This window comes from Trichosurus vulpecula, chromosome 1 (assembly GCF_011100635.1).
Source record: "Trichosurus vulpecula isolate mTriVul1 chromosome 1, mTriVul1.pri, whole genome shotgun sequence".
Classification (NCBI taxonomy): Eukaryota; Metazoa; Chordata; class Mammalia; order Diprotodontia; family Phalangeridae; genus Trichosurus; species Trichosurus vulpecula.
Window position 1 is genome coordinate 265,560,458 of NC_050573.1, and position 144,179 is coordinate 265,704,636.

At 36.4% G+C, this 144,179-nt stretch overlaps 1 protein-coding gene across 4 annotated transcripts; it reads right to left on the minus strand.

Annotated features, from left to right (window-relative positions):
- Positions 1 to 4,600: 4,600 nt before the first annotated feature.
- Positions 4,601 to 96,973, minus strand: ST18 (ST18 C2H2C-type zinc finger transcription factor). 4 transcript variants are annotated; one of them, XM_036761422.1, is made up of 19 exons: positions 96,777 to 96,965; positions 84,268 to 84,666; positions 83,869 to 84,192; positions 78,990 to 79,124; positions 77,504 to 77,594; positions 76,266 to 76,370; positions 72,626 to 72,831; positions 69,423 to 69,634; positions 58,999 to 59,244; positions 51,783 to 51,898; positions 42,030 to 42,092; positions 41,145 to 41,213; positions 34,110 to 34,172; positions 33,928 to 34,008; positions 31,208 to 31,429; positions 26,471 to 26,559; positions 10,423 to 10,526; positions 7,411 to 7,554; positions 4,601 to 4,759 (listed from the first exon to the last, which is right to left on the minus strand). In XM_036761422.1, the coding sequence occupies exons 1-19, from the start codon at positions 96,952 to 96,954 to the stop codon at positions 4,619 to 4,621; spliced, it is 2,988 nt and encodes a 995-aa protein (XP_036617317.1). In that variant the 5' UTR covers positions 96,955 to 96,965; the 3' UTR covers positions 4,601 to 4,618. The 4 variants fall into 4 exon arrangements, with proteins under 4 accessions (XP_036617317.1, XP_036617310.1, XP_036617326.1 ...); XM_036761415.1 differs by having other exon boundaries at positions 83,869 to 84,666; positions 96,777 to 96,973; XM_036761431.1 differs by lacking the exon at positions 58,999 to 59,244 and having other exon boundaries at positions 83,869 to 84,666.
- Positions 96,974 to 144,179: the final 47,206 nt, after the last annotated feature.

Genomic DNA, 144,179 nt, shown 5'->3' on the forward strand with positions numbered 1-144,179 from the left:
GAAATATTTTCTCTTTAACCTGGGAATTTTGAAACTTGCTTATGCCATTCCTATACATTTTCTTCCTGGGTTTTCTTTCAGTTGGTGAATGGCAGATTTTTTTTCCTATTTCTATTTTACTCTCTTATTCTAGAACCTTAGGGTAATTTTCCTTAATAATATCTCATAATATTGTATCAAGATTCTTTCTTTGATCATAACTTTCAGGTAGTTCAACTATTCTTATATGTCTCTTCTCATATTCATTATATTATATGATATACTCCTTATATTGTCTAGTTGTTTTTCTAATGAAATGTTTCAGATTTTCTTCTAGTTTTTCTAATTTTATTATTTCTTGGTGTTTTATAATGTCATTCAAATCTACTCACCCAATTCTAGTTTTTAAGGAGTTATTTTCTTCCTTAAGATTTTGTATCTCTTTTTCTAATTGGTTAAGTTTCTTTTCATAATTTTCTTGGAAGACTTTTAAAAAATTTTTGAATTCCTTTTTAGATTCTTCCACTAATTCCTTTTGGACTTGTGACCATTTGACATTAGTCTTTAAGGTAGGAATGTTTTTTTTTTTTACCTCACTATCTTCTGAATATGAACCCAAGTCTTCTTTAACACCAAAGTAGCTATCTATGGTTGAATTCTTTTTCCTTTACTTACTCATTTTTATTTTGTTTTATTTTATTTTTAGCAGCTAAATATCATTATCATCACCAAATTTTCATCCCTAGTTGTGAGTAATGTTACCTTAGGCTTCAGATCTTTCTTAGTGTTGTTTTCTGATTTCTGTCCTTGAGGGTCAATCTCAATTTCCTGGCTCCTCCTCCCTTAAGTCACAATTAGGGCTCTAGCTACACTGGAAGAAGACTGGGGACCTTCAAGCTTTCAAAGAGGTGTGATCCAGGGCAAAGTCTGATTGCTGCCTCATTGATCTGGGATCTATAAATTCATGAACTGGGTTTGGGTCTGAGGAAGATCTGCTCTACTCAGCCCCTATCAGCCATCTGAAAAGCTCTGTTAATTTAGAGGCAGAATTGTAGGCTACGCCTTGGTCTAGAATTTCTGGCCTTGTTATTCCTTCACAGACTGGCTAGATGCTGGAAGTGAGACTCTCTTCTGCACCTGGGGTCTGAGCCATACCACTACTATGGGTGCAGGTCCCATTTCCTCATTTTTAAAGATAAGAAACTGAGGCCCAGTGAGGGAGGTCAAGAGACTTGTCCAAGGTCATATGGGTAGAGTAGAAGTGGAATTTGACCCCACGCCTTCCTAATTCCAAGACCGCCAGCCTTCTGTCCACTCCCTTATACATAATGTCTCTAATGTCAATATCCCATTTGAAAAATAGCAATTTTCATTTACTATTGAAACATAACATCAGGGGCGTTAAGTATTTGCTTAAAATTCATATTATAGATGTAATTTAGAAATTTTACTGAGTCAGTAGACATTTCTTAACTTTCAGAAATTTTATATTGACCTTTTATGTTTTAAAATATATAACAGCTTTTGGAAGTCAGTACAACTAATTCGTACCTTTTCAATCAAAAGTTTCCAGTGATTCTCAAAGCAATTAATGTTTGAATGTAATAATCATTTTATTTCTCCCCTAAAAATAAGTGGACACTTGCATTTTTTTTACCATTGACAGTATCACAATCCAGCTTAGCCATTTGGTATGAGTAACCTGCCCAAGTGTCTCCTCTTGTGGCATAATTTTAAAATTAAAAAATATTTTTGAGTATTAGTTTTAGTCACATGTGATGGACTTATTATTGACCCATTTTTATTAAGATGTATAGCTTTTCTAATCTTGAGGAGTGGCCACCATGCTTTTAGGCACAGACCATGTTAGGGTTGAGAAGCAATTTTGGAACTCCAGAAGGACAGCGGCTGAAGCCTTACATTCTGGGTGATCATCCTCCAGTGCTAAATATTGCTTCCATTTTTTATGCAGGCTTCTGACATGCCACTGGTAGGTGCTCAAGAGTAATAACTTTCTAACATAAGCCAATAACACAAATCTTTCTCACTGAAAAGCTTGTCAACTCAGTGACAAAAATCAGACAAACTGGTGGCTTTACCAGTTAACCCATGCAATCTTCTGAGAGACAGTATAACAGGCCAAGTATTCCCTGCAGTTAAAAGGTTACCAGTATTCAGAAAAATCACTGCCTTGTTGGTAACACATATTAATTAATTATATAACATTATTGGACTATTTTTATACACAGTTAAATAAAACCTTGAACAAATTGCAGAATATTTCATTATCAATTTTTATTTCCTACCATACACCAAATGTACAGCACAGAACACAATTTTGTTGCTTTGATGTAAGAAATATTAATTGTATGAAGAAACAGTATACAAACTACTCCAAATTAAAAAATGCATACATTGTTGCTTTTTTTTTTTTACAAAAGGCCTAATTTACAGTATAGCTCATCAATGGAATTGAACAGAAAAAAATCAGTGCACGTTACAAAACACATCAAGTACAAAGGAAGCAAATAAATACAAACATACTTCACAAAACATCCTGAGCAAACAATCCAAACACAGATAAATTAACCTGAAGCCAGAGAAAATCATAGTAATAAATACATAGGTTGGTAAGAGATTTCTTTTAAATTAAATAAAATATATAAGAAATTTGTTAAAATATTTAGTTAAATTTCAGTCTCTGTCATGAGTGAACTCACTTTGTATGCATTCAACAAGTACTGTGGAGCAAATATGTTTGAAGGACTATAACGTTCAAAGCAGATTCTGTTTGGTGTCCCGTGTATATTAGACAGCACATATGGTAGCTTCTTTTTCAAACTGATTTCAAAATAAACACAGCTCCTACCTAAGAACATACATCTTATTTTCACTAAACTTAGATTTGAGGCTTTCAATGAGCCCCCACCCAAAAGTAAAGCCCCACTTAATGCAGAACAATAACCACAGTGCATGAGAGTGGAATTACCTTTGAATATTACTTTCATTTTGTGCAGTTAACAGTAATAATAGTGGCATATATCAAGCCTGTGAATGCCATCACATTCAGTCTAAATAGAAATGAGGCTAATAAAAAATAAACACTTTTGTTGTAGCACAGAAAATTAAGCACACGCCAAGTCCATGTATACATTTACACTGAGGCACATCTGCACATGAGGTGTGTGTGCATACCAAAAAGGCAGTTTAGCTGGTTGTCTATACCTTTTTCTTAAAAAAAATAAATATAAAAAAACTTTTGAAACAATGTTTAATTACTTACAATCCCTGAAATAGACATTGCCTTTGTTATAGCAACTACTAAACTCTGATCCATTCAGAAATTCATAATCCAGGCTAACTAACACACACACACATCCTGGGGTGCTTGGGCATGTGTATGTTAACACTTGCTGCCCCATGGAAAGACTGGCAACAGGTTCATAGTTGTCCTGTTTCCTAAGGATGGGTGAAACCTCGCATTGTGTTGCTATGGTTTGGATTACGAACAGAAAAAAAAACCAACCTGCAACTAGATTGGAATCAGATATTTGCCTCTGTTGCTGCATTTTTTTTTGTCTCTTTTGAGTCAAACCAGTATGCTAAAGGCTATTTCAGGGGAAATTGGTATCTACAAATCTTTCATTAGGATGCTTTTGTATTTTCTGAGCACAGATCTTCATCGGTCTTGTCCCTTGTATATCTATTGCACCAACGTGTGGTACTAATACCTGCCTGGTCATTAAGCCTTCTTGCCTAGGGATAAGAGTTGTCAACTATCTGAGATGACTTCAAAAATAAATCAAAATCAAACCCAAAACAACTATATCATTAAAATAATTCTTCGAATTTCTTTTAAAATATTTCAAATCATAAGAGTACACGTAGACTAAAAACCACACAGCCACGTCAAACGCTTTGCTGATTGATTGCTCTATTTCATTATTGCTAACGTGCTGGTTTCCAGCATACTGTGCTTTTAGGAGTACGAGTTTTCCCACTAGTGGGCAGCATTTCTCTTTTCACTCTTTCCTCCTCCCATCTCATAATGACCTCAAACTCTTTCCCAGTACAAAGTCATTGAAAAGAAAGCAGTATGCAATGAAAATCAAACTAGACCACAGATCACTCCTTTAGGTAACTGGTTCTTTCATACATATTTTTATGTTTATTTTTCCTTACAAACCCAGCAAGTTATTAAGTTTACAGAGTAACTTCTCAGTCTATTTAAAATCCCATTGGAAAATAAATTAATAAACACATTTGTAAAAATATGGCAGGCTGTAAAATGCTGTTAAAAGATAAAAAAATCTTTGATTAGAAATAAATAAAAAATATAAAAAATAGTCACACACTTTTTACATATGCTTTACATAAAAAAAGTGCAAAGAAAGGAACAAAAGACACACATAGTAAAATAAATAAAGAATACTAATTGAGTGCATCGCTGTTAACCCAAATAGTCGATTATGTTTTTCTTTCCTTTTTATGTCAGCTGGGAAAAAAAAAAATTAGTGCAATGTTGCAATTGTAAATGCAGCACGGCAACCTATACGCCTTAGCAGTACACGAACCCCTAACAGATCCATCTGGAGTTGACTGCTGTTAGTAATTTCTGTTGCCCGGCAGCTCTCACATCCTACACATGGATACCCTTCACTGCCTGTTTGATACTTTCCAGCAGAGCTTTGCATTCCGGGGAATAGTCCCGCTCCAGATTGCTGTACATGTCTGTGAGTGTATTTACATATGCTTCGAAATTCTGCTCACTGATTGGTCCCTGAATGAAGACAAAACATATTATACCAATCACAGACGGTCAGACTGATTCACAAGGTATGTTAAATAAGAGTAACAGTGAAGCAATAATCTAGGCTAGTGAAGTGGGAAGCCTAAGGTCGCCAGGTTTGGCAGAGACCCAAATTACTATTAGAAATTTAGAGGAGAGGGAGAGTGATTGGGTGTGTGGTGGGACCCATACACGGGTGGGGGGAGGCGCTTAATTGGATTAATGTAACTTGATTGTATGGTAAAGTACATTGTTGGCCAATTTAGAGTAGCAAGATGTGACTAGCTACTGGACTGATTTTTCAAAACAGAAAATAGCCATGACAAGCATCCTTGAAATAAGCCACAAAATGACAGGGGAGTTCCTTCCAAAAAAAAAAAAAACAGGAAAAATTTTGATCTCAGACTTACCATTTTTAGAAGCCAAAAATGAGGGCTTATCTTGGACCAGCCAGCTTCTTCAACAGTACATGGCTGGGGACCGGGAGAATTAGAGGTCACTCCATCTTTTCTACTAACTAGCTGGGTGACAGTTGACAGAGTATTTAACCTGTCTTGCTTCAGTTTCCCCACATGTTAAATGGGACACATGATCTATCTATTTCCCACAGTTTAAGGATCAAATGAGATAACAGATGTGGAAGTAATTTGAAAGGCAAAATACCACACTATTGTAAGGTTTTATTATCATTATTACTATTATCATGTTCCAGAGAAGTAAAGCTTTCTTAACTCTTGAGATACTGATGATTGTGTGCCTAGATAAAGTAGATGAATGTAATTAGTGTTTTGCATTAATCAATCTCCAATCTCTGCTTCATCCAGTCTTTGATATTAATGTACTGAATTATTCTTAGAAAATCATTCAACCTCTCTATGCCTGTCTGTTTTCCTCACTTAGAAAGTGGAGATAGGTATTTGTAGAGCATTTAAAAAGTCAGAGATTAAATAAACTATGTAGGATTCTTACTACTTTAAGTAAATTACATTGACCATGGAATGAGTATAAAAAGAAAGGAGGGAATAAAAATCTGAAATTGGATTAGTGGCATAGTCAATAAGTGATACTGCAAAAAAAATAAAGAAAGGAAAAAGAAATATCAGGAACTATTTTAAAGATGGTCAGATATTAAAAATTTCTTTCCTTTATAATACATTCCTTGCCTTTGTTTTTGGATCAAGGGATGTCTTTACTATAGCTTATAAGGATTTTATATAGAGTCTCATCTTAGAATTGGTCAATGAGAGGGTGACATTCTTGATGACAGTAAATTTGAAGTTGATTTATTTTCCCTTTTAAAATGGGGAAAAAATACAAAATCCTTTGATTCCCTAGGTAGGTTGCTCTTTTCTATCCTAGATCTTTTGGAAAAAATGGTTTTAGGGAAGACTTTCTGACAGGTAAACACTGCCATATATGAACTATTGAGGATTATAAAAAGGTATACATATATATGTATATATACATGCACACATTATATATGCTGTTTTAAATTTAGAGACTGTTTTAGATATATTAAAGTATATGTTAACATATTAATAATTAAATGAATTAATATTATACATACATATATAGTTTCCTTCCCCTCCCCCACATTTTTAAAAACCTTGTTATATTTGCATACTGCCCCCAGACTTTCCTAATGATGAAGATCCACAGGTTAATTATTTTTATACAGAGCTTCATAGTTTTATGTCTTAAATATTTGCTACAGATACAGGCTTGATTTGGGATATCAGGAAGTCCAATAACTAACTACTTTATAGGTTGAAAAGCGTAAGTACTTAAGTACTTTTATGTGTGAGTTTTATAAATAGAAGAAAATAGAAGAAGGAAATCACTTCTATTTATAAATAGAAGTGTTTTCTTTTTCCATTAGCTTTTTTCTTAAACTCCTTTAGGTCAAGATGTGGGATTCTTCCATTTCTGTTTGGGCTAGTTAAAAGGGACAAGTCTTAGATCTCTTGTGTGTTTGGTGCTGGAAGCAAAGGGATAATATGTTACAAGAAAAATTTCCTAGGAAACTGTCACTTCCTGGCTGCTCGCCAAACGAATCGGCCATGTCTTAGAGAAGTTAAGTAGCTGCAGATTGTTTTGAAGTATCCAATTTGAAGACAACATTCATAGAATTTTGACTTCCCGCTGTGATTTTTCAGGTAGAATCTGTTAGAGAATTATTTTCCTTGGATTGGAGTTGTAGCTTCTTCGTTGCTGAAGGAAGAGCTACTGGCGGTACTGTATTGTGTCCATGTTATTTAATAAAAAAGGAATAATCCCAAATTTCCTTATCACTCTCTGGAATTTAGCTTTACATTCAATGAGACATTTCCTTTTCAGCTTGTACATTATATTTTAAAAATTAACTTCACATGATCTCATTCACTGAAGAGGTATTTTTTCCTGGTGTCAGAAAACTTTAACCTTGATAATATTTATAACAATAGGTATTTATCAAGTTCACACTGAGAGGGATTAATGGGGGGTGAGAAAATTATGAAAATGTGTCAAGTAGCTCTCTGATTACTGTACTGGATTCCTGAAAGCTGAAATGCTGCTTAAAGGCAGCCCTGTCCTTAATTGTGAAATAACATTGTCGTCGCCACTGACAATGGAGAAGGCAAAGTTTTGGGGCTTATACTTACCATCTGTGGAAGCTGAATGTCGGCAAGACTTGAGATGAGGGCTTGGCTCAGGCCAGCCAGCTCCTTCAACAGGCTCTCATTGTTCTGTTCAATAAGCTTGTTTTCTTCTTCTATTGTTTTTAAATTGCTCTCCATAGATGTGATCTAAAATTGAAATAATTTGATAGAATGAGAAGTTGTAGCTTGAAAGGAACACATAGGGTTTATTTCCAAAGAGAAGAAGCATTAGATTGTAAGAGGTGCCAAGGTATATATAAACCTTAGTTACAGATTTTAAAAGACATTTACTCCCTGCATCACACCCCTGTAGAAGCTCAGGATAGGGCAACGTCGTCACTTTATTTCTAAACTAACCTGCTGCTGTTGCTCACAAAATCACATTTAACAAATCTGAGACTGTACCCTGCTGTGTAGGTAAGCATAATCATAATTTCAGATGGCTCAAATTCCCAATTTCCAAAATGCAGAACAGTGGGGGTTATGAGAAAATGAGGTGAGAGGAGGGAGAAAAGCGGCTGGTTATGTAGTCTTCCTTACTGCTTTTCCTGGTGACTCTTCTGATCTGCTGTAGGCAATAGTGCTCAAAATTCTGGGTGAGGCTTCTATTTTTAAGTTGGAAGAAGGTGGGTATAGGCTACTTGGTAATAATAGTAAGAATAATGATAGCCAGCATTAATATAGCATTTTAAGGTTACAAATAGTATCACTGCCTCAAGAGGCAGCCAGGTGGTATGAGATAGACCTGGAGTTAAAAAAAAAAACAAAAAACAAGAGTTCAAATTTGGCCTCAAATATATATTAGCCATGCGTCCCTGGGCAAGGCACTTAACCTTTCTCTATGTTAGTTTCCTCAGCTGCAAAATGGGGATAATAATAACATCTACCTCCCAGGGTTGTTGAGAGGATCAAATGTGATAATATTTATAAAGTGTTTAAACAGTGCCTTTAATAAGTGCTTGTTTCCCCCTTATCTTATCCTCATAATAACTGTGGGAGGTAGGTGCTATAATTATTTCCATTTTTATAGGTGAGAAACTGAGGCAGGGGGGAATTAAATGCCTTGCCCAGGGTAATATAGCTAGCAAGCATAGGAAGATGGATTCAAACTCAGGTCTTCCTAACTCCAGGTCCAGTGCTCTATCCAGCGCACAACCTAACTGCCTTTGGACAATGGGTAGGAAATATACCGGACTGAATGGTAGCATGGGATCATATGGGCAGGAAATCAAAATTTGAGACTCTGAACTGAAAATGATTTCAATTCAATTCAAGTGAAGTCGATATTAAACAAATGCTATTGACATACTGTGTGATGTAATAAAAAGAGGAAACTTGGAATCAGTTGACTTATGTTCAAAATCTGGCATGAACATGTGCAGGTCATTTATTTTTGTTGAGTTTCAGTGTTCTCATCTGGAAAATGAGAACTAGATAATAAATAATGCCTTTACTCTCAACCTGAAAGGATTGTTCTGAGTTAAAAAAAAAAGCTCTTTTAGGAGAGGGACTGTTTTCTCTGCGTCAGCATTGTCTACTAAAATGCTTGGCACACAGTAGGTGCTTGTTGAACTGAATTGCTCTGCAGTGATTTTTGTAAACTTTAAAACATTACTTTTATTATTATTGCTCTACAAGAGAATTGTGCAAGGGCCTGAAAGAGATGTGAAATTTGGATAAGATACTATCCATCCCTGCTTTCATGGAGCGCAGAGACTGAGGTTTATTTTTTTACCCTTTCTGAAATCATGTCATAGTCGCAGAAAGGTTATAGGAAATTATTTAATAGGAGAGAAATAAATTATACATTGAAAGACCAAGCAACATCAACTGATAACTGTATCACGTACATTTGTACATATTAAAGATAATAGGATGAAAAATTTCATTTCAAAGTAAAATGACAATGTCTGTAATTATTTGTACTTAACATTCATTTGCACGGAGAGGAGAAATTGTATTAAATTGTGGTAAATTTGTTAAAAAAGTATTATACCAATTGGCACCATTGACAAGCCCAATTTTTCTGGTGTTAAAAAGTTGATTTATCTTAATTAGATCATTAAGTTAGGGGTGCAATTTTTTTCATCATGATTTTCTCTTGGACTATGTAGAACCTCATTTTCAGAAGTTGCACTATCAGTCTTATTATTATTCTTTTATAAAATCTCATAATCATTATTATATAATTATTGCTATAGATTACAGATATGTTCATATGTCATATCTATTCTACTGGGGTATAGGATCTAAGAGGGCAAGAACCTTATCTTTGTTACCTTTAAAATGACCCTCTTCAGTGGGGTCAATTAAATATGCCATTTAATCAATGGTTGATGACTAGAAGAACAGATGAGTGAAGAAGCCTCTAGGATACCAGATCGAGAATAAATGTTCACCTGGATACCGTACTTCCCAGTTTAATAATAACCACACACATTTATATACACATTCTTTGGGGTTTATAATATACTTTTTTCACACTACCCCTTAAGGAAAATAGTACAAATATTATCCAATTAGAAATGAAGACTCAAAAAGACTAAATGACATGCACATGGTCAAATAGCTGGTGAGTTTCAGAACCAGGTTGCAAAACCAGGTGTCCCCAAACTAATTCCATGATACACCACTATGCCAGGGTTCTTTTCAGCAACCTCATGTGATAAGTAAGGTAAGAATTATTACCCACTGCTTATAGATTCAATTAGGAGTAGAAATGAAATGATTTGCCCTTCGTTATAGGGCAGAGTTAGGATTTGAATCCAGGTCTTTTGACTTCAAGTTCCATGCTCTTTCTTGTTTTCATGCTATCTTTCATAATCAAGGATTATGCCAGAAAGTAATTGCTTTTTCATTTGCCTAAAATGTGAAATTTTAAATGTAGTAGTAAAAAACTTAACTTACTAATATGATCATTTCAGTGTTCAGATATTTGTGTTCTGATTCCTTTGGAGAATATACTAAGTCTTTCTGTGTTAATTCTTGTTAAGAGATTTTTTTAAATCATTTTACCTGGGTCTGGAGTTTCATCATGTCTGCTTCAATTTTAAGGTTGGATTCATTCAGTTCCTTTATTTCCTCATCCAAATGCCTAATTTCCTCATCACTCTCTAAACCTGTGAAGAGGCAGACAGTTTAAGGTGAGAGAAGAAATGTGTACACATGAAACTATCTGACGAATATAAAACTAGGCAAACCTAAAACACAGACATTCCCAATGCAATTTAGCATCTTAGTGGGAACTGGTGAGTTTTGATAGGAAAAACAATGACATATACATGTATCTGGGAAATGGGTGGTAGTGGGCGATATGAGTTGGATGATTTATTTTTCTTTGTAAGAAGTTTAGTGTACTCTCAGGCATCTAAAATTGTCAGGGAAAAAAGTATTATTGCTAATTGAAGTTTTAGTTAGCCTAATGGTTCCATTTATATATCTTATACAGATGACTAATTTTTAAATACATTTAACACTGGACTGTCCTGGATATAGTGTAATATTTAAAGATTCCAAAAGCATTTCAGGACCTTGCTGGACTTCAGAACTGTCATTGTGAACATCATTTGCCCCTGTATACAAACACAGATATTGGAGACTGGGCTGAATCTGCCCAGACCATGGCACCTACCCTTTAACTTTAATTAGTGTTACTCATTTAACTTGATCTGTTTCTTCTAAGTTATAACTTTTGCTCATCTACAGAGGTTTTAGGCATTGGTTTAAGGCTCAACTTCTTTAAAGAAGCTTTTTAAATGTATGTAAATTTGATATGCTTATTCATCATTTGTTTTGTCTTGGTTTCCTCTCCCCATCCTTAAAGAGACTGAGGAATTTTGCTCCTTGAAGGGATCTGGTTAATTGAGCTTCTTGGTTCTCTTGAATCTGGATAAATGTGAGCTTATTGCATGCCTATGGTTAATTTCAGGAAGACTGAGATATTTTAATACATCCAGTCCAAATTCTTTAGGCTGGTGTTCAATCTACCTGGCCCCAAACTCCCTTTCCAACTTGATCTGTACTACTTGCAATGGAACTAGGGTTCTCTATGCTTATTGTATATATTTGGAATGTTTGTTATGTTTAAAAGCATCATTAAAAAGCAATAGAACAAAGTCCCTTGGAGATTCTTTCCCTGAAATAGGATAACAAAAAACAAACAAAAACCCCACAGTTCTGGGTAGTTGCATTTTAGTAAAGGATCATAAAGTGTATTAATTAATCATTTATTGGAAGGATTTAGAAGTAATAGATAGGAGCCACATAAAAGAATCATTATGACCTGGCTAATGAAAGAGTTTGCCACCTAGGTAATTACAATATGATTAGAAATTGAGGATCATAGGATTTAAGGGAGACATCTAGGAGCTGCCCATTAGCAGGAGTATTTCTTTCATTGGGTGAAATTAGGGATAGCAGTGAGATGAGAAGCAGCAAGAACAAGAACTCAGGCTGGATGTAGCAAAAAAATATCATTTAAAAGATGTATCCTTCACAACAGTGCTTCTTCATGGTATAGAGCTTCAGTGACTCACCATTGTCTTGGGTTAAAATACAAATGCCTTTTCCCCCTGGCATTTAATGCCCTTACCTATCTGGCTTCAGCTCATCTTTTCAGGCTGATGATGTATTATTCCCTTCATGAACTCTCTGGTCCATTCAAATTAGCTTATTTGCTTTTCCCCATTCAATCATATCCCTTCTGTAGGAATGTTCTTTCTCCTCTACTCCACTTGGAAACATCACCCACTCCATTCTCTCACACCAACTGCTTTTAAGATTCAGTATATGTCACTTCCTTCAGAAGCCTTTCCTAATCATTAGCACCCCCTCCCCATCACTGCGTATTATTTTGTATATATCTTTATTTACTTATTTGTGCATATGTTGTATTCCTCCAAGAGACTATAAGCTCCTTGAGGGCAAGGACTGTCTCCCTTAGTGCCACTATGGACAGAGTGTCAGGTCTAGAGTCTGGAAGACCTGAGTTCAAATGTGACTTCAGATACCTACTAGCTGTGCAATCTTGGCAAGTCACTTAACTTTTGCTTGCCTCAGTTTCCTTATCTATATGAGGATAATAATAGCAACTACCTCTCAAGGCTGTTTCAAGGATAAAATGAGATGATAATTGTAAAGTGCTTAGCATAGTACCTGACACATAGGAAATGCTATATAACTGTTAGCTGCTATTATTGTTATTACTATCCCCAGCTCTAGCACAATGCCAGGCACATAGTGGGCACAAAGGAAATGCTTTTGGTTGATTGATGGATGGAGGTAATCCTGGATTCTTGAAGGCTTTGCTAGTGGAACACAACCTGCAGTAAATTCTTCTAAGCTGGACAGAGTTTAATTAAGAATGGATTTATTTACTACCTGAATTCAAAGAGGTTCTTAACCAGAAATTGGTGACTGGGTGATTAACTGTTTTAGTCACCACACCCATGAAACTATCTATGAGATCAAGAGAGATTTGAAATCTGCTCTAGTGGAAGGAGTGCTTTCAATGAAGGAAATCTTTTGAAACATTGAAAAAAAGAAGATGATTATAGACTTAGAGTTGAAGAACTATGGGCAAGATTTTCCTTTTGCAGGTAATGTATAGTTGAGTGAGACTTTGCCACAAGAGACCCAATATCTCCCTGAAAACAGAGACATGATGGCTGTGAAGCTTAGTTTTGGTAAAGTAAAGTGGCCTGCTAGGCACCCTCACTTTGAAGCATATAGGTTTGGGACAAATTAGGTTCAATGTCTGTAGATGAGCAAAAATTATAAACCAAGAGGATTAGAATAAATTAAGTAACAGTTTAAAACTGACATTAAAGTAAAAGATGGCATCAACCTATCCTTAACTAGTTCTATTTAAAACTTGCTTCTTTATAAATTGGTCTCTTATAAAGATTTCATTTATATTGCTATTTTAATTGAATTCTATCTCCAAATACACCCTAGTGCACAGATTGGATAAAGTTGATCTGCTTCCCACTAACTGGAGGCTAAAATACAAGTGTCAGGAGGGCTTAGCATTTAAGGCACTCTAGAATTTGGCACCAACCTGCTTTTCCAATCTTAATACTGCTCACTTTCATGTAATATCATTAATAATGAGAGGCAATGTAGCACCATGGATAGAGAACTGTCCTGGGAGGTAAAAAGTTCCTAGTTGGAACCATTCCTCTGACATCTGACAGTGTGCCCTTGGGCAAGTAACTTAACTTCTCAGTGCCCTAGGGAATTCCACGATTTGTAGAAAGCTGCTTTGTGGATTAATGGAGGGCAATTCTTTGGTGGGAATTCTAATGAAATTATAGATCCCCTGCACATATTACTAATAATAGCTCACATTTACAAAACACATAGAAAGCATTTACTGTTTTATATAACATATTATTTGATCCTCACAACAACCCTGAGAAGTAGGTCCTATTATTACCTACTATATATATATGTATATATATATATATGTGTGTATATAAATATGTGTGTATATATATATATATATATATATATATATATGTCTTCCAGCCCAGTTAGACTACTTCCTCTTTCCTGATTTCCTGTACTTTCCAGCTTCTGTGCACATATACAGCCATCCCACAAGCACAAGTCCTTCCCATAAGCTAGCGAAGTCAAACATTCCTATTTTGTGAAGTCCAGGAAGGGACACGACTTGAAGGTAGCAAATGTGAAAAAAGATCCTATGGTATTAGTATTAGGTATTAATAATAAACTCAATATGAGTCATCAGTGTGAAATAGATGGTGGTTAGAAAAAGTACAATGTCAGGTTGCTCTAATGGTAGTATAGCATCAGTACTCAAATACTTCAATTATTACTTTGATGAATCAATCTATGATCTCATGGGCATGGGCACTCCCACAACAATCTGCCTTTTTTTCCACTGTGATTCTTGTCTCTGTCCTTCCATAAAATCCTCATGGAATTTACACAATATACTAGATGCTTTATAGTTACTAATATAACATTAGACCCGTCCATTTCTTTCCCTTTACCTTTATTACATGACTAGCCCCTTTCCTTTTTTGCTTATACATTTTAGGATTGCATTATGATACAATTGAAAGAGCACTGGACTTGTGATTCAGAGAACTTGGTTCAAATACTGTCTCTGTCACTTACTATCTCTGTGACCTTGGGCAAATCACCTCTTATCCTCAGTGCCCTCATCTGTATAATGATGGATTTAGACTAGTTGATCTTGAAAGTCTTTTGGGGGGCAGCTAGATGGCATAATGGATAGAGTGCTGCTTCTGGAGTCAGAAGGGCCTGAGTTCAGATTTGAATTTCAGCACTTTTTAACTATGTGACCTTGGGCAAATCACTTGACCATATTTGCCTCAGTTTCCTTATCTGCAAAATGAGCTAGAGCAGGAAACGGCAAATCACTCCGGTATCTTTGCCAAGAAAATCCCAAATGGGGTCATGAAGAGTCAGATACAACTAAACAACATCTTTTTAAGGTCTAAACTTATGATCCTATGCCATTTGGGCAACTTCTAAAGTTCAAATCATAGTGGCAATATATTGAAATCTACTTATGCCCATCACTAATCACTCCTTTATCCTATGGGTCATCTGAAATTCTAATTTTTCTGAGAGGATGGTATTCCATGATTCATAGTCATATAATGTACAAATCAAGGCCAGTAATAATTTTACAGGGCAGCTAGATGGTGTTGATAGACTGTTTGTTCTAGAGTCAGGAGGACCTGAGTTCAAATAGAACTTCAGACACTTACTAGCAGTGTGAACCTGGTTAAGTCACTTAGCCTCTGTCTGTCTGAGTTTCCTGAACTGTAAAATGGTAACCCTGGAGAAGAAAATGGTAAACCATTCTAGTATATTTGCCAAGAAAACCATATACATGGGATTATGAAGAGTCAGACATGACTTAACAATAATCAATAATTTTACTGTACTCTCTACTGTTTAGACTGTATTTGGAGTATTATCTTTAGTTCTGAGGAAGGGTTGGGGGGGGTGCAACTTAATATCTTTCTAGCATTCTTTGAAAGCACTGGGTACTTGGCTCCAGTATTACCAGTCCACCATCCACTATCCAGGCCTGGAGAAACAAGTGGGGAAATCAAGACTCTGGTCTTGTTTCTTATTTTAGTCTCAGCTGTAATACTATCCACCTCTCCTTCTGCCCATTAAGCAAGGAGGAGCAAGCAGGGTGACTAAGGCTGTGAACTTCTGGTGCTTTTCTGTTAATAACACCACTTTGAGACTGGGGAGTTATCTTTTGTGTGTTACCCACCTCTGTGGCTAACAAATTCTCACCACCTGTTACTTTTTTTGTCTCAGCATTACTCAGCCATTGGCTGCCTGCGAGCAAGCTATTCTCAACCTCGACCTCCTATTCTCTAATTTCCATCCTCTTCATCCCTACCATAACCATATCCCACTCCAATCATGTCTACCCCTTCCATAGTGAATACATTTCTTCATTCTGGATTTCTTTGTATCATACTTCTTTTATGTCCTTGCTCTCACTGAGACCTGGTTCCCTTAAGATGATAGTGAATCCCTAGCCATCCTCTCTAGCACAATCTCTACCATCACTCATCACCCTCCCCCTCCAAAAAAAATATTGGTCCTTGCTGAGAAGTCAGAATATTCCTTGTACTCCACTGCAACTTTAGTCTCTTCCTTTGCCATCAGCATTCAAGAACTTCTCCTATTTTGACTTCATTAAAATTGTCTACCTTATTCAAGCCATAGTGGTTGTTATGTACATATGGTGGTCCAGTCATTTCAGTTGTGTCTGACTCTTCATGACTTCATTTGGGGTTTTCTTGGCAAAAATACTTGAGTGATTTTCCATTTCCTTCTCCAGCTCATTTTACAGATGAAGAACTGAGGCAAACAGGGTTAAATGACCTGTCCAGGGTCACTCAGCTAGTAAGTATCTGAGGCCACATTTGAACTTAGGAAGATGAGGCTTCCTGACGCCAGGCCCTGAACTGTATGCACTGAGCGCCTAACTGTTCCAATTATGTACTATCTTCTAGGAAAGTCTTTTTCCCATTTTTTTCATGAAGTTCAGCATCTGGATCCCTATCTACCAAACTCATTCCTTCATACTAGAAGACTTCAACAGCCATATTAATGCTCTGCCAAACTCCCTAATCTTCCACTTCCTTAATTTTAAAACTATGGCCTCTCCACCTCAGCCACACATCAGGATGGTCATGCTTTGGGTCTCATCACTACTCACAAGTGTTCCACTCTCTTAATAAAAAAAAAACAATCCTCTAACTGACCATAATTGTCAATCATCTCATTTCTTTCTAATCCTCACCCATTCTAAACCTATTCTTTGCTCTCGTTGAAACCTACAATCCTTCTATATCTCAGTACTTTCTCAGGCCATTACCCTTGCTCTGACTTCACTTTTTTCCCTTTGCAATATTGACCTGCTAATTAGCTGTTTAACCTCCAAAAGATTTCCCTTTCATTCATCCCCAACCGTTGCCAGTCCTTGATCTTTCCCTATCTACTAGTTCCTTCCCTATTAAGTTAGCTAGGAAGTACATTGGATAGTGACATGAACCTGGAGTCAGGAAGACCAGTTCAAGTCCAACCTTAGGTAGCTGTGTGACCTTGGTTGTGTCACTTTACTTCTGTCTCAATTTGTAAAATGGGGATAATAATAGTACCTACCTCCCAGGGTAAGGATAAATTAGGAAAATATTTGCAAAATACTTTTCATATAATATAATATAATATAATATAGTATAGTATAGTATAGTATAGCATAGCATAGTATAGTATAACATAACATAACATAACATAACATAACATAACATAACATAACATAACATAACATAACATAACATAACATAACATAATATAGTATAGTATCATATAGCATAATATAATATGATATAATATGATATGGTATAATATGATATAATATAATATGGTATAATATGATATAATATAATATAACATAATATAACAATATGATATAATATGATATAATATAATATAATATGATATAATATGATACAATATGACATAATATATGATAAAGTTTTACAAACCTTAAAGTGCTACATAAATGCTAGCTATTATTATTATGATGATGATTACTATTGACTTCTAACATGCTCAAGTCTCTTCCCTCCTTAAGAAATTTTCACTAGGCTCTACCATCTCCTCAAAATTTTGTTCTACATTTCTTCTTAATTTCTCAGTCAACCCCCTAGAAAAAGCTACTTGTACCCATTAGGTTCATTTTCTCTCTTCATGATCACCTGTGACCCTTTGACAATCCAGTCCCAATCTATTTTTCTTGTCTCCTTATACTTTATCCCCTTTTCCCACAATCTGAAATCCAGCCATGCTGATCTTTCTATTCACCATTACATACCATTCCATCTCTTTTCTTCATACCTTTCCACTGCTTGTCCTCCATGCCTGGAATTCACTCTTCACCTCCACCTCAGAGAATTCATTTCTTCCTTTGAGATGCAGCTCAAACACAACTTTCTATATGAAAACTTTCCTGACTCCCCTTTCTGGATTTCCCCACCTGCCCCCAACTGTTAGTATTCTTCCTTCCTCATGACTGTATCTAACAATTTTGTATTTATTTGTATTTATTCTGTATATATTTATTTATGTAGTCACAGTCTTTCCCATTACAATGTAGCCAAGCTCTTTGAGAGTAGGTATTGTTTCATTCCTTGTATTTGTATTCCTGGTGCTTAGCAGAATGCCTGGTATGTAGTAGGTGATTAGTACTTGTTTATTGATTTTTTGATTAATCTTTTTGGAGTACTATATTGTGTGTAGAGTCTTGGAACCAAGAAGGTGAGGGGAAATTTTATCCCAGGAAGGACCACAAAGGAAGTTGGGAAAGTTCAGCCTGTCCATAGAAAACATGAAGAGGAAAAGCTATAGCTGACTCCAGGTATTTGAAAAGCTTCAAGAGGGCAGAACTAGGACCAGTGGATGAAAGCTGGAGGTGTATACTTCAGTACATGAGAGAATTTCACGATGATTAGAGCTGTGATCAAAAAGGGAACAGGCCACTTTGTAAAGTAGTGAGCTCACTGGAAATATTTGAGCAATAGCAAGGTCAGGATCTTATGTTAGTGAGGTTTCATTGTCCCCATGCATGGGGTGACAGATTGGATTAGATGACCTCAAAGGTCCCATTCAACTCAATGATCTTGTGATTTTCTGCTGAAGACTACTTATGAATGCTTTGGCTGTTAAATTGCTGCAAAATCTAGCACTGATCACTGAGAACGTGATGGGAGTCTACGGCAAAAGCTCACATTTTTGGGAGGGCAAAAGGTCCTAAGTGAAGAAAACATATAAGAAAACTTCCCTTTCTGTGATTCAAGATTTTTTTTTGCTAAAAAAGATTTTCATGCTACATAATATCTCTTCTTTGCCTATTTGTTCTCAGTTGCTTAAATTTAGTCTTTGTCACGTTGTCTTTCATTTCTGTCTCTGCAAAGTAATGTTCTACATCACAGAAAGCTATTTTCTCTATTCCTTTTCATTGTACAATCATATTGCCTACTGAGCTTCTCTTACTTCATTATATCATTTCTGTTCTTTCTCTTGGAAATTATATCTCATCAGTAACTTCTTTTTACTCCCAGAATAAAACTCTCTTAAAACTTTCACTCCTTACCGGCCATTAAGGAATCAGTATAATATTGGAGTGACTCTATCCCTTCCTTTAGAGATTTTTGTCCATTATCTTTTATGTTTGGTCTGATATTTTAACTCAGTTATTTTTATTTTCCTTGACTCTACCAGTCCATTACATTTTACAACTTAACAAGGAGAATGCTGTTTGTTTAACACACATATAACTTTCATGAAGGAATGGTGAAAATAAATGATGGGGCAGCTAGATGGCACAGTGAGAGTCAGGAAGATTTCTTCATGAGTTCAAATTTAGCCTCAGACACTGCTAGTTGTGTGAGCCTATGTAAGACACTTAACTCTGTTTACCTCGATTTCCTCATTTGTAAAATGGGAAGGAAGTGGCAAAAGATTCCAGTACCTTTGCCAAGAAAACCCCCAAAATGGAATCACAGAGTCAGATATGACTGAAATGACTGGACAACAAGAGCTAATGTAGTGAGGTGGTCCAGTAGATAGAACACTGGGCTGGGAATCAGAATAGAATAGAATCTGGCCTCAGACACCTACTAGCTGCGTGACTTTGGGTAAGTCTCCTAATCCCGTTTGCCTCACTTCCTCATCTGTAAAATGAGTTGGGGAAATGGCAAACCATTCTTTGCCAAGAAAACCCCATCTGGGGAGTTGGACATGACTAAAAAATGTCTGAACAGCAACAATAATTGTAAAGGTTTAGCAAACCCAAGATACTGTCTCATATGACCCTGAGGGAGGTCCAGAAGATCTAAGTGACCTGGGGCAAAATACTTAAACTCTCAGTTTTCTCATCTATAAAATGCGGGGTTTGACAATATGATTTCCAAGAATTGTCCATCTCTAGATCCTATGATTTTGCCAAAATGATTGTTATTCCTTTGTTCAATTTAAAATTGTAGTTTGGAGCACAGTTGTAGACACAGTTATCATAAATTATCAAGGTCAGAATGAACTTCCGTAATTTCTTTTATCAATCTATTATAAATGTGAACTTCATGAATATATCCAAATAAGGAGGCAGAGGGGTGGTTTAGAGAGCCGGAGTCTGGAAGATTGGACTTCAAATCCAACTTTAGACATTTGCCATCTGTGTGACTCTGGGCAAGTCATTTAAGCTAGTTTCCTCATTTGTAAAACCTGGATAATAATAGCACTTACCTCCCAGAGTTGTGAAGATACAATGATATGATATTACAAAAGTGCATAAAATGTAGCTGTTGTTTTGGTTATTATTATTATTATTATTATATTTTTTAAAGAGTGCATATTTTCAATCTTTTTCAACCCTTGGAAATGAGATCTATAATTTTCCTCTTAAATTTATCTCTTTCAAGATTCATGCCTCATAGTCCTCATATAATGGGATTTGGTAACATCTATTTTCTATCCATCTGTATTTATAATGATTTATAGAATTTGATTTCAGTTTCCATGTTTCCAAAGTAAGGTCCTCATCTTTTCACTTGTCCTCATGTGTTAGCCTTCTATACTCTTTGGATTCCCTAACCCAGGTAAGACCAGAATTTTATTGATGTGGCCAAAGGTCATTATAAGACTTACATTGCTAAATATGGAGATAGCATACTCTTGGAAATATGTTGTAAAATTTCAAATGCAGTGAGTTTTTTAATGTAAGAATAGGTAACCTTTTAAAGTTGCTCTTCTAAAAAATGTTAACCAAATAAATCACCATGAAGTAATAATTGGACTGTCTAAAGTAGCAATCAAGTAACTGGTGTAGTGGAGATCATTGGACTTGGAGTCAGGAGATGTGGATTTGGATCGTGATTTAGACACTTTTCAATGGGCTTCCAATTTTATCACTAAACTGAAACTGGTTTGCTTGAAATTTATGAATTATGAGACCCACAGTGAGTCATTTCATGATTTTGAGCCTCAATTTCCCTGTCTGTAAAATGGATTTGACAATTTTTGTACTATCTAGCCTCATAGGGTTGTTATGAGTAAAGTGCTTTAGAAATAATAAAGTACTTTTCAAATATGTGCTAATATTAATAATAAAGAGGGAGAATCTAGTAGTTATACATGTTAGCAATTTTCCTTCTAGAATCAATGAGTTAATATCACACCAAGAAACTTATGACAGGGGCATTAAAACATAAGCCAGGTCATAAAGTAACAAGGTTCTCTAACTCAGGACTTCCACTGAGCCAGATTTGCTAGTCTAATAGAATTGTGTTTGCCTTTTATCATAGCAATGGACATTGCTTTGGAAACAAATTACTATAATGATTCCCTAAAATTGGCTTGTTAGTAAAGAGATGAGTTTGACTAGGTGGGGGAGCTACTGTGTTCATTTTTAATACTATCTAGGAAAAAATACACCTTAAATGGCTAGCTTGTTGGACAAAGCTTTGCTTGAAGATCCAGTCAATCACATGATTTAGTGACCATTTGATAAGTGGCTTGTGAGTCCACAGGGAAGGAATAAAGCTGAAGAAGTCCATGATCTTTATTAAGTCAGCCTCTGGAGTTCTGTAGCTGAGCATAACATCATTTTGACAAATGGCTCATATGTAAAACTTACTGTTTCTTAAGGCATTTGATTATGGCCACATGAATATATGTTTTGATCACAAGTTCACATTAGAACTTCTGGAATGTTGGAGAATAGATATGACTTCTTTTTGTTTAAGGAAGCTGTTTTAAATTTTACTGGTTTGTAATTTATGGGTGATCCTAGTTCATAATTTTTTTCTTTATTACAGAAGATTTTTTAGTGTTACTTCAATTAAGTGACTGTCTTTGGTATGGTTGAATTTCCTCTGGTATTTGGTGATGGTGGTTTTTGCTTTGTGATTTTCAGGACTTCATTTTGTTACAACAAATTTATAGCTAAGCAGCTTACTGCTTTCTCTTCCTTCTCCATTATTCATTGAAAATCTTATATTATTTGTGGAACAACTAATATTTAAAGATTACCTTCTAGAATAATTACGGATTTTTATCTACTTGAGAATATATCATCAATATCAAGAAGGACTTTTCTAGAGTAATATATTAGAAAAAATATGGGCCTAGATAGTCTTTTAATTATGTGATAATTAAAGGTAAAGGTGGAATGAAAATAAGATGCACATTTGTTGCAACTTTGTGGGCATAGCTAAGACTCCTATTGGAAATCGGAACTCTCTACTTGTATTCTAACTGTGGTGCTACTAGAAAGCTGCTGAAACAGAAATAGATGTATTTCAAAGTTATTTCCAGCTCATTTGTTCTAGAAACAGTTTAGTTGACCAATTCAGAGTCTGCAGAAATCACTAGATATCCACCTGCCTAGAACAGTGCTTTGTAAATTCCTAAATCCTGTGTTAACACTAATTAATAGAGAGTTCCATAGCATTGAATTCCAGTTTTGCTCCTTGTGACCTCGGACAAGTAAATTAACCCTTTTGGGCTTTAGTTTACTCATTTCAAGACTAGGAGTTGGACTACAAAATTTCTAATATTACTTTTGGTTCAAAATTTAGGCTTTCAAAAGTTGAGAACTTGGCATTTCCTTATTCTCTTATATTATTATTAAGTAATATAGTGGAAATCATTTAAGTTGGAGGCTACATCTAAACGGCTTACTGGTTACTACTTGTATCTTGCCACTTTTTCTAAATACTAAGAAAACACTTTTGTTGTGCTTTCTCTGAAGTTCAGCAACGAAGATTGCAGTGAACACAATTGAACACAAGAGGAATTTGCATACCCATATGAAATTTTCAGTTTTGTGTCTAATATTCTTCTTGAATAAGGTACAAAGTTTCATTAAATTCATGGGTTACAATGAAATTCTGGGCCAATGTCTTCAGTAATAATTTTCCTTAAAAGGTTTAATTTTATTAAATTACCTCAACTGTCACATTGAATTTCATCTGCTAATTTTGTGCCCCATCTCAAGGTTTCTAGAGATTTTTTTGTAGTTTCCCCCTATGAATTTAGCCTTTTAAATAATCAGACATATTTTGGACCAATTGTGTCATTCTGTGCTCCTTCCAGATTATGTATTAAAAAACCTAAACAAAACAGTCTCAGCATCAATGCCTGAGGTGATCCAATGCTTATATGTCTCCACGAAGAAACCTACCTTCTACTATCCCTTGTAAATGGGATTTGTATTGATAATCCACCAAGATAATCCATTTTCTCACTGTGTGACCATTTAAAATAACAAATCACATATGTAGGGCAACAGTTTCACTACTTTACTCTTGAATTTCTTCATCTCTGGTTCATTTACATGTAATTGGGTGGTAAGGATCAAGATATACAGCAGCCAGGCCCCTCTGGATGTGAATTCATTTTTATCTTGTGTTATAAACAGTTACCAAGGGGTCAGTATAATTCAGATTTTATAAGAATATGCTTGTCCTTGGGCAAGTCACTTCACCCCAATTGCCCTGCCTACCCCCCTCCAAAAAAATTGAAGAATATGCTTGTGACTGATGACAAAAATTCAGCAGGATAATAAAGTCTCACAGGACCATGAAAAGAATTGAGTCCTTTCAAATTTATGGATGCAATGTCAGGGAAGACAAAAATGTGGCTAGAACTGTCCCATCTGGGGAGCTCTAGGATTTGCACTGTGTGAATTTTTTATACTTTACTCTCTTACACCTTTACTTGATGTTGTTATATCCTCTGTGTGTCAACTATTGGCCCATACTCAGTATGATTATTTGATTATGACACTAATCTTAACCTCCTCTCAAGGTATCTTTTAAATGTCTGGCAGTAAACATGTATAAAGTGCCTACTATGTGCCAGGCACTGTGCTAAGTGATGACGATACATACAGAGGGAAAAGATAGTTCCTGTTCTCAAGGCGCTCACAGTCTAATGAATGTTAAATTCTAATGGAATGTCTAATAAACCATAAAAGAAAAGTAACTAAGATTTAAAAAAACATTCACTTTTTTGTGTGAAGTGGAGGATTGATTCGAGATCAAATCAATGTCTTTATGAATATTGATTTCTTCTTATCCATAAAGGATTTGGATACCAGTAACTGTAAAAACACTACAGTAAATTGTTAGGATTACCAAAGTCTTCATTTCTATGAGAGTTCAAAAGCTTTTCAGCTATAATATAATAGTCATAATGAACAGCTAGTTGGGAGAGTGGATAGAATGCTAGGCCCGGAGTCAGGAAGACTCAACTTCCTGAGTTCAAATCTGGCCTCAGACACTTACTAGCTGTATGACCCTGGGCAAGCCACTTAACCCTATTTGCCTCAGTTACTCATCTATAAAATTAGCTGCAGAAGGAAATAGCAAACCACTCCAGTATCTTTGCCAAGAAAACCCCCAATGGAGTCATGAAGAGTCAGACATGAATGAAATAACTGAACATCAACAATATTCATAATAACCATGTGATATGGGGCATGAGAGATAATAGTTTTCATTTCAAAATGAGGATACTGAAGCACAGTGAAATTGAGTGACTTGCTGAAAACCAATAACCAAGGTCTACTGGTGAGTGAAATTAATTGCTATATTTCCAGTATTCAATGAGCATTTATTAAATGCTTCCAATAACAAGTATGGCATTATGTGCTGGGGAATACAAAGACAAGAAGGAAACAGCTTCTGCCCTCAAGAAGTGTACGTTCTACTGGACAGAAACAGCATGAACAAAGATAAGCAAATACAAATTATATGTAAGATAATTATAAGATAATTTTCTTGAAAGAGAAGGATCAGGATAGGCCTCATGTAAGAGGTGATACTTAAGCTGGTCCCGGAAGGAAGATAAAGATCCTAAGAGGTGGAAGTGAGGAAAGAGTGTACTCCAGACATGGGGGAACCGCTTAGGCAAAGTTATAGAATATTGTATAGAGAAGATTCAATGAGTCACTTGGGCTGGAACATAGAGTTTTTGAAAGAAAGTAATATGTAACAAACCTAGAAATGTAGGCTAGAACCACATTGTGAAGTACTTTAACTGCTACACAGAAAAGTTTGTCTTTTATCCCAGAGGGAATAGGAAGACCTTGGAGGTTTTTGTGCTTCAGAATGACTCTTTATTAATTTAGTTCTTCATGGTATTCATTGAAGGGCTATTCAACTTTTTTCATTCAATATAGGCTTACTAATGTACTCAATGTAACACATATCTTTACATTTCTGATCCAAGTCATTTGTGTGTTTATCTGACAGTTTTAAATTTATATTTGCTTTTCTGATTTTGAGAAAACACATGAATGAATACTGTTGGTTAACTAGAAGGGGAAAAAAGTTAACATTACCCAGAAGTCTGACTCAGAATTTAATATTCTCCTGTTACTAACCAGGAAAAATCCTATAAAAGCAAATAATATACATAGATCAACTGTCATCAAGTACACATTTGATTAACAATTTAAAATATGAATATTAGGTACTCAGAAAAAGAGAATGTGAGGGTAGGATGTGAAGAGTAGATAACGTGACTGAATACAAACTAGTTATATCCTTTAGAGTGTTATTTATTTAGTTTTTTAAGCATTCTAACAGTTGAGAGAACAGAGCCCACACTAAGCATCAAGAGGATCTATTCTTTACTCTACATGGGTAATACAAACTCTTTCAATGAGACTTTCATGAGCACATATCAAGTGGCAAATAAGTCCCCCAAGATAGTACTTTCACTGTGCTTTTGTTACAGTCTCAAATAGGCTGAATTAAAGCCTCTGAAGGGAAACCCTAGGACATAAGCACTTGATTCCCTTCAAGTGTTTTTTTTTTCTTGGATACTCCATATCTCTTTCCACTTTTTTTTTAAGCCATACACCCAGATTAGTAACATGGAATAATACTTCCTAGGGAAATCAAGTAACAGAGCATTTCAAAGGGTATTTTCCTGCTTTTTACCATTCACAGATCAATAAAATAATCAAAATCTCCAGAGGAAAAGAAATACTTTGTCATTGTTTCTCAAACATTTCAGGACAATTATATCCTGTGGAAATGGAACATGCCAGAGATAACATTAAATAGTGCCCCTTTGCCATCGAAATACTCAGGAATCAGTGACAGATGAAAATTCACCAGAAATTCATCCCTAAATATGATAGGAGACCAACAGTGGGGAATAGACATATGGTTTAGTTAACCTGAAACTCATCTAGAATTACCATGAGAAAATGGTCAACTTGAGCCTGAGGGGTAAAAATACTGTGGATTTTCTTACTTCTGTCCGTTTCCCTTAATCCATAGTGTCAAATAGCCATGCCTTTCTATTCCTGGGGCCCTTAGGGATGAATAAGCAAAGAGATGGAGAAGCTGCTTTTTGTATACTTATCATTTTTGAGTTGAAATTGTGGATACTTTCCATTCAATAAAAACGGGAACCCATTTTGACAAAAAGATACCAAGAAAAGATGCCAAGATTATCTTACCACCACTTGCTTTAAGCTTGATAGTCATTAGTTCTTCTGAGACCTTGCCCTTTTTTATGGCTTGTGCATTTAGAGGACATCCAGACAAACTGTGAAAAATAGAAGATTAAGCCAGTGTTTGAAAATGGAGTCATTTTATTTGGTTGTACTATAATTTTCTTATGTATGTCTGAGGATGCCATTCTGCCACTGTTACTGTGCTTGTTTTTTGCCATCATAATTCAATTTCTACAAAAACTAAGGGGAAAAAATCCTTACATTTTCAAAACATTTTCCATATTTTTTAAACATATGAATGCCATACAAGTACAAAGAGTTGACATTGATACATGCTCATAGTTCATTTCTTTTGTTAAGAAGTAAAAAGTCATACATGTACTTTAAGCCACTGTAGTAGCTGGCAGTTGATTTCCTATAATCCAGTTATGGATTATAAATTCATTTATTATGAATAAATTCTGTGAGCACAATTGTGTCTGACAGCTCCAGATAAAAACACTAGTTTCACTTTTCTTCATAGTCATTCAAATACAAATATTGTATAAAACAAAACAAAACAAAATATCATCACATTGGGGGTTTGCTCTAACATTTAATTTCATAAAAATAGGGACCCACTCTAGAATTTTGTGAATATTGTCATCATTCTCTTGTCATTCTGCTTGTTATATGTTAGCAAACAATCATGTTTCTGGAACTTCCAATTTCATTGTCATAGCTTGCAAAAGTATGATTAACCAGTCTCCAAATTCCAGTTAATTTTATCAGTTCTGTTTAAAAAGTGCAATCATATAACTAAACAAAACTTGGTTTTCTATGAGCTTGGTGTCACATGGTTATTTGGTTACAAATATCCATTAATTTTATAATTTGTAATTCTCAATGTTTTTATAATTTATAATGTTTTATAATTTATATTTATGTAAATGAATAATTAAAAAGCTAAATTAGAAACTCATACCCATTAGGAAGGATTTGAAACTCACATTTTGATAGGACTTCAGTTAGAATTTAATCTACTTAAGACTGAAAAGAGCCATGAAGTGCAAAATGTTGGGAAATTATATTTGAAGAAAACTCTAAGATAATTTAAATTAATACAGAAGTGATGTTTCCCCCAGTTTCAAATACCATAAGGAATTAAACTGATTTTAATCTTTTGGGGACACATCAGTAGTAATACAAATAAAGAGGCTACAGTACAATATGATCTCTGATTATTCAGTCAATTTTTAATTGTTTAAGCTATTTATCTTTATTTTGGATACTTCACAGTGTCAAAAATTGTAAAAAAGAAAATAAAGTGGACTATTCAACTATATCCTCCCTGTTCTCAAGGTTTCTCACTGTGCTGAGCACCCTTTAGTAGATACTAGATTTTCTGTGCGTCTTTAGCAGTTTATCTTGTTTTATTCAATAGATGAGTTTCTGAAAAGGTGATTATAAGTGGATTTAATTTTAAGTGGATTTATTGGCAATCAAGACAGACTCTTAGCACTTATTCAACCAAGTGCAGTTGAAGAGTTTGGCCTTTACATTCTTGGATTAAATTAGGAATCCTTGATAACCTCCTTGCCTCAGGGGAAAGCCTAGTTTACATGGGTTTGAGTAACATGTTTGTGACATCAGAGGCTTTTAGACCACGGGGGTTTTAAGTCACATTTTTATGACGCTTTTAGGCCATGTGGGTAAGTCGCATTGTGACTCACCTTTGACCCTGAACAAGCCAGAGGTTGGCTTTCTCCCTTGGAGCTCTAAGCCACAGCAGGAGTGGCACGTGACTCTGGGCCAGCCATTGTTATGAGCTTCCTGGCTTTGGAGAAAACTCAGATGTTGATGCTTCTCTGGTAACTGTATATTGTGATTTTGTCAGACAGAAATCTGTCTGTTGATTCATGTTTATTTGCTCTGTTTGTATTTGCTTTGAAGTTCAGGGTGCTGGCTTTTCCCACTGAACTGAGTGAATGATATTTGTATGTTGGATTAAAGTAAGATTGTTAACCCCTTAACATTGCTTTCCTTAGTAAAGCAGATCAAAAGAACCTGTGCTTGCAGAGTTCTAATTGTTGGGCTTGTGTTGGTTTTTCACCTCCACAGCATCTGCTAGCTGAATTGTTGAAACCATGGAATTATATTTAGTTGTATTAAGGAAATGCATTATTTAAATCCATTTAATAATATGATCAATCTTTTTGTAGAGGGAATCACCTGCCTCAAATCAATGTGTTTTCTTTAAATGTTTGTACATTTGAGTTTATTTTTGTTGTTGTTACGTGCAGCCCATGTTATTGCTACTCACTGGATGAACAATAGTGAGTTGAAAGAGTCAATGCTAAGTATACTAAGCCTTACCATAACTTTAGAATTGAGTTCATTGTGCTAAGGAAGAGAAGTCTCAGCCTTATCTCTACTACTTTGTATTTTGTGTCTTTTCCAGACTAACTTCCAAAAGTGTAACTGATTTGCACAGAATATTTTACCCTTCTAAAGGAAGGCTTTTACATTTGAAGTAAAGAAGATCTGTTTCCTAGGAAGTTTCAAGGAAATTTGTTTAATTATGGGATTATATTGAGAGAAGTCTACAGCTCATAGCTCTATTATTTCTGAAGTGATGTGATTATTAATATCCTTTCAGGAATAATACCATCTGTCCACACAAATAATAAATTTTATTAGTTTAATAGATACTCTAGAATTTGAAACTCTGAAGATTAATTTTAGTGTTTTAAAAATTTAAGGGATCATATTAAACTAATACAATATTAATATCAGGTACAGTATATGTTGTTATCTGTATTTGTTTTTAAAAAGATGGCAGTCAATTGAAATGGTATTCATATTCACATTGTAGTGCTTTGGGATATGAATATACAGCTCTATAAGGAAAAGTTCATTTTTAGGACTTAGATTTTCATGTGGAATTTCTAATTATTTTCTCCCCTCTGGAATCAGTCAACGTAAGACTTCCCTTCTTTATGAATGTACCTGTTTTTGTCTGTATAGCATACGTGTATATACAACATATTTATAAATCCAAACCTTGGGAATTCAGGCTATCAAGACTATACTACTGAGCACACTTGATTGTCAAATGTTGCTTCCATGTATAGAATGTTGATTCAGATTCAACGTAAAACAATATATAGTATTAAGGATTTAATTAGCATTTGGAAATCAACTGCCTTTTTAAAAACATAAGTAGTTATATAAGTTTCTATAAGTAGGTTTCAGTGCTTTCAGCTTGAATCAGCAAGGGATTCATTTTCTGGCACTGGCATTTTAGCTTTAGAGTTGAACTAAATGTCCAAAAGGCAGAGCTTTGCCAAATTTCTATGATACTGCTAAGTATGACATCTTATCTGAATTTTTCACTAAAGTTTCTTTTTTGGATTTCAGTCAAAATCTGTACACAATGACCCATTTTAGTATTACTAGGAACAGTGATACTGGACAATTGGATTGATAATAACAATAAAATATCAATAATAATAACAGCTAACATTTATGTAGTGCTTTAATGTGTGCATTAATGTGCATTATTTATATTACATACTTTTGATTCTGACAATAATTCTGTAAGGTAGGTGCTTTCTTATCCCCATTTTACGGATGAGGATATGGAGGCACAGAGAGGTTAACTGACTTTACCAGGGCCATACAGTTAGTATCTGAGGTCTTCCCAATTTCAAGTCCAGTTTTCACTATTTCCATTATGTCTACCTAGTCAGTCTTGTGTTTCTAACTTTTGAGCAGAATCATAGGGTCATATGCTCATCAGAAGTGCATTGCCTTCTCACCAAGGAGTTAGAAGAATAACATCTTTTACAGGAAGCCTTCCCCAACTCCTCTTAACTTCCCTCTGTTAATTATTTCCTGTTTATTCTGTATGAAGCTTGTTTTGTATATATTTGCTTGCTTGTTGTCTCCTCTGTTAGATTGTAAGCTCACTGAGGGCTGGAATTATCTTTTGCCTCTTTTTGTATCCCCAGTATTTAGCACAGTGCCTGGTGCATATTAGGTGATTAATAAATGATTATTGATTGATTACTAAAATGTTCAAATAGGCATTCAGGTGAGTACAGAAACAATTCATGAAAATTTGTAAAGGAAGGGTTTTTTTTATTTTACTTCATTCTGATAATGATCTTTAGCACTTTTGCTATTTTCTATTAGGGCTAGACTATTGAGCCTCATCTTATTCATGATTGCAAAACAAATAGTCGTGTTTGCCTGTGATCTGGCCAGCTCACAGTGCTGATAGAGCGATGAAAATATGTAAAGTGAAAATTTGCAGTTACATGAATATCCTTGAGAAGTTGTCCAAGTCATTCCTCTTGATTATTGCGAGTAAAGACACATAAAATCTCAACATAATTTTAAAACAGGAAAGACAAAATGGTGGATGGTAGATAATAGAAAATATGTGGTAAATAGTAAGGTAAGAAAAAACCTTTGCAAAAATAGGCACAATGCATTTCATATTTTGAGATCATCTATCTACCAAGATTTAAATTCCCAAGTTAAGCCAGCAAGCATTTGTTAAGCACCCTACTATGTACCAGCTATAAGACAGCAAAATAGTACTGTGCCAAATACTGGATAGCAAATTAGCCACCACTTTGTCTCTAACTTGAAATCCCTTTTTAAGATCATACTGTGCTTATTCTGCAAACAGTATAGTTTCAATTCGATTGAACAAAACAAAACAACAATGACAAAAAACAAAATGATAGATACCTTCTATGGGTGACAAAAACATTATTTACATGGCCCAGTCCATTGCAGCCTGGCAGGGGACAATGTGGTAGCTCTTGTTTGTTCAATTTCCAGGATAACGAGGACCCATTGAGAGGATTTTCCTTCTGTCTTTTGGCAGCCAGAGGACAACCAGAAGCAGTACGATGTGAAGTGTATTTACCTGATATGTGACCTTGACCATCACATCCCAACACAGGACATCTAGAAAATGCAACAAAGATAATCCTCACTAAGGGACTAGCAGCAATTTTTTTTAGCATGAACATAATTTACTGGGAAAAGATTAAGAAAAGTAGTAAAATCATATCTAATAGACTTACAGCATATCAGAGTAAGAAGGGACAATATGGGATAGGGAGCGTCATTTTACAGAAGAGGAAACTGAGGTCAAAGGTCTTGTCTACAGTCATATTGATAATGAGGTGCAGAACCAGAACTAGTCCTCTGCTCTCCTTGTTTTTGAGCACCATCTTAAAATGAAGATTTTTCCAGCTGAGAGAAAAAACTTTTTCATTTATATCAATAGAAAAAGATTTATTTTTTAAAAAGAATGATGAGAAAGTGAATTTGTTTTCCAGAAGTCAGAGAATATTGAGTCCCAAACCCCAACCCATCAGTGTGTGACTGTGTGACCATGGAGGACTCTCTCCTTTTCCATTTCAGGTTAGTTTCTGTAAAATAATGGCTGCTCTCCATCAGTGGGTTGTTGTGGGGAATAAGTAATGTTACTATGCCACTACTCAATAAAACTATATGGAAAGGTTTCTGTTTGCTTTCTTTTGCAAAATCAACTTTTTCCATGAACGGACTCACAATTTTGTTCCACAATAGACTCACAACTTCACAGAACACATCCCCTTAATAAAAAGATTTGTTCTATAAATCTTGGACTCAGTCAAAAGGCTACACCCAGAGACCTAGAGGGTCACGTGTGGCCTTGAGGCTACAGGTTCTGCACCCCTGCTCTAGACTTTAATTTGTCCTAGGTAGATTAATTGGGCAACAGGTTAGTAGGTGGTGCCATGGAGAGAGCACAGGATCTGGAGTCAGGAATACCTGTGTTCGAATCCAGCCTTATATACTTACCAGCTTTGTTACCCAAGGTAAGTCAACTAACTTCTACCTGCTTTAGTTTCCTTACTTATCAAATGGGGATAATAGTAGCACTCATCTTCTGGAGTTGTTATGAAGATAACATGATTTTATATCTATAACTCTCTCCATTCACATATATATACACACACACATATATATATATATATATATATATATATATATAAATTGATAAACATTAAAGTGCTATATAAATACTTGCTATTATCATTGTCCTAATATACACTAAAAGCATTAGATATATCCAAACCTATTTGTTGTTTTATTCAAATAATAATAACATATTTTAAGGTTTGCAAAATACTTTGCAAATGAGAACTCCAGAAAGTAGGTAACACAATTATTCATATTTTACGGAAAAGAAAACTGCAGCACCAAGAGGTTAAATCACTTGCTTAGATTTATCAAACTAATAAGTGTCATCACCAGGTCATCTGAGTTCATATATAGCACCTTTTCCACTACAGTATGCTTCCCCTTCATATGTCTCAACAATTTCAAATGGTGGAGAGAACCTTATACTCTTCAGTTTATTTGGGGCTTTTATCCCACTTTTTCACACTACTGAGTCCTAGGATTTGGTCCTTTATTTTTGACTCTATTGCCCTTTGATCCAAAGGAATGCTATGAGTTCAGGGAGCATGGCCAATGGCATTTTTTCCAATGTTTGGAATTATGAAATGCTGTAAGAAGTGAGAAAGCACTACAGAGCCCTAGGTTAGCCTGTTTCTGCCATAATCTATTTACTCCAAGCTGAAGAAAACAGTTGATAAAGGGAATATTTATGTTAGGAACAATAAGGTAGTTGCAAATTAATGGAATAAAGAAGAGAGCAGAATTGAGAAGCATAAATTCAGGATGGGAATGAGAAAAGAGGAAAATGAAATGTCAGTGACAAGGTATAGAATGGCTAACAGAAGAAGCAAAGAACATATTTTAAGGGAAAAGGCTTTTCTACAAGTCCTTTCATGGCAGCTCAGTGACCCTTTTTCTACTTACTGTTCCTTCGGAAGTCCCTTCTGTTTTGATGTCATGGTGTTACTGAAAATGATGCAATCGGGGAACTGGGCTTAATGTGATGTCTTGAAGGAAACAGATTTAATTCAAGCATATATGTCACTTTTAAACATCACCATTTTGGGATCTTTTAAGAAGATAGAATTAGATTTAGAATTTCCCTTTTGTCAAAATCCAAATTCCAGGGTAAAGTGTTATGATATTTATACTGAAATGACAATTCTACAATGTTACCTTATTTCAAAATAAAAGATACAATCCCAAACCCATTATTTTCTTTGTATTTAAAGAACTTTAAATGTTGTAGGTATTATATGATTTTTCTCAAAAATCCAAGCCAAAAAAAGAATCTCTAACATCACATTAATTTCAAGTATTCTTGTTAGATGTTTAACAGATACTAAAGAAAAAAAATTCCCTCAAGATTTTACATGGTTTTCACTTATATCCCAACTGAAAGTACAGATCCTTTTCTTGTCACTTTCCCATAAAGGTTTCCACTTTAAAAGGACAAATTGCAAGGAAGAACATTTATAAAATGTTCCTTTGACCTTAACCATTGTACTTACTTAAGTTCGGGATCTTCTTTATCTTCCTTGGTAGGAGTTACTTTGACACCACCTTTCCTGGCACGGGGGCAGCCAGACAAACTGAAAGATATACCGAGGAGAAAAAAAATCAAAAGACAATTTTTGTTTTTGCTTTTGGTGGACAATGTCACTTTCTTCTCTCCCAACAGAACTAATCCTACCTTCTATGGGAAGCATAATTTCCAGTCACATGTCCTGAACCATCACAACCAGGGGTTGGGCACCTGGAATATATATAAGGGAAAAATAACTTTGTTAAAAATGGAACTAGACTAGGTAGGTAGGTCTTCAACTACAGGAGCAACCAAACTCTTCTTGTTTAAATGAAATTAATTCTTGATTAATTTTCACTCTTCCTAATACGCATTTCAAAATAAAAAATTTGGAAGATGGCGGCTGGTAAGCATGACTAGAGTGAGCTCCATACCAAGTCCCTCCAAAAACCTATAAAAAATGGCTCTGAACCAATTCTAGAATGGCAGAACCCACAGAACAGCAGAGGGAAGCAGGGCTCCAGCCCAGGACAGCCTGGATGGTCTCTGGGTGAGGTCTATTCCACACGGAGCTGGGAGCTGGGAGCTGGGAACGGAGTGGAGCAGAGCCCAGCCTGAGCAGCATGGAACAACCAAACTTGGAGTCAGGCGGATGGGGCCCCTAGCGCCCTGAATATGTGAGCTGCGGCAGTTACCAGACCCCTCGACCCACAAACACCAAAGACTGCGGAGAAGGTTAGTGGGAAAAGCTGCGGGAGTGGAAGGAGTTCACGGTTCGGCTTCCAGCCCTGGGGGCAGCGGAGGTGGGGCAGCTACAGTTGCCACTGCTTCTGGCCCCAGGCCCACCTGGTGGGAGGAATTAAGTGGCGGATCAGAGCAGGAGTGCAACAGCCTGCTGAAGATCTAAGCCCAGCCCGGGCTGGGGGTTCTTGGGGAAGGAGTAGTGCGGGTCTGACAGAGCTGGCACCTCCCCCCCAAACGTGGAACATAGAACTCTGTAGTCTACAAGCAGTCATACCCCACTGAAAAACTCAAGGGTCAAGTTAGTTGGTTGGGAATAAGGCCAGGCAGTGAAAACGTGCCTAGATTCAGTCTCAGACTTTGGATTCTTTCTTTGGTGACAAAGAAGACCAAAACATACAGCCTAAAGAAGACAACAAAGTCACAGAGCCTACAACAAAAGCCTCCAAGAAAAACATGAACTGGCCCCAGGCCATAGAAGAACTCAAAAAGGATTTGGAAAAACAAGTTAGAGAAGTAGAGGAAAAATTGGGAAGAGAAATGAGAAGGATGCGAGAAAACCATGAAAAACAAGTCAATGACTTGCTAAAGGAGACCCAAAAAAATACTGAAAAATACACTGAAGAAAACAACACCTTAAAAAACAGACTAACTCAAATGGCAAAAGAGCTCCAAAAAGCCAATGAGAAGAATGCCTTGAAAGGCAGAATTAGCCAAATGGAAAAGGAGGTCCAAAAGACCACTGAAGAAAATACTACTTTAAAAATTAGATTGGAGCAAGTGGAAGCTAGTGACTTTATGAGAAATCAGGATATTATAAAACAGAACCAAAGGAATGAAAAAATGGAAGACAATGTGAAATATCTCCTTGGAAAAACCACTGACGTGGAAAATAGATCCAGGAGAGATAATTTAAAAATTATTGGACTACCTGAAAGCCATGATCAAAAAAAGAGCCTAGATACCATCTTTCAAGAAATTATCAAGGAGAACTGCCCTGATATTCTAGAGCCACAGGGCAAAATAGAAATTGAAAGAATCCATCGATCGCCTCCTTAAATAGATCCCAAAAAGAAATCTCCCAGGAATATTGTCGCCAAATTCCAGAGCTCCCAGATCAAGGAGAAAATACTGCAAGCAGCCAGAAAGAAACAATTTGAGTATTGTGGAAACCCAATCAGAATAACCCAAGATCTGGCAGCTTCTACATTAAGAGATCGAAGGGCTTGGAGTGCGATATTCTGGAGGTCAATGAAGCTAGGATTAAAACCTAGAATCACCTACCCAGCAAAACTGAGTATCATGTTCCAAGGCAAAATATGGAGTTTCAATAAAATTGAGGACTTTCAAGCTTTCTCAGTGAAAAGACCAGAACTGAATAGAAAATTTGACTTTCAAACACAAGAATCAAGAGAAGCATGAAAAGGTAATCAAGAAACGGAAATTGCAAGGGACTTACTAAAATTGAACTGTTTTGTTTACATTCCTACATGGAAAGATGATGTGTATGACTCATGAGACCTCAGTATTAGGGTAGTTGAAGGGAATATGCATATATATATATATATATATATATATATATATATATATATATGTATACACATACATACATATATATGTTTATGTATATATATAAGTGAATGTGTATGTATGTATATATCTATGTGTATATGTATGTATGTGTATATATATGTGTTTATATATGTGTGTATATATATATATATATATATATATATGTAAAAGAGAGAGAGCAGACACAGGGTGAGTTGAAGATGAAGGGAAGATATCTAAAAGAAATAAAATGAAATTAAGGGATGAGAGAGCAACATACTGAGAGAGGGAGATAGGGAGAGATAGAATGGGGTGGATTATCTCGCATAAAGGTGGCAAGAGGAAGCAGTTCTGTGGGAGGAGGGGAGAGGGCAGGTGAGGGGGGAATGAGTGAACCTTGCTCTCATCAGATTTGGCCTGATGGGGAATACCATACATACTCAATTGGGTATCTTACCCCACAGGAAAGAAGAGGGAAGAAGATAAAAAAAAATAAAAGGCGGGGGGGGATGATGGAGGGGAGGGCAGATGGGGGTGGAGGTAATCAAAACAAACACTTTGGAAAGGGGACAGGGTCAAGGGAGAAAATTCAATAAAGCGGGATGGGTTGGGAAGGATCAAAATGTAGTTAGCCTTTCACAACATGAGTATTGTTGAAGGGTTATACATAATGATACACGTGTGGCCTAGGGTGAATTGCTTGACTTCTTAGGGAGGGTGGGTGGGAAGGGAAGAGGGGAGAGAATTTGGAACTCAAAGTTTTAAAATCAGATGTTCAAAAACAAAAAAAGTTTTTGCATGCAACTAAAAAATAAGATACACAGGCAATGGGGCGTAGAAATTTATCTTGCCCTACAAGAAAGGAAGGGAAAAGGGGATGAGAGGGGAGGGGGGTGATAGAGGGGAGGGCTGACTGGGGAACAGGGCAACCAGAATATATGCCATCTTGGAGTGGGGGGGAGGGTAGAAATGGGGAGAAAATTTGTAATTCAAACTGTTGTGAAAATCAATGCTGAAAACCAAATATGTTAAATAAATAAATTTAAATTAAAAAAAAAACACTTCGCACAAATAAAGTCAGATCTAAATAAATGGAAAAAAAGAAATAAAAAATTTGCTGTGAGTTGAGATAGACAAGTTAGTAGCAGTTATTAGGTGCTTTTCATAATAGCTATTTTTATTAAAAACACACAAATCCCAAAGAAATAGTGTATATAGTAGAAGGTACATTGAAATCAAAGTCCCAAGATTTTGATCAGAGTCCTGACCTTGCCTTAGCTAGCAACTGTGTGACCAATAGCAAGTCCCTTTACCCCCTCCAAGGCTCGGTTTCCTGATCTATAGAATAGATATGAATGATTATACTTGCATTTTCTGCCTCACAGAGGCACTCTGAGTAACAAATAAGGTAAAATTTTATGGAAATTAAGCTGCTATCATTGCTTCTGTGCTTTTGAATAACATCCATACACACAAGTTCTGTATTCTTAAAGCAACAAAGCTTTCAAAATTTGTTTTGTGTACCATTCATTGTCTGAGGCTGTACTGCAGAAATAGTACGTTAATTATTTCAAAGGCCCTAGGTACAGCATTGCATGAAACTGCACACTAATATGATTAAAAACAAATCTGGATAAGTATACCTTTTGGCTTGAGTTAAGTGGCAATTCTAGAATATTCAACAATAACCATTGGAGGGATTGAACTTTTACATTTGTTTGAGAAGGGTCAAAGAAGAAGGAAAAGGCCTCTGATCTGCCACCCTGATCAAAATGTACCTAAATCCAGAAATAAGTGAAAGTATTTACTGAAACTCTCTCTCCTCTGGCCTTTCCCTCCATTTCCTTTCCTTACCTGATCTTTTCTATCTGAACTCTAACCTTAATATCATCCCTTTCCCAATCTCTCCAGTGAACAGGAATGCCTCTGCTATTTTTGCCTTCCCCCCTACAATGTAGTGTTATTTTCTTTTGTTTCAAATATGGTGATGCAGATAGGGGCTACAGCACCTATCTTTTCTTTTAATAGCTAAGCTTTTACATTTTTACAGGAATGCCTATCAAATCTGATACCAATGTCAAACCTTTTCCAAAGTGGAATTTGACTACTTCCCTTTGTAGAAGAGGAGAACTATTTTTTGAGGATATAATATAAAAGCAGTAGTCAGGCAATCAAAGCCCAGTTATCCTACACTAGAAAACTTGCAACTTGTTCTAATCCAAGTATTTTTGGTCATTTTTATTCTATTTCACAGAGAAGGCTACTAATGTTAGTCCTTTTTTAATAACGATTTTACTAAAATAGGGGTTTACTAGTATATTGTAATTATAAGAACACCTGTGCCAAATAACTTTGCTTTAGGGTCCTCTTTTGAAAAACTAAATGACACAGTCAACAGTACATCTGAATTTGTACTTGTTTTGGGAATATCTGGAGAGTACATTGCTGTATAAAGTATGTAAGTAAAAATATCATATGATTTAGGATTTCTTAATCTGCATACTATCAATGTCTTTATATATTTTAAGTATAATGTTTAGGTTTAAAATTAAAAAAAATCAGGTAGCAATAATTGTGCTTTTCTTGTTGTTATGGAGGCCTAGTATAATGGAGTGAGGTGCTATGGCATTTTCCCGCACTTTCTTACCCATCAATTACTACATTGTCTTTAGAATTGCTGTAGCTTTCAGTCTAGAAAAATAACCACTGTAACAAAAATTTCTATTTATTACCATGTAATGGAAATGATAACTATCTTTCTCTGTGGTATCAGAAGCTTGTTTTTGTTGAGAGGGTTTGTTAAATGTCACCAAAATATATCCTTTTAAAGGATTTTTTTTGAAATTTGTCTATGAAATTAACTTTAGAAAATAAGATACCGGTGTAAGTAGGCTATACTATATCACCACTGATGACCATGGGCAAGAAATGGTCTTAAAGACATTATTAAAGGTGTGACCAGACAAAGGGCTTGGCAAGTCAACAAGTGAAAGAAATGTATACAAGATTACAGGCAGAGTGCTATAGTAGCGTTGTGTATTCCATCTATAGGCATTTATGGAAAAACCTAGATAAGAAATGTACAGGATAAGATAGTATAGAGGGTTTGCTATATGAAATTAACATATAGCCCTTTAAGAACTACAAAGAACTTTAAATATACCTCACTTGAGCCTCTCAACGACATTATGTAAGAGGCAGTTGGTTCAAGTCCTGCCTTTGACACGTACTGGCTATGATATGAAAGGTAAGTCTTTTAATACCCCAATCAATGCTTTAACACCTAGCCTATGATAAGTTTAATAGGATCAAAGATTTAAATGCAGAAAGGACATAGGGGCTATTTAGTTCTAATACCTCATTTTACAGATGAGGAATTAATGCTCAGAGAGGAGAAATGACTTGCCTAGTGTCACATGCCTAGTATGTGATACAGGTGGGCCTTAAAACTGGGTCTTTCTGAGGGCCAGCTTGCTTTTCTGTATGAGAAAAAACAGCGGAGGGAGGAGTTGGTGTTTTATGGTACACAGAGCATTGGGTGTAGTGTCAGGAAGATCTGAGTTGAAATCTTACCTCAGGAACTTACTATATGAACCTGGGCAAGACACTTTACCTCTCTCAGCCTCAACTTCCTCATCTGTAAATTGGGGATTATAATAACATCTACCACCCAGGGTTCTTGTGAGTATAAAATGTGGAAATATTTGTAAAGCACTTTGAAAACCTAAAAAGCTTTATAAATATTATTTAAACAAGTCTTTGTAACTCTGACTGCAATATATTATTCACTATATCAGCTGTCATTTGGATTATATAAGGGATCCATTAAAATAGCAGTTCTCAAAATTTTATTTCAAGACTTCCTTATGCTCTTAAAAATTACTAAGGATTCCAAAGAGCTTTTGGTTATGTGAGTCATATCTATTGGTAGTGAACAAATTAGAAATGAAAACATATTAATATCACTATGAAAACCATTTTGATCTCTCCACCACCCTGAAAGAGAGTTGGGGACACCCAGGGATCCCTGGGCCACACTTTGGGAACTGCTGCATTAATGTTTCAAAGCATAACATTATTTTACTTCAATTTAGAGAGTGAGAATGATTTCTTTATACATATGTAGTATATACACATTTATACATACATACATATATAATATATATGCATACATATATGTATAAAAGAATGAATCCCAGTTCCGTTGATGAAACTATGAAATTAAAATACAAAAATTCTCATGTTTTAATACTAAAACTCTGAGATTACCAAACAAACCCCTCAAAACAAGTATGTCAATCAAATAGCTTTGACTTTATTATCAGTTGTGTTTTTGGTGAAATATCACTCTGGTTTTTATTTAATTTGACTCCATTTAATTATTAATGGTCATGTCAGCACCTAATGAGGAATAAAAGCAAAAAAGGGCAGGATAACAATCATGTATTTCCTTTATATTTTTTTAATTTAAATTTTTACTTATATCTTTTTTGTCCTTATATAAATTTTATATATATGTACATGATAAATATATATGTGTGTATGTATATGTGTGAGTTTGTATATATATATATACACACATATATACATGCATATATGTGTGTATATATATATATATACATATATATATAAATTTCTCCAACCTCCTTCTCAGAGAGCCATCCATTTTAAGAAAGAATAAAAATGATTTGAAAAAAATAGTTCTGCAAAACTAAACAACACATTGACTAAATAGGTCATTAAATGACATTTTCCACATCTAAAACCTTTCACCTCTGAAAAGAAGGGACTATCTTTAGAGCCAAGCTTGGTTATTATACATTTACAAAGATCAGTTTCTTTTTTCTTTCATTTTAATATTTTGTTTCTTTACATCTACATTATAACCATTCATTTTCAAACTACACTTACTTAAGCTCCTGAGAGTTGGCAGCCATGAGAGATTTTAGTGTCTTATCAGCCAAAGGACATCCAGATACGCTAAAAAAGAAACAAATTTTGTGAATTCACTAAATCTGAAAATAGTAAAAATTTTCTCAAATATACTCTTTAGTTATGAGCTATATAATATACACTTTTCTCTTACAGAGGAAATGCAAAGTATTCTTGGCTGGGAATTAGGAGACCTGGTTTCTTGTCTGAGCTTTGCCATTAACTAGCTATGTGATCTAGGGCAAATCAGTTAATCTCTTTGGACTTCGGATCTCCCTGCTATTAAAAGAGAAGGTTGAATTAAATAATCCCCTCTAGGCTCTAAAAGCCTATGACGGTGTTCTTCTGTGTCCATCATGATGTTTCTCTATCTGGAGGTTTTAATATTTTCCATCTGCCTACCCAAAGTTCTATATCTGTATTGAGTTGCAATAGAAAGACAAAATTCAGGTTCTAAAGATTAGCTGTGGTTTTTTGGCCTTGACAGGTTATTTAGTAGATAATGTGACCTATGTGGTAAATGATTTGCTGAGATATAAGTTTCTTTGTCCTCTATTGTCCTATTTTAATCCTTTAAAATTAACACAGAAGAGTAAGACACAAGGAGATCAAATATTCAATTAGGTTATAACCTGGATCATAAAGACAGAGAATATTTTAAATGAAGTTTGGTGGTTTATAAACCATATAACTATAAAATACTTAGGATTAAAAAACCCCACATCTAAGAAAGTTCCCTGGCCCCTGTTTCTGTCCCCAGTGGTATCTTGCTAATATGAATGAGAATACATATGTTGAGGAAAGAACAAGATGAGAGATGATTGAATAGTATCAACTATACTGTTATTTTCTGTTAGTAGATACCTGCGGTGTGATGCATAATTTCCTGTTACATGACCGCTTCCATCACATCCAGGTGTTGGACATCTGGGTGAGAAAAGATAATTAGAGGAAAAATACATTTCAAAGGTTTAAAGATGTCATTTGCCTTCCTTGCTGAGCAACCTTATCTTTACTTCAAATATGGGTGAACTCATCTAATCATGATTCATTTCTCTGACACTCAGTGACTAAAGAAGACCAAAGTGCTATGTGCCAGTAAGATCAACTAGACTGGTCCAGAAAAGACTAATGGTTGTGAAACAACCAATGGCAAACTCAGTAATTTCTTTTAAATTTCAAGTCATTCAAATAATTTAGGTTGGTTAAAATCATGACCTATATGTTCTGGGCTTGTTGTCAAGATAAAGTAATTTTTTTTAAAAAAGGATGCTCTTTGAAATTATAAAATACCATAATAACTACACAATAGCAATCATAACACCATATGTTTTAATGGGGGCAGCTAGGTGGAGCAATGGATAGAGTGCCAGGCTTAAAATCAGGAAGATAAGTGTTCCTGATTTCAAATTTGGCCTCAGACACTTACTAGCTGTGTGACCCTGGGCAATTCACTTAACTCTGTTTGCCTCAGTTCCCTCATCAGTAAAATAAGCTGGAGAAGGAAATAGCAAACACTCTAGTATCTCTGCTAAGAAAACTCCAAATGGAGTCATAGAGTGGGACATGACTGAAATGACTCAAGAACAGCAAAGATTTTAATAGTTGCTTCCCCTGATAATTCTCAAATGAACACCAAAGCTATCACTAACAACTTTCCCAGTATATTTTCAAGTGAAAAACATGTAGTGGGGGCAGTGAGTAGAGCACTGGCCCTGGAGTCAGACCTGAGTTCAAATGTGGCCTCAGATACTTGACACACTTACTAGATGTGTGACCTTGGGCAAGTTACTTAACCTCAATTGCCCTGCCTTCTCCCCTCAAAAAAAATAAAAGAAACAGGTAGTGAATATTCTACACAGTCATTTTAGAAACAATCCACCCCAAGAATAAAAACAGTGTGCCCCAAAAGTCTTAGTGCAAAACCATACTTAAAATGATTAGCGATGTTTTGAGACACTGCATTTTGAAAGTGATAGTATACATGATGGAAATGTAAAAGGAGATTTTCAAAGCTGGGAAGCTACAGACTGTCTAGAAATAACATAGCAGTTAATTGAGGAGGAAACAATGAGTATTTTCACATAATCTCCTCCTATATATAAATCTCCATTTGAATCTGTTCAAACTTGAACAAAACAAAAATAGCTCCAGACAATAATTTATTCTATACAAACAGGCTTTTCCAGCTGCAGCAGGACAAACATTGACTAAAATCCATTTCCTTTTATTTATTTGTATTCTATCAAAAACTTATAAAAGTGGATTTTTTAATTTTTAAAAAACAAAATAGGAGTCATCATCACAGCAATTCCATCACTCATTACATCATTTTTGATGCTGCATAAAAGTGACACATTTAGGGTAAACAGAATTGTGTCCAGTGCTAACAATTGGAGAACAAAAATCAGTGATATCACTTGTGCATCTCACTTCATTTTGATATGCTATTTGAAATGAAGGCTTCTGTATATGTTTATAGCGTATGTATATCACCTACCCTATTCAAGAAAATTTCTCTTAGACACTGGGATCGATGAGATGTTCTATGATCTCACTATATATATATATTTATATTACAGTTCATATAATAAATTAGCACCTTCCAAGTAAAATTCTTCCCTCACGTTTTCCTCCTATTTCTAAGTAATCAAAGAAAACAGCAGAAACTGGTAGAAATGGTAGAAAACCCCCACCATTTAGTAACGCAGTTACCCAGTCTTTCCTTGAATGTTTTGCTGATAGAGTGATCTGATTGTGAGCTGATTTTTCTTCTCAGAGGGTCCCATTTTAGACACATGTTCCCATCCATTGTGTTGGGAAATTATTTTCACAACTTTCAAAAGTTCTGTACTACCCAAATGAGGTAGAAGGGAAAGGAATAAGCATTTATTATGCAGCTACCATGTTCTAGACACTGTGCTAAACACTTTACAAACATGAGTTCATTTAATCATCACAACAATCCTGTGAGGTAGGTGCCTTTATTATCCTCATTTTGCAGTTGAGAAAACTGAGGCAAACAGGTTAACTACTTGCCTAAAATCATACAGTTCTTAAGTCTCCGAGGCTGGATTTGAACTCAGGTCTTCCTGACTTCAAGCCCATCACTCTATCCATTGTGCCACCTCTCTAGCTCTCTCAAAGAACCTCCATCCATCTATTCATTCAACATATATTTATCAAGTGGTTATCATGGGCCACTGTGCATATTTAGTGTGGGTGGGATACAAAATATAGGTACAGCAAGCTCCTTGTCCTCATAGAGCTTATAGTATAAAAGGTTAAATGCAAAATATATGTTAATTCTTTTGAAATGAAAGATTGTGAGTTATATTTAAGCCATCCAAAGGCGGTATTGTGTAGTAGTGCTCTTTTAGTCTGAATACTGAATTCTAGCACTAGTCCCATCAATAATGATCTGTGACCTGGGGCAACTCCTTTCCCTATTCTGTGTTTCAGTTTCTTAACAATATGACAAATGGTTATTGAGTACCTATTTTGTATAAGGCACTGTTTTATGTATTAGTAACAAAAAGATAAAAATGACAGAATCCAATCTTTCAAAAAACCAAATGTCTAATATTGGAGATGTGTGAGCAGGAATAATGCAAATATCTGAATCAATATAATACCAGGTAGAATGTGAGCAATGGACAGATTTAGAGAAGTGTAGAGGAAGGTGGAATGACTTTCATGTAGGTAGACCAGAGGAAAGAAGGATTTTAATAGGAATAGATAAAGAGATAATGTGCTCCAGCTGTGGGAGATAGCCTGTGAGAATTCACTAAGTGGAAGAGGGTGGCATGACACTGGCTAACAACCAAAACATCTTTGAAGAGGGAATAGAGTGAAATAAGGTTGGAAAGTTAGGGGAAAGCTTTATAATGAAGTAGAAAGAAAATACATGTGCTTGCTATTTAAATAATAAATCTGTAAATTTACATGTGAACCACAGCAATGAACTACATAGAAAGCCAGTTAAACATTTTTTCAAACCTATTGTGCGAAGAAGCCAAAGGAGGAAGAGAAAGAAAGAAAGGAAGAAAGAAAAAAAAGAACAAAAGAAAAAGTGGAGACAATAGTATAGAAGAAATAGGATTGAGTTATGAGTTAGAAAACTCAAATTCAAGTCCTATGTCTAACACTAAGTAGCTTTGAAGCCTTAGCTAAGTCACTTGTTTAAAACCCTATATATGTATTGTTTTCTCATTTCTAAAAATAATAATGGCTAACATTTTGTAATACTTTAATAAATGGGGTTTAACCAGATAATCTCTCAACTCTTTTTCTAGATCTAATATTTTATATTTTATAGTAGAGAATAGAAAAAAGAAGAGAGAAGGAAAATAGGAAGGGTAATGATACTAAGGTTATGACTTAGAGTGGAAATTTTGTATAATATGGCAGGAGTTATTATGAAAAATATTAAGATTTTAAAAAGGAAAGCAAATTAACTCCCTCAATGAGTCTCACTCAGCCTGTAAAATAAATTCAAGGATAATAGATGACATCACAGCATTCAATTGTGGTTGAATCAAGCAGGTACAGACTGGTAGGAAGTTTTTTTATATATATATTTTAAGAACCTAAAAGTTAAACAAATAAGTGGTTGAGGGCAGGGAGGAGATCGGAGTAATATATTTGAAGTATGACTACGAAATAATGAGGCAGTATTTTTTTAAAAAAGGAACGATTATTCCAGAACTCATCTAAATGAACATTGTCTGTTCAAGTTATCCCCTGAGGAGATCATGTGCATATTCCAAGTGTACTGCCAAGGTGCTCTTATTTCTAATTGTCTTTAGAGTGAATTCATGAGTCATACAACAAAACTGGTTTCGTTACCAGTTATAACCAGTTTTTTTTACTCAAACTGGTATATATGTTAAAAATCAGACTTAAAAAATAGGATATGTACATGACTTCCCCAGGGGACAACTTGAAAAGACAATTTTCATTTAGATTAATCCTAAAATATTCATTCCTTTTAAAAACAATACCATCTTATTTTATAGTCATACTTCAAATATATTACTTTCTCCCCTCTGCTATCTATATCATATGTTCTTAAAATATAAAAACACTTGCTACCAGTCTATACCTGACTGGCTTAGCCACAATTGAATGCCTCACACACAGGACAATAGTACTCCCAAATTAATATTGTTCAGCACTTATAAGAGAGTGTAATATACAAGAATAGTAAAATTAGTCTGGATGAAATATCTTTAACCATTTCTGTGTGCAAGCTATTGTTGGCTATATGCCATATTTACTTATGCCTGTCATGCATCTTTCTATGGCTGTTTGCATCAGCCCTAATTTTGATTCTTTAGCAGTTGTTGCATTTCATGTTTTACAGTAATGAAGCATCACTGGGAGAATTTATTGTTGTTCACTTGTTTCAGCCGTATCTAACTCTTGGCGACCCCATTTGGGGTTCTCTTGGTAAAGATACTAGGGTGGTTTGTCCTTTCCTTTTCCACTTCATTTTATAAATGAGGACACTGAGGCAAACAGGGTTAGGTGACTTGTCCAGAGTCACACTGGCCAGATTTGAACCCATGAAGATGAGTCTTCCTAACTCCAGGACCTCCGCTTTATCCACAATGCCACCAAGCAGTGAGAATATTAACACTAAAAAGATGGGGTTTTGTGTCAAGAAAGACCTTAGGATTGTTGAAATGGCTGCACAATTGTACACATGTAATCTAACCTTTCTTTCTCCTGTACTTCTAGAAGAAATTCATTGCTGTTTCACATTGTCTATCCAAGATGGACCACGTAATGAATTAATTTGATTAGATGACCATGAAACTACAATGTTAGTCTTAGCAATAAACATTTTTCGTGCATTTAGTTTTTCTGGGATGAATTGTTAGGATGATATCCTTTGTCCTTGTAGTATTTTGGGATGTGATGCTATTATCACAATGCCATCCATAAACAAGAGCTTCTAGAAGGCCTCACCATCTTTTGCAAATTTTTCTTCCATTTAGACTCAGCCCTAAACCACCTCTTTTATGATAGTGGCAAAAACATTTGGAAAGCATATATCTCTCTGTTTTAGTGTACATGGTATTAATAACTAAATTAATAGAACTAAGTTATTTCTGTTGAGCCTTTTAAGGAATCTTGTATGATTTTGACATATGCTTAGGATGCACATTGTTAGAGGACAGCTTTTAAGACTAGGCTTTGATAAATCAAAAACCTATTTTGGTAATAAAAAGTTATATTGTGGGATCTTGTATTCTCCACACCTTTCCATCAATTTTCCTCAAAGATGTGATTTGTGGTAGAGAACTACCTTTGAAAACTTACCTCCTCTTATAATTTCACCAAGGATATCCTTGATGTTTGTAGATCATTCTCATAAACATTTTATAGAGATGGTAAAGAAGATACATAGGTCAATAATTTCCAATGTTCTCTTGATTGTATTTTTGTTGCTGATGCTGTCTGTAATTATTCCAAACATTTGGCATTTTCTCTTCTTTGAAGTACACAGATTGAAATTGGTCCCTCAATACTTGAGACAGCACCAATTACTTTTGTGTATACTTGCTTTAGAGCATATAGATAGTGTATATTCTGCTTTTCCCAATTTAAAAGCCATTTCCTTTTGTTCATGAAGTACATTGGTTACTGAGGCGTTAGAATACAAATATGGTAGTTCAATTGTCATTGACGGTAATAATCTTGCAAATATTGAGAAATCAATTCTATTTTCATGCTTTGACCTAACTCCATCTTTACTTTTACGCATTCTTTAGATTTGTTTTGCCTTACACAAACTCCAACAAAACAGAGCTTTATTGAGGCAATACTCTTTGTAATCTTCCATGTTCCTTTTACAGTTTTACAAATCAATTTGTATTCTCAACCCATACTGCCCTTTGCTGCCATTTCTCTATTCTTGGCAGAGAGATCAAGTGGTTGGAAATATAGGTGGACTGGTTAGATTTTTAGAGGAAGGAATAACAGATGGAAAGCCCAAGTAGTCACTTGGTACCCACAAAATGCCAAAATGTCTAGAGAAAGGCTTTCAGAATATTAGGTAGATTGTCTATGGAGGATCGATGGGAGCATATAGACAGGAATCTCACAGGATGAGAAAGCATGAATGGGTTATAATTTGTACTGTTGGAAAGATTACTCACTTTGAAGAGATCAGAGATCTACTGAATTACTAAATCATAAATTTTAACTGTGTTAATATTTTGATAGTGAAAGGTCAAAGGCTTTTTAAAATTAGATGTGCACCAAAATTAAACATTGATGCCAGTCGATGGATAATCAACACTTTTTAGTTTGCTTTCTATGTGCTAGGCAATGTATTTTTGTATTATGAGTACCACAAAGGAGCTTAAGATCTAGTCTCTGCTCTCAGGGAAATTTTAGTCTAGTCAGCTAGGTGAAACACATGCATAAGAAAAGTCGACCAGCAATATAGGACAGTTAATAACACAAGGGGCAGCCTGTCTTAGGGGGTAGACAGCTAGTTTTAGAGGCAGGAAGACTTAGCTTCAAGGCCTAACCCTGACATACATTGAGTATGTGATTCTGAGCAAGCCATTTAATCTTTCAGTACTCCAGACAATCTACTAAGATTACAAATTGCCCAGCAAATATGTGTTTGTAGAAGGAATTTCCTTGTTGGGTGGATCCTATACAATTAAAATTTCAAGTCCTGTTACTGCCCCCACCCCCTAAAAAAGCATATGATAGATGCCAAAAGGATATACAGAAGATATGTGTAATAGGAATTTGGAGAAAGCAAAAATCAGTCTGGCCTGAGATTGGGAAAATTTCACAGGGAAAGAGGGTCTTGCACTTGACTTTGAAGGTAAGGTAAAAATTAGGTAGATAGGAGAAGGGAGGGCAATCCAAGTGAGGAGAATGGTACCAGGAAAGGTGCAGGTTCTGTATTGATGGTAAAGCATAATATTAACTTTAAAAAACCCCTAAAACTGTCAACTGAAGATTCCAATCTGATTTTCCTTCATCTAGAAACATTTGGATTTCCAATAACTTTCTCTAATTCTAAACAAATAGTGAAATGTGTTCAACTGAATATGTTCCAGATCTGCAGAAGTCATGCATTTTGGTTAGTGCGTGGTTTGGATATTGTGGTACAGCTGCTATGGTTATACTGTTTTGTTGGGGAACTATCCCTAAGCATTTGTCACTCTCTTTAAAACTACTTGTCTGTTCAGTGTGTAAGAAAACACTGCTGTGATAATAAAGGTGTTAAAGATAATGTGGGCTGTTTCCTGTCCAACCTGTCCAGTAGAGGTTCAGTGCCCAGAATAAGTAGGTACTTTGTATACAATATTCTATTTTCAACTCCTGTCCTTAATGCTGTTATCTTTAAACCCCAGAGTTACAGAGATGTGGTTGCTTTGCCTTCAAGCTATAATATTAGCCATACTTTACATAGGTGCAACTAACAGTTAATTATCAAGCTTTAGGGAGAAAGTTCTCTTCCTTGTTGCCTTTGATGGGGTGAATGGGTGAGTTTCAAAGAAACCCTAGAAATGCATTTTTCTGGGGGAAATCTATTTCCGCCAAAACTCTTTGCAGTCTGGCGTCCTCTCCCACAATTCTGTTAAAGCTGCTTTCTCCTCAATGACCTCCTTATTACCAAATTAATTGGCCATTTATTCTGTCCTAATCTTTCTTGATCCCTTTTCATTTTCTCACTTTCATGATTAAGTTAGTCAGGCAGGCAAATATCATTTAATAAGTGCTTACCACATACCAAGACAGGGCTAAATCCTGGGGATACCAAGAAAGGACATAGATGTATATATGTGTACACGCAAACATACACACACACACACACACACACACACACACACATGCACTCACACTCAGTCAAGCGTTACCGTGATTCTCCTTACTTCTCTGACTATTCCTCTTCTATGTCCACTAATGGATCCTCATCTTCTTACCACTCAAATGTGGTTGGCCACAAAGGTTCTTCTGTTTGTTCTCTTTTCTCCCATCCCCTCCCCTCCCCTTTCATTGCCTCCTTTCTTCTCCTTATACACATTTTCTTTCTGATTTCATCCCCTGCCACAGCTAAAATAATCACCTAAATGAAAATAACTCCCAAATCTATATAGCCTATGTGGACTCCTAATCTCTCCCCAAAGCTTCAATCTCATATTCCCAAATGTCTGCTGGATATCACCATCTGGATATCTCATTGACACATCAAATTCAACATTTACAAAACTTGCTTGCTAATATTCTGCTCTCCCCCAAACCTGTTCTTCTCCTACCTTTCCTTTTTATTGTTGTCTGAGCCACAGTTCTTCTAATTTCTAACTTCATAGCTCTTTGATTATTTCATCTTGTTGCTACCACATCCAGACACTTGCAAAGTCCTGGTAATTATACCTCTGTCTTACTTTTTTGCATCTTTCACCACTTCATTCTTTTACTACAGCTAAGTTCACATTGTCAATTGTTTTAGCTACACCATTTTAATAGACTCCTAGTTGGTCTTCTTAACTATAAATTATGTAATTCCTTTGAGTTTGTTTCCTTTTTCAATTCATCCTTCACATCTCTATTTGATTAATATTCCTAATATACCATTCAGCTACATCTCTCTTTCATTAAAAAAAGAAAGCCCTTCGGTGGCATTGGCAGCATAAAGAAAAAAAAAGTATAAATTCTTGATTAAGACATTTAAGTCCTTCAACAACCTGGCTTGAAGGTACTGTTACCACTTTATTTGATGTTATTAATTATAATACAGTTTATGTTCCATCCATACTGGGTTACTCTCTACCTTCTGTTTTCATCCTGTCCTCTTTTATCTCCTTCTTTTCATTATATTATCTCCCATGCCTGAAGTGGATAGTGCCATATCTCCCAGTCTCCTTTTGTGGAATCCTTTAAGGACCTAGGGTACCAATGAGATTCTGGGGGCACCTTCTCCTTGAAGTCTTCCATGACTCTCCCCTTCCTATTCATGAAAAGAATCTATTTGCTCAGTTATCTGATAGCATGTTGCTTGCATTTCTCCTTTACATTCATCTCACTCTCCTGTGCCTTTCCCTTATTATGTTGTAAGCTCCTTAAGAGCATTTAATTTTGTCTCTATTTCTGGATTCCAAGAATAGCACATGCAGTGTCTTTCATAAAATAGATATTATAGTGGATGTTGCTGGACCTCGAGTCAGGAGAACTGAATTTGAATCCTGGCTAAAGCAGCTACTAGTTGTGTGACCATGGGCAAATCAGTTAGAATCCCTAGGGCTCAGTTTCCTCATCTGTAAAATGGGGATAATAATGCTTGAATTACATATTTTGTAAGCATTGGGTTTTGTGGGGAATATACACTGTAAGGTTTAAAGTAATATAGATAGAAATGTGAATTATTATTATTGTTATCATTCATAAGACATGTTTGTTGAATTGAACCAAACCTAGAGTAGTACTAGATACAAAGAAAAGTCCGGCCCATTGATTGATAGGTGGTTGAAATCTTTAAACATTCATGAAAACAAGTATAGGATCATTTTATATTATCATTCACATGTTTAGCTTAATCCTCATCTCAGAAAAATGGCTACAAATGTATTGTGTATCACTTACGTTATGAGTTCCTTTTTGAGTTCTCTGGAATGGAGCTTGGGTTTAGGACTTGGTATGGAGACCTCCCCTGGGTATTTTTTTTCCTCTAACTTTTCTGGAGAGCTCACTGGGTCTTTCTGAAAAAAGAATACAGGTGTATCATGTGGAGGGCATTTATCTTTTTCCCAATTAACATTTTTATATGATCATTAGAGGAGAAATGTCTAGGAAAAAGCAATGCATTCTGCAACAATCGAGCAGTGGTATTTCTGGGGGAGATAAGTGATGAATTCTTTTTTCCCCTCTAGAAGTCAGAGGGGTATTAAATTATATTGACTAAATTTTGTTAGAGTTCCTGGAGAATAGAGGAACAGTAATGATATACCTTTAGAGAGCCACTACTAAAAGTTTTAATTCTGTAAAAACTAAATGTAGAATTTAAGCCAAGATTACACTGAAGGAAGAGCACAGTACTCGGTGTCAGGAGAGTTTGAACCCTGGCTTGACACCAGCTGTGTAACTATGGACAAGTGACTTAAATTTTTGGAACCTATTTCATTATCTGCATAATGGATAATACTTGCACAGCTTAACTCACGGTTGTTGCAAGGAAAGAAATTATCTTATTATATTACCTAGACCTTGGGTCTACAATGGACTTTCTGCCTGTTGAAATCCTACATATGCTATGAGATCTGTTTCACATTGGAAGCTTCTTCCAATAGGCCCAGTCAGAAATGACCTTTTTTTTCTTGGACATACTGTAACAACTCATTATTCTTATTATATTCTGCTTACTTTAGAATTATTGTATAGTTGTTATAGGATTTTTGTATGGTTATATGTGCTCATGTATCTTATTTCTCCTGTTATATAAACTCATAAGAGACCATGCATCACTATCTTTGCATCTCCTGCAGTGCCTGGCATGGAGCTTTGAATATAATAAACACTTAAAAAATGGTTGTTAAATGAACCATTAAATCATGTAGAAATTAGTTACTTTTTATTACAGTAATCACTAATTCAGGTGAACTTTATATTTTTTCTAAATTCACATAGATAGGAACCCATGCTCCTACTGACTTAAAATGGCCTAATGGCCAATGCTGATGTGTTTTGGGCTTGATTTTTGTTTTGGGATTACTTCGTTGCTCCCATCCCCTTCCGTGCTTTTAAAAGAGAGATGTAAATTGACAATTCTCTTTTAAAGGAGATTTTTTTACTTTCTATTTCAATATTGAATGTTTCATGTTAGAATATAGTCACAAACCCCCTTCATTATATTCTTGATTGTAGAGTCAAGTATTAAGTATCTTTAACATGACCTGTTCATTTGTAGATAAAAATGTAAAGCCTACCATCTGTTGTTTTATTGCAGAGTTTCTATATGCATTACAGAAGGGGAATTAAAAGAAACCTATTAATTATAAAAAGTTTAAATTGATGTTTTGAAATTGAGTATAAAAATAATATCAAAAGAATTGTGGAACACACATATGCCCTTTTATTTCTTGAAAGAAAAAGCTAATGTTTCAGTGGCTATTTCTACATATAATAATCTTTTGAACCACTCACACTTGTATATGCAATTGTGTTCAGAAATAATCAAACTTTCTCCATCTTCTTTGTTCAACACACTGTCATAGGAAATTTATATATAGTATAATTTAGGATGTAGGTACCGTTGGGAGAGGGGCAGGGCTGAATTTTAGTCAAGAGAATCATTCAATATTAGTTTCCCAAATGACTAAGGTTAAAAGAACTCATTATCTGTGTAATAAAAATTAAAATATGTAGTATGATTTTTTAAAAAAGCCTTTGGATGTGTAAGAAAGAGTATATGTGCTTGTGTGTGTGTGTGTGTGTGTGTGTGTGTGTGTGTTTTCCAGAGAGAATGTGTGTGCAATGAAATTCCATTAATGTACAGATGGAAGTTTATATTGATTTTAGCAAAGACCAGAACATAATGGTAACATGAATAACAGATAATAGCATCTGGCACTTTTAACATTTTTTAAGCCCTGAAATCTTTGGAGAACTGACAGTTGAACTAAATTGACAGCCCTAGTTATTTCTCAGTGCTTTCCTTTCAGAGATATTTTGATTTTTTTCCAGATTCAGGATTTTTTTAGGGGGCATCTGGACAGGCCATTTCACTGAGAGAGACAGACAATATTTTCTGGAAATTACCACCAAAATTAAGCAACTGTTGTGCATATGAACTAGATAACAATGAATTAGAAATAGATATAATCACTCAGTTTCTTTGCTTGGGCACTGAGGATGGGAGCAGGAAAGAGAGAACCTTTTAGTCTTCAACTTAGAAAATACAGTCAGCAGTTGAGCCTAACTTGCTACCAAAACTTCTTGGTAAAAATGAAAAATTTCACCAGTCAGCAGTTTTGTGAGTCAGGATGATCGCTGGTCTGGGTATCAGAAGGACCTGGGTTAGAGTTCTGACTCTGACCTTTATTACCTGTGTGACCCTGACAAAATCATTGAAATGATCCAAGTCTCAGTTTCCCCACCTATACATGAGGATAATAAAACATGTATTACCTAGCTTATAGACTTGTTGAAATGGAAACTCTCTTGTAGAAATGTAAACTATTATTTTCTGGATGTGTTATTTACATGATATTAATCTTTCAATCACAAACATTTATTTAGACCCTATTATGTGCCACAAATGGTGCTAGGACCAGGGGATAAAGATACCAAAAAAAAAAAAGAAAATTGAAACAGTCTCTGTCCTCAAGGAGCTTATTTGATTGTTAACCTCAACCAAGATTAGCCAAACTATGATCTTGATGCCTCTTCCTGACAAGTGTGGCAATTACAATATTTCCTTTAACATGAACACCATATCTACATTTTTCTTGTTTCTTTCTCTTTCACTGTTCTCTTATTCTTTTCTTCCCTCTCCCTTTATCCTCTTTTTCCCCTTCCTGTGCTGTGGGCCTGCACTCCTGAGAACCTACAGCTATGGCTTAAGGCTCCTAGTGTCAATAAAGGTGACGGACCCTTTCTGAAAACAAATCACCTGGATAATTGAACTAATTTACTTCCCCCCTCAAGATGTTTTAGTGTCCTGTGGTGATTTGAAAACCCCCTATTATATCCCTCTTATTCAGGATCAAAGTAATTTGTGGCAGAGAACAAAAGGTTTCTATATTCAATTCCATGTCACCAAGTTATTTTCTGAATCTTCATCTATACACTTGCTTAATATTCCATGCCTTATTCTTGTATTTCATATGCAGTGAGGGTCAATTAACTTAAATGGGTCATCCCAGTGAGCCTAAGCCCAAAACTTCCCTGGAAACATTCAAAGACTTCAAGGACATGATGACCTATTGCTCCAGCCTTTTGGGAATAACCAGTTTCCTTGCAACTTATAGTCAATGAGCATGAGAAAGAGTAAGTGAATCCCCTTATTAGAGATAGAATCCCTTCAGTACTCAATCCAATCCAAACTTTATGCTTAGGTGCAGAACAGGGAGTGGTATAGTACCCCAGCTTCTGTGAGCTAAGCTGAGCAGTCCCTCAGTACTAGGCAGATACAGGAACACATGACAAAACAAAGCAAAAACCAAGTATTTAAGCAGCAACTGGCTGACCACTCATCATAAAAGTGGGGAAATAAGTATAAGGGAGGTGTCTGAACTTGATGGCTTCTAGTGTCCTTCCAAATAAGGGATTCTATTGCTGAGGTCCTGGTCATTTTGTAGTTTGAGTTAATATCAAGAGAATGAAGTCCTGCTGTACACCTCATGCAGTGAAGTGTTGTAAGGGAGAGAGTGCTGGGCCTGGAATCAGGAAGACCTGAGTTCAAATATGGCTTCAGACACTTACCAGATGTGTAACCTTGGGCAAGTCACTTACTTCTGTTTGCCTATGTTTCCTCAATTATAATATAATTATAATAACATTACCTACCTCCCAGGGTTGTTATGAGGATCAAATGAGATAATATTTCTGAAGTGCTTAGCATATAATGCCCTGGCACATTGTAGATACTATATAAGTGTTAGCTATCATCATCACCACTATATCCTAAGGGAAATCACAGAGTCACAGAGTTTTAGAGTTGGAAGGGACCTCAACAGCCCTCTAGTCCCACCCATGCTCAAAAAGGAATTGCGACAAAAATGCACTTGACAAGTAGCCTCCCAGAATCTGCTTGAAGCCTTCCAATGATGGAGGAACCCACAACTTTTCAAAGTATACCATTCCACTCATGGAAAGCTATAATTCTTAGGAGATTATTTGTTATATCAAGCCTTAATTTGATTCTTTGTGACTCTCCATTCACTGATCTTGGTTCTCCTCTCTAAACTCTAAGAGAATGTCTAATTCCTCTTCCATGATAGTCCTTTAGGTATTCGAAGACAACTACTGCCTGCCATTGAGTCTTTTCTTCTGTAGGCCAAACATCCCCAATACCTTCACAACTTTCTCACGTAGTATGGACTTCTATGCCAGGCTGGTTGCCCTTAGTTGGGTACACTCAAGTCAACAAATGGCCTTCTTCAACTGTGGTGCCAAATTTGAACACAATATCCTAGAAAGGATCTAATATGGGCAATATACGGTAGAAGTGCCATTTCCTTATTTCTGAAAGCTATAACTCTCTTCATGCATCCCAATTTGTTTTAGGCTTTTTTTTTCTTTTTTTTGGCTGTCACATCATAGTGTTGACTAATAGTGTAGCATTTTTAGTTCACCAAAACTCTTAGAGGGAGTGGTAGAGTAGAAAGAGAGCTAGATTTGAAGTCAGAGGAGCTGAATTCAAATCCTGACTACTACTTACTGTCTATATGACCTTGGGCAATTCATCGGACCTTTCTGGGCATCATTTTCCTTGAAATAAGGAGATTTGGCTAAGACACCTTCCAGTTCGAATTCTCTGATCTTATTGGACCTTTATTTACCACTTTTTAAATGGACATAATTGAACATAACTTACTTCTTAATAGTGATGCTTTTCAGGCATTATGTTTACAGTATAGAACAATACATATCATGTACACTGTGTAGGTATAAAACTATAGCTATGTTCATGAATATATAGTCATTGTGTATATACATACCATTGTATATGTATACATATACACATACATATATACATACCCATTTCTGGGCTAGTGTCTTAATGCAAATTGTTTTTGTATCTCCAGTGTCTAGCCTAATGTCTGGTAAATCATTGACCCATAATACAGGCTTGTTGAATAAACAGATAAAGAATGGAGTATCCAAGGAGGTAACAAGCTGGCTAAGGTGTCACATTGGGAGAAGGGAAGGAAATAAGTAATTAGATAGTGGAGGCAATTGCCAAATGCTTTACAAGTATTGTCTTATTTGATAAAAAATGGAGATATTCCATTTCGAAAATATCTTAAAATATCCTATGGATATTTTGTTCATCTCAGTCCTTCCTAAAACAGAGAATCATCGGGGTTCAGTTAAATCTGATGTTATAACAAGGGTAGACTCCATAACCTATAAGGTTCCTTCCATGTCCAAATTTCTGATTCTATCACCCATGATAAGCATTTAAGAAATCATTGTGCCAAAGTTTTTTTTATCATTATGTGTTCTTAAATTACTAAAATCTAAGGACTCTTTCAGAACTTTGTTAAGATTTCTTTTGGCAGATGATGCATTCCTTTACAGCGTCCAAATATTTTTATAGATTGTATATCTATCATATTTGAAAGAATCTGTGATGGTATGTGTTTTGTAGTCTGTCCCTTGTCTATAGATGTATCATCCCCATGGACTTGGAGAATGCTTTTTTCTTTGGAGATCTCAGCCACTGCGGAGCCTGGTTCAGCAGTGTTTATATCTATGATTATACCTTTATTAGCCTGGATAGCTAGGAAAAGATGGTACCTCTCCAGGCTTAATTTCCTATTTGCCTTATCCTAGACTCATATGGCATCACCTCTAGTTCTTTTTACAAACCTTATAGTATTTTTTTATAAATGTAAGTTATTATTATTATTCACTCACCATTCTGGTTATTCTACACTGTATTCTTTCAGTTTGTCAGTGAGTTAAATCCAATAAAAATATCCACTTCTTCAAATTTGATACCTCCCTCTATGGGTGATTGTGATGAAGCAATACTGATTTTTTTTCATGGGGAAATCATCTCAAATCAGGGGGATTTGAACAACTAAATTTTCAAGGTGAATATAATATCTCTACTTAAGGCTTAAAAGGAATAAATCCATGATGAAAACCAAGTCCACATAAACAAGTCTTGCCTTACTCTTTGAAATCCAGCAAACAATGAAGAGAAGGGAATTCAAAAGGTGAGAAATCTTTAGTATAGCTGGTGTACTGACAAATTCAATGGACAACTTTTAGTTAGAGTTGTATATATGTAACTTCATGGTAATGCAGAAAGATAGACATCGCATTTCTAATAACCAGGTCCTTAGAAACAGAGGATTCTCTCGATCACTGCTTTGAATTGCACTGGGTCATCAGTAGAAAACTCAAGTCAATTCAGGATAGTCACTGCTTGCTATAGATTCTGGGTGAATTTCCATGAAATCTGGACCCTGGTCAGAACTTTCAGGGGTGAGACCAGATTGTAGGAGCTAAGTATGTAGCTCCTTCTGAACTGCAGAAAGAACAGGCTTTGTCAGAGGTCACCATGATTTCTCAGTGCCTTTTACTGTGTTGTTGCAGCATATTTAAGATAGCTGGCACACATCATTTGACACTTGGAATGATTAGCACTTATTTACTTTTGCACACTTGCATTTCTGTCATGAGTCTGAGGAAATGAATTTGACATGACTTGAGGATTCTTAGTTATCCCTGGTTTTATTTCATCCTCTTTCTTCTGGGTCAGAAAGAATGAGTAGTCTAGCATTTAGATATACAGTGATGCATTAGCCCCATACTGCTTGCTGTATCTTGAAAGGATAGATAATATAATTGCTTGAGCAGTGTACACAGTTGCATCCACAATGGGTATAAAATTCGATCTAATAACATATTATTTTAGGCAACTGGCGGGAAAAGGAGGATTCATTTGCACATTCTATAATCTAAGATAATCATTCCCCCCCCCATTTGAAACAAGGTCTAGAGGTGAATTATGCCTTATTTAAATTTAAAAATGAGATTTAAAATGTATAATTGGGGAACAAGATCTCAACACTCTTCAACATGGGATACATCTTGAACTTCTTGATTGACAAGACTGAAAAACTACCTCTTTTTCCTCTTCTTTCTTCCCATGAGTCTTGCTGTAGTTGATAGGTGTGTCCCAGCCCTCCTGCTCACAGAGAGCCTGGTAGAAGGCAGCATTCACCAAAAGGCTTCTTGTTTTGAATGTTGAAGAAGAGGATGTCGGAATCGAAATATGAGGTGAAGTTAGAGGTGTGGCCTTGTCCAGGATTCGATTTTTTTTCATGCTTAAGTCCAAAGTGCCATTTTCATCCACTTGTATCTCAGCTACCTAATAGGAAACGGAAAAATGTTTAAGCAACAGTTTGTGATTGTAGGCTTCTGATGTGAAGCTTTTAAGGGATAAATTTAAATGTAAGCTTTTATTTAAATGTATCTGATTTTAAATCCAGATTTTAGATTTATATCAGCTAATGTTTAATTCTTAGGCAGACCTAAGATTAGCTATGATAATTCTCTTCATTTTTTAAAGCCGTAAACAAAGTGAGTCCAATTTTGATATTTTCTTTGAAAATTTAAAGTATCTATTTTTAAAGCATATTACTTTATTATACTTTTATTATTTTTTAACATTTTAAAGTTATTTTAAGCTGTAAATCAATGGGGCAAATGTAAGTTTTTTCTTACGTTTAGATTTAAATTCTTCTTGAGAGAATCATGACTGTCACAATTTACAGTTGAAAGCTTCAGCGCTCTGGTGTATCAAGAGTTGTGTTAAATTGTTCAATTCCCCAAATATTGTAATATTTGTCATAGAGGGAAAATGTGCAAAGAGAAACAGCTGGAAGAAAATGTTGTAGTGTTCTAATTAGATGAAGATGACAGTGGCCTTTTACCACTTTCAGTTATGTGAATTGGAAAAGAATTTTTATATTGTGAAAGTGAGTGGGAACTGAACTTCAGTATATGACAATTAGTTATATGATGGTGTCTTTCCTTACAGAAGAGGCAAGTCAGTGCCCACACTGCTTTGGGGCATAAGCTTTATCACAACAACTTCGGGCTAGAGAGTTTTCATGTATTTCTGAGTTCACATGTCACAGTGTACCCTCACCCATCTTTGGCCAAATTATTCAGGAAACAATGATATTTTGCTTTTGTTTCAGAGTCTGGTACACTGTTGAAGAAATTAAATGAATACTTCTTTGATTTCTAAAATTATTTTTGTATTTCCTTGAATTGAGCCCAGGAATTTAGCTTTCCCTCTGAGTTAGTTTAAAGTTATTAGTAAAAAAAGTTGTTATCTCTCACACCAGTAGTCCCTTGGATACTTCTGGGACATGTTTGTGATCTTTAAGCCCCACAAGTTAACTTGGTGCCATTCTCAAAACATATATTGTTTGTCCTTGCCTGCCCTTGTACAATTAGGGGAATTAAAAAAATCTCTTCTAAGGGGAGAGCAAGTTTTGATTCCCTAGCAAAGACTACAAGATATGGATGGGGTTCCATTAAATAACTGACATTCCTTAATTATTAGAGAGTGATGGTGATTAGCTTTATGTAAATGCCAGCCCACATTTCTTAGTATAGCCAATCATAATGTTCCTGCTCCAACCTTATAATCTATCACTTTTACTCCATGTCTACCAAGATCTCGTCTTTGTTGTGTATTAATAAAGAGAGTGCCCTCCTTCTCATTGGGATTGATGGCTTTACTGAGGTTGCCAGTCTGACCGTTTTTTTTAAGTTATACGTCACTGTTGATAGACTGATTTTGCTCAGAGCTCTGTACCTTAGTGTACCTTTATTAATTTTATTTGCCACACTTTCTGTACTATATAGTTTTCAACCAGATAAGTGAAGTCTGATTCTTTAAACTAGAGGCTTTAAATGTGAGGTTTGTGAATTTATTAAAAAATTATATCTTGATAGATGAATTTCAGTACAATTAGTTTTCTTTGTAACTATGTATTTTTTAATACATTTAAAAACATTATTCTCAGGAGTCCATACACTGCAACAGACTGCCAAAGGGGTCTATGCCACAAAAAGGTAAGCATTCCTGGTTGTGAAAACCACGGTACAATAACTTTCACAATGTGTTAAGAACAGTCCTGTCACTTTTTATAATTGGTCCAAATTAACACCTTTCTGACATCATCCATCAATTCACAATTAGCCTCCTCTCTGAACAATCTTTATACTCTTTTCTTTTGGCTGGCAAAGCTGGAGTCTTTCATGAATCTTTTAGCAAGATCCTAAAGCATGTGGTAGCCAGTTATATCCCCTGGGGGTTTAATATTTTCCCCCACAATTGCCATCCATGGGTGTAAGAGGCGCACTTGCCTAGTTCCATTGGCCAGCTGTTTGTGTGCAATTCTGAACTGAAAGCCCCAACTTGTCCTTGCTTCTTGTGCCTGACAGAGTTTGTGCTTTCAATCTCTCAGCTTAAAAGATAGATATGCTTTATTGTATTTATGGGAAGTAAATACACTTCTAATATGTTTGAACTAAGATGCTTTGGCTATATCTTTCTGTCCCCTTTTAGTAAATAGTTTAATCTCCTGTGATAGTTTTAAGCCCTGAATTTGACAGTACAGCTTATCCCGGATAATAACTTAGTAACCACAACATCTTACGCCATCTGTATAATATCAAATACACTTTTTATACCAGCATTAATAAACCTTAGTTACAAAAATCCAAGATATTAACTATATCAGTGCCAAGTGCCCTCTCCAGGATGTGACAATTTTGCCTTGCCATGGCTGCATCAGTGTTTTTTTGGCTCCACAGTTGATATGTAACTATAGCAATGAAACAGAGCTACAGTAATCAAGTTTAATGACCAATGTAAAGTAAAATGCTAAATATTGTAGTTGCTGACATTTTTCATAATAAAAAAACTTGGGTTAAGACTGCACAACCAACATTCACATAAAATTCCAGACCTCTGTGACAGATGGCTTAGGAAAGGAAGCCATGTGACTGGGCTGCAGTAGTTTTATAGTGCAAAACCCATAAATAGTGCAGATTCTCTTTCACTGAAAAAAATATCAACTACTCAAAGGCAACATCAACCCAAAAATGGTACAAAGTGAAAAAAAATTAAAAACCAGAAAAAATCAAATTCCACAATTGTTAAATCCTAACAGGTTTCATAGACTCCCAATGGGAAGATTTTACATCTTCAGTCACCAGGGTGGATTGGAGGAATGGGGAAGGGGGAGGGGGAAAACTAGCATCCAAAAACTCATGAGAGGATTAAAAGCCATGTTTCATGTAGTTTTCTAAATTTCACACTGAACTTGGGCCTTTCATAGAACACCTAATTCTGACTGGGAAAATACATGGGTTGTACATTTGTAAAGCAGTGTACAGATGGGCTTTAAGTGAGCGCACAGATGCATTCAACAATTAAGCATAGTCAGAGAAAAATATCCCTTTCTGCCCATAGAAGGATGGATCACACGTTTACAGCATGGCTTTTTATTCAGGGCAGTATCAATATCCATCACTTTGCTTTGTGCAGTTCAAACTCCAAATGGCAGTACAAAAAAGAAAAGGAGAAAATGGCTTTTTCTGATTTTGATTCACTTTGCCTATCCCAAATCTCATAGAATCTAAGGTGGATGGTAGAGGCCATCTAGTTCAATCTTTCCTTAATGAAATTCTCTTATACAAGGCCTCAAAAGAGAAAGCATGTGAATTCACTATTGGTGAAGGTGTGAATTAGCTCAACTGTTTTGGAAAATTTTTTGGAATTATGCAAGAAAAGTTACTGAAGTTACCAAATTCATAACCTTTGCCCCAGGATTGTACAACTGGGACCATTACCCCAAAAGGTTACTGAGAGCAAGAAAAACAAACCCATACAAACAAAGACATTTGTTGTAGTTTTTCTCCAAAGTTGGAAATAAATTATGTACCTAATGATTGGGGAATGGTTGGACAAACTATGGTGTATCAGTGAAATGGAATAATACTGTGCTATAAGGAATGGATAATATGATGAATTAAACGAACCAGCTGGATGTGCTATTTAGTTTTGTTTCTTAGGCATTTGTTTGGAAACTTATTGTAAATCACATTATGGGCTCTTTGAGGCTAGAGATCATACCTTCTACTTTTTAGTTAAATTTCAACATAACGCAGTACCTTGAGATCTCAAGAAATATTTGTTAAATAAATGAATTATAAAGCTAGAAGCTCAAAAACTCATTTAAAATTGAATAAAAGTTTTTTACAGCAAAATTTACCTTGATATCTGATCTAACTAGTCATGAAAAATAAAATTTTAAGATGAAATATTGATACCATCAAAAGGCTAAAACTCAAAGCTCTTATACTGACTTGTTCAACAGTCAGAAGTAGTAAGTACCAACAACATTCACAGCAAAATAAGTACCAAGTCTTGAAATTTACTGTGGCCAAATAGAGGAGGAACAAATGACTAAAACTGAAGTTTAAAATTAGAATGCTACACATGGCCAGTGAGTTTTCCCTGGGAATCTGAATCATATTATATGAAACCTCTTTAAATGATTCTATTTGGTCTTTGAATAACAAATGAGAAGCTACTTTGTGCTATTGTCCAGGGGATAAAATGAAAGTCAGTGAACATTTGGTTTTCCCCCATAGTTGTCGTTTGTTTTCCTGTGATTCTTGACCCAGCGACCTTTTTCTCTGCTTTCTGATAACATTTTCCTGACAATAAATAGGACTATTCTGCCATCAGGGTAGAACTATGGAGGGAGTATGCCTTTTGATTCTAGTAATTGAGACAGCCACTGGCTTATTTCTCTTAGCAGGGAGAAAAGAGGGAGATATGACATCATTTTTGTTTTCAGGTCTTGTTCAAGCACGAAACAGACTTTGAACTTTAAACATTTCATGCAAGTGTCAATTTTTTGTTTTCTTTTAAGGCACACTGTGCATATGCCATTTTGTCTAAACAGGTGGGGAAAACACCAAAACATTAAACAGAATGCTTGGCAAGCAACAGTGATGGGGATAAAGATAGACTGTGAAGCTTGTTCCTACCTCTGTGGATAAGGGTAGGAGGAGGGATGTAGAATGGGGGATATTGCTGACATTTGTTGGCACAAGCTTTCACTGGGAGAGAGCAAGGCTCTCCGCAAACAACTCCACTGAGAGATGGTAATTCAATGACTAGTGCCAGTTTATGCTGAAGATTATGACTGTATCATACCCTGAGTTACTTAGGTTAAGGATGTGCCATTCCAAACAATGGTCTCAGAGTAATACCAAGACCTCTCTCCAGTAAAGATTTATGAGTGACAGAGATGGTTTGATGGTAAATGGAGCACATGCTTGCTCCAGTAACTAATTTGGGGAACTTCACACAGATGTTTCAGAATCAATATACATAGCAGAATCAGAAGAGAGCCTGACACATTAGAAGAAAGCTACAACTATTTTTAGTATTCAGTCTTACTAACAATATTGTTTGTTTCCACTTCCTTGACTCTCGAAAGTGACATGCAAGCAATATACATGAATGATTTTGTGACCATTTTATACTGGAATTTATTTTGTTAGATACCAAACAGTCACCTTTACCCTCTTTTCTAAATCTACACTTCTTGCTATAATGCTGTCTGGTGAGTTTCAATTCTCCTATTGATGGGAACTTGTAAAAAAGAAAATCAATGTAGATAACCATATTTTCTTTCTAATTTGGTATAGATGTGGTATATGAATAAGAGGTCTTAATGTTTTTGTAGAATTAAAATGATGTCATTTTTCTCATGTCATAGAGAAGAGGATTTTATTGGGGAATTTTTACATCTTTGCTCCATGCCTTTCTAGATTAATAAGAGACACAAAGGACTTCCCTCTAATAGCAGAAATCATTGTCTTCATCCTTTTCCACATTTGTAGTGATTTCTGCCAATCACTGGGACAGAGAGTAGATTTGTGCTTTCATTGATTTAAAGGAGCTACTGGATGAGGAAATTTCCTTTACCAATGCAGGTCAGCCCTATCTCTGAAACTTATAATCAGAGGCACTGAGAGGCTAATTGACTTGCCCAGGGTTACATAACCAGTATGTGTCAGAGACTGGACTTGGACCCAGATATTCCTAGGCTACACTAACTGATTGAGTTCCCCTACTAAATTTGGGTTGATTTGTGAACTGGCTACTGATAAAGATTTAGGAATAAGCTCAAACTCAGTGACCTCAGCAATAGGTTTCAAAATTATACATTTACATCAGCCACCTCCCTTGGAGATCACAAGTTAACAGTGCCATTAGATATGGGCAGCTGTCTGGGTTTCCTATTATATCCCTTTTTCCAATATATGAAGTCATCCACATTAGAAAAAGGGAGATGAAAGCAAGAGCATAAAAAATTAAGAATTTCACTTTCTTCTCTTAGAGACACCCCAAAGTGGAATAGAATTATCAACCCTGACCTCTACAGGACCAGTTGTATTCTCCCCAAAGCATGGACTCTACTTCTGTCTCTACCTCCTAACACACTCTAGAACTTGACCATGCAATTAAAAATATGTTTAAGCCCCTTGCTCTGTTTAAGGTACTGGTGAACAGTGATATGATACAGTCTCTTGTTTTAAAGAGTTTACAGTCCAGTGGGAGAAATGATAGGCATGCAACGACCTACAGTACAGAAAAGAATGTGTTCAGTACAAAGGAGAGGAATAGGTAAATTGCTATGAGAAAGTAAAAAGGGTGAGATCACTTTCTGTTGTGGACTTTAAGGAATGGCAAAGTGAGGCTCTTCACACTTTATTTTTTTTCCTGTATTAGACAATAAGCTCCTTCAGAAAAAGATTGTAACTAAACTTGCATAGTGTCTTCAACATCTAAGCACTTAAAATTTAAAACTTCTTAAAAGCAGGGACTGTTTTCTGTTTTGCTTTTGCATCTATACTGCTTAACATGGTACTTTGCATTTAGGAGGGACTTGAATGCTTGGAAGCAATGCTAGATTCTTTTTCTCCTTCTAATGCATCACAGAGGCTTTTTTTCAGAAGACTGGAGAACGGACACATCTACTTAATCTCAGCACCCTAATTACTAAAAACTAGAATCCAAGATAAGATACTTAACTTTTGGTGGAATAATGGCAATGATCACACAACCGTCGATGCTGGTAGAAAATCAATTGACTTCATAAAGAGGAGTTGGTAAGAAGTAGAAGAGGATATAACATAATTGGCCTATATTGTGAACTGACTATGCAAACTCTTGCAAGGTTGATGACTTGGGTTTTTTTCTGTTATTTTCTAGGAAATTTTTAAAAGAATTTAAGAATTTCTTTTTCATTGTTAGATAAGTGGGATTAAACAAGGACAGAATTTTGCAAGTCATTAAAGTTGTGTGTGTGTATTTCATGTGTGTGTGTGTGTGTGTGTGTGTGTGTGTGTGTTTGTGTTATTGGGCCTCCAGGAAAGCACTCTGTGAAAGTGACATAGTAGGGTGCCATATTTATCCTCTCTTAACAACCACTGTGTTGAATGAGACATTTTCATGGGGAAAGGATGTATTTTCTAACTGCCAACATTGCAAACTCATCCTAAAAATCAAGCTGTGCACTTTCTGTCTCTTACATCATCATCATCAATTGTCAGGCTTATGCAATTAAAACTTAGTTGACAATGTGTTTGATGAGACATGACAACAGTGTCCCTCATACTCTGAATGCTATGTTTCCCTTCTAGTTCTAAAGCTGCCATGACTGTTTTCAACAATTAAATAGGAAGTACACAGGAAGCTAACACTTTGATTTTAAAAAGATGTCAATTGAAAAGTCACTTTTCTGACCAGAAATGCACTTTGAAAGGAGATCAGCTTGTACTGCTAAAGGTAGTCATTCTTACATGATTCACTGCTTGGACTCAGTACCTGATGGAACAAGAAAATCTAAAGGTCAGAGGAAAAATATGAAACCACTCCCAGGAATAAGGAAGTTTGTATCCTCCTGTATTGAAAGCATTCATTTTGTAGTATTGTAGTAATTTTTGTAAATGTTAACATTTTTAGTGGTGGTATTAAAGAAGAAGCACATTGATAGTCATGGGTTATAAACATTAACAAAAGCTATAGTTATAAAATAATACAATAATTCAAAATAATAATACAAAAATGTGAAGCATACCAAAAATGGTTTCAGATTTGCTGGATGAATTTGAATTATTACAGCTTGATATTTTTTTGCTGTACTTTTAAAGATTGCACTTTCCTTTGTTCAAAGGCTTATTGCTTAAAATTTGTTTTGTGCAGTTTTTGGCCACTGAGTCTTCATGGGGATAACTTGGCTCTGTTCTGTCCAGAAACTAATTCTGATTCTTCTGTCAAATGTTACGTGGCACTGAGCTGCCACTATGGTCTCCTGAAAGATTGGCACAAGCATCAGGAAGCAGATGACCAGGTAGAGTTTCTTGTACTTAAAAATAAGTTCCATTTCTAATAATCTTGGTGCCAGGGTCATCGTCTAATATTTCCTTTCCACCACATAAATCTTCTACTGTAACAATCTCATGGAAATTAAATAAATATTTAAGTCATCCTTCCACTAAAGTCCTATTCCAATATTTCATCGTGGCATTGAGGGACCCCTGAGTTCTCATAGTCTAATGGAGCAGAGGGTAAGCCCTGGCAGATTCTACCAAGCTGGAAGGGCTTTGAGAATGGTTGCAGAAATGAACTGCGTTTCTGTTGTCTGAGAATCAGCACAGCAATGTTGGAAAGGCCCATTTTCAGAAGGCAAGTTATTCTGTTTCTTGTTCTGGAAGTTGCTGCCAAATTTGGTTACATGCTGTCTTCTGAACATGACATTCCGGAATATCTCCCATCTTTCTGCCTTTGCACAGGTGACTGCCTTCCATAATTGGAATGTACTCCTTCCTCACCTCACCTCAGTCTAATGGAGGTTTTCCTTGTTTCCTTCAAGGTTTACCTCTGATGCTACCTCCTACAGGAAGTCTATCCTGCAGCTGCCCTGCTTCCTTGTTGCTAATACCCTCTCCTGATCTCATAAATCACTTAGTATCTATTTTACATTTACTCATATGTTTATGCTGCTTTCAGTCAATACCATGTAAGTTTTTTGAAGGCAAAGTCTTTCATTTTTATCTTTACATTCCCAATATCTGACATCTAATAAGCTTTTAATAAATATTTGCTGAGTGAATTAATGATGCATTGGGAGTGAGGGGTGGGGAAGAATGGCAACTCATGAATACCATAGATTAAGGTTACAATCTGTTTCCACAGGAAGGTTTAAATATACAAGATGAAACATGGATCCTTGAAGAATTATAGCATTCAAGTTATAAGTATTTCTTTAATTTTTCCCTATAATATAATATATTAATTCCTGTCAGCCAATCAATCAATTAACATTTATTAAGTGCCTAGTGTGCGTTAGGCACTATGGTAAGATATGGAGACACAAAGGAAGGCAAAAGACAGGTGGCTATTGCTTCAACCAATAGTGTGAGATTTTCCTTCAGTGGAAGAAAATGGCTGGTTTGAAGATTTCTGTCAAGGTGGAAGGACACAATTTTATAACTGAAAGTCTGGTCATAGTAGTTTATTAATGAATAGCTTACTGCAAAATTTGGTTGTGGCCAGCTGATCATTCAGATGATAAACCTGCCACTTGCAAAAGGTAAAGATTGATTTGATATTCCTACCAAATTACCTAGGATAGGAATGTATTCTAGATTGCCTAATAATTTGCCTCCTTGCTAGACAAACAATATTGTTAGAGGAAATGTGGATTTTTTGGCGGCTACCAAGCTCTGGAGGCACAATAAGTTTCCATGGGCCAGAACTATAGTTTGCTTCTGGTTAAACTACTCATTCATTTACAGAACATAAATTCTAAGGCACATGTAAAATGTTACATAAGCCAGGAAAATATCTCTGTACCCGATACCATAGCTTTCATTTCCCTCTGGTTTTAAAATTGTATCCATCCACTTCACCATAACTGTCCAAACTAGCCATTCTATACTATAAAATATCCAAGTAACATGCGGTGATTAAATCACTTTAGTAATATCTGCAAAATCTTTTTAAAAGTCTCACTCTCTTAGCTCAGCCATATTTTATGGTCACAGATTTTTCACACAGGAAAAAATAAACAATTGAAAGATTTTAAACATCAAATCTCCTTTCATCTTCCCCTGCCCCTCCCCCAAACCAATTTTGAAATCTGGCCAGCTCCTCCCTCTCCCCACCTCTCCATCCACTCTTCCCTCCCTTTTTTTTTTCTTCAGACCCACTGCTAAGGATCAAAGCAGAACCATACATTTATTTTTTCTTTTTCAATTGAACCATTCAGGTACCTCGTTATTTTTTTCTCTGAATCTCTGGAAAAGATCATGCAAGGAGAAAAGTCTTTCTTTGAGGGGGAGGAAGGGGATGTTTTGAATGTGGTTGCGAACATGAAAGGCAGTTTATTCTCACAGTTCAGTCGCTAGCACACCCTCCAGGTTCTTGGACTACCCTACCTTGGCAGACAGACTCTGTGGTTTGTTGGAGAGGATCTCTGCTGCTTCCCTGCAGCGGGTGGAAAGGTTCAGGATAGCAGCAGCTGCTGCCATGTGGGTGTCTTCACTACATTGACCGTAGCTATAAGAGCTGGCACGGCAAGGGCTCTGTGTGTGGGCGCTAGCACTAGGCAGTCGATTGGAAAGTTTCACTGGATTTGAAAAATGCTTTGCTGTTGAAGAGAGATTTGATTAGCCATTGCATGTATGTGTTTTTAGTCATTAAGTAGATTTGTTTTTCAGGTGGTAATTTCGTACATTAAAATGTGTGAAGAATATATTAAAACACAGTCCATTTTTCCATCTGTATGTTAAATACAGGTTACTCAGCTTCCCTTTAACAGAGGTCCAGGGATCAAATTACCTGATTGCTGAAAAAAGAGCTCCTCTTATCTTAATATTTCAGTATTTAACCTTCTTTTATACAAAAACTCTATACCATTAGTGGGGCAGGTGCACTGGCGCCATTCATTGTGAAATACTTTGAAAAAAAGCAGCACCCCAGCAAAATTCATAAAGAATGATAGAAAGGCTTATAACTTATATGCCTAGGATTCAAAGAACTTGCTAGTTTCAGTTAAAACAAAATATTTTCTTTCTGGATGACACAACTATTCATACTAATTTAGGAGATAAAAATGAAAATTAAGAGATAATTTGAGTGTTTGCATTTTTTCCCTTAAACCAGTAAAAGGATTCAGAGTTAAAATTGGCCTTAGTTCCACTAGGTGGACATGAAGCATTGATGGGGTCTTTCAGGAGCTGGCACATTGAAGATTCATATAAAGTAGGGTGAGTTAAGGACAGAGGGAAAGGTTTTCAAGGTGAATAGAAATGCGTTTCAGTTATCAAGACTGTGTTCTGGTTTCATATTTCTTCTCTTTACAAAGAACATTTCTTATTTGTAAATAGAAAAAGAGAAGTCAATGTATTTTTCCATATTTTGAGGTATTTATAATATGTGTGATGAGAGAAATATAATATTCATAATATAAAGAATAAATAGATCTTTCTTTTAAAAAAACCTGACAATTTTATTTTCATTATAATAAAAAGTAAAACATTATCAATTATTAATACAAGTCTAAATCATAAAAGAAGAAGAATAGTGCAAAGCAAATTTGACTATTGCATGTCTATTAAAACAGGAATATGTATTTGCAATGTACAATATGAAAAAGCATAGTTGTATTACTTATTCTAACTTCATCAAATGAGAAAGTGTATAAATGTACATTAAACACTTTGCAAACTTTAACATATTATATAAAGTTTTATTGTTATCTCACTTGAGATGACATACAAAAGTACTTTGCAAACCTTCAAGTGCTATGTAAGTGCTAGCTATTTGTGTTATTATTTTTAGAATCCGACACCAGGTCATCGTTCTATAATATTTCCCAATTTATATTATTAAATAGAATAAATTCTTTGCCTTAAAAATGAATTTAGTAAACCTTCTTCTGGAGGCCACTTAACACTGAACTTTCCACTAAAGGTGTCTTGGCTATTTTCTAGCTTGCAAATATAATTTTACTGACATGACTAGAATATATTTGTTTATCCAGAGTAGTTTTAACAGTGGCTTTTTTGCAAATCAGGATAGCTGAAATATCAGTTAGAATGAAATTTTCTCTTACAAAGGGTTTCACAAAAGTTTCAGCAGAGTTTTAAACCTTCATAGCTTAAACTCCTGTAAGAATTGTAATATATTCTTATAAGAGTATTAAATAGTATTCTGACCCCACATCTCATAGGAAATGGATGCTCTTCTCAGAAAATAGCAGGTATTCTTCATCTCTTTGTAGTTTAGACCAAGATGATCACATAAATCAAGTATAGCAAATTTAAGTTCTGGTGAATGATCCTAAAGGGTACTTATATAGCATCTTAACTTATGACTAGCTCACCAGAGGCACAAATCAGTTTACATGTTTATTTGGAGTCTCACCTTTTTGTATTAGAGTGTTTTAAAGGGTATGAACAACTTTGGAGGAAAGGTTCAAGAAAGCAACTACATATAATTTTTTGCTGTAAAAATTCTGAGTTATTTTACATTATATGGATGTGTCACCAAATTAAAGGAAACATAAATGCGTTTCAGAACGTTTCTATTTTAAACCTTAAGTTTGTTTATAAACATGAAATCTCAGAATTGGAAGGGCCCTCAAAGGTTATCTTATTCAACCTATAACTGAGTCACAGACTCTCTATAGCATCATTTCCATGGTCTCACACATACATTATTTCCTCAGCAAAAATTTGATTCTTGGGAATTGTTTCTTTTCAAACCTTTCCTTTTCACCTTTTAATCATCTGAATGTTTTTGCTGGTTTAAGTAGGATTTCAAATAAACAATTCAACATTCATGTCTCTTTTCTTTGGTTTCAATATAAATAAAAATGACTGAATCACAATAGCTCTTAACTCCTATAATTTGTCAAATCCAATTCCAGACAGATGCATAATAAATATCCTTTAGAATTTCTTTTATTCACTTCACAATAATAGCATCTTGGCTAAAGCTTTGCACAATGTTTATAGAAATATTTATATTCCCCAAACTTAGGCAGTCATCATCTGGATGCAAGAGACACAAATAATATTATCAATGTCAGTCCCAGAGGGGACCGCAGGAATTCTCTAGAACTGCCTCCCTCATTTTATAGCTGAGAGAACTGATGCTCAGAGAGCTTAAACGGACTTTCCAAGATCACATAGAAAGACAGTGACAGACAAAGGTATAGTGGCCTAGGAGTCAGGACATCTGGGTTTGAGTCCCAGTTCTGCTGATAGCAAGCCATAAGACCTTAGTCAAACTACTTGAACTCTTTGGGCTTCAGTTTCCTCATCTGTGAAATACAAAGTAATCTCCTGGATTTCTTCTCACTCTAGATTTGATACTCTATGAACCTATGATCTTTCAGGTCCCTTCTAACTCTAACATGCTGTCAATCCATTAATTTACAAATAAAACCAGTTCTCTATTCCTAATCCTAAGATACCTCTCCATTCCTTTTTTAGGAACTCAAGTTTCACCTGGATTATACCTAATCAACCTTTTTCACTTAAAAAAAATCCAGAACTATTTATTCTTTCCCTCCCCCCATTCCTTTAATTAGAAATGTATATATTTTCAATCAGTGTTAGAAATTGAAGCTTACATTCAGGAAGCTGAGGGGGGTTTGGTCCTTGTACTGTTGGTACTATTGTGCGTTTTCCGAAAACCTGAGCATCAAAGCTGGCATAATCAAATGGAACTTTTCCAAACTTCTCTTGTTCTTTTGTCATTATAGCTCTGGGAGGTGTGACCATTTGTGATGATCGGAAACTGAGCTGAGATAACTCAAGTTGTTTCACAAGGCTCGTTCTGGAAAGACAGAAGGGGAAGAGAGGAAAAGTCAAAGGACAGAACGAAAGATGAATATATAAATACCAGCACCTGGGAAGAAAGTGGACAGACATATCATAGAGTCAATAAGTTCATAGGCATTTACTTAATACCCACAGAATGCATCAGAAGGAACAAAGGGCTATGATAGCAACACATGTTGGTAGAACACCCAGTACTTAAAACATCAGAGTTCTATGGCTTATTTGTTCAGTGACCATAGTGAGGACATATTCTGAGTCTCTCCCATCTCTATGATAAGAATAATTATGCCTCTGTCATTTTACAGGAGGATTGTTGTGAGGATCACATAAAAATATTTGTTAATCACTTTGAGCTTCTTGGAAACAGGTTCTATACTAACCACAAATTGCCATATTTTGTTACTGTACAGGTAAGATGTATTGGTCCTATCAACGAGGGAAATTAAGACAGCAGGAAATATTCACCTAGATGTCTGGTGTATAAATGTAGTGGTCTTTTTGTAGAACAGAAAAAAATGACTTATGAATGTTGGGGCTGAATCAGGTGATAGATGAATTACCCTTTCTCTGAGTGATGAAAAAACTAATAGTATCTTTTAGGAGGTGTCATTCATCTTGCTCTCAACTTTGGTCAGGAAAGGGGGCAGTTACTTAGTGTTTTAGAAGAAAAGTGTGGTTGAAATGCTAAAAGTCTGTCAGTGATGGGCAGGCTTCCCGAATCACTCTGAGGATGCCTGGAATTCTAGAATGTATTGATGAGTTTTCCAAAGTACCTCACTTGGGCAGTCTGGAGGAGTATGCTGGGGTGACAAAAGCACTCTTACTTTGGATCCAAATTCAAGTACAATGTAAGAATAAGGGGATATAAGCATCGTTGGAAATGAAGCTATGAGAAGCAATGGCATGCAGTGGAAAAATGCTGGCTTTGGAATCAGAAGACCTGCATTCAAAACCTTACTTTGTCTTGGCTTTGTATTATTTCTGATTTTATATGCTCTTTTCCTTAATGAATAACCATCTTGGACAAAGTTAACTAAACCTGACAGTATTAGGGCAGATGGGGAAAAGGAAAAGGGGGAGTAGTATAAAAATAACTGACATTTACATTGAGCTTTCATGTTTTTTTCCAGTGGATCCTCACCACAATCCTATGAGGCAGGCACTATCCTGTTTTACAGCTGAGGAAAATGAGTGTGAGAGAAACTAAGTGACTTGCTCAAGGTCACAAATTTAACAAATGTCAGAGGCTAGATCCAAATCCAGTTCTCTCCTGGCTCCAGTTCCAATTTTCTTTTTTCTATGCTACATAAATGTACTAAAATCAAATGACAGTGGTGGCAGCAGAAGAGAAACTCTAAGTTAATTATTTAGAGCAGTAAATCTTTGAATCTATGGTGTGAAATGGCTTTAGTGATCAAGGTCAATGTCTCAGCAACTTTAGCCACTGGTGTCACAAGGTTAGGTTTATAGGAAGAAGGAATCTCTAGGCCAAGAGTTCTGAGAAAAAGCTATTTCTCTGGGGTGCTGAAATTCACAACAAGGCTATAACATAGAGCAGTGGTGTCAAAAATCAAATAGAAATAGGGGCCAGTAAACCATATACAGGATCTATATTTTAATCTAGTTCAGGCCACCCTCAGGAGTGTTGTGGACCATGTTTGTCACCTCTGGCCTAGAGCAGTCCCTTATACTTCTGTGCAAAGTACCTGAGGATGAGCCTTTTGTACCCTAGGGGTGGCAGAGAGGCTCGAAGTCAAGAAGGGTTAGTAGCATAGTTACTCAGTCCAAAGGAAGAGAATGCCTAACTCATTTTGTTGTGAAAGAATGATAAATTCACATGAACTACAATACCAATTTTGGAATTTGACAATAGAAAAATAGAAAATGGGAATTTCCCCCTATTATTTTCTTCATAAACATGTCTAAACAGCATAATGTCAAATACAAACTCTTCCTCAAATTTCAGAGTGTAGTATATTTGCTTGTGATCTAAAAACTTCTGTTTTATTGCCTTATAAAGAATTTTAAATTGTATTCTATTAGTTATAGAAATGTTTTGTGTAACAACCTTTTTTTCATGTGCAGATACACAGATATGTATGTATAAACATATATGTTTATATATGTTATATATGAAACATATAATATATAGATATATAAACATATATGTTTATAAAATAGCTGCATATATACTGTTTCATTTAATGAAAGGGATAATGAAATCATTGAGCTATTCAGGTAAGTAAATTATTTCATCAGATCAGAGACTGTATTTAGAATACTGGCCCACTTCCCTGTTTAATAATTCACTTGCATTTAGTAATTCATGATCTATACTGTTAAATGAAAGCGATTCTATGATTACAATGGGAATTTTGACTTATGGTAAATAGCTATTCTGGGCAAAAGGGTCAAAGGAAAATATGTTCTGGATAAAAATACATTCTGGGGTGAATTTTATAGCTTTATTGGGTCAAGAGCACCCAGGTTGGGTAGTTCCAACAAATAGAAAAACGTTCTGGGAGGATTGAAGCATTAGGTTATTGTTTTGGTTCAAATGGGAGTAGGATGTTCCAGGGCTTATGGGAATCATTGAGAATGAGGCATAGCATGGTATCCCAGCATTTAGCACAGAGCCTGGCACATATTCGGCAGTTAAAGGTTTGTTGACTGACTAACTATGGGAACTCGTGGTATGAGTTGAAGAGTGCTTATTCTTGGTTTTTACTCCATGTATCATTCTTTAAAGTAACAGGAACTGGTTCATCTCCCTTTATACTGAACCTAATTTTTGTCCACATAAGCATAATGCTTTTGTGATTATGTTAGGCCATCGAAACTTCTCAATCTGGTGCTATAATACTTGCGTTTCTATAAATCTAAGGTATTTAAACTACTGAACTGACCACATGGCAATCTTTTAATTAGAAGATAATGGTTCAGTAAGAGCAGTTTTTATAATGGTTATATTCCATATGGATGGAGCGGAATTTGAAATAAAATTAAAAGTATATGTTTGTATGATTTTTTTAGGTGTGGTTGGGCTACTTAAGTCACTGTACCACATGAAAGATTTCAGAAGGCTAAAATTGATTTCAAACATGGGATCATTAAAAGTTAGTGGCATATTCCAGAACTGTGACACATACAGGCAAACGTCATATATTCTGCTGCATTTTGATCCATTCATTATGTTAGAGTTATCTGTGAATTGTTTGTCACAGTTATGAAGGATCCAGATAATATAATCCATAATGTGGTTTAACCTGCCCAGTCTTTCTAATGGCCTCACCATACAGAGATGCTTATTGATAGCTGATGGTTGAGGACAAACCATTTAAGACTGGTATGTGATGGATGAAAGAGACCCTGAAGTATAAGATCAATTACACAAAATAGAGTGTCAGGAATATCACGTGAGGTTCATACCTGTGAACCTGGTCAGGACACTGCCCGGTTTTGGGAGAGTCAAGCTGATTTTTATCCTGGGACATTGCCAATTTTTCAGCTGCAGCAATTGGACAACCAGAAAGACTGTTTTAAAAAGAAGTGGTAGGGTTTGAGTTAAAATAGTAACGGTTCCTTGCACTTACATGTGCCTCTCACATACTTGGCAGACAATAAATAGTTAAGTTATATTAATAGTTCACATAGCACCATTCTCATCCCAAAGGGTCCCAAAGCATTTCACAAACTACATTGTCAACTATGTTCACCCATCTCAGAGGTAAACAATAGCTGACAGCTAACAGTGTGTTTTAGCATCAAAAAGCTATTTAATTGGGGGGAAGGGGAAGAGGGTGGAACAACTCAACTGTATAGAACTGATACTGTCTGGATTTGGGGGTAAAAAGAATGTAATTTACTCAAATTGTAATTTGGTTAGACCACTAGAGGGAACATAGCTACTACCCTGAATTTTTATTTGAGATCTCTAACAGAGTTTCAGGGACTTGATTTTATGTCTCACCCTGAAAGAGGAGTGTGTGGAATGTGAAGTCCTCTCATAAGTGATTTTTAAGAGTTACGATTATAGCACACGGGACCATGGTCATATCTGCTTTGTAGAGTATGAATTATATTGAGAGAGAAGTACTAGCATTTGCAGAAAAATACTTATATAAAAATATATATAACTCTATGGAGGTAGACATGTATATATTTATTTATGCAAATTGGAGTTTCAAGATAATACTGTCATAGGCATCTGCCATGGATCTGCTTTATAGGCAAAAAGCACCTTATAAGGAGATCCTTTTGGCAATGCTCCTAGTGCTTATTGGATGAAGTCCAAGGCTCACCCACCCATTATTTTTCCATAGCAAATAATATAAGAGTGTGGCTCCAGTGCATACATAAAATGCAGTATTTAGACAGCCGTCTGTATGTATATATACAACTCCACCACCAATCTCAGAAAGAGAGCAAACACATTTTGGTCTGTAATGAGTTAGATGGTTGTCGGTATGAAAATTTAAAGGAAGGGGATTTACAGCGTGAATTTCATAATTTATATGGATATGAAGAAACACATTGGTGTACTTCAGATAGAAACTGAAGTTGATTGTAGCGTAATGCTGTAATACCATGTTGTTAGTTGACAACTTTGAATTCAATGTATTAGCACTGATGTTAATTTGAAAGGAAGAACAACTAATTGGGATTACCTTCTATGTGTGTTGCGATTACTGTTGACATGGCCTCTTCCTGTGCATCCAGGAGTGGGACACTTGAGCACATTTTCATGCATGGCAAGAACTAAGTATAAAACATTGAAAAACATTGGCAATTTATTCTAAAAACTGGATGCACTTATACGTTTATTCCTCAGTTATGTATTAAAATGCAGACAATCACATATATACATATATTCTCACTCTTCTCTCAGTTCCACTAGGAAAAATATATTTAAATAAAAACAGGTGAACATTAGAAGATTTCAAGTTATCTGGAAAGGAAATATTTGCATTTTCCTGACATCCTAATATTCCTAGACCAGTTTTTGTTGTTGCTGCTGCTGTTAATAGAAAACCTTGAAGAATCTTCTGGGTTTTTTCCTCTTATGTATTTGAGTTAATTCTTGATGCTCAGAAGTTGGTTTTTCCACATTTGAAATTGTACTTGCTCAAGCAGTAGTCTTTCCCTTTCTTCCCAGATTGAAATTCTGGATTCAGTCCTTTTCATATCATAAGTGATATCATTTTGATTCTTTGTACAGTTTTCCCTCCTGCTATTTGGTTACTGGCAGAAGAACGTGGTTGAGTGAACAATCAGATAATCATTTGGAGGAACTGCTAATCCAGCAGGACAGTACTGAGCTGATTAGATGTGTGGTGATTTGCAAAATCTTGCTTTTAAGAACATTAATGATGTTGAGGCATTCCAACCACAGCGGCCTGTGCAGCTCAACAGGTGTAACCGTAAATATGTTTCAGTGGGGGAGAATTCAACCCATAACTGGCTACATTGTGATTATAAGTAGGTAAGCCACAAGGGCTCTTTCTGTCCCCTATAGGAGGATTGAGTGGGATGTTTGGTTGCTGTGATAAAATTCGGACTCATTTATTCTTACATTTTGAGCTAATTGCATACCATTGCTTCATGCCATGGGAAGCCAGGAGAAAACACAGAGCTCTGGGAAGCATTGTAGTGCAGTGGAGTGTGGGATTTGGGGTTAGAATACCTGGGTTCAATACTCACCATTTACTACCCATGTGACCATAGGCAAGTCACTCAACCTTTCTAGGTCTCAGTTTCCTTATTTGTAAAATGAGGGGGTTGGAAACAATGAACTATAAGGTCTCTTCCTACTCTGAATGTATGATTTTATACTGGTCCTTGCACTCTAGCGGTATGGGAAAGACTATTTAGCAAGGCAACATCCTCATGTGTCATGCTTCCTGACATTTGCTTCTATTGTCAGCTGTGGTTAAGCAGCAGCATTACAGTTACTTTGAATGGAGTTAGCAAATGGCTTCCATACCAGGTCACAAGGGTTGGGTGGTCATGCAACCAAATAAATACTCTTTTGCTACAGATTGAGAGGGAATTGTAAATTGATTGTTCCAAATTGCCTACTAGGAAAATGAAGCTGATTATATTCAGGTGCTATCCTGAAGAGGCAGCCACTTTGCACTGAAAGCAAGTACTCACTTTCTAGGGGCACTCTGACTTTATGAGGGCAGCCTGAGAGACTGCGGTGATGTGGATAGAGTCCAGTCACATGCCCTGTGCCATCACATCCAGGAATGGGACATTTAGTCTCTCTCTTTTCAGGTCTAGGGGAATCTGCAGAAAAATGAAATTGATTATTTCATGTGATTATCCTTCTTCCCATTCAATACAGTGGCCTTGCAGGTATAACATTCTTAATTTATCTACTTTTGTAGTCAAAAACATTTTTATCACATTGCCTTGAATAAGACCCTCAACTCAGACCTGTGGAAACATAAAAATGTTTTCATTTTTCTTGGTTTCCTAAGCAAAGGCTGACAGAGGGCAATGGTGTGTTAAAATATAGAGATGGTTTTAGGTTGTTATGTCAACTACTGCATGTAGTTAGAGCTTCTTCCTGGAAAATGAACCATAAGCCAGAAGGCATTCAGCTTCCTGAAAAGAAAGAGATGAGGTAGAAGATAGAACATATTCAAACTGAAACCTGCCTTCTTTAGCAAGGAACTAGAGGAGGTTGCCACACTCACAATTGTAAAACAAACCAAAAAAGCTCTCAGCAACTCCCATATCTGAGACCTCTTTGACATTATCTTCTGCTAAGTAATTGGACAGTTATGACAATTTGATTTGGGAAAGTGGAGGGAATAACTAACTCTTCCTGCCACCCTTGCCAAGACTTCTCTCTGTGGAACAGCTGATGAGAAGAGTTGAAACAGGGAGCAGTCACAAACCTCTTTTTGTATCTTCACTGAACTCTCACACTTCCAACCAACCTTCACTAGTACAAAGCGTGAAGGCTCCAAACCCCTGATGCTTTCCCATTTACTGTCAGTATGTAATGACTAGAGGAAGGAGGGATGCATTTTATTTTGAGTACCGAAGCTGAAAACTGGGGATTTGGGAAGGTGGTTTGGAAAGGAACCTTGCTTGCGGTAGACTCACAGAAAATGGAAGCACAGAGAATGGAAGATGCTTTCAGAGCACTTGACAGAGTGCTGCCAAAAACACTGGGGAGTGAGGGAAGATAACAGCTGCAGCCAAGCTGAGGAAAGAGACACCTTGTAACACATTTTGTCAGGCTGCAATGAGGCACAAGCCTAGAGAGGAAATGTTTGGGGACAAGCCGAGGGGTTAAATTTTTTTGGCAATCACGTAACAGAAGGTTAAATAGAGGTTTAGGCAAATATGTAAGAGAAATAAGGGCAGGGGACAAATACTAATTAGGTTAGTAACAAATATAGAGGAAAAGGAGAGAAAATTGTTATGCTTGTAGTAGAAATATAAAAAAAAAGATTTTTGCAAAGAGTGCATTGTTATCCAAATGGCCTTCCTGACCCAAAGATTGTTAATGTTTGGGCAAATAATTGGCAGAAGTCAGTGTCCCAGGATGAAGTTTATTTTGGTGGGAAAATCAGCCTTGGATCTAGCTTAAGAACCAAAAAATAAAGGATCATGACATAGAATCCACACAGGCTGCAGGATTCCCAGAACATTCAGTATCTGGAATAATGAGCCTACCTGATGCTGAGAGTGAAAATAAATAATATGTATGATCCTGCCACAAAAACCTGTCAGAGATAGAATAAGGGCGAGAGTCCTGCTGAGTAGAGATGTGGAGGGCCCATATGCTCCTCTGAAACGTGTGGCACAGATAGAAAGGCAATGTCGCAAGATGCGACAGACATCTCTAGGGGCACTGTATTGCGATGAGCAAACGTGGCTGCATGATATAATGCCATGCCCATTGCTGGATTAGAAATGGTCTTTAGCAGATGGAGCCCAGTAGGTTGTATGTAATACAATTATATGGGGGCATGGCTTCAGGAAAGAGGAAGAACCAAGAGTATCACAAGTTATGTTGGATGACTATCTCAAGATAAAGTACAGTAAGTTATAGGTTAGAGATGAATGATCCAAAGAAAGATGTACCAAGTAGCAGAAGCTTTTAATTAATGCAATGGAATCAAAAATACCATAATTTCATCTGTGATTTTAAATTATATTGAGGCCAGGTTTATGTTATTGTTGAGCCATTATTATTATTGTTATTAAATTTTTAAACTGTGGACAAATCATAAGCTAATCTAAATATCAATTATATATGGAACCCTACAAATTCACAGATCCCTGAAGTTGATTTGGGAGGGGTTGTATCTATGGGAGTGAGTAAATGAGACTACATATACATATATATATATATATGTATATGTACATATATATATATATATATATATATATATATATATATATAGGGCTTTGTAAACTTTAAAAGCTATGTTCAGTCAGCTATTATTATTTGTTCCTTTGCTTCTTGAGTTCTAATTCAGAGCACATGTTCATTTCTAAACTGCTCCGAACTCTTTATTGCAAGACATCCTTCCGTCTCTCTATACAATTTGTCCTCTGGGACTCAAAGAAAAGTCCAAACCTTGACTAGGTATGGCTCACTGACAACCTATTGTGAAGCCCTTATCTAGAGAAGAAGGTTTGGAGGAAATATAATATGACACAATGTGTTTCTAAAAACCAGTGTTTGGGTTCTGCACAATACCTAGGTCAGATCGATATGCTTATGTTATTTATAAGCACACATGGTTGGTGCTTGTGGGAAGCTAGGTGGTACAGTGGATAGAGAGCCAGTCCTGGAGTCAGGAAGACCTGAGTTCAAATCCATCCTCAGACACTAGCTGTGTGACTTTGGGCAAGTCACTTAACCCTGTTTGCCTCAGTTTCCTCATCTTTAAAATGAGCTGGAGAAGGAAATGGCAAACTACTCCTGTATCTTTGCCAAGAAAATCCCAACTGGGATCATGAAGGATCAGACACAACTGAAACTATCAAGCAGCAGCAACAGTTGGTACTCAGAAAAGATTTGGCGATGAGGATGTGAATAGTTTTAGTCTGGTAGTGTTTTTCTTTTGGGGCTTGGTATAAAAAATATATGTTTTATCCAACCTCTAATAAATAAGGAATATCCAGTTTGGTCAAGGCAAATAATTACTATATTTAGGAGGAATATTAACTGACAACTAGATAGGTGTTAACTCATAGACATAATTCAGAGAGAAGGAACAGTGTCTAGAAAGTCTCTGATACTATTGCCTAGGACATTCAATATTAAGAAGACCTCCTTTTTAAACTTGAAGACTTCCAGTAGGGAGGCTTAGATTAGGGTTATGAGGTTGCTATTGAATTTGCTCAACTTCAGCCTTAGAGCAAATGTCCAAAATAAAATAACGGGCTAAAATAATGCACTTCTGTTATTGGCTCCCAAAGTGGTCATACCCCCTATGCTACAGAGTGTGATGTTGACAAGTTGCTCCTCCTTTCACCCTGTGACATCACTAAATTTCCAATAGTGTATTGCAGGATAATATGTTGTCAGCATAGCTAGAGATTTTGCTGGTTCATCAATTATGGTACTAAAATAGGGTTGAAAAGTTGCATGTAAATAAGTAAATATTACAAGCATCCCCCCAACATGGCACTTGGAATTGAAATATCTTGGGCCATATTGGAAATAATTGACTTAAGGAATATGGAGTAAGTATTAAGTATGGGAAAAACATTGTGAAGTTACAGAAGTCATACATGGCTATGCATGTGAGTCTCAGTGCAGGAACAAAACATGTTCTCAAGCATTAATCCTTAACCTGTTGCCCACATGCTACCCCCACTCCCAGTGTGACTTAGAAGATCATAAGGTTATCCTAGGATCATTATCTTGCCCCCCCACCTTATGCCACCAACCTTTTGACTTGGTGGGAGGTGTTGCAGAATGAGTTTCCTGTTTTGTTATTTAAGACCATTATATCACTCACCTGCAATTCTGCCAAACTCTCTTCTTATGGTTCACAGCTTGGAAAATACAAAAGAATGAAATAATGGTTCTAAACTATAATAGCTTGCTATTCTTGTAAACCTTTTGGGTCCGCAGCTTCACTCTTCAGTCATTCTCATGTGCACATACTCGAAACACCAACAAATCTTTCTTTATTAGACCTGAATGGTGTAGGGTAGGGATAGACTTACTTACCAAAGCATAGAAGAGGTCTCTTTAATGCCTAGAAGGGGTGATAATTCTAGAGGGGGTAAGAAATCCCTTAGAGAACAAGTACTGGGGTAAATAACCTCTTTCTGTTACTCCCGGTTGGCCCAGAAGTAATAGAGCTAATTTTTGAGTTTTGAAGTGAGACTGAATTTCGGAAATCTACAATTACATTAATAGCTGACTCCTCAACAAGATATCAAGATATGTGGTGGGTAAATAGGATTAAGTACTCCATTTCTTCTCTGCCCCACTCCCTGCCCCCCCATAGATGGTCATGAGAAGGATATAGCCGATAAAAATAGTTACAAAACACATTTTTATGGGTATTAAACTCAACTCTGGAATCACATGTTACTTAGGTTCAATTTGGGAGAGAAACATATGTTATCTGAAAGCAGAATATTAATGATCCTAAACTACATTATTTTAAGTACTTTAGGGTAACTTATTTGCTTGCAGAATCTGTGTATGCCTCAAGATATTATACTGAAAATAAGTGTAATTAGAATGCTACTTGAAATTAAGAAAGCTGGAACTAAAGTTTTTTTTTTCTATAAAACATTGGTAAACATACACAATATTTAAACAGCTGAGCTCAAGTAGGGGCCAGAAAATAAGAAATTATAGGAATAGAGAATAGGAAATTATACATTTGGGATACAATTTATTTTTAAGATGGTTTAAACTACCAATAAACTATCTAGAAGAAGTAACCCAAATCTACCTAAGGAAAGCCTCCAGTCATTTTTTTCAAAAGCAAAATGAACCAACTCTTACTCAAATAAGAAACATGAAAATGTGTCTTACGTTTGCTGTTAAAGGCTTGTCTTCCACCCACATCAATAACTTTGGTGTGCCTCCTTTCACCTGCTAGATGTTCCAATAGAAACCTGTCCAGTTCTTTGTAGGTGCTATGAAACACATGGCCTTGCTCTGCCTGCAGAGCTATGGCCTGCTCCAGCAAACTCAAGTGCCCTTTTGTTTTGTCCAGGTCCACCGACTCTTCTGTTGTTATAGACAGGCACTCAGTGTCATCTTCATCACCATCTAGGAGTGGATTTTGAGCTCTACTCCCCAAGGATTCCATGGGAGAATTTGGTGATTCTCTCATCTCCATTTCAGAATCACACACTTTTTCACATGGGACAAAATTTTCCACTTCAGTTTTAATTTCCGGAGCTTCCAAGGGCTCCTGTTGATTATTACTTACAATGTAAGTTTGGGCTACATGGGATTTTTCTGGAGTTTCTTCTGAGAAGTTGGAACCACTGTCCCAACCATTTTCTGCAATTTCAGAGTGACTTTCATTGTCATCAGACGAGCAGTACCGTAGGTTAGAATCATTGATTTTGGCCTTGCAATCAGCTGAATGAATCATGAAGCAGTCATCGACTTCATCACTTTCAGTTTTTAATGACTGAATACCACTGTCATTTAGGTTTTCAGTTAGTGTTTGTATGGAAGGATCTTGCTCTAATTTTCCCAAGTGCATTAAAGATTTGACCACTAGGTCTTGGTAGCTGGTGTACCTTTCTTTGTTTCGGTTGAAGCTTTCTTTTCCATTTGAATGAAGAATTCCTTCAGTAGGCTTCACAAGATTTTCTTCTATGAGGAAGGCAAGCCAATAATAACAAAAATAAAAAGACATTTTAAGAAAAAAGCACCAAAAAAACTTATTTTGGTATAGAATACTAATAAAGATTTGTGTTTAACTCGGAAGTGCTTGGGAGAGATTTCTCCATTACCTCCTTCAAATGTCTTTTACCTTAACACCTATTCTCCTCCCTCTTCCCAGTCCCAATTTTTGAGAAAGATGAGTCTCTTTTAGTCATGGAGATATTTCCCTTGGTTTGGTTCTAACATTCAACTAAATTCAACAACTGTTTATTAAGGTTGAAGATCAAGATGAGAATGGGGCCCCTGGCTCAAAGAAATCTATGCAATTCTCTACCCCTAACATCCTACATATTCAAAAAGAACTCAACCATACATGGAGATGCTCCATTTTGGGTAATTTGGATAGATTCTGGGCTTGGAATGGGGTAAACCTTGGTTCAAATCTCACCCCAGACACTTCCTGGCTGTGTCACCTTAGGCAAGCTACTGAAACTTTTCTGAGTCCCAGTTTCCTTATTGCAAGTATGGTGACACTTCTACCTCAAAAAGCTATTGCAATGACCAAAGGAGAGAACATATCTAAAGGACTTTGTAAACTCAAAGACTGTATAAAATCTAGCTAGTGTTATGAAAAATGGGAAAATGAATGTTCTGAAGAGATCCTAAAAATAAGTGCCCTGAACAGAAAGCAAGTCTGCTCCCATGAGGAGTAGTAGTAGCAGTAGGAGCAGGAGTATGGGGTAGGAGTAGGAGTAGGAGTAGGAGTAGTAATAGTAGTAGTAATGAAATAGTGGGAGAATACAGAGGCAAAAAGTACATTGATGTGATGAAGCTAAGAACTAACTTCCGCATCTAGTTGAATTCCATATCAGGTAAGTTTGGGGTTTGAGAGAACCTCATAGTATGTCTCTGCATCAGAATAAGTCCATGGAGCTGATTTCAGCTCTCATATGCACCAACAGGACAGCTTATGATTTCTAGTGTATGGGGCTGTAAAACGTACCACACAGCCTCGCAGTTTTCATTCTGACATTCACTTGCACAAAAAAATTAAAGACCCATTTATGTGCTTCCCAAGGCAGGGCTGGGGGTGGGAGACACGAAATATTATGCCCCCTTTAAGGACTGATAAAGACACCAAGTGAAGTACATTCTATGATAATAAGCATCTTTGTGGGGAAGAAAGAAAGAGCCACCCGGTACTGAGGGATATAGAAAGGGCGTCTATGTTGGGAGACAATATGCCTTTTTTGTCTCATTTAATTTTTTATAAACATTGTCTCTGACAAGGACACTCAAAAATACATCTCCATCATCTTCCTTTCTGGTAATTACCTCTCTAAATCAACACTGGACTGCCAGGATCAAGTAAATATTGCCATAGTAACTAAAAGCATTTTTGGATGAAGGGAAGAATTTAGTCACAACACTAGCCCCTTTAATAATGCTGATTATAGGGTGCAGTCTTTTGTTGGGATCTATTCAACATAAACTGAAAAATTTAACATTTTACTTCCTAGAAAAGAGGCTAGATAAACAAGCACATAATATTTGATAAGATGGCCTATCCTATTCTGAATTCATATCAGAGGAACTCCAGGTTTAAATAATAAATTAAACATAGTCTAAAATGCAAATGAAGTTTTTCTCAATAACACGTTGGCTATTAAGAGAAAGTGTAAAGGGTTATGATAATTTTAAAGTATTATGAACTACAGAAAACAAATAAAAAGCATTTTCAGTGAATATGCTCAATTCATTGAACTATTCTCTCAATTCACTTAACTACCCACATGTGTACAATAATGATTTATAGACATTATACCTAATTATGCATATTTGGGCTATGTTAGAGTGCCTAACAAAAGCTCTAGAAAGCAACAATTACCTCTGTTGCTTAGCTACATAGTTTAAAATATTCCTATTAAGTGCAGATTACTGGGGAGGGAGGGCGACAAAAATGCACATGTGCACCACAATGCATTTCACTCTACTGATGCCAAACTGTTAGCATTTTGGGTCATTTCCAGTTTACATAATTGTTTGGTTCAACTGTTTGTTATATGTTAAAAGAAAATATTTATTAATTATTCTTCAGAAAATAGGACTCATACAGTGAGAGGTGCCTATGTGCATTATATGCCTTGGTTTCTAAACAGGGCGTCTACAAACCTCAACCTAACTTTCCAGAAACTCCCTACTGGCTTTCACTTCTCTGTAATTGGAGTGAAAAAAGTTGAGTTAGCTTTAGAAATACAGCTCCTGGTAACAATGAATTTAGGTCCATGAGCTTCCACAGTGGTATAAGGCACAGCCCTGGTTTTGTGAAGTTTATGGGTTTTTTCCCCTTGCTTTCATTGGAAATACATCCTACATCATTAGCAGCAAGCTAGAATAAGTGTATTTGTTTCTTATTGAACACTTTTAAAGATATTAATGTAACATGTACACATTTCTTTCCTTCTAGGTAAATGACAAAAAAGATTTAAGAAACCCACTATTCCGAGTTAAATTTTAATAGAAACCTTTCTCATGCTAATGCTAAGGGGTTAGTTACAAATGAAGATACATGTCAAATTGAAAAAAGGATATCTTGCTTTTCTCAAGAACATAAGATCACAGTACTACTGAGATCAACTCTAAAGTATGTTTCAGAAAAGGTGCTGACTTGCATTGTTCTGTATCCCTCTATAATTTTGATCTAGTACCCACCCCTGTGCTTTTTTAACCTCCTCCCAGTGCCTTGCATTTGATATTTGCTAAAAATTTTTCATTGGCAAGGATTGGAAAATGGTGGGTACAATGGAGAAAGTAATTTTGTGTGGTATACAAAAAAAATCCTTTATTAGTGATGAGTAGAACTTGGATCAGTAATTGACTTCATTGGAGAGTCTTTATTCTGAAATGTCTATGAACCAAGTTTCCTGGGTGGTTTCTATTATCTACAGGGTGTTCCTAAAGTATGGACACATAGGCAATTAACAGCAACGGGGGAGGTATCGCATCGAGTTCACGTGAATCTTGCAGAGCTGTAGCCATAATGGCTTTTGTTTTCTTTGAATGGCTCAGCTTGCCTCATTGAGCCTCTGGACACTGTGGCTTGCTCTTCCGGGGCAGGAGGCCCGGGGAGCATGCCGGGAGGCAGACGGCTTCCTGTGTGGGGAGTCATGGGGCTGGCTGAGGGGAGGTGTTAGCTCCAGAACCTGGTCTACCCTAGGGGGAGGAGCCAACTCAAGAACCAATCAGCCCTGGTCATTCGGGCGGAGCTTGATGATGTCAGAAACCCTATAAGAGGGGAGAGGACAGCTTGAAGATTCTCTCTTTCCTTTTCCGGTTGGAGCCAGAGGCAGTTACGACAGTTACATCGTCAGTTACAGTTGCAGCTTCAGTTTCAGAAACAGACACAGCTGAGGCAGGAGCTGCCAGCAGCAGAGCTGATCTACGGGAGGAAGCTGAACAAAGACTTCAGTCCAGTGGGTAATCTTATTACCATCAAGGGGGAAACATGATTTTGCTTTACGCAATCATGTTTCTCTGTAGCCTCCTGGTTACTCTTTCAAGGCGTACTTATTGGGCCTGGAAGATTATGACCAACATATCAAAATGGGGTTGCTGGTTCATGGGTTGGTTACTGTTGAGCCTAAATAAATGTTTTGATTCTTCTGCCTTCTACTTTGAGAGTTTCTTCTATCCGGCGATTCCGAACCTTTCAGACATGTTTATGATCCTCTTTGAGATTATAAACTCGGCCCTCCTGATACATTTGGCGTCACGAACAGGATCGCTAGGTATAAGATCTCTATTTAGAAGCAGAACAATTCCAGAGGAAGAGATAAATATCCCAGGATGGGAGGATCCATTTTATTCCTCCCTAGCAAAAGAATTGGCTAAAAAAGCTGGACCCTGTGAAAACTGGGAACCAAGGCTACGGAGAGGAGATCCTAGGGATTTGGAAAAGTGTTTACGAGAAGTTGGGATTCAGTCAGGGGCATCACTATCTAGGCAAAGCTGGATAGTGTTATCAGCCTACCGTCTAGTATACGAAAGATTGAGATTAAGTGAAAGACATGGGGGCACTCCTACCCCACAGGGAGAAGAGGAATCTCAGATAGCAGGAGACCAAACTGACTCAAATAAGAACTTTTCTATTAATGTGGCTAAGAGCAACAGGAGACCAAAAAAGCCCAGAGTGCATTTCAACCCAGCCCAGAAAGAGCCGGCTGAGGCACAAAACACTACTGGGGTTCAGGATGTGCCTCACACAGAGAATAGGAGATGGTTAAATGATCAGACAAGGGCTCGACCCATACAAAGGAGGAAGACAGAAACCCGAGGTGAAGATTCAGTTACAAGGGAAATTCAGGAAGATTTCTCACCGCAAGAGGTCACAGATATTTTGAGTAGATTCAGCCAAAGAATAGGAGAACCATTGATATCTTGGATGGTAAGACTCAGTGATCAAGGGGCCGGTGGAATATCAGTAGATGGGACAGACTGCATGAGATTCATAGGTATCAGCCATGATCCTCTAGTTCAACAAACTTTTAGGGAACATCATCAGCAAGGAGATGGTGATAGCAGGACTACTCTGTTGGCATTAGCCGCTGTGGGATGCAATAAGAGATATGATACTGATTCTATGTGGCCCACTGAGCACAGACCCTGGTATTCACTTAGAGATTGTATCATGAGACTAAAGGAGGAGGTAATGAAGACTGCCATTATGATAGGAACTGCAGACAAATATTACAATGATCCAATGGGACTGTCTCATAGGAATTTAATAATTAGGACAGCTCCCCCTGCTTATAAACAACTAATTTTGAATTTATTACTTGGAGAAGTAGGGAGCCGTCTTACAACAGTGATAAATAAGATTTTACAGTTATATGACTTAGGTGACTGGGGAAGGGATAGATCTCCTCGAGAGAGAAGAGTGTATAACCAGCAAACTTGGCGCCAAAGGAGAGTAACAAGGAAAGAAATGTTTACTGCTTTATTGAGAGCAGGAGTAGGTTTTGAAATGATAGATGGAATTCCAACCAATGAATTATACAGAATGTATAGAGGACTTAATAACACGAGAAATAGGGAAATAAGAACTGCTCCTGCAAGCCTACAAGCCACTCAGACTGAAGGTGACCTTGTGTGATTAACGGATGAAAACTTGTACATTTGGGGAAAGGCTGGGAGGACAATCTTAGTCTATATCTAGGGTGGGATCCTCTTGGCTTCCTCATTATGTTCCTTTTGAAAAGAAACATTTCCCACCTGAGTTTGGCTCTGATGTTGGATCTTTGCATAACTGAAATCTCAACCAAACTTGAGATGATTTTATTTGAAGAATTATAGTCCATACTTGTTTATTCTTTTTGTCCTTTGTTTTGGCTAACCTTGTTGCTAGTTTTGTTTCCTTCAGGCTTAAGCACCCTGCACTTTCCGGTGACTGCCTAAGCATGTAGCATTCTTGGAATTCCTGCCAGCTTGTTAAAGAAATGACCTCTGGAATGGGACTTCTTGGGGGCAGGGCCATCTCTACATCCAATTTCAGCATGAAGAAGCTATGGAAAATGAGACCTTCACCCCTCACCCCAAGATTTTGAGCCCCAATCGTTCAAGGGGGGTGGAAATGATGATAGTGTTCTGTTTACTTATTTTGTGTTATCCTTGCTGTGTTGTTTTATTGTTATGATATTATTGATCCTATGTAATGGATACAAGGATTTAGGGGTGGACATTTGAATTATTAATAATTATTTTGGGGATGATTGATTGAAGAGATTATCTTGCTGGGACCTAGGGGTGGATCGCATTTGAATCGTTAAACCAATGTTTAGGAATGTCACCAAATGATATGTTTTGCTTTATAATGAATGATATGTTTTAGTTTCCTTTGTAATTGAATCACAATGTATGTTCTAGGATACATGGCTGATTAGATTATGTATCCTATAACAAGGGGTGGAATGTAGCCATAATGGCTTTTGTTTTCTTTGAATGGCTCAGCTTGCCTCATTGAGCCTCTGGACACTGTGGCTTGCTCTTCCGGGGCAGGAGGCCCGGGGAGCATGCCGGGAGGCAGACGGCTTCCTGTGTGGGGAGTCATGGGGCTGGCTGAGGGGAGGTGTTAGCTCCAGAACCTGGTCTACCCTAGGGGGAGGAGCCAACTCAAGAACCAATCAGCCCTGGTCATTCGGGCGGAGCTTGATGATGTCAGAAACCCTATAAGAGGGGAGAGGACAGCTTGAAGATTCTCTCTTTCCTTTTCCGGTTGGAGCCAGAGGCAGTTACGACAGTTACATCGTCAGTTACAGTTGCAGCTTCAGTTTCAGAAACAGACACAGCTGAGGCAGGAGCTGCCAGCAGCAGAGCTGATCTACGGGAGGAAGCTGAACAAAGACTTCAGTCCAGTGGGTAATCTTATTACCATCAAGGGGGAAACATGATTTTGCTTTACGCAATCATGTTTCTCTGTAGCCTCCTGGTTACTCTTTCAAGGCGTACTTATTGGGCCTGGAAGATTATGACCAACATATCAAAATGGGGTTGCTGGTTCATGGGTTGGTTACTGTTGAGCCTAAATAAATGTTTTGATTCTTCTGCCTTCTACTTTGAGAGTTTCTTCTATCCGGCGATTCCGAACCTTTCAGACATGTTTATGATCCTCTTTGAGATTATAAACTCGGCCCTCCTGATACAAGAGCTCATCAACCTTTGCATCACAAATGAATTGAAGATGTTATTTGTTGATATTCCAATTAAATAAAATGTTGAAAATTTCATTCATTGCGTTTCTTGAAAATATGCATTTTTGCCTATGTGACCAGATTTTAGGAACACCCTGTTCCTGCAGGGAAATTTGCTAGCCAATTTTTACAAATATGTCAAGAGTTCTACATCTATTGCTGGGGAGTGCTAAAAGAAAGAAGGAAGGAGGAAAGAAATAAAGGAAGGAAGGAAGGAAAGAAAAAAGGAAGGAAGCCCAAACCTACCAAATACAACTAAGAATAATCAGAAAAATTGTTAAGTAGAATGTTCCCTGAAATTTCCTGAAAATACATGTAAAATGTATGATGTACTGAGAGTTGACAGCCTAGGTTCAAGTCCTGACTAAACCATTTCTAAGTTGTGTGACCAGGGGCAAATCAGTCTTAGACATTTCTTCATCAGTAAAATGAACATGTTGGGCTAGATGCTCTTTAAAGTCTCTCCTATCTTTCACATTAAATGATTTTGCTTTTAGATGTCTATTAACTTCCTAGGCTGCTGGAGTAGGGAACCATTTTCTTTTAGATTGGACTTAGGATTTCATTGATACGTGAACTCCTTCCACTGACACAGATTGACACTTGCTATGTAACTTGGAGTCTTACAGTGTTCCTTGGGGGCACTGAAAGGTGAAATCAATTGTCCAGGTTCACAAAACCAATATATATCGGATGTGAGACGTGCTAACTTAGGGAATTATTTTAGAGTAACAAAAAACAGCCTTAATGATCTACTGGAATCAGTGTACCCCTCAAAGTGCTGAACCAGCAGATCATGGTTTTGAACCATATGATTCACAGAATTATAGATGGTAGGGAGACTTTGGAGGTGACTAAATCCAACTGCCTCATTTTAAAGATGAGGAAACTGAGACCTAGACAGGTCAAATGATTTGACTAAGTCACAAAGGTAGCTGGGATTTGAAACTAGATTCTCAGATTCTAAATTCAATGTTATTCTTGCTGTGCTGTAATACTCTCTTACCCACCTCCTCATGTGATCAGTAACATGGAATGACAAGATGGCAGACTGGGGTTACAAAAGTATGCAGTACGTACACATAGGACAGTGCAAAGACATCATAAAATTTAAGCTAATTTTCTTGGCTTCATTAGCAAGTGCTAACTAATTGAATTAGCTAGCTAAAGACATAATTAGGCAAACAAGGTTAGAGAGAAAACTTATTCCAGTGGGCAATTGGGCATTACTAGGTGGATGAAAAAGATGATTTTTAATTTTTTATTCTTTTTCATAGGGCATGGAGCACCCAGGGCCTGCCACTTAGCAACTCTGTCCAATAGTTTCACAGCATAGGAATTTGCTCAGCCTAATTTCTGAATTTAATTTGTCCCCAGTGTAGAGAAAAATACTGGGGTAAGGGTGGCAATTACTAAGGGTTGGAAGATGGATGGGAAAGCAATGCTGGAGGGAAGAAGCCATGGTTAGTTAAATATTCCCCCTTTCATGCTTTTCCTATTATTTTACGTATTTTCCCTCTTTATAGTTATTTTAGGTTGATGGTCTATACTGTTTTATTTAGAGTGTATAGATAATTGAAATTAGTGAATTAATTTGCCTGAATGAGCTTAAACCATATTTATTACAGAAAATCATAGAATTGAAGGGTTGGAAGGGGATCTCAAAGACTATGTGGTTACATGTCTAGCTTAGCACATATCTCCACCTGGAATACTCTCCCTCCTCATCTTCACCTCTACACTTCCAGCTTTTCCCAATCCCTCTTAATTTTAGCACCTTCTCTTTGTTTATTATTTCCTATTTACCTTGCATATAGCTTGATTGTATATAGTTTGCACATTGTCTCCCACATTAGACTGTGAGTTCCTTGAGGGACTGTCTTTTACCTTCCTCTGTATCTCCAGGGCATAACACTGTGCCAGGGACATGGTAGGTGATTTAAAAATGCTTATTGACTAACTGATCTCCAGTGAAAGAGTGATCCAGTCCACTTCTGAACAAAGCCAATCTTTAGGAAGTTTTTCTTGACATCAAGGTCAAATTTCATCTATTTGTTTTAGTTCTGACCTCGAGAGCTAAGCAGAACCAAACCTAATTTCCGTATGAAAACCCTAAAAATTCTTGGAGATAGTCATCTCAGCTGCATATCATCAGAAAATTGTATAGGTTTGCCTTCTATGGCTTTATCCAAGATATTGATAAAAAAATGCTGGACAGCACAGAATCAAGCACAGATCCCTCTGGACTATCAACCAGAGACCTCCTTCCAAGCTGACATCATCATTCATGACTACTCTTTGGATTCAGTAATTCAACAAATTCAGATGCAGTAATTAAACAAATTACATCTAAGTGTATTGTCAGTTAACCTTACCTCTCCATATTGTCAACAAGGATAAGATGAGAAACTTTATGAAATGCTTAGTTAAAATCCAGATTTATTTTATCTATAGCTTTCCCCTTGTCTGCCTGTCCCGTAATGCTACTAAAAAAAGGGGGAAGAAAAACCCCAAATACTTATTTAATGTCCTCTTAATTGATTGTAAGGCAAATAAATTTCTCTCTTCTCCAATTTATTCCTAAGTCAGGTGTAAATAAAATACAGTGATGGCCATCAATGGCTAGACTTGAATGTCTGGCTGAATCTATTTTGAGAATCAAGTACTCATGAAAAAGCATGCTAATCTTTTTTTTAAAGTTCTAATGGTGTTTAGGGAAGAATGAGGTTTTTGTCAAATTGATGAAGAGCCCATTAAGTCTCATCTCATGCTTCAAGTTAGCGTGAGTAGACTGACAGTAGCTTACCTGAGCTAGCAGGTAAGGCCCAACCTCCAGCTGCATAGGTGCACTTAGATGTGAAAGACTTCATCTACTATATCAAGTGCCATGGAGAGGATCTCTATGGAGACTAGCTTTTTATCTTAACAGCATAAACACATGTATGAAGAACATATAAACATGCTTTGAAAATACCAAATTAGAAATTAGAGACTTACAGTGTTTGAATTTAAATAGAAAATTTTAAACCATTTTCAGAGTGAAAGGATCAGGAATAAAAATCTAACCTTAGCCCCAAACTTGTAAAGTCCTATTCTCCATTTAGTTTATTTTATCACTAGTTACTATTGTGCCTATTGGTGATCACCATCATTGTCATTATTATTACTTATACTATGAAAGGACTAGTTATAATCTAGGTAATAACAAATTTATTTCTGTTTATTTGTGTAATATAAGTTTTTTTTAAAACTAACAACTCATTTAGCCATATTATTTTTTATATAAAAGTACTAAATCCAGAAATATCGTTCTATATTCTTTGCAGTATTATATTTTCATGCAGGTCCTGGAGTCAGGAAGACTTGAGTACTTGCCTGACCTCAGACATTAGTTGTGTGACCCTGGGCAAGACAGTCTCTGTCTAGCTGAGTTTCCTCAACTATAACATTGGGATAATTGTAGCACCTTCTTCACAGGCTTGTTGTCAGATCAAATGTCATAATATTTGTAAAGTGCTTAGCACAATGCTTGGCACATAGTTGGCACTTCAAAATTGCTTATTCACATCCCTTTCCCCTCCTTGTTTCATTTTATAATTTATCAAATATTAGGTTTTATATAGCATAAATCTAGCTATCAAACACTACAAAGACTTTTAAGCAATGCAGGGAGATGCAAAAGAGATTTGTTTAATCATCCTAATTGAAAAAATATGCAAGAAAGATTGTTCTCAGCCTAAGATATACAGCCGAATAGGCAGCCTGTTGACTTAGTTAAAATATGGTGTATACACATATGTGCAAGTGAGTTCAGATAAAATGAGAGAGTACACATAAGCAATGAACGAGGCTGAGAAAATAGACCTGGCTAGATCATATTTAGGAAAATGCAAAGTGCTCTCAATTATCTCAAATCCTCCATGGACACAAGATCTGATATCTTTAACACCAACAAACTTCTGGTGTTTGTACATGACTCTGAATCCTGAAATAATACAATCTTAGAAGATATGTAGCTCATAGGAAAGATGGGCAATGGGAATAAATATTTCTCACATTGACTTTGGCCCAAAAAGTGGAATAAAAGCAGTGAAGGTGTGTATGATCAGATGAGTTGGGTCAGTCATGTGGTAAGAATGAAAAACAATAAATGGACAGATTAAGTGCTACATTGATCCCTCCTATGTAATCAAAGGGTATGTAATCAAAGGGCACTTCCCACAAATGAGATGGATATTTTATGGAGGATTGATGGATGGGAAAATATGGATAGAAATCATGCAGGATGAAAAGACGTGGAAAGGTTGTGGTCTGTCATCAGTGGAGAAGGTACCATCCTGAAGAAATCATGGATCTGTTAAAGTATAGGTTTTTATTTAGTTTTTTTGTTTGTTTGATAGTTTCTGCACTCTAAATTTTCCTGATGAGTTTTTGACTATTTCTTGCAGTCATTAAAATGGAATATTGAATTCCCTTTATCCATATTCCTTAATTTAATGCCAGTAGCCAAAATGGTAGTGGTACAATAAAATAGCCTGAATGAGTAAATGAACACACTTTCCTAAGAATATAACTTACTACTGGGAGAAACTTTGGCACGAGAGAGAATAAGACTTACTAAACTATAAAAAAGTACTGAATATAATAACCAGAGTTAAAAAGAGAATTTGGACCCAGGAAAGAGAAAGGAATTTGATCTCATAGTCACACTGAATAGATCCAATCCTCTTATTTTATCCAGGCCAATCCAGCCCAACCTCTTATCTTACAGATGAGGAAACTAACACATAGAAAGAGCAAATGACTTGCCTATGGTCATATGGGTTTTTTTTGCCAGAGCAAGGCCTCAAATCCAGATCCTCTGACATCAAAATCCAGCACTTTCTTGCCTTATACAAACTGATTATAGTTAAATCATCTGCAATGAATAATTTGATTACTAATGAGAAGACTTGTAAGGGCCCAAACTATGCTCCTTCATGTGTCCCCAGGTTCCACTTAGACTTTTTGTTTTTACTAAATATTCCAAGTATTACAAGTTGAAAGGAGGGAAAGGACCATTTCCTTCTGAGCAACACCGTATGAAAATACTTTTGAACTGGACTTTGGCTTTTTGTTTTGATAGCTCCTATCAAGAAACACACATCATTTCTGGGAAACAGAGAGAGACCTAGCCACCTTTTTTTTATCGGTGTTGGGAAGTAGAAATAACAAAGTCCTTTGTTTTGGAACCTTTGATTTTGGAATAAATGCCATTCACAGCAATTCTGAAGCATCCATTCCACAGCCTTTTGGCTACCCCTCCACTAGTTCCTGAGGATATATGTAGTTTAAGCCCATCTTCTTTGCTACCTGTAATGGGGTGGCCATTTGTCTCCAAGAGACAATCTTCTTCTGTCTCACTTTGGTCATCATTTTCCTCTTTGCATTCCACACTGGGGCTGTAGTGACGAGGCTTCATTAACAGTGATTTCCTTTTGTTGACTGGAACACCTAAGGTTGGCTCTTCAGTTTTTCTCTTCTTTGCCATGGGGCAGCCATATGCAGCACTGCAGTGAGTAAAGAGAAAAAGTTAACAAAGTTAAGTCTTTTGAAATGTTTTTGTTGATGCTTTGCTTTGAAAGGCTATAATATGAGGCTACTGGAAAGTGAAACTATTTTTTTTGGAGATGCGAATAGAGGTTTAGATTCTGTTGTTGGCACTAACAAAAACAGCAGGGACAAAGCCATTGAACTGTTCTGATTCTCTTTCACTGTTACCAGTACAGTTGAAAAAAATCATCTTTAATCCTGAGTAAGCATATGTTAATCTGAGCTCTGTTTGGCACTAGACTAAATACACCCAGGGAGGGATGAGAAAAGATTTATGCTGGTTTCCTAATCCTAAGAAACAGCTAATGTGAAAAATATACCACCAGTTACACCAAATGTATCCATTATGGATAAATCAAAATATGTTAAAAATGCTTATTTGCTTGATTGGTTAGGGTGTTTGCATACCTGTGTGCCACAAAAACTGCCTATCTCTGCCCCAGTTGTGCATCCAGCTTCACAGGCACACATGTAAAGTGCTCTGACTTGAAAAGGAAGGGGTGGGGGAGCAAGTATTACATATTCATTGAACCATTGTCTAGTCACTGAAGGAAGAGTGGACTGAGTCTATACCAAAATCTCCCCTTTGATTTTCACACGTCTGGCACCCAGATCAAACAAAGAAGGGGAGGAGAAATCTGATTTGATCTGCCAAAAATGGTCAGCATTTCATCCCTATCCATGATCTCATATAGATTTATACTAAAGTACTCTCATGGCTGCCATTTGTTACATCTTGACTGAGAAATCAAATCCGAATAGGCTTCCCAATCATATCTCTATCAGACATAATGCACATCAGCTTATTGGTTATAGTTAAGTGTTTACTCTTTTTGCCGGATCCATCAGATCCAGCAATCTTAGCCAGCAGTCAGTCTTTAACATGCTAATATTTAAAGAATGTCCACTTTATGCAAAACATAGGCACTCTGACGAATTTCAGAGTAAAAGGTATACATGCAACTGGCCCTTTCAAGGTGCTGACTAACATCATAGATGGAGTCTAGTGCAGAGTCCAAAAGAAAGAGGAAACCTCAATAGTCTTCAAGATACTCCTGTTTGTGGATGACATTGTGTTAACTACACAAAGTGTAGAACTTTGCAGAAACTTCTAAAGGAATCTGCAATTAATTAAAATTTCTCAATGCAATTATCTCCTCAGGAAAAACCAAGTAGTTGAATAATACTTATTTTTGAGACTATAATATTTAGTGGGATGGATGGTGCATGGGGCAGGTTTATTATTGCAGATATCTTGTACAGATACAATGAATGGGGAATGAGATAGGACCAGAAGTAAGCAGAAACAATAGAACAGACCAGATTGCCTTTAGGAAATTGGTGGTGATTTTAAAAATCCCAAACTTCTCTCTGGAAAAAAGGTGCATCTTTCTGAACATTAGCAAGCTCCTTGCAAGTAAGAATTGTTTCCTTCTTTATATCCTTGACAACTAGCACAGTATCTGGCACATAGAACATAATAAATGTTTATTGATTGCTTGATGAATTTGTATGACAGTGAGTCACAGGATGTGTTATTCTCCAAAGAATTTTGGTTATATCCTGGAAAGACTTACATGAACTGATGAAAAGTGAATTGAGCAGAACCAGGAGACCATTGTACACAGTAACAGCAACATTGTATGATGACCAACTATGAATGACTTAGCTTTTCTCAGCAACAAAATGATCCAAGACAACTCCAAAGGACTCATGATGGAAAATGCTATTCATACCCAGAGAAAGAACTGAATGCAGTTTGAACCATGCTATTTAATTTTCCTTATTTTTGTGCTTTTCCCCTTTGGGTCTGTTTCTTCTTTCACAATATGATGAGTGTTCAAAAGTGTTTTACATATATAACCTATATCAAATTGTTTCCTGTCTTAGGGAGGGATATGGTGAGAAAGGGAGAGAGAAAATATGGAACTTCAATTGGAAAAAAATGAATGTTAAAAATTGTCTTTATGTGTAATTTGAAAAAATAAAATGTTATTTAAAATTTTGCTTATAAGGCATCCAATGGGTAGTAGAGAGGCACATAGTAAGTATGGCTAGCTCCAACATATTGCCAGTGAAGTGTTGGATAGGAAAAGAAAGAAATCTATCAAAGAGATATATGACTAGAAAAGGAGGTAAGTTGAGCATATAGAATGATTGAGGGAGAAGTAATGAATATCCCACATACTCTGCTGGATTCCACAAAGTATCATGAGAAGACTCTCCATATTGAATGTTCTTTATGTGGAGAATTCATGGGAAGGCATGGAAGTCTATGGAGTGATAAAAAAAAATACTTGGATGCTGACCTGTACCGGTGGAGGTAGAAGCATGTGGATGAGTTCAGAGATCCATCAATGTGTCCATGGAAGTATTTAGAATTTATTTAGAAATATGTATAATCCTGTCTTTTGATATCTTCTTGTAGTTTTTTTTTACTACTTTAGAAGTCAAGGGAATCCATATATATTATTCATTAAAAGGTTTTACTAGAAATTGATAATTGGGAAGGATCTCAGGGATAAGCTAATCCACCCATTACTTTATAGGAAAGCAAAGTGAGGCCTGCAGGCAGAAAGCTGTGCTTGAAAATATTTTCTTGAGGATGGAAATATAATCAATTTGTGTTTATTAATTATTGTTTCTTACTACAGTTAAATAAGAATCTTTCTTTGGATGTAACACATGTGTATTACTATGATAGCTTTTTCTTTAGTACTTTGAAAGCAATGTGAAATCAAGGAGATTGGAGGTTTATTTTGTAGCTTGCAACTTTGCTAAAGCTATTGTCTCAATTAGTTTCTTTGAAGATTCCCTAGGATTTTCTAAATAACCCACCATGTCATCAGCGAACATGGATAGTTTTGTTTACTTTGCCTATTTTCATGGCTTCTTTTAATATCTTTCTGGTTTTTTATATTGATAGCATTTCTAGAACTATATCAAATGACAGTAGGATAGTAGTATCATTGCTTACTCCTATATTTATTGGGAAAGCCTCAATAATATCCCCATTGCATATGATGCTTGCTTTTAGTTTTATATAGATACTTTTTGTTATATTTAGAATTTCTTTTTATGTATGTCCTTTTATGTATGTCTGTTTTTTTAGCATAAATGAGTATTTTTTGTCAAAGGCTTTTTTCTGAATCTATTGATATGTTCATGTGGTTTTAGAAATTTTTGTTTTTAATATGATTATGTTGATTGATTTCCTAATGTTGAACTATCTTTTCATTCTTGGTCTAAATGTAATTTGGCCATAATAAGAGATTTCTTGGATAATTCGCTGTAGTCTGACAGAATTTTATCTAAAATGTTCATTAATGATATTGGTCTGCTGCATTCCTTCTTTGCTCAATCCTCCCCAGGTTTAGGCATTAGGATTATATTTGTCTCATAAAAGGAGTTTGGCAGAATGCTTTATTTTTCAATTTTGATAATAATTTGTATAGTATTGGGATTCCTCATTCTTTAAAAGTTTCATAGAATTCTCCTGCAAATCAATCATTACCAGGAGTTTTTTTCTTCTTTGAGAGTCTCTTTACAGCTCGTTCTATTTCCTTTTCTAATATTTTATTGTTTAAGATCTCTATTTGTCATGTTTTTTAGTCTGGATATTCTTTTGTATTTTTGAAGGTAATAGGAGATAGTTTTACCAAGAGAGTGGAGAAAGAATTTAAACATGTTTGTAGGTCTAGCTGGATAGCTCTCCTAAGGAATCAAGATTCCTGCTGCATCCTAGAAGGTCCTCGGGGTAGATGATTTTAAAAAGACAATATTGCTATTGCACTGATATGTACCCTAGTGATGCATATGTCCTTTTGTATGTCAGCATATAATTATGCTTATCATTTAATAATAATAGCTAGCGTTTATACAGAGCTTTACAAAGTGTTTTGAAAATCTCGTTTTATCTTAACAATAACTCTGCTCTTATTATCCCCATTTTATACACAAGGAAACAGAGGCAGATAGGAATTAATTGACTTGCCCAGTATGATGCAGCTGGTAAGGGCCTGATGCTGGATTTGAACTCAGGTCTTCCTGACTCTAGGCCTACCATTCTATTTACTGAGCCACCTGTCTGCCTAGTTGGTGCCTATTTGTGTCAACTTTCATATTAATCACATGGCTTTTATAGTGTATTATTTTACATTTTTGAAGGGTTTGCAAAGAAGGTGGAGAATGCTTGCCTCTCTGTGGCTGTAAAAAGCAATGTCCTAGTTGTATTTGTTTTTTTTTTGCACAAGTTAAAGTTACTTTAGCTAAAAATCATTACCCCAAGTTACTATTCTTTACAATGAATTAATTCTTTTATTAGAAAAGAGGGAGAAAGATGTCCCTTTCAATGACTTTTCCTCTGGGGCACACTATTTTGGCTTTATTATGGCATTGTGGGGGAGATATTACACAAAGGCCATATTTTACATGTCACTGAAACATACGTGTCACAAAAATGCTAACATATGTTTTCATGTTTACCAAAAATCACTTCCAATGGTCTATGTCTTCTTTGCAGAATGCTGCAATGCTGATGTAAAATAAGCTCTATTTCATATATATGTATATTTATACATATATAAATATTTTTTCTGGAAGATTAGAAAACAAAAAGAGCATGGTACTTGTTGATCTAGTCAATCTCTTCAATTCTTTCTGCATCCAGAGTCCTCTAGGAAATTTAACCAAGGTGCAAATATCTTATACTCCCATATTTCATATTTATGATGCTACTTTCTCTCAATAATTCCTAAAATTATCTGTAATTTCACCTGAGAGAACCATTACAGTTATACATTGAAGAGGGCTAAAAGCTTCAAATTAATCCTTCAATGGTCAAGTTCTCTTTTAAGAACCCCATATCTGCTCAGCATCTATTTTTATTGATATGATTTAAACTTCTAACTCAAAAAGTATTGAAGAAGAGCTGCTGAGATTTGGATTTGATGTAAGGAGAAATTTCCTAACAATTAGAACTATCCAAAGAATTGGAATGAGCTGCCCTAAGATGTTTCCCTTGACTACAAGTCTTCAAACAAAGACTGGGTGACCATTGATCAGGTATGTCAGAATGCATTATGTTTGAGCTGTGTTGTTTGTTGTTCAGTCATTTCAGCCATATCCAACTCTTCATGACCCCATATGGAGTTTTATTGGTAAAGACTCTAGAGTGGTTTGCCATTTCCTTCTTCAGCTCATCTTACAGACAAGGAAACTGGGGCAAACAGGGCTAAGTGGTTTGCTCAGGGTCACACAGTTATTAAGTGTTTAAAGACACATTTGAACTCATGAAGATGAGTTTTCCTGATTACAGTCCTGGCACTCTATCTATTGTGCTACCTAGCTGTCTAAATAGTGTTTCAGATAGAAACAGGGCCCATTAAACCATATTTAAGAAACCCTAAGGGTTGTATATTGACTTAGAAAATTACCTATTAGCCCCATGTGTGTTTGATACCTTTGGACTAGAGCACTGAATGAGAGGTTAAACGACTTGTGCAATTACACACTCGTTATGCATCAGAGCCCAGACTTGAACTCAGATCTTCATGGCTCTGAGTTCAGCTCTTTACTATACCACATTACGTCTTTGTGTTGGGGTTTCGAACATGACCGAGCAGCTACCTTGCCGCAATCTATTGAAAGTCAGTCTTTGAAACAAAATGGATATAATACTAATTTTCTTACTTATCTCAGAATATATTACCTCATGGAGGTAATGAAGAAACACTTGCTAAAACTTACAGAACTATATGAGCATGAGAAATTATCTAGGTCTAGTACACACTGTGGAGATACTGCCCAACTCCCATTTCTACCGATGAATCAGGTCCCTAGAGAATGGCCACTCAATCGTCTCAGGGCTATAAAGGTGACCCTGAGTGGTTAAGGGTTAACATTCTAATGATCAGTGTGCTTTCTGCCATGATTATTGGTTATTATCCATTAGTAAGCCAGACTTAACTGGCCTTTAGGAAGGGAGATTTACTAAAGTGATATAGTGAGAACAATTAGTATTAAATATATACTGAAAAGTCTGTGACACTTTCTCATGAATATATACACAGTCCTGGAAAAAGTGGGCTCATGCTTAGAAAGCACATACAGCAAAAGGCTGACTCACATCTCTTGGAAGTCCTTTTGCTGGAATCCTTGAAACATCCCCCTCAGGTGTGGTGTAGCTGTTTTGATGGACATGAATCTTTGTGAAGCCTCCTTCATTGCATCTAGTCTATCCTTAGCTCTCAATGTAAACATTACCATGAGCTGTTCTGGAGATGTTGTTGATGCTGATAGGACACAGATAGGAAAGTGGGAGGGCTAAAATCTGTTGAAGCTCAGAAGGTTCTTTTATAGCCAAGAGTGGCAAGTAGGAAGAGGCTGAAGTTGAGGAATTCTCTCCCTGAAATCTCCCCCTCAAGCAGTTTCTTTTCAGGGGTTTGGCTGGAACACCCTTGTCTGGCTGCTGTTCACTTGAATCCCTGATTCCAACTAGCTCATTGGCTTTATCCAAGTCCCACAGGGTGTTACCAAATTACTAAACCAATCTGAACAGACTTATTCTAGCATCCAATATACCAGATATCTCTTTCAACTTTATGTCATGTTCCCATATGATAAGAGTGCCATCTATATCTTCATTCATATCATCAATACAAATAAAACAGGGTTCTGCCTTACAACATAAATTGACATAAATTAATTAATTGACACGGAGTAATGGTCATTCAGTCAGTTTTCAATCCATCTAAACATGTTATCATGTAATCCACATTTCTCCACTTTGTTGACAAGATAAGGATGAGCTGAGATTTGTAAGGATAATCAAAAAAGATTTATTAAGTTATATTTGGAGTAAGAAATCAACTTGTTTTCTATATGTCTTGGATCATTTTAAACCTTTGGCTTTCCTTTTATAAAATGGGCCCACGCTATGCTTTTTTAATTTTTCCTTGATTAGTTACCATTATTTCTGTGTTTTCTACATGAGCTTTTTGACTCTGAGATCATTAAAGAGCTCCTACACAGCCACACGAATCTTATTTTCTTCTCCACTGGAATCATTCCAGATTATATAATCAGAATGCTGTCATGGAATCATTCCTACCCCCTTTCAAACCATAGCTTTTCTATCGACTTGAAATTCACTTTTCTAAGGTTTAGGATAAATGTTTGACTACACCCAGTGTTGCCCATCTTGGACTACCCCAAGCCTAAAATGATATGTTTGCTTTTTCTTGTGGTTTACAATGCTACCATTTTTTACTATCTGATTCTTCCTTATTGGTATATGATTCCTTGCAGGATTGGGCTATAACTCAGTGGGGCCCATAGTGCTAATTAGAGGAACACGGAGGAGAAGGGAACAGTCAAGTTGTTTCTGGACTGGTAGGATATAAGAATTGCAGTGCGAACAGGTCAAGATCAAGAAGTAAACACATTAACAATGATCAACTATGATAGACTTACCTACTCCCATCAATACAATGATCCAACAGAATTCTGAAGGATTTATGATGAAAAATGCTATATACCTCCAGAGAAAGAAATGATGAATCTGAGTGCAGATTGAAGCATAACTTTTTTCACTTTATTTTTCTTGCTTTTCTATTTTTGCAACATGGCTAATATGGAAATATGTTTTACATGGTTTCACATATATAATTGATATCATGTCACTTATCTTCTCATTGGGAGAGAAGGACAAGGAGGAAATAGGAGAGAGAGAATTTGGAACTCAAAATTTAAAAAAGAATGTTAAAAATAAACAATAAATCTATTTTTAATAAAGGAAATAAGCACATTATTTATGATGTACTTATATTTTGTTTTACTTTTATTGTAAATGCATATATTTTCAAAGATTTATTCTTTACCTAGATGATTTTCAAATAATTTACCTTAACCTAATTGAAAATTAGACTTTAGCTATAGTCTTTATAATACTTCATCATGATATATATCAGTTGTAGATCTTCACAATAAAATCTAAAAACTATAAACATGATATGATGTCCTCTCTTCTGAGCTTCTAGTGATGATTTCTGCCTATATGTATATCTTGCTGCTCCCTATGCCTGGACTGCTGTTCATCTCCAGCCCTATCTCACCACCATCTCCTGCCTTTTGAAATCTTACTTACCTTTAAGATTCATTTCTAATGCCACTTTCTCTGTAAGGCCTTTTCTTATTTCGCAAAGTGGTAATCACATCCCCACCTCATTTCCTGTAAACTCACATAGCATTTTGTTTATGCCCCTCTTGGACACTTAGGTATTAATTGATATTATTGTTTTTGTGTTTATCTCTATCCCCCTTAGAATGCTAAGAGGTTCATGAGGGCAGGGACTAGGAAGTACCTAAATCTCTCTCAGGACTTGATTCAGTTTTATGCACTTAAAAGTTTTAGGATCTTCATTAATTTCTCAGGACAGTTACCCTTTCTTTCCAGAGGACAAAGTTCAGGAAGATAGAAATTCCTTATAGTACTTATGATCACAACTTTAATTTTTTTCTAATAAAAATCATGGCAACACAGAACATTAGAACTGGAAATAAAACAATTGTTTTAGATTTTTTTAAAAACTTTGTGACATACCCATTTATAGAAATAAGTTCACCTATAGTCTATGAAAGAATAAACCTATAATTTTGGCTTCTTTTGTTATTCTCGCAGATTCACAATCTAAGAGATTTTGTTGCTACTTATCAGTGATTGGCTTGCTGTCATGAAACACTGATTTAAATAGCAAAGATCTTTTGTTAAGAATATAAAGTTCATGGTATGGAAGTTTTTTTTTTCCTAAATCTCAGCGGTAATAGATGCTATTTCCTCACTTAATTTGGCTTAAGTTTTAAGAACAAGGGAAGTAGTTTGCATAATGTCTTTAATGAGTAGAGTTTTAAAAAAAGAAATAGCCTACTTAACTAAAAATACCCATTTCACAGCATCACACTGAACAATTTTAAAGAAGAGGCTAAATGTAGTCAAGACAACAACCAAGTATAAGGCTAGCAGTTATAGAATTCAGCGAAAATTTTAAATTGTAAATGAAGCAGTTCCCTAGCTTTGGATTGAATATGAAGGTGTTTTTTTTTTGTTGTTGTTGTTTGTTTGTTTGTTTTTTTTACTACACTCAGATAGAATATTAGCTTTTAAGGGTCTTTTTTCCCCCCTGCAGAAAAAGTTATGGATTTTCACTGATCCATACACACTTTGTCCCTTGTGACAATATCCATTTGTAAAATAGCTGGGGGAAGAGCAAAGTTAACTAAATGTTAACTTCCCTCTTCATAACTGCTCTATTACTGTGGAGGGGACCACCATCCTCCCAGTCACCCAGGCTCACAAACCTAGATGTCATCATCCTCCATTTTTGATTCTCTCTCAGCCCCTACCCCCATATACAGTGGTATGTTTTATTGTTGACTCCCCCTGCCCCCGCCCATGTAGGCATAGAAAGTTGGTTTAAGCTGATTCTAGCATACTCCTTCTACCCAATTTGTTGCCAAGTTCTGCTGATCCTACCCTTCATAATATTTCTTGCATATGCTACCTTCTCTCCTCTGGCACTGCCACCACTCTGGTGCAGGTCATCATTCCCTAACCTATTGCAAAGTCCTGCTGGTTGGTGTGCTTATCTTAAATCCCTCTCCATTCCAATCTCTCTTCCACTCAGTTTTCAAATTGATCCTCCTGAAGCACAGGTCTGACTATATCATCTCCCTATTCAAAAAGCTTTGGTGATTCTTTATTATCTGTAGAATCCAATATAAATTTTTTTGTCTGGCTTTTAAAGCCCTTAATAACCTGGCCCATTCCTACCTTTCCAATCTTCTTAGATATTACTCCTTTCCACGTATTTCACAATCCAGTGACATTGGCCTTCTTGTGGTTCAAATAGGACACTCCATTCCCTGACTATATATTTTCACTGGCTGTTTTCCATGCAAGGAATGCTCTCCTCCTCACCTGTTTCCTGGCTTCCTTCAAGTCTCACCTATAGTTCTACCTTCTGCAAGAAGACTTTAGTAGTCATTCTTAATCTTTATGCCTTCTTTCTGAAACTCCCTTGAATTTATCTTGAATATATTTTGTTTGTACGTTGTTGTTTGCATGTCATCTCCTCCAGTAGAGTGTGAGGTCCTCGAGAGGAGACTCTGTTTTTGCCTAACTTTGTATCCCCAGTGTTTAGTCTGGTGCCTGGCACATAATGAGCACTTGACAAATGCTAGTTGACTAACATGTTGAAGAAAAAGTATATTAAAACCAGTACCATACTTTGTATTTTTAGTCTAGTCTGCCAGAAGCAATTATATTTAATTTAGCATTGATCTATATTGAAGCCCTTTCTACATTGGAGAGAGACATGTACAAACTGGCTTATTTCCCTTACCACACCTTCCATCAAGACTCTGCCTCAAGAAAATTTAAAATAACATTTATGGGAATTTTTGACAAGGAAATCATAATGATATATAAAAATAGAGTTTGGGTTAATATTCAAGAACTGCCAAATAACCAAATTGAGATTTTAAACATGTTTTCACATACATAAGAGTTAAAATAGTCACATTGTTCACATGACCTGGCTCATAATAGTTTAATAAATATTTATTGATTGATTAATTAGTTGAACAAACCCACTATAGAATATGGACTCCAGGAATTAAATTGGCCTGTAGGCATCCTTATAGGAAACATGGTTTTATTAAAACAAACAAACACCTATTATCCAAACAGCATAGTTCTCTGCTTTTAAGTTAGAGATATGGACAAATGAAAAATGAGTATCAGATATCATGTGAGCTTTAGTAGATTCACATCTACCCAAATTGTATTTGTGATCTTCCTGTTGCCATTACTAAAATGTAGTCTATGGTCTTATCATAGAATAATTTATTTATTGGGAAAATTGTTGCTGCACATTGATAATCTAGAAATACTACAGAACATTACAGCTATGTTAAAGGATCCAATGTGATATATGGACATGAACAATTTTCCTGATGATAGGAATCATTTGAATCATACAGTTTACCCATTTATTTTGACTAAATAAGCTAAATATGACTGCAAGACACTCCAACTTCTAACTCGATGCACTTCTCCATACCTGGAAGGCTCCCTCTCCATCTAAATCTACTACCTTTACTGGCTTCCTTCAAGTACCAACTACAAACCCAACTTCTACAAGAAGACTTTTCTCAACCTTTCTTAATTCTAGAATGGCTTCCCTTCTTTGATCATTTTCTTTGTATCCTGTATAAAGCTTGTTTGTACATTTGTGGTTACTTCTTGTCTCCCCCATCAGATTGTGAGTTCCTTGAGCTCAGGGACTGTCTTTAATTTTTTTTATATCCCCAGCATTTAGCATCATACCTGGCATGTAGTCGGTGCTTAATAAATGCTTGTTTACTCAAGAGAGCCCCTGTGCATTCAGTCACAGTCCTTGGCCTCAAGGAGCTTAGAATTTTGGTGGTAAGCGTAAGACATGTACTCATAATTATGATATCAGACAGAATGTGGTATGGGCAAAGGAGAGATCTGGATGAAATAATATTAGAAATTTGAAGAGGGAAAAATCATTTTCAGTTGGGAAAATGAGAAGGCTTCCCGGAGAAGCTGGAACCTAAGTTGGTTTTTGAAGGAAAGGAGGCTCTAGGATCAAAGATTTAGGCCTGTAAGGGATCTTAGAGATTATCCAATCCAATTTCCTGGGAAGTCAAGGGAAGTTAAGTAACTTGTCTAAAGGCCTGGAAGGGAACAAGCATTTATTAAGCACCTGTAATATGCTAAATAAGGTACTATACTATCCATGGAGGAAATTGAGTTGGACACAGGTTAAGAGATTTGGTCAAAGTTACACAGCTAATAAGTGACTGAGGCTGGATTTGAACCCAGGTCTTCTTAACTTCAGACCCAGGGCTCTATCCACTGTACCACCTAGCTGTCTCAGTAGCAAGTATAAGAGGTAGAATTTGAGCCCATATTCAAGAGACTATCTGCAACAGATAGAGATGAAGGAAGGGGGAGTTCATTGCAGCTAGAGTTGGGGAATGGAGGTAGGCACTGGAGAAAGGAGAGGGAAGGGTGAGTTTCATTAGGCTGCAACATAAAATATGAAGGGTAGTAATGTGGAGGGTAGTAATGTGAGGGATAGTAATGTGAGGGGTACTAAAGCTGGAAAAGAAAAGTAGGGGGTTGGAACCAGAATGTGGAATGCTTGAGAGCTAGGATAAAGAATTTATATTTTATTTGGTAAATTGTAGTAGCAACTGAAAGATTTTGCATATAGAAGTAATTTAGGAGGTTTTAATTGGGAACCAGTGTGAAGTATGAATTAGATAGGAGATACTGGAGAATGGAAGACCAATTTGGTTATTTCAACTGTAAAAGCAAGAGGTGATGAGGGTCTGAACTAAGGTAGGTGGTTGATGCGGGAGTTGAAAGAGGGAATGGATGTGAGAGAATAAGTAGATCTTAGCAAGTGAATGGATAGGAAGTGAAAAGGTTGAGCAAGAAAATATTTTAAGCCTGGATGACTAAGAAGGAAAATATCAAGAAAAAAAAAAGGATTATCTTAATGAGCTTAATGAAATAGAATCACATTTTTCATAGTGGTAAAGTACCTTGGAAATTTTGGATAAAATTGTCTTTTCTTAAAATTGATGCAGAAATTTAAACCAAAAATGATTATTTCATGCTTAAACCTTTCATTCTTTACATTTAGCCACAGTGAGTAGAATTTTTCAGTTTAAGTGACTGACTTCACATATAATATAGTAGCAATAAAAGGTGATCATTCATTTTGCATGGTCATTGTACATATTAAATGATATCATATTTTCTTGTAAATATATTCCTCCTGTGAATACACAGTCTTGAAGAATAAAGTAAGGAATTTTAACTTTGTACCTTCATATAATACTTTTTTCTGCTTTGATTTAGCAATAATGCTAAAAATAGTGGTTTTTCCAAACAGAATAAACTTTGTAGTTTCAAAATTTAACTTTAAGAAAAGTGTACAAGTGTACTTGCCTTCATACTCCTAGGTTGGGTCCCCAGAGATAGGGTAATACTCCAGGTTCTAGGGTATTTTGGGGGTCTGTACTCCTAAAATCATATCTCATAAGCCCTCACCAGTGGGATTGCCATTATCAGTCAGCCATTAGACACAGCTCAAAGTAAAAGCATTTACAAGATGGAATAGTGATAACGGTAGCTACAAAACATTACTCCTAGAAACCTGTAGTATACTTCGCTGCAAATATATTTCTATTATAATATGATATATATGTATATATATGTGTGTGTATATGTGTGTGTGTGTGTGTGTGTGAAAATATATAAGCAGTGGGAAACTTTACAACAGCTGCCTAGTCTTTTCCTGGGCCAAAGATAGTCCACAAACTTTAAAAAAGAGGGAATTGGGGCAGCTAGGTGGCACAGTGAGTAGAGTACTGGCCCTGAAGTCAGAAGGACCTGAGTTCAAATCTGGCCTCGGACACTTGACACATTCACTAGCTGTGTGACCTTGGGCAAGTCACTTAACCCCAGTTGTCAAGGGAAAGATATTGGGAGATCAGCATAAGTGTATTGATAGAATGACGAGATGTATGAAGCAGTATAGCATAATGAATAGAGAACTGGTCCTGAAGCCAGCAAAACCCAAATTCAAGTGTTGCCCCTAATTCTGTTTGCTCTGTGATCCTGGGCAAGTATTTCTGAGAAGGTGTTGACCTGGATTAGTACAGGGAGCTCCTTATACCAATGGAATCAGAAGACTGTTCCCTATTCCCCTAAACCTATCACTGAATACAATTTGACTAGATTGTGCTTAGCTTGCTAATAAAGGCAGTTATTTGGAAAGATGAGTTAATCACTCAGATTTGCCAGAAGAACAATTACTTGTTATTATGGAAAATGGTGAAGCTTTATTTTATTTGGGGTGTATTATTGAACTTCTTTGCAATGTTTCATTTTAGCAGACCAATGGTCCATTGTCTTCTTTGTTGTCTTGGTCTTAATGAAAATGTCCTTGTTTATTTGAACAGTAGGACACAATGAATCAAGTAAGGATATTTTTTTCTATCAAGAGAGTTTGACTTGGAAAAATTCAGTATGGTGACAGATAAGTATATGAGTAAAAACCATCTTAATTTGGGGTTTCTTTTTTTGAGAAGAATATAAAATTTCATTCATCCTCTTGTTCAGTTAAGAGCAGAGAACAGAAAATTCTGAATGCAACAATAATAAAAAAATGTACTTGAGTTGTATACCTCCTGTATAGCTAAGTGAGAGTCAGGGAGAGAAGGTAAAAGAGAAATAACATGGTAAAGAGAAAGACTGAATATAGACAAAAACAGAAAGACAAGCAGAGAATAGGAAAGGTGTAGAAAACTAGAGAATGGAAAAGACAGTCACAAAAAGAGAGACAGAAATATTATGCAAAGATTAAACAGGGATACAAAAAGACAAAATGGAAATAGTACACACAGAAAAAAGAAACGGAAACCAAGAGAGACAGACAGAATGGGACAACTTTAATGAAATTAATGTACTCATATTGTGGCTTTTTAGGATGTCATAGCTAAAGATTTTTCAAATAATGTTTAATTTTTACAACAATGGGAATAAATGAAGATATAATCTCTTAGTGCATATTTATAGGCTATATCTAGCTTAGAGTATGAGTTGCCTGTTTTTGAACTAAACTATAGTATTAAGACTTACATGTAAACGTTGAAAACATCTGAATATATTAAAATGTTCAATTTGTAATACCTCCCTTAATCCTTTTCAACTTCATGTTAAAATACCTGAGAGGAGACAATATTGTGCTTGAAAAATGGAAAAAGCATCATGTTAAAATATGCAAATAAAACTACTGATTTATGCTTATGTGTTGAATATATGTATATAACATGCATATGTGAGAGAGTTGGGCAATGAGGTCATGGACTTGACAAACGTGGATTGAGATTCAACTATGAATTGCATTGACCATGTGATCATATGCAACTCATACAATCTCTTTAAGCTTCACTTTCTCCTTGTGTAAAATGAGAATAAAAATATTTGTCAGGAAATTGCTTTGTAAAACGTAACTTATCAATGGGTGTTATGATTATGATTACCTATATACACAGGTGAGAGGTAACTCGGCATGGTGGATAGAGAGGGGTCTTCTGAGTAAGGACCTAGATTTATGTTCAACCTCTAATACCTATTCAGTTGCATGACTGCACAAATCCAGTTTCCTTTGCTGGATCTTCCTCCATGTCATGCTCACCAATAGTGAGTATTTCCAAGGCTCTGATCTAAGCCCTCTTCTCTTTTCTCTCTAGTCTATCTCACAACATGATTTCATCAGCTCCTGTGAGTCCAATTATCATTTCTATGTAATTGATTCTCAGATTTTTTTATACAGCATTAAACTCTCTTCTGACCTCTAATCTCATATCACCAACTGCCTCTTGTACATCTGATTTTCTATAGGCATTTTAAATTCAAGATATCCAAAACAGAACTCATTATCTTTTATCCCAAACTCTCCCCTCTTATGAACTCCTCCATTACTTCTCCCAGTTACCAAGGCTCACAACGTTGGTGTTTTTCTTGACTGCTCATGGAACTCATTCCAAATATTCAATCTGTTTGCAAGTCTTGACATTTTTGTCTTCATAACCCTTGTCCCCATTTCTCCATTCACACAGCTACCACTTTGGTGCAATCCCTCATTCACTCATAGAAGGATTATTGCTCTAGCCACGGGTTGTCATTCCATCATGTCTTTCCCCCGTCAGTTCATCCTTCACTTAGTTGACAAAGTGAACTTTCTAAACATAGGTCTGACAGTGTCACTCTGCTACTTCGTAGCCTCCAGCGTGGCTCTAGATTGAGTCTTGAGACAAATATAAAATCTTGTTTGTCCTTTTAAATTTTTTTGTGGCCTAACTCCTTCCTACTTTTCTAGTCTTTTTATACTTTATTCCGCTCTATGTACTATTCGCTCCAGGGTTACCATTCCATACCCACACTACTCCATTTCCCAACTGGCTGTTCCTTATACCTGGAACACTCTCCCTTATCACCACTGCCTCTTGACTCCCTTGGCTTCCTTCAAAGCTGAGCTCAAATTCTACTTTCTGCAAGAGGCCTTTCTGCTAGTTCCTTTCTCTGAGATGACCTTCCACTTACACAGCAAATATTTTTCTGTGCATAGCTGTTTGTTTGTGGTCTCCCTCATTAGAATGTGAGCTCCTTGCCTCTGGGTCCAGTTCTGCCTGTCTTTATGTCCCTAGCACTTGGCACTTAGCATAGGAGGTGCTTAAGAAATGCTTATTGACTTCCTGATAACCTCTCAATGCCCCTGAGAGTCTCTAGGCCTAGAAGTTACAGAACAGTTGAAGGAGGTCCCTCCGCTAATGAAATAACAGCTCTGGAACAAATAATCAAATTAAAACATAGATACTTAGATACATGAGAAATCTTAGATACTGCACCTTCATTCCTAAGCAATAGCTTGCTTATCTCGGTACTCCTTGCATTGTGGTTACTTGGCTTTTAAGTAATTTATATACTTGAATATTTGTTGCTACCTGCTATCTGCAGTGGAACTCCTGCCCAGTCTTTTTTCATCAATGAAGCTAACCCTGAGCCACTTTCCCACTTTTGGTGAGAGTTTCTAAGTTCTGTAGTTGGACCCAGTATTACCTTGAAAACAGGCCAGCCCTCACAGACTTTGCTCTGTCCCTCTTCCCTATACATCCTCAGAGAGGCTCAGGCTACCACAGCATTATTGCAGATATGTTATGTTTCAACTAGGCCTTGGGAATTTTACTTCAAAAATCATAATTTTTAAGTTGACTAGAAGATATATTATAGTTTCCAAATAAGGGACTTATTAACAAACATCTGCAATTTACCTAAATTGGTAAGCTGGGAAACATATGTACTTGGATTTCCCTACTTTTTGGCTATGTAGACCAAAACATTTTCCATAAGTCTGTTTAAAGTATAGGAATAAAAGTCCAGTTTATTAAGTCAGGGTATTATAATAAAGGCTAGAGGCAACCAAGTCTTAAGTTAGACACTTCATCTGGGTATCTAATTTTCATTCATCCAAGACTTTTAAGGATCTAAGAATCACACAACTGTGACTAATATGGAAATATTTTTACATGATAGCACATGTATAATCTGTATGAAATCACCTACAACTTTCCAAAGAGGGGAGGGGAAAGAGGAAGGGAGAAAAATTTGGAACTCAAAATCTTATAAAAATGAATTCTAAAAATTTTCTTGACATGTAGCTGGGGGAAAAATAAAATACTATTAAACTTTTCAAAAGAGGAAAAAAAATCTAAGAATCACAGTTTTAGAGCATTTATAAGTATTAATTTAACTGAGATATTTGTCCTTTGAGCCGGGAGCTGACGAATTATTGTAAGGTCAGAACCACATCCATATTGACATTTTCTCTACAAATTAAACAAGAAGATGTGATGAACTCGAAGCAAAATGAAAATGATTCACTTGTTCATAAGATGATATTATCCTTGCAAATGCAAATAAAGGTGTTAGTGGATTTTGTTTCATTGTGCTGTCAAAGGCAATAAGAAACAGATTTTCTGAGGATCCTTAGTCATTTTTGGTACTTACGGTGAACCTAAATAGAAGGTCTACCATGAAGAGAGTTTCATGAGTCAATATTGATTCAGAGGATGAAGAAGTAGAAAAAGTCTATGATCCTCCAAAGGAAACTCAATTAAATTTAACAGAGATTTATTAAATGCTTACTACATGCAAGGAACTGCACTAGGAATTGAGCATACAAACACAATAATTGTTGTAAATGGTCCTTACCCTTGAGAATTAATATGTATTTATTAGTGAGCCAATATGTAATTATTAGTGACTCCAATATAGAGTGGGGCATAGAGGATGATAACAACAAAAGCTTCAGTAAGTCTGTGATCTCATTCATGTGGACATTCCTTCCATTACTGTAGATAGCTACTATGCCATGCCTTCTCATTCTGTGCAATTCTTGTTCATATCCTCTAACAGATACTCCATAGAGGAGCCACTTAGTCTGCTAGAAGACTCTCTTAAGTCTTTCTGCATTCTATAATGCTAGTAAAGGCTAATGAAGCCTTCAGGCTGTTCGATTATTCCTTAGTCTTTCTTTGCAGACCATTCTGTTCACCTTTTCTGAGAATGTAAGCGTAGGCACTGTCCCACTTTTGTGTCCTTAGCACCTAGTACGATGTCAACTTCTGTCACTTAATAGGTACTTAATAAATGCTTGTTGATTGATTATTTAATTTCTCAGTGTTATCCCTTATACCAATTAATATAAATAGGCCACCATTAGAGTTTACTGCACCTGACTTCTGTCCATCATGTATCATTTTAATTGCCCTTTGGGTCACCCACAATATTGATATTTCAGGGCTTGAAGTGTTTCCAGATTTGCAAAAATAAAGCATCATTGGGAGAATATATATGATATATGTATGTATACATATGTAAGTGTTATATATACATATGTCTTTATATATGTGTATATGCATGATATATAATGTAAGATATGTGTGTGTGAGGGACTAGCCTGTCCTTGTTAAAAACAATGTACAATTTTCCAAATTTTCCAGTCAATTCTCTTCTTATGACACAGACTCTCTAGCCACCCTTTCTTGTGTGCTGACTGACTGGCTGTTCTTTCACTTCTAACAGCCTTGGCCCCCCATCACATATTCATGGTGGCAGAGTTAGAGGTGGAATATTCCTTGCTCTCCATTGCTAATTCTAGATTCTTCTTCTACCACCATCACTTAGTAACCTCTTCTCCTTTGAGGTTCATTCGGAACATACTTGTCTCTCAACCAAGATTATGGTAGCTATATGAGTTCAGTGCCTAGATCATGGTCTATCTTTCCTCTCCAACTCCTACTCTTACACTAGGGGATTTCAACATACATATTGATACTTAATAAGCTAACTTTCTAATTCCTTATTTTATTCATTTCCCATGACCTACTTCTTTTCCCCACCTCAGCTATAGACAGAGATTGTCATGAATTTGGTCTTGCCATTACCCATAAGTGTATCCATTTCCATGTTCATGAGCTCTGAAATAGCTTTATCTGATGATAATCATTTGTCATTCTGTCTTTGTCATTTCAATCATTTGTCATTTCCACTCTCTGCTTTACAAACCCTAAACTTATTCTTTATCTTCATCAAGATCTCTAATCTCTCTACTCAGGTCCATGCCTCTGCACTGGCTACACTCTCCTTTTTCCCTCTCCGTGACCCCTTAGGGAGCCAGTTTAATTCTACATTATCCTCTACTCTCAAGTCTCTTGACCTCTTATCCTGCTTAGCCCGACCAAAATCCATCCTTGAATTATTTCCACCATCTTCTGCCTTCACTTCTATTCACATGCTGTTGAACAAAGCTAGAGAAAATAACAAAACCATGCTGACTGAGTCTAGTATAAATTGTGTTACATAATCTCAAATGTGTGCTCTCCTTATGGGACATTATTCCACTCACCACAACACCTTTCCCCAAACCTTTATGTTCCTTCTTAAACCTCCTGTCATTCCCTCTTCACTCACTCCCTTAGCTGAGAGAACCTTACCTCATATTTCACTGAAAAAATTAGGACCGTTTGCAGAGAGCTCCCTCTTCTCTCCTTATCATTCAGATGCCTTCCTCACTATTGCTTCACCTCTATCTCACATGAAGAGGTGGCCATTCTCCTTGCCAAGACAAACTCCTCTACACATATAATTGAACCCATTTTATCCCATCTCCTCCAGAAGCTTGACTTCTCATTCCCACTTTCTCAATAATCTTCAGTCTCTCCATGCCAACTGGCTACATCATTGCTACTCATGGACACTCCTATGTATCATCTATCCTTAAAAAAATCCTTTTGATCTGTGAATCCCTGGTAGCTATTGTCCTATATTTCTCCTACCTTCTATGGCTAAATTCCCTCAGAAAGCTGTCTGTAATTGGTACCTCCACTTCTTTTCTTCTCATTCCCTTTTTAATTCTACAGTCTGTCTTTTGACTCCATGAAATTTCTTTCTCCAAACCTGCTGATCTTTTAATTGCCAGATCTTGTGGCCTTTTCTTATTCTGCTTCCTTCTTGACTTCTTTGTAACCTTTGAAACTATTGGTCACCATCTTTTCCTGGATATTCTTTTGTCTCTAGTTTTTTTGGGACACTGATCACTCCTGGTTCTCCTCCTACCAGTTTTATAACTCCATCTGGCATTGCTGGATCTTCACCTAGGGGGTATCTGATAATCATGGGTCTGTGCCTTATACCCCTCATCCCTGAGGCTCTGTCCTGGGCCCTCTTCTTTTTCTCACTCTATACCATAGGTTTCCTAAGTGGGTGATAGTGCCCCCTGGAGGGTGCTGGAATAATCTAGGGGGTGGTAGTAACTTTGGGTGCAATTGGGGGGTCATTGAATAAAAATAAGGGGGTGGTGGAAGCATAGATAAAGAAGAGAAGAAAAGAAAATTTTGAAAAACCCATTCATGCATGTTTCACCTGTTGTTTAATAAAGTTAAAGTCATAGCAATTACATTATTTTCCAAATAAACACACAAAATGCAAGTTATAATTGATCCACATATTTTATGATTTAGCAATACCGGCCTCCTTGTTTTCTTGCATGAGACAATCCATCTCTCAAGTTTGCATATTTTCCCACTCACAATTCTTTACTTCCTCATCTCCATCTTCTGGCTCCTCTGGCTTACCTCAAGTCTCAACTAAAATCCCACCTTCTATAAGAAGCCTTTCCTATTTCCCTTTATTGCTAGTACCTTCCTTCTGAGATTGCCTCCAATTGATCCTGCCCATAGCTTGTTTGTACATAGCTGTACATATTGTCTTCCTCATTAGATTGCAAGCTCCTTGAAGGCCGAGACTGTTTTCTACCTTTCTTTGTATTCCCAGTGCTTAAGACAGTGCCTGGCACATAGTGCTGAATAAATGCTTCTTGATTGATTTACTTAACCCCAACAGCAAATAAAAATATGCTGGAAAATTTGGTTCAGAATTTTTAAAAAAGAGACCAAAGATTCACAGGCTATTCAGAATGCTTCTACCTATAGAGAATTAATACTTGTGCAAGAAGAGTCAGAAGACACTAGACACAGCAAGTAACATGTTGTTATTCGGTCATTTCCAGTCATGTCAGACTTTTTGTAACCACATTTAGGGCTTTCTTGGCAAAGATATTGGAGTGGTTTGCCATTTCCTATTCCAGTTTACTTTACAGATGAAAAAGCTAAGGCAAATAGAGTTAAGTGACTCAGCCAAGGTCACACAACTAATAAGTGAGGCCAGATTTGAACTGAGGAAGATAAGTTTTCTTGCCTCCAGACCCACCGCACCAGCTAGCTGCCTGGCAAGCAACTTATATATAACATAACAAAGAATTATAATGGACAGGAAATAACAAGCAACTGATGTGGAGGTTGTTTCCCTAATCAGCTGTCTCTTTGCAGTGATTCCAACAATTAATTAGAGCAAAAGGCAAATTCAATACCAAGTTAGAAGAAAGAGTAAAGATGAGAAGACAATGCATGCGATCGCAACAACTCAACCTGACATATTCAAATGAGCTATTAGTACTAAAAAAATGGGAAATGATTAAAGGTAAACATATTAATTCTGATTATTACCATTTACAACAAAAATATTACTAAGGTAAAGCAGTAACCATAATGAAAAGCCTATTGGAAAGCCAGAAACCAACCTAGTTTGCAAACACTTGATGTCCTTGCAAAGTAGAGAGACATGGCTTCTAAATACAATATCAATTTAGAGTATAAATTATTTTGTGAAACACTATGTTTAAGAGTAGTGGAAGATTATGAGAAATATTACCTCACAAAACAGCAAAAAGCTTTGAAAGAGAAAAAATGTGTCTCTAAAAAGCTTGGTTTGTGATTTAACTAAGCCAGCTCATCTCAAGAGCATTTAGAGGTGAATGTAAGAAGAAGGAAAATAGGGAAAAGGAAATGGGTTTTTCTGCATTTCTATGGTGATTTATTTTCATTAATTAGAGACAATAGAACTACCACTTTTGGATGCTAATGCATCAGTGCTATACTCTGCAGCAGAACTGGTACTTGAGAAGATGAAGTAGGCAAAAGTAAAAGAAACAGAATACACACAGAAGAAATTCATGTTCCAGGCAACACAATTTAGAAAACACAGAGTCAATTTAGGATATCTCAAAGAGGGGAAGATACCAAACAACTGAGAGTGGGGGAAGGGGAAGCAAGAACAAGATTATTACCCCTCCAAAAAGTAGTTAAAATACATCAGAACTACCGACCCATATATCTTCTTTTTAATCCATATAATGTCTTTATAAGAACAATCTGAATGTGCACCAAAGGTATTCTTGATGAAAACATATTAAAGGGATAGATATGTTTTCACCAGTCATTAATTACATACAGGTGATCACCACTTCCCAGTTGTGCCTACAAGGTAAGATCTCCCCGAGTTTTATGTTGATTCTCAAGTATTTGACTGGATAGAGAAACATTGATCCTTAAATTTTCTTCTTTGACAAGGTAATTTTCATGCTTATAGTAAAACCACATAAGATTCCTAGATGGACCCAATAGAGATAACTTTGTTCAATGATTCTTTGAGTTAGGCTATCATGAAAGGCACAAAACTCAAGTATGTATATTTACCAAAGGTGTTCACCACTGTCAAGGAAGATGTCAGTGTCCAGATGGAAGGATTCCCTATAGATGGTATAGATGGTGAGTTGGATGGACAGCCCATTTAGTTAGTCCATCAGGACACATGTCTTAGGCAGGCACTGCAGATGGACAATGAGCTGACACCAGGATTTGATATAAGGAAGAAAACAGGCTGGATAGCACTCTAGAAATTGCCATTGTTTTTAAGGACTCATTACTGTTTCCTTACACAAAAACCTATCTTTTTAATACCATTATTTTCCTGGTGATGTTTTATGGCTAAACATCCCAGAATACTAGAATCTCTGAAGAATCTGAATTGTGGATGACCCAAAGGATAAAGGAGAGATGCATGGTGAGCACAGGCAAAATCAGAATTCTGACTCTGGCACTTAATACATGTATGACTTTGGCCCAGTCACTTCACCTGTCTGGGCCTCAATTTCCTCATCTGTGAAATGCAGGAATTGAACCAGATGACCTTTAATGTCCTTTCTGGCTCTTTTTTTCCCAGAGAATGCATTCTGCTGTAATATGGTGGAAGGAATGGAATATAGAGCTATTTTAATGTTCACATTAAAATCTGATGTTGATTTGCCATTTCCCTTTTTCCTTTGGCATATTTATAAGTACATTTTAAAGGAAAACCTGTAATCAAAGGTAGAGCATAAAACAGATGAATTTTCTACCTTTAATTATATTAATTTTTCAATTGCCTGGATTCCCTTGGATTGTATTTCCTTCATTCTTTTTAGTTTCTTTATAATCAGTAAACTTTGGTTTCTGACCTTCTGTCATCATATAATTTCTGTCAATAGACTCTACTGATTTTATCAATAATGTTTTTTTTACTTTAAAAAACATTTCTATTTGCTTATCTAAAGGTGGGACTTTCTATCTCCACTCAATTTAATATATACGTAGAAGGCCTAAGCAACTGGATTGAATCAGTCAATTATTAAAACTAGGTGTGAACAATTTCTTAATAAATTTGGCAGAAGTGAAGTGCTTTGAACATTGGATGAAGACAGGTAAGCCACACAAGAAATGTCTTATGAGAAGCCAAAAGAATCAATCAAATTTCTAAACCTACATATAACACAGAAAGCCACTTCAAAATCATTCATTTCAGCAGTAGGCCAGTTGAGGGGTGGTTGAATCCCACGGTGAAGTACTCCTGGGTGGGAATTGACTTTTTTTGAGGGGGAGGGGAGTTGAAAGGCTCAAATTTCTTTTCTTTTCTTTTTCTTTTCTCACTCCATTATTCATACAACAACCTTGCAAATTATAAAAGTCTAGAACATTTGGAGTGTCCACTGAAGCAGGATAACAGTGTCCCAAGAGCATTGCTGACTGATGGGAGTGTCCTATATAAGGAGCTGAGAGACACATAGAGGACAAACTAGGTACATTGAAGAAAGGCAGTTTGAGAACCCTTGGAGATGACCAGAGTGTTATACCCAAGTGAGAATTCAGGAGGAGTCATGAAGGGAGGAAAAAAAACTTTCAGCAAACAAGAACTGTGAGTTTATCTTTTGGACATATGTGCTATCTAATTTGAGCCCACTTTTCCCAGGACCCTTACATGTGTGAGGGAAGGGTGTGCCCTTCCTCTTTTTTTTGGAGGAAAGGAATTTTTCTATAACAACTATCCTTGCTATGCTTTCTCAGCTAATCACTTTTTAAAAGCTAATCAAATTCTACCAGTTGATTGTAATGGGGCATTCATCAGATGGGGGCTTATGATAAACAGTATTAGAAATCACCAGTGACCCAAAAGGTTATCTTAAGAATCCTAAAGGGAGAAATAGACAGTTATACTCTGCAGACCCAACGTTCCAGTACAAGTGTTAGTTAGGAAAGTAGCCCCAGAGGGGTACTATACTTACAACCCTAAATGATGCATTGGAAATAAGAAAGATGTTTTTAGGGGAAAAGGAAAATTTAAGACAATGAAAACTGAAAAAGCTGAAGATAAAATTACAAGTTTGGAAGGGATCTCAAAGACCACCTACTACTATCCTAAATCATGCTATTTCTAAAATAACTCTGAAAAGTGGTTATCCAGGTTCTTTTTAAATACCTGTCATGATAGGGAGGCTCACTATCCGTTATGTCAGCTCATTCCATTTTTGGAGCACTCAGATTATTAGGATATCTTATTTTAAACTAAAATCTAATTCCATTCAACTTCTTTCCATTCATTATAGGTCTTCCTTCTAAGGCCAAGCAGAATAAGTTCTAAGTCTTCTTCAAGAGAACCACTTAAATATATGAAGATATTTATGTTCTCCCTAAATCAATTTTCTACGTGTTTAAATATTCCCAGATTAGCCTTTCAATCTATCCTCATATGACACCCTCCTAGTTGTCTTCATCTAGATACAGTACAGTTTGTTAATACTTTAATAATTCAAAAACGGGTGATTTAATTGATGTGGGTATCCGTTTGATGAGGCATATCACAGTGTCTCTTCTACACAGGTGGAACTTGAGTCAATAAGGCAAAAAGAAAAGATTGTTTTGTATCTAGTCTGATAATGAGATCATCTTAGAAGAGCTGGCTCTTATATGACAAACATACAGTATTGCTGACCCTATATTTAAAAAAAATCCTTTCAGTTTAGTAGAACCTCTCAGACATTACAATCTGTAAGCCTAGACTTCAAGATCCATAGTCACCTCTATTTCATGGTAAGAAATTTAAATCCAGTTTGTCAATGTTCCCTCTACAATATGGGATTCCAAACCAAGGTCTGTAGCAGATATGGTCTGACTGTAATAGACTATGTTGGAGCTAATCTCTTATTCTTGTTCTTGACACTATGTTTCTATCAATGGAGGCTAAGATCATACTTTAGATTTTTTTTTCCTATATCATAATATGGATTCATTTTGAGCTGGTAGTACACTAAAATCTCTAAATCATTTTAAAAACCATAAACTGATTTCTAACAATACTTACCATATCTTGTGTGTATCTTACCATATCTTATGCAGTTGATCTTTTTGAATTAAGGTGCAGGATTTTACATTTATTTATGTTAAATGCATTAGTTTACTCTTCCAACCTGTTAGCATCATTCTGGATCCTGATTCTTTTAGTGTATCGCCTATCCATTTAAGTTTCTTGCTATCTACAAATTTGATAAACTTCCCATCTGTTAGAGTCCAGAGCTGCCCAGGATGAAAGTAGGAACAGCTTTGTCTTGGGAACTGTGCCAATATATAAGCTACCTACAATGTTGCAGTCCTTCTTTCAAATATGCCTAGGAATATATCCTTAATGCTGTTAGTGTGGGAAAGCTTAGCTGAGGGGAGTGTAAAAGGAAGTTTAGTGTGTGTATTGTTGCTAGGAGAGTTAACTTTGGGGTGCATTGGAAAGAAAAATGACAGCGTGTGAAAACTGGATAATTTGTGTGAGAATGGGTTCAAGAGAAAAAAGAAAAGAAGGAAACAACCCTTCATTAAGCATCCATTATATATGCTAGAGACTGAGCTAAGGGCTTTACAAATATTATCTCATTTGATTCCTACAACAACCCCTGGAGGCAGGTGCTATTATCATTCTCAATTTACAGTTGAAAAAACTATGGCAAACAGAGTTTAAATGATTTGCCCAAAGTCACACAAATAATAAGTATCTGAGTTCAGTTTTGAGGAAGCAGAGTATATTTCAGAGCAATGGAGAGTGAATTAGAACAGCATCACTGTGAGTGATGGGTTTGTGAGTGTAACCTCCAATTCCCCATTCCTTTGGATCACATATTGGCCCTCTCTTCTGATGTTGCTGTCCACTGAGCTAGATGAGCATGTCCATCAGTCCCATCAAGTTGTCAGCTGCACAGTGCCCTGGGAGGCAATCTTGGAATTCATTATTCAAACCCTACTTCAAAATTTCTATCGATACCACCTGCTCCCAGCTCCAGGTGACTCCCAAATGCCTAAACTCATTCAGGTATCCCATCAGGGACCTTATTCCCTGCCCAGCCTTGCTATAAGCATTTTTAGCATTCTATGTGCTAAAAAGGTACTCATATATTTTCCAAAATTCTGTTTCAAAATACTGGTAATTCTCCAATAAGGTACTACACAATAAAATCCAATCAAGGCTCTGCAAGGGAACAATGAGTTCTGAAAACCGAGGGATATGGAGGTGGGGGTGGAAGGTGACCTAGTATAGGAAGTATGAATGAGAGTAGCCTGTTTCCAAGTGATGAGTTCATAACACCATATATAGCACTCCCCTTCCAGGTTGACACCAATCCACATGTTAATACATTTGGGGTCTATGTAGCAGATCAGTTCCAAAGCCACTTTATAGTTATATGATTTGGTTTAGGGGTCGGCAAACTATGGCTCAAGGCAAACTATGGCCCACTGCTTGTTTTTTAAAAATAATTTTCTGCTTTTACTCCATTTATTTATTTATTCATACATTTATGTATTTAAACACTGATTGTTTTGTATAGCTTTTGTATGGTTTTACATTTTTTAAAATATAAAAACCATTATTAGCTGCTGGGCCCTATACAAACAGGCATTGGAGTTGGATTTGGTCCTTGAGCCACAGTGTACCAGTGCCTGATAGTCCATGGCTCTCCATCTGGTTCATGAGGACATTATAAGTGACTTTGTCAAATGCTTTGCTGAAATGTATATATGTTATGGCTATTCCCTGACCAATGATAGAATAATGCTCTCAAAAAAGGAAAGATGGTTAGCCTGGAGTCATTTGTTCTTAATGGACACGTGCTGAATCACAGCGATAGCTCTGTCCCTTCGTAAGTGATCACGAGCCTTCCCTTTAATGATGGGTTTGATCATTTTGTTCAGCTCATCTGCCAGTAGTTGGAAATACGTAATTTCTTCCACTTTTAAGAAAGTGGGACTTTTGCTCATCTCCAGCTCTCAGCATTTTTCCTATTTACTACAGTTCTTTGAAGATCATTGACAATGGTTCAGCAGTAACACTCTCAAATTCTGCCATTAGCATGGGATTTACTTAATCTGTCAGGTGATTTGAATTAGATTTTCTCCCTTAGGTTGAGTTTCAATTATCTGTTAATCAATTTATTCTATACTTAAAAGAATAAGCCAAATACCATGGGATTTGTGTAGTTTATGGGGCACCTAATACAACCTCCTTATTGTGTAGATGAGAAAACTGAAGCCCACAGAAGTTCAATGACTTGCCTACATCAAGGCCTACTTAAAACCCTCAGACCTCATATAACATTTCATTTTTCAGTTCTTTAGTGCATGCATCATGTGCCACTTTGTAACATGACATTTTACTATAAATGTATATGATGCATACTAGAGTATAAGTTCCCTGAGGACTGGGACTTTAGGTCTTCTCTAAAACTTGTATGCTCTCCACCAGGGCTTATGATAGTACTCTGGCCCAGTAGGAGCTTAATGATGATTGAATAAATAAATGAATGGATGCAATACTGTCAAACTCAAATAGAAATCCCAGACACTAACCATACATGTGGTTATGTATGGATCTCTGTAGGTGCATATTGACTTAGAAAACCATACATTAACATCATCTATGTTTTATTTAATTATGATTCATTTTGTTAAATATTTCCTAATTACATTTTAATCTGCATCAGTCTGTACTTGGGAATATTGTGGGCTATATGCCACCAATGGCTTTGTATTTAATGCCTGTGCTCTGTTCTGAATACCCCTAATTATTTTATCATCTAGTCTGAATCTCTGCAACTTGTCTGCAATGGGAACAGCGTTAGAGACTTTCTCAATTATTATTATTTTCTAAATGTGTTTAGAAGCTGAGGTTTCTGAATACAAAGCATACAGAAATGTGTACTTTTGAGGAAAGAAAATGATTAAAATGTCTTGAAACTTAGGTAAACAATACCTATAGTATTCTCCTTATGTGCAGTATAGTAATTCTACACAAAAAAGAAAATCGGTGAGCATGGGATCATAATGAAGCCATGCTAGCTCTTGGTGATTGCTGCTTTCATTTCTAAATGTATACAATGCATCAGTTTGATTTGTTTTAGAATTTTGCCTGCAATCAAAGTCAAATGAACTGGCCTACAATGTATATATACTACTCTTGGTGACTGAAAATACAAATAATAGCCCTTCAGTCCTGTAGTCCATTTCCTATTATTTATGATCTTCTAGGGATCACTAATGGTAGCTACCAAATTATAATCAGTCTCATGGTCTGGCCAGGACTAGTTACTCGAACTAATTTCAGGGAACTAGGTTTTCCTTTACTATATTATCTTGGATGTGAAGTCCTTGTTAAGTATCGCTGTTGTTCCCTTTGCTGTTTAAAGGTAAACTTTGGCAGAGAGAAGAAAAATAATGTGTGAGTGGTTTTACCTTCATAGAATCATACAGCTAGAGTCAGAAAGGACCTTAACATCCATTTGTTCCTCTTTTTCAGTTGAAAGAAAAGATATCCTGAGGTTAGTGACTTGCCCAAGGTCACACAGGAAGTAACAGAGGTAGGATTTGAACGAAGGTCCTTTGACTCCAGTTCTCTTTCCATTGTACCATTCTATCCTTCATCCATTATTGCATGCCAGCCCAATAGGAACAATGGTCGTCTGCTTTTCGTCATTCTCTTTTAGCCAGCATTGCTTGAAAAAGTCTTTTTAAAAATGTTCCTTAGCATTTATCACTAGCACCAATTCATTCTGAACTTTAGTGTTACGATGATCTTCTGAACTTTTAGTCATTAAATCAAAGTTTGAATCCCATTTTCTATATGCCTGACAGTGGTCAAGTCATTTAATTTCCTGGCTCTCCCATCCCCCACCTCAAGCTATCATCTTATAGCTCTCTTTCCACCCCTTTCCTTGGGAAACTCTTTTAAAAAGCTATTTACACCAATTGCCCCCTTCCTCTCCTCTCTCCTAAACCTTTTGAAACCTCGCATCAGTTCTCATCTCTTAAATGGAACTGCTTTCTCTAAAGCAACCAGTAATCTCCCAGTTACCAAAACAAGTGGTCTTTTCTCTATCCTCATCTTTTTTGGACATTTCTGCAGCATTTAAAACTGTTAATCACTCTCTTGTCCTGGTTATTCTCTCTTCTTTGGGTTTCCATGACAATGCTTTCTCTTGGTTTTCCTATAATCCTTCTTAGTCTCCTTTGCTCGATCTATCTCCCAAATCTGAACTGTGGGTGTATCCTTCATATCTTTATATACCCTTGGTCACTGAATCAGCTTCCATGGATTTATGTAGGTGGCTTAGATCTGTATTATGTCCTAGTTTTATGTCTGAGCTCCTGTTTCATCTCACCACTTGCCTGTTGGACCTTTCAATCTTGATTTCTCACAGGTATCTCAAAACTCATCATGACCAAACTGGAATTCACCTTTTCTCCCTCACCCACTCATTCTCCAAACTTCTCTACTTTTCTCTAGACCACCGTCACATTCCAGGTACACAGATTCACGATTTCTGCGTTGTCCTTGATTTTTCATTCTCTCTTGCCCCAAATACTCAACCAGTTGCCAGACTTTATTTTTTCTTTCCAGGATGTCTCTTGCATCAGCCTCCTTTATTCCTACAACCATTACTCTAGTTCAGATCCAAATCATTCTTGACTGAACTATGATAATGTCTTCTAAATTGGTCTCCTAGCTTCATGACTCTCTCTACCCCTATCAATCCTTCAATCAGCTGCCAAAATGATTTCCTGAAGTCTGATCATGTCAATCTCCTATTATATGTACTCTAGTTACTCCCCATTTCACCTGGGATTAGACACCTCTGTTTGTTATTTAAAACGCTTTATAACTTGGTCCCAACCTACCATTTTAAATCTTTTTACACATTATTTTTCTTCATGCACTTCATGCTTGAGCCAAATTAGCCGTCTTGACATTCTTCACATACAACATTCCATCCACCTTTAACAGTGGCCATTCACCATATTTGGAATGCACTCCTTCTTGGAATCCCTAGTTTCCTTCAGAAATTCCCTTTCTCTCCCCAGCTGCCAGAGACTCCTACAAAAAGGTTACCTTGGATCTCTTGTTTATACTAAATATGTGCATGTTATACCCCTGGTGGAAACATGAGCTTCTTGAGGGAAATTCCTACTACTGTTTTACTTTCATTTTTGTATCTTGAGCACTTTGCAGAATACTTAGCACAAAGAAGATGCTTGATTACTTATTAATTATCTATTAAATCTCCTCTCTCTCCTCTCTCTCTCTCTCTCTCTCTCTCTCTCTCTCTCTCTCTCTCTCTTTCTCCCTCTCTCTGTCTCTCTGTCTCTCTCTCTCCTTCTTAAACAATTCTGTTTCTGTCTTCAGAATGTCATTCTTTAACCTCTTCCAATTATCCTCCTTGGACCAACTTCTCTGGTAGAATTTTAGGCCACAGAATTTCTCACAGCCCTTTGAAATTTGCTCCGCTCAAGTCTAGGATGCATATCAGATTACATCTAACTTTTCTCTCCTCAATCAATCAGTCAATTAGTATTTATTTATTTATTCATTCATGTATTTATTTTTGGAGGAAATCTGACTTAAGCGACTTACTCAAGGTCACATAGCTATTAAATGTCTGAGGCCAGATTTGAACTCAGGTCCTCCTGACTCCAAGGCTGGTGTTCTATCCACTGTACACCTAGCTGCCCCTCAATAAACATTTATTAAAACTCTTACTTTGTACTAAGCAGTGCCCTAAACTCTGAAGATATAAAGAAAAAGCAAAAATAGGGGCAGCTAGGCAGCGCAGTGAATAGAGCACCAGCCCTGTAGTCAGGAGAACCTGAGTTCAAATCCGGCCTCAGACACTTGAGTCTTACTAGGTGTATGACCTTGGGCAAGTCACTTAACCCCAATTGCCTTGCCTCCCCCCCCCCCCACAAAAAAAGAAAAGAAAAAATAGTTCCTGCTCTCAAAGAACTGGATGGAAAGTGTCATCAAGTCTTAACACTATTAATTAGGATGTAAGCTCCTCGAGGGAAGGAATTATTTCATTTTTTGCTTAGCACAGTGCCTTGCACACACTAAGTGCTTAATAAGTGCTTACTCTCCTCCTCCTCCATGGCCCTTTAAGTTTCTTCATATCTTTCCCTCCCTCTCATGTGATTACTCTTCATGTCCTCAGTATCTTAGCCAAATTGACCTGCAGTCTCCCCTTTTCTAAAAACATCCAGATCTCCTCTGTCTCCATGTCTTTTGTTCCTTCTGTCTCTTCCTCCCCCTATGTTGAAGTTACTCCCTTTGGTGTAATTTTTCTCTGACAGCCTTCCTTAACTATTGTCTCACCCCATTCACCCCCACCCTAAACAACACCAACAAGGACCACCACCACCGCCACCAAACAAAAAACTGAAAAGTAATGTTTTCTTTCTCAAATTTTTCACACCACTTTGCCTAGAGTCTAGGTCCTGGACCTCTCCTTATCACTTTCCACATTCTTCAGGAAAAGTAGCATTGTGGAGTGAGAAAAGCATTGACTTTGTAGTCCAGGGACAAAGGTTTGAACTTGGGCTCTGCTGCTTACTACCAGTGTTAATTCCCACATCATTTTACTCTTCTCACCCTCTGTTTCTTCATTTATAAAAAGGTGCTTGATTAAGTGATCTTTAAGGTCCCTCTCAGTTCCAGATCTGTATGACCCTGTGATTTGCTTCAGATTTACTGGTGAAACTGTCATTCTTTTTTTTTCCCAATTAGATAGTGAGCTCCTTGAGGGTCAGTTCTATATCATCTTTGTCTGCATTCTTTCCCATACTGTAATTATGCATGGTGAAGTAAAAAATCACAAGAGATGTACATACATACATACATAGTACATAAAATAAATATATATATGTATACACATATATTTAACAAGATAGATATGTTTACATATATATGTATAAATATGATATATGTATATTTATATATTAAAAACATGAACCAAAACCAATGTGAAGGAAGAATGAGATGATAACTCTTCTAGGGCTGACCTTTAGTAACAAAATTGTAGTCTTTGGTGTGAGTAGGGTTTTCATGGGTTTAAAAAAAATCTGCATTGTCCAGGGCCTAGAACAGTAGGTATTAGGAGCTGGAGATGGACTAGCAGGGATGTTAACAATGGAAACTCTACTCTATGTACTACCCAGCATTGCAGTTTGGGCCAGGTTAACAAAAGAGTTGATGTTCTTGTGTGGGTCATTTTCAATCGTGCCTCACTCTTCATGACCACACTTGGGGTTTTCTTGGCAGAGATCCTGCAGTGGTTTGCCATTTCCTTCTCTAGTTTATTTTACAGATGAGGAAACTGAGGCAAATAGGGTTACATGACTTGCTTCAGGTCACTTGCTAATTAGATTAAGTTGAATTTACTATTTTCTTTGTATTCCTATGGTCTGGAACATAGAAGTGTTTTATAAGTGCCTGTTGAATGAATAAATCTTTATAGAATCCATTATTCTTGTCTTGGTAGTATATTTTATAGAAAGCATTTTAAGTGAGTTACTCTATTTAAAAACATGCATACTAAGATAAATCTTAATGTCTAAAAAGCCCTGTGTCTATGAAATGATAGCTGGACTATGGAAAGGACAAAATAAGTAAATTACTTAAAGAATAATGATAATTTTAATATGAATATATTACATGGAATAAAATGGGAGAAAATCTAAAGAAATGGGAAGGCTGCCTGAGGCTGCAAGCCATTAAAATCTACCATAACAACTACTCACATTTTAATATCTCTTTAAGATTCATAAAGTTGTCATTTGTACCTCCACAGCACCAATCTTATCATCTCCTCTCTACTCACATAACCACCACCCTATTTCAGGTCTTCATCACTTTTCACTTGGAAAAATGCAATAGTTTCCTAATTGGTCTCCCTGCCTCAAGTTCTAACCCACCACAATACATTCTCCATATACGTAGAAAGGGATTTTCTTGAACCAAAGGTATGATCATATTAGTTGTTGTAGTTGGTCAGTTATTTCAGCTGTGTCCAACTCTTTAAGACCCTATTTAGGGTTTTCTTGGCAAAGATACTGGAGTGGTTTGCCATTTCCTTCTCCAGCTCATTTTACAGATGAGGAAACTGAGGCAAACAGGGTGAAGTGACTTAACCAGGGTCAATAGTTAGCAAGTGTCTGAGGCCAGATTTGAACTCAGGAAGATGAGTCTTTCTGACTTCAGGCCACGCACTCAATCCACTATGCCAGCTAGCTGCCTCTGACCATACTACACTGCTCAATAAACACCCATGTCTCCCTATCACCTCTAGGATCAAATACAAACTTTTCTGTTTCATATCTAAAGTCCTTCATGACTTGGCAATCATTTGCCTTTCTAGCTTTATTATTCTGATGAACCCTCTACACATTCTATTGTAGAGCCACAGTGCTCTGCTTGTCTAAATCACACATGGCATTTTATTAAACTCTCATTTCTGTGTCTCTGCACAGAGACAGGTAGGAGGTGTATTAGACAGAACACTGAACATGAGATCAGGAAGAACTAAGTATGAATTCTGCCCAAGACACTTACTATCTGTGAGACCCAGGACAAATCACAACTTTTCAACCTTGGTTTCCTCACCTGTTAAATGGGGACGATAACGACATCTCCCTTATGGGGTTCTTGTGAGGACCAAATGAGGTGCTCTCTCTCTCTCTCTCTCTCTCTCTCTCTCTGTCTCTCTCTCTCTCTCTCTCTCTCTCTCTCTCCTTCCCTCTCTCTCTCTCTCTCTCTCTCTCTCTCTCTCTGTCTCTCTCTCTCTCTCTCTCTCTCTCCTTCCATCCCTCCCTCTCTCTCTCTCTGTACATATATATGTTTATGTATGTATGTATATATACATATATATATATTATATATATTATATATATAATATATATTATAAATATATATATTTAAAAAAATAAAATACTATTATTTTGGAACTTTCTAAATTTATACGCTCATACAGGTACTTATTGACTTAACTTATAGAATGGACTCTTTGAGGACAGGGAATCACTTCATTTCTGTCACATCCACAGCAGCTAAAATAGTACTTGCATATGAAAGGTGCCTAATAAATGCTTGGGCATCTAGCTGGCACAGAGGATAGAGCACCAGGCCTAGAGTCAGGAAGACCCAAGTTCAAATCTAGCCTCAGACACTTACTAGCTGTGTGACCCTTGGCAAGTCACTCAACCCTGTTTGCCTCAGTTTCTTCATCTGTAAAATGAGCTGGAGAAGGAAACGGCAAACCACACCAGTATCTTTGCCAAGAAAACCCCAGTGGGATCACAAAGGATCACACACTACTGAAACAACCGAACAAAAACAACAAATCAATGCTCATTCATTAATTGATATGGCATTTTACATACATCATCTGATTTGAACCTCACAACAACCCTATGAGGTAGGCAGTGCAAGAATTATTTTCAGCATTCTTATCAATGAGGTAACTGAAGCTCCTAAGGACAATAGGCCCTGATCCTGCTCATGAGTATTGGATCTGAAACTTGAATTCTGGTCTTCTGACAACAAACCAGTAATACTTTTTCTGTTACATTCCAGTGCCTCTGTGATATTCAATCATTCACAGCTCTCCCATTTTCCTGTCTTCTCTCTTTTCTGTAATTTTTTTTACATACTATCCCCCATGCCCAGAAAAGATATTATAGGGTAGTACAAAGAATCTTGGATATGGACTATGTCAGTTATTTAAATCCACTGGGCCTCAGTTCTCCTGTTTGTAAAATAAGGGGCTTAGTGTAGATGATCTCTGAGGAACCTTCTGACTAAAAGCTCTATCAGATTCCTTCCACATGCTCAGTTGCTGAAATCCTTACCAACCTTGAAAGACCAGTTCAAGTACCAACTCACTCTAGCATAATCTCCCCAACTAAAAGTGATCTCTCCCTCCTTGAATCCCTCAAGTATTCTATTGTACCTACGTTACAGTTATTTGTGCCCATCCCATCCCTCCCCAGCACTAGATCATAAATTCCATGAAAGGAGTTTAACTGGCTTTAATTTTTCCATCTTTGCATCTCTAGCAATGCTTAATAAATGTTTGTTGAATTAAATTGAAAATATCTAACCAAATATTTAACTTCCAGTAATATATCTTCTAAAATATTTGACACTCTAAAGTACCCTCCCCCTCACATGATAAGTTCCATGGTTAAATGATAAAAGAGCATTATGACATAAGTGAAAGTAAAATAAAGCAGAAAAAGAGAAAGTAAGAAAAACTTTAATTACTGCATTTAGGTCAGCAAATTGGCAAGGTGACAGTGAAGCGAGTAAAGGACAGTTGGGTTAGTAGGAGATGTCACTAATATTGCTAAGAGCCTGAATTCATTTGTCTTTCTAGTAGTCACAAAAGAAACACAGGGTGACATCTCCATGTCTGGGATCTATTTTCCTAATTGCTGAAAAGGGGCTGGACCAAATGGAAAACACTTTGCCAATGCATGAGGCAATTATCAATATTAATAGTTGCGATCACTTGGTTCAGATTAAGGATAGGAGCAATAAAAGACAAGAGGATAGATAATGTAATTTTCATACTTTAGAAAGAAACAGGGGAGGATTCTAGACACCACCTGTAAATCTGATTTGTGTTCGAGGGAAGGTTGGAAATACTAATAAGGGGGCATGATTAAAGGTGGGCCTGTGGTTATAAATTGCTTTTGTAATGGTGATGAAGGAAGCTGACATATAGTATAATAAGAAGATGGGAATGTCAGCATCAATTTTTATTAGTGTCATGAACAACATATAGTATATTTAAATTAGCTTCATTTGTGTTAGTATTTTGGTAACCAGTGGCTTCAGATACATTAAAATATAACATATATGTATATATATATATATATTTGTAAGATATAGATGTCTTACACAAACATACATGTGTATATATATATGTATATGTATGTATGTCTATATCTTCTATCTACCTATATCTCTATATAAAGATCCAATTAAACTATCAGTGACCTTTTTGCAATGCCCAGAACTGGCAGTCTGAGAGAACATGTATTGGTTTGAAATATATTCAAATTTCAGGAAAACTTTGGGACTTTTTCCCTAACTAATTCACTAAATTGTATTAATGTGGCATGAATAAGAAATTGGATTAAATGAATTAAAAGGATACAAAAGAGAGTAGACTTCTAGGTAACTAGCTACATGTATGTTTTCCCCAAAAATTATTTATGATGAGATTTTAAAATTTCTTTCTGGGCCATTTAATAATCCATATCTAGGGGCAGCTAGGTGGTGCAGTCAGTAGAACACTGGCCCTGGAGTCAGGAGGACCTGAGTTCAAATCTGGCCTCAGACACTTGACACACTGACTAGCTGTGTGACCTTGGGCAAGTCACTTAACCCCAACTGCCCTGCCTTCCCCCCCCCCCCCGCAAAAAGAAAAAAAAGAATTAAAAAATAATCCATATCTATCCATTTTAGAATAATATTCCCTTTTCAGCATGTGAGGATAGCTAATAATAATTATGATAGCTTACATTTATATAGCACTTATTATGTACTGGGCACGTACTAAGTGCTTTACAATTATTATCTTACAACAACTCTCAGATGTAGGTACTATTATTATTCCTGCTTTACAGATGAGGAAGATGAGGCAAATCAAGGGTAAGTGACTTGCTCAAGGTCACACAGTAAATGTCTGAGGCCGTATTTGAACCCAGATCTTTCTAACTCCAGGCTCAGTGCTCTATCCACTGTGCCACCTATCTCAACATTATAGAAATGGAAAGACTTTATAGATTATCTAAGTTTTTTTTTTTCTTTTGATGGAGTCAGGGTTAAATGACTTGCCCAGGGTTACTCAGCTAGTGTTAAGTGTGTGAGGCCAGATTTCAACTCAGGTCCTCCTGACTCCAGGGCCAGTACTCAATCCACTGCATCATCTTGGTGCCCCTTAGGGCATCAGTTTTGATGATATGAATCCCCCTTGAAAAGTGAATACCCTCTATAATATCTCTGACAAGTGGCCATCTATTGATTCTTTACCTGATGACTTCTACTAAAGGGGAATATATTAGGAAGCATGATGTGGCAGAAATTGTTGTTGTGTTTGTCCTTCATTTTCGAAGAGGACCATGGCATCAGGGAAATGATGACATGACTTGCAGTTGACTTTGATTTGAGTGAGGGAGGGCTGTGCAAGGTCACCAGCCTCACTTTCTCCTCCAGAGCCATCTGGATCCAGTGACCAGATATTTATCCAGATGACTTCAGATGGCCCAGGATGCAATGGGAGACCTGGCCCTTTTAGGCTAAGGCCTTTTCATGTACTCAATTAGAGTGAGGTAATACCCATTCAGTGAATAGGCCTCTTTAAGAAGTGAAACAAGGGATGGCCCCTTTAATTAGAAAAAGAAAAAAAAATCAAGCTGGGAGGAGAAGCCCTTCAGGGTTACTGTTCCAAAGAGAAACAGTTACCATTGACATTCACTCTAAGGCCAGAGGGCCCAAAATACATTTATTAAGTGGAGTTTGGGCAGGGACTGATTGTGGTCCAAACCACAGGGAAGAAAGGAAGGGAGGGAGGGAGGGAGGGGGAGAGAGAGAGAAGGAGGGAGGAAGAAAGGAAGGAAGGAAGGAAGGAAGGAAGGAAGGAAGGAAGGAAGGAAGGAAGGAAGGAAGGAAGGAAGGAAGGAAGGAAGGAAGGAAGGAAGGAAGGAAGGAAGGAAGAAGGAAGGAAGGAAGGAAGGAGGGAAGGAAGGAAGGAAGAAAAAAAGATCTAGCCAGTAAACCACAAGTTCAGTGGGCAGCTTCTGGCCATCAAAATTTGCCTTCCTTTGGAGAGGAGAAGGAGAAGGAGAGGGAGAGGGAGAGGACAAGCTGAGTTACCCAACCATCTGGGTCCCCACTCAGGCAGCTCGGTCTACTCACAGGTTGTGTTTGTCCTTCATTTTTGAAGAGGACCATGGCATCTGGGAAGTGAGGCTGGTGGCTTGCACAGCCCTCCCTTATTTAAAGCAAAGGCAGAAATTACATTGCATCTGGAGTAAGAAGAACTAGGTTCAAATTCCAACTGGACCTTTAACTGCCTGTCTGACCTTTGTCAAGTCATAGCCCTAGGCCTCTGCTTCCTCATCTGTAAAATGAGGGGATTGGAATAGACAACCTCTGAGGTCTCTTCCAGTTCTGAGTTTTATGATCCTATTTTCTGAGTCAACTCATTCCATCTTTGGACAAATCTACTTGCTAAAAAGCCCCTTTTTTCTTTTTTCTTTTTCTTATATTGAGCCACCAGGCTCCTTATGCCTCTAGCAGAGGGTTCTTAACTTGGGGTCCATGAACTTGCTTTTCAAATACTTGGAAAATCATATTTCAATATAATCCTTTATATCTTATTTTCTGCATTTAGAAACATGTTTTCCCTGGGAAGGGGTATAGAAGCTTCATCAGGTTGAAAAAGGGATCCATGGCATAGGTAAAAAAGCTAAGAACCTCTTGTCTACAGGATAAAACATAAACTCCTAATCTGGCATTTAAGTCCTACCACAATCTGGCTTTACCTTGGCTTTTCAGCCTAATTTCATGTATACCTGTACTTTTTAAACATTCTATATTTTAGGAAAACTGGATTCCTAGGTATCCTGTGAAATCAGCCTTCTAGTTCTCATCTGTGCATTCATATAGGGCATCCCTGCCACCTTATTGGACTTCATATCTGCCTTTATATTCAGCAATAACTCACCAAGCATTTATTGAGTGCCTAGCATGTGCCATGAAAATCCTTTGCCAGATGCTAGGGCTACAAAGACAAAATGCAACAATGCCTGCCTCCAAGGAGGTCACATTCTACTTGGGAAGAAAAACATATGCACAAATAAGGACACACAAGCTAAATACAAAGACATTTTTTGGAGTCAGGAAGAACACTGACACTAGGGAAATCAGTCTGTAGAAGAAGATACTTGAGTAGGACTTTGAAGGAAAATAAGGATTCTGCAAGGCAATGGTGAAGAGGTAAAGCATTCCAGACATTGTAGTAGCAATTAGATTTGAAGGTCTTTCCCACCCATTAATAGGCCATGTGACCTGATTACATCGCAAGAAGCCTAAGTTATATGGTGGGAGGAGCTTCCTGACAGGAAAAGTTATGTCATAGGAAATGCAGAGAGAGAAAAAGATGTTATGGCTACTAATGGCTGCTAATGGCTGCCCTCATGATTGTTAGAACTGAACAGGCTGACTTAGCTGTACCGTGAGTTTGTTTTGGGGAAGACCCCCAGCAGGGGGTCGGAGAGGTTTTGGAATGGCCAAGCTCCAGGTTGTTATCTTGTGTATTGAATGTTTTGGGTTCCTTGCTGTTATGATGAAGTAGACTGAATGGATAAATGGCTTGTGGGATTTGGTTCTCTGGTGTCTGAAGAAATGGTTTACTTCTTCTACCTTCTATGTGGAGGGTGTTGTATACTTTGTGATACAGAACTACATAGGTATTTTGACAATTATCATCTACATTGTTATTATTGCCTTACTGTTTCAGGCCTATAGGGCAGTTTCTGTAAATGTCTAGAAGTGAAAAAAAACCCAGAATAGAACGTATAGAGAACCACAAGTGGGTCAATTTAGCCAAGTGCTGTGATGGTAAGTTTTTAATAACAATCTCTTGGAAAAAAATATATAAGACACTCTTTTACATTCTATAGGCATTATTAACATTTTCTCCATTATTTTATTAGGTCTAGACAATCAACAAAGCAATAAAGCCCCAATTTGTAGCATTTGCTGATGTCTGAGGTGTAAATGTTCACATTGAAATTTTAACAATTGGTTTCTGTGAGCCAGGATAAACTGGCTCCAGAATATCATTGGTTTGGCCACAATTGAGGCATCACTTTGTAAAGATAGGTTGTACTGAAGCAGTAGGGCTTTAAATGCCAGACAGAGGCAGTTATATTTTATTCTAGAGGTAATAGGGAGCCACAGAAGCTTACTGAGCTCATTGGTTCTCATTCTGTCCTTTGGAGTTATAACAACACGGTATAGCGGGAAGATGGATTTTGAATCAGAGGACCTGGGTTTGAACTGGTTCTGTCATGTACTATCTCTGGGTCTCCGGGTCTCAGTAAAATGGTTTTCTTCCAGTTCCAAATCTTATTTTTTACTTGAAGACAGCTCTTATGCCCCCATTACCTCCCCAAACTTTTCTTGTCTAGGATAAATGCCCCCAGATCCCTCAACAACTCAACAAATTTTAATGGCATGCTTTCAAGTGCCCTCACCATCCTAGTTACCTTCCTCTGAACCCTCTCCAGATCATCAATGTCCTCCCTGGAATATGGTGTCCAGAAATGAACATGGTACTCCAGATTTGGTCCAACCAAGTACAATGAGACTCAGTTTCAAGCATTTCCTCCTTTGATGAAGCCTGAGGTCATGTTGGCTTTATTGGATGCCATGTCATCACAGTGATCTGTAACTTCCATCAGCCCATTGTGAGTATGTACTATAAAGCATCTTGTACAGTTTTATCATGTATTAGGTTCTCTCTGAAGAACTTTGGAATTGATTGCATGACATGGGAGACACTGGCATAAGACTGCCCAGAACAGCATGTTCTCATCAAAGAGGGTGCTATATTCTGAGCAAAGCAGAACTGATGTAGCTCAAAAGAAACATGGGATGCACAAATATAGAGAATACACCCCAAATATTCACATGGACTATTTGTGCCTGACCTGTGGTAGAGCATTCTGAGTTTGTATTGGTCTGACTGGCCATAATATGGCATGCTATAACTTGATTCTAACATAGTGATGTCATTTTGGTCCTCTTTGAGAACAAAGGACAACAACTGAATAACCTGAGGAATTTCTAAGTAGTCTGCCCCAAGAGTCAGGTACACAACTGACGGAGAAGGGAAGGAATTTCCATAGATCAAGTTATAGAAACCAAGTTCCCCATATAGAGAGGAGTGGAGAGGAATAGTGACCTCTCAGTAGGCAGACTATTACAAGAAGGAAGTGCTGGACTCCATCACTACTCCTGTATGGAAAAGTCCTGTCCTAGGAAGCCCTCATATAGGGCTTTGTCACTAATATTGGTGACTCCAAAAATGACAATGCCTTATTTAAGCCATCCTTTGGAGCCAGGTCTTGAGAAGTCAGATGTGTTATATACAAATGAGAAGAGTCACTCACTCTGGTAAAATATTCAGTATAGAGGAACAAGCCGATTCGAGACATTCTTGTGCTTGGTGGCATGCTGGATAGAGTCAAGAAGACTCAGGTTCTAATCCTTCTTCAGGTACATACTGGTTGTCTGACCCTGGGCAAGTCACTTAACTTCTCTCAATTTCAGGTTGCTTATTTGTAAAATAAAGATAATAATAGCACCTGTCTCCTAAGGTTGTTGTGAGGATCAAATGAGATTGTATATACACATATATATACATGTATGTGTATGTATATGTATGCACATATACATATATGTATACACATATATAGTGTTTCAGAAACTTTAAAATACTACATAAATGGTAGCTATTATGATTACTACATGAATTGAATTGTACAACTTTCAACATGCAATCTTTCTATAAATTATTTCCAAAATTAACTTGCAAGACTAAGCATATGGGAAAATACCATTGAATATTTAAAACTAATTACAGATTTGAAATGAATAGCAATACAACCAAAGTTTATAAGCTTAAGTAGTGGTTTTCAAGCAGTGAAGTCCAAAGATAAAATATGTTGCCATTTTAAAATAATGGTATATGCCTAAATGTAATGTAATTGCATACGTATGTAAGGGATGTAAAGTAAATGTATATAAAGTAAAAACGTAAAGTAATGGTATATGCCTAAAAGGAGAAGGTTGTGTGTTTGTGTCAAATTAAATGAGTGTGACTTAAAAACCAGTCAATTCTGTATTTCTCATCCTGGTCCAAAGAGGAATTTGCGTGTCTCTGTTAAAATAATACGTAGAGACCTTAGAGGAAAGTTTAAATAAGGCAAATTCTTATAGGAAAAAGTTAGTACATTAAGAAAGCCATGAGCTCTATCCTAACAAACTTCACCAAATGATAACAACAGTACTGAAGTGTACATAGTTTACTAAGCGGTGCATGTTCAATTAACAGGCATACTCGATTGTTGTCAGAATGAGCAATAGGCAACACAGCATTAGTTAAGATAGCATGTGTTCACAAAACATGAAGCACAATTGTTGTCAAAAACCTGTTTTATCTGGCAAGGTATACAGTACAGGTTCTCTGATATTTCAGATGCTTATGGGAAATTATTTTCCAAACATTTCTCTTGAGGAAGGATACATTTCTTTCTAACTCTTCCTTCTAATACATGAATGTAGAATAATGGAAGAATGAGCAAAGACCCCTGGCAAATGAAAAGTGTTACTAAAGAATAAATACTTTGATGACTTTCTCATTATTGAAGTTTTATAAAAGTATGCTGTCACTCACTGCCAAACAATTTCTCTTCTGCAAATATTTTTAAAAGCCTATTGCTTTTTATCTGTACCCAAATCACTCACCTTCCTAAGGAAATCTGATATACTTTTAAATTATTCTCAAAAACCCAAATAAAGAAAACTTTTTAGAAAAAAAATATTAAAGCATGGGAATATTTAGGCTACTCTCAGTGAATTACAATGTCTTGGAATTATGGTTATGTCTACACAAAATATACAACTGATGCAATTATACAATTAATTGTATAAGAGGGGTGTCTTTGGCCCCCCAAATTATCTCAACCGATTGTCTGCTTTAAGTTCACTAATTAAGATAACAAATTCATCATTTGAGGATATCTGTACAAACAATGTTATCTTTATCAATGTTATCTCCATCTATTAAGTAAAGTAGAAAATTGAAATATTATCCCATCAAAAAACCCTTTGTTTAATTATCTGAATATTATATAAAACTTTTTTAGGTTTGAATTTTCATATAATTACATGAATTCTCAAATCACTGTATAGACAAAAAATTTTAGGTAAATTTACTTTCCTTGGGAAATGGAAGATGGAACTTTCTCTTTAAATGTTGCCACATGTTTTATCTAAATAATTCCTGACAAATTTTTGAGTTCTTTAAATTCATTAGGTTAGTGCTGAATTGTCAACAAATGAGTAATTGATAGGATGCAGATACTTAATAAATGTCCATTAAATTTAAGTAAATGGATTATTTTGTTATCTAGAACAGAGAATGGCTATGTCAGAGGCCATATTCTGTAGTTCTTATTTTTGTCCCCAAGCAGTGATCCCCAGGCTTAGTAAAGATAATTGATTCATTTGATTTAGAAGAATGGAATTTGGGAAAAGTGATTTAGATGAATTCTTACCTGAGCTCTTGTACCAAAGAGTCCACTTGCACTGTTAACAAAAAGAGAAAGAAAAACTGAGTCAGTTTTCTGTTTCTCATCCTGTTCCTCTGAAACGGGACCTGCGTCTGCCTTCATTTGATGACATTGTAATTGTTAGTAAAATCTTATCCCCATTTTCATTTGGTTAATTTTTCCGTGTGTGGGTTTGCCCCACCTGTACTGTAACCAAATGAGAACATTCTTTCTAGTTCTCATCTCTCACTAAAAGAGGGCAGACCCTTATGGTCTGGAGTGTACTGGTAACTTAGTATTAATTCTTTGGTGAACTTGGCACCCTCTGATTGTAGAATCTACCAGCAAGCTACTACACTCTTGCAGAGACTATTTGATATAAGGTGGAGGTCACAATAAGAGTCAGTAGGACTAAGAATTACTGACCATTTAAAAATTTTCACTTTATAAAAGAAATTACATTTTATGATTTGCTATAAATCTAATTTGAATAGGTCAGAGATTCATTTGAATATTTGAGTTGAAAACAGTTAGAAGATGTCCTAATACTTTTTGCTGCTCTGTGTACATGTGGGTAAAAGTATACAAATATTGGATATATGAATATGTGTACATGTCTGCATATATTTGCACATCTAAGTACATGTGAGAGATAGCATAGTGGGAAAAAATTGGACTTGGTGTCAGGAAAGAGCTGGTATAAATCCTCTTTTTCATACTTGCTAGCTGAGTGCCCTTGGGCAAATCACCTTTCTGAGCCCCATTTTCCTCATCTATACATGGGGATAATTACACTAATAGGAACTGCTTACTTTGTAGCAATGTTGTGAGGACCAAATGAGCTAAAACTTTATAGACCATAAAAAGCTCTATAGATGCCACTTACATGGATATAGACATGTCTTTGTGCACATACACACAGAAAGATATGTGTATAAAAGAGACACAGAATGATACATAAAGAGACAGATTTAGAGAATGAGTGTGTGCATGCTATAGAGCTGTGATTTCATCAGTGTAGGGAACCCCCAGTGTAGAAACTCTGTTTTGACTGATTCAACTCATCTGCAATTTATAGTAGGTATGAAATAAATCATTTTCATTAATTCTATGAGAGTTGCCTTGGGATATTGAAAGGTTAAGTGACTTGCCCATTTTCATTCTTTTATATGTCAGAGGAAGGTCTTGATCTATCTATCTGTCTATCTATCCATCTATCTATCTTCATCATCATCATCTATGTACAGCATGCAACATACCATATATACATATGCACTATAATTTAATAAAGTAGCTTTAGTTTACAACTTTACAACTTTAGTTGCAGGAATTTCTTGTCATGAATTTTACCTAGTCCGTAGCAGCCATTCAGAGCAAAGTGTTGCAGTGAGAAATTGTAGGCGACAATTTGACAATAAACATATGCTTATAATTTTGAATGACAAGATTTCATTGCTCAAATAATTCTCAGAACTTTATCAGGTAAACTATTTGTGAGATAAAGGGAAAAACTTCAGCCAGGGAAATAGCAATAGTCTTTGAAAAAGTAGGAAATGTAAAAGAAAATCTTTTACTTTGTGACTGGTTCTGGGATGGGAATGTAGAAAGCTAGTATTTATCAATACCTGCCCACACAAGGCTAACCGACAGAATGGCAGATAACAGGTGGTGTCAAAGAGTAGTCCTCTAGCACAAGCAATGACATTTGTTTCACATCTGGGAGATCACTCTTGTTTGAGGTGTGTGTGTGTGTGTGTGTGTGTGTGTGTAAAATGAAGTCCAAATAAAATTTCAGATGAGAAGATTTATTTTCCAGTACTGTGGTGGACAAGTAGCCTGCAGCTGACAGTATGTCTTTTAGAAGTCAAACCAAGAAATTCAGCTCATTGAACTTAAGTCTGGTCTGATGAGAGTTAGCAACCAACCCAAATACCTTACCTGGAGAACATATCTCATTTTGTTCCCTTAAATTTTAGTATATTATTGTTAGGAATTTTGTTGATAAAAGTTTAATGTTTAGGAACTCTGTCCCACATTTATTTGTCCATAAGTATATTCTCTACTTGCACTCCGCGCAATTTTAAAAGTGCCTGGAACTCAAAGTAGAAAAGTATATAGAGTAAAACTTTTGTTTGAGTAGAGGAAATTCCAGGTCTCAATTGCTGGTGATCCTACACTTTGGTTGCCATGGCAAACTGAAAAATTTGTAAATCTGCGTTGAGCTTATTTTTTCTAATTATTCTGTTTTAGGTTTTACTCAAATAGGAGTTGCTGACTTTGGCTAAATAATAAAATAGCTAGATAATAAAAGCATTTCATTTGTATAGCTATTTTAATCTCCTATTCTTAAAACATTTTACAAATGTGATTGTTTTGTTGCAAGTGCTATTGCCCATTTCCTTAGCCATGGAAACTGAAATTGAGGAATGATTCTATTTAGACGCGATGTATACCCTTTGCTTATCCTCTCACATGCCATACCGAGCATCAAGTTTTCCACTTAGAATTAAGGGTCACAAAAAATATTACTAATTATAATAAAAAGTTATTTTCCTGGAGGGGTTATAATGCTAGTCAATCTTGCTTTCCAGATGTTTAGATCATCAAGGGCCTGTTTATATTTCAATATTACATTACCATCTGTTGCTTACAAAAAGAGAGGGCTAACCGGCAAGTTAAACCTTTCAAACATTACTTCGCAGAGCTGCTGAAAAATCCCAGAGGGGGCAGTCAAAAAACAAACAGTCTCCTTTTACTGGAACTAAGTTTAGAGTGGGAACCACTAAACTAGGTAACATAAAATTAAAACCTGTTTTGGCAATGAACTAAAAAAAATCTGCACTTTCATTTGACTGCTAAAGGTCACCATAACATTTTGAAGGTCTCAGTGAAACATACTTCCCTTGCCTAACATTATATTGTTTCACACAATGCCCAACTTCATTCTCTGTGTGATTTTTCCAGTCGTCAAATATCATGAATTTCTGTGGAGTTTTCTATCCTCTTTAACTTCTAACTAATAGCATTTTGTCTCTCAATGCCAGCAGCCTATGTCCTGGCTTGATTAAAAAAAGGAGC

Coding starts and splice junctions, on each gene's coding strand:
- ST18 (XM_036761415.1), bottom strand. CDS start 96,954: ATGGCAAAGAAGAGAAAAACTGAAGAGCCAACCTTAGGTGTTCCAGTC. Junction 84,667..96,776: donor AAATGGCCACCCCATTACAG/GTAGCAAAGAAG, acceptor CCTTCCTCATAG/AAGAAAATCTTGTGAAGCCT. Junction 41,214..42,029: donor AATTATGCATCACACCGCAG/GTATCTACTAAC, acceptor TTTCTTTTTTAG/CGTATCTGGATGTCCTTTGG.